The sequence below is a fragment of the Lathyrus oleraceus genome, chromosome 5 (assembly GCF_024323335.1).
Source record: "Lathyrus oleraceus cultivar Zhongwan6 chromosome 5, CAAS_Psat_ZW6_1.0, whole genome shotgun sequence".
Taxonomy (NCBI): domain Eukaryota; kingdom Viridiplantae; phylum Streptophyta; class Magnoliopsida; order Fabales; family Fabaceae; genus Lathyrus; species Lathyrus oleraceus.
The window spans coordinates 515680408-515824586 of record NC_066583.1 but is presented as its reverse complement, the minus strand read 5'-3'; the positions used below and the strand labels follow the sequence as shown (position 1 = coordinate 515824586).

Genomic DNA, 144179 nt, shown 5'->3' with positions numbered 1-144179 from the left:
CTCTTCTTACCATAGAATCTACATGTTTTCTCTCTACATGCTCAAACCATTTAAGTTTATTTTCTATCATCTTCTCCATTACATGTGCTACTCCAATACTCTCTAATATTTTCATTTCTAATAATATCTTGTATAGTCGTACCACACATCCAATGCAACATCCTCATCTCTGCTACATTTACTTTATTCTCGTGTTTATTCCTAATTGCCCAACACTTTGTCTCATACAACATTGTATGTCTTACTGTAGTTTAATAAAATTTTCCTTTCAGCTTGAACAATAGCCTTGCATCATATAGAACCCATGAAGCCATCCTCCATTTCAGCCATTCAGCTTGAATTCAATTATTTACATTCTTTTCTATTTCTCCATCATTTTGTATTATGAACCCAATATATTTAAACTATGACTTAAGAGATAACATGGTCTCCAACTTTCACCTCTAGGTTAGAAGTACTTCTTCTTTTGTTGAACTTACATTACATATATTCCGCCTGACTTCTAGTTAAGCAAAAATCATGTGTTTCTAAAGTTTGTCTCAAAGTTTTCAACCTCTAATTTAATTTTTCCTTCGACTCTCCAAGTAAGACTATATCATCTTTAAAAAAGCATAGATCTCGGTGATAACTCTTGGATGTGTTTCGCGAGTACATCCAAAATTAAGGTAAAAAGGTAGGGGCTTAGATTTGAACCTTGATGCAAACCTATTGTAATGGAATAATTATCTAGCTTTCCACTCTATGTTTGCACACTAGTAGATACCATGTTTATACTTATCTTGGATAGCTCGACAATATGCAATCCTAACTCCTTTATTCTTTAGGGATTTTCATAAAATTTCTCTAGGCACTCTATCATACACCTTTTTCAAGTCAATGAAATTAAGTGCAAGTCTTATTGGTCCATCTAATACTGCTACATCACACGTCATAATAGATAAATCACTTCCAGGATCGACCTTTCAGGCATAAAATTAAATTGATTCTTAGTGACTTGAGTCTTTTTTCTTAGTCTTAGTTCAATCACTTTTCCCCCTATAATTTGCACAATTCTGTATATCTCATTATTCTTATAGATTGGAACTAGAATGTTTCTTCTTCATTCATCTAAAATTTTCTTTGACCTTATAATTTTATTAAAGAATTTGGTAAGTCACTCAATGCCTTTATCTTCCATAATTTTTCACACTTTAATAGGTATGTTGTCTGGCTCAACCACCTTACTATTACTCATAATTTTCAATGTTTTCTTTACGTCTTATTTTTGGATTCGACATTAATAATTATAGTTTTGATCTTCTTCCTTTATGTCGAGTATGCTAGAGTCCGATTAGATGTCATATCCTTCATTAAATAAATTATAGAAATATGTATTTCACATATTCTTTATATAAATTTTCCTAAACCAAAAGATTGCCTTCTTCATCTTTAACATTCTTAAATCTCTTATCTTTCTTTCTCTTCCTTTAGCAATTCTATATATATATATATATATATATATATATATATATATATATATATATATATATATATATATATATATATATATATATATATATATATATATATATATATATATATATATATATATATATATATATATATATATATATATATATCTCCTCATTAGGTCCTAGATATTGGTATTATTCCGTTAAAAATCAGAAATGGATAGAGTTGATGAATCAAATGTCTTGAACCAATGGTGATGACCTCTGTTACAACGACGCAAGGTGGACCTGCACGATTAACACTCTGACGCGTAAGTCACTTAAAGATTCAAGATGATTATATTAAGAAGATGGAGATCAGAGTGTGTCCCTTGCTTTCTAAATGAACTGACTTTTATATCTTGGGTTAAATTGAGTGGATTTGAGGCGAATTGGTCCTTTAGCCATCATAAAACAGTTACCCTCAAGGCTTTGTCAGGCTCTGAGTGAGTTGGGGAAGCCTTAAGTGAGTTGTCCGACCTTTAAGATATTGTCCAATATGAGCTAGAACTAAAACGTTTGGAGTTAATTAAAAAAGAAGTGAGAGACAAATGAATTAAATGTAGTTCAATCATAGGTCACGATGCGACTTATAGTGAACATGAGTGCACTCGAGTCTGCATGTATTCCCAAGAACAAATCCAGTCATTGATTTCATAATTCCTTTATATAGTTGATATGATTCGTCCAGAAGGAGTGGAATGTTTTGGAAACTTTTTGCATTCCTTGGAATTCAAGTTTATGCATAGTCCGTTTATTAAGAAACACTTTCATCTCTTTTTTCGTATGAGTATCAGTTAGAGTGATTGTAATGCCTTGATTAGATTCATTGATCTTTCTTCCCTTACTTCGCTTCATCAATCTCACGCATCCACGTACCTTCATCGACTTATCTTTTATCTTTTAGGATTTTTATTTAGCTAGTTAGGATGAGTGATAGTGCTATTAATATAGTGAGAGAATCTAGAAGTGATACTTCTTCTGCTACGAGAATGGGGGAATCTCATGATTCTCATCTTCTTCCTCTCACTCATGAACATATGAGTCTAGAAGTGATATCATTATCTGGTGATTCTAACTCAAAAAGGGTATCTGGGGATTCCTCAGAGGAAGAAGATTCATCATCCGACTCGTTGGAAGATCTTTTATCAAATGTTGGTGGAAAGGTGAATCAGATTGAGGTCGTTATGCTACATCACGTCTTTACCTAGAAGGAAATACAAGTTATCTAGGTGAGGGAATACGTTGATGACTTCATTCAACTTTCCTTGAGAACCCTCAGTCGCGAACCTAGAAATGTTGAGGTGAATGTCCACTTAGACTTTTGGGGTCAATCGGACGTAGTGCGTTTGACCACACCCAAATAACATTCTACAGCCGGTCCTTTAACCCGGAGAGACGTGAAGATTGTCAAGCCAACCATTCCGATGAAGTAAGGTTGGGTGGACGCAGAGGTGGTGGGCACTTCCGTTTGTTATGAATATTGAGGCAGCAATATAGGCTAATGGCATCGTGGTTGGCGATCTTGTGGAATGGTCAGATCCTAAAAAAAAGAATATGTAATTCCATTGATGATTGCACGATTCCTCTTTATGATTTCCTGTTCACAAGGATAAGATTGCAGCTACCTTTCTTCGACTTTGAAGTGGCCATCCTGAAACATTTGAAAGTTGCTCCTTCTTACCTTCATCTCAGGTCCTGGGCCTACATGAGGGCATTCCAACTATATGTCGATCATAAATCTTTGAAGCATTCCCTTGGACTGTTCTTTATTCTGTTCCATCTGAAACACTCCTCCCATGATAACTTTTATGACCAATGGCTCATTAGTTTCTATCTAGACGATTCTTGGTTCGGCCACTTCACCTAGAAATGGGGTGATTTTCCGGGGCCTTTTTTTTCTGGTGAGGCCCCTTACACTAGAGGTCCATCTTACTTTGTGCTACTCCCCTACTGAGTCACTTTTATAGGAAGTTATTTATAAAGTATTGGTCCTTATCTCACTTCAACCGAGACATTTCTTCCTACCACACCATATTGGGTCCTCTTTCCCCTGACGAGGTGGTGATAATGGAGGAAATATGCTCCTAGCTTCATGCATTTGTAAAGAAAATCCAAATTATTTTTATGAGTTTTTAAATTTTAAATATCTAAATTTTAAAAAATTTGTCTTAATTGAAAATACTTTTTGTTGTTGGATGGATTGTTTTAATGGAATATTGTTAAATCTAATATGTTAGAATTAGAGAAAGTGTAATAGTCATTTTTTATTTAAAAATGCTTTAAAATTTTATGGGTTAGATTATATAATAATGATTTTTTAATTGAAAAATAAAGGATTTTCACTTAGTAGATTTTATAGTGTATCCTATTTTAAATAATAATATTTTATTCAAATAAAATATTAAAAAATTATTATTAAGTTTATGGAGAGTAAATGAGTTAGGGATAATAATATTAATAATTCTTATCATTTAATTTATTTGATATTTTAAATAAAAAACATTTATCTTTATGACTTTATATTTTATTAATTTGTAAAAAAGTTTAAAATTATTATTTTAAATTATTAATAATATTTGATAAAAAATTTAAAAATCAAATAATTGTAATTAATTTTAGTTAATAATTGATGATCGATTGAAATATAGAAAATAAATTTAAATAAAGAAAATTTCTGAGTGCATAATAAAAAATAAATTGAATTATAGAAATTTTTTTGCTAATATTTATTATAATTTTAGTCTCCTTAATTTATCAAACTTCCGAAGTTAATATGTTTATTTTAAATTTAAATAATTTTAATCTCTTAAACACTTTTTTGCTATAAAAATTAACGATTATTTATCAATAAATTCTTACATAAGGTTTATATAAGATGATTTATCATATTTTAGCGATCACGTATCATTTAAAATTGGACATATTATCATTTTTAAATTGAAAGTATGAGAAACAAGATTAAAATTATTAGAATTTGAAATATTAAAGTTAGTTTTTTGAATCAACTAAATTAAAAAAAGATAAAACTATAATTAAAAATAAACAAAATTAAATCAATAAATAAATATTATATACTGCTTTATATTAACATAAAAATAAATTGAAAATTGAAAAGTACTTTAAAATTTAATCTTGAACAATTGTAAATTTATTTAATTATTTTTTTACCATAAAAAATAACAATTGTAAAATTTGCCAAGTATTTTAAGGTTGCTTGGTCTATTATTAAGGATGATAATAGAGTTGCTATCAATGAGTTCTTTGTTGAAAATCGTCTCTATACAGCCTTTAATTGTGCCTTAGTTACTCTAATCCCCAAAACTACCAATGCTACTACCTTGAAAGAAATGAGACCTAGAGACTGGCTACACCATTTGGAGAGACAGAAATGCCAAGAATTTTCAATCTCAGAGCACGACAATATACATAGTAGAAACTATCAGATACAATATTTTGATTATATGTGCTTTACATAGGGATATCATAAATCATTTAAATCATAAAACTAAGTGTATGAGTTGTTTGGTTGCTTGGTGCTGTGTGAATTTGTACTTGTAATCTTTGTTTGGGTCCTATTTGTATCAACGGAGCTTTTTGGCATGGCCGATCTTGAGCAAGGGCAAAACGACTCTTAGTCTAGGACCTCTAAATTAAAGGGCCTCATTTTGTTTTAAAAAAAGTAAAATATATATTTAATGTTATATTAAATTAATAGTAAAATGCATAATGAAGATGAATTTGTCATTTGCCAAGTGGTAGGAGATTGAATTTTCAACAAACATGATTGTAAAGGTCGTGGGTTCAATCCTCCTTATTATTATTTTTTAATTATTGTTGCCTAGTTTTTTCATTATTATGATAAATGTTAATAATTTAAACTGTTTAAAGATGAATAGAAAATATAAAAGTAAAATGAAATTAAATATTTAATGTTTTTATTTCATTTTTTAATCATTGATTCTTTTTATTTTATAATTGTTTATTTTTTATTTATTTTTAATTTTATTTATTAATTGTTTAATGATCTTTTGAAGACACTAGTTTAAAATATATCGTTAATATATGTATTAATATGAAGATATTTAGTATGGTAGTTTTCTCTCATGGTAACTTTGATAAGATTGTCTAAGATGAAATAAAAGATGTTTCATTGGAGTTCTATACACCATGGTATGTATAGATTAACGCGATGGGCTGTAACTTTATGATTTGGTGATCTTTTTTCATTTTCAATGTTTCATAATCTTATTTTTTTTTTAAATTCATTATTGTATTTATGTTGGTCATTGCAAGACTTTTGCTTATGTAAGGATATTCCATTGTCTAAGACTTCTACCTAGGGCTAACCTTGAGCAAGAGCAAGACGACCCTTAGCTCAGGGACCTCCAAATTAAGGGGTCTCATTTTGTTTAAAAAAAGAAAAATATATATTAAAAAAATTATAAAAGAGAAAATAAATATGAATTTGTCATTGGACAGGCGGTAGATGGTTAATTCTTAAAAATGGTGGTGAAAGTTGTGGGTTTAATCCTCCTTGTAATTATTTAATTATTGTTGCATAGTTGTTGATGTGTCAATATCGTGTACGATGTTTGTGTTGTGTACGATGTTGAAGACGCACATATCATTCAAGCTTTTATGTTTTTTGTAAACATGAAAGGAGATATTTAGGTAAACTATATAGAAGATTCTTGTATGTTTTTTCAAGAATCTTTAACATAAGAGTAATGTTATGAATACTTAACAGTATAACCTAACCACCCCATGTTGTTTTCCAGTTTTATTCATGTCTTATAGATTATCACTATTATAGTATATATTTCCTTGGTAGCTAGTCATCTATTATGTTCTTCATATCATTTTAAATGTTTTTAAACTTTATTCAGTTGGTGTCGATATCTTATATGTTATCATTAGTATAAAATATATTGCTAATGTAAGTACCATCGTGAAGATATTATTTTCTCTTTCATCTAGTGTGATAGTTTTTCCCCTGATAACTTTGATAAGGCTGATTTAGATGAAACAAACGACGTTGAAGACGCACATACCGTTCAAGCTTTTACTGGTTTTGTAAACATGAAAGAAGATATTTATGTAAACTATATAGAAGATTCTTGTATGTTTTTTCAAGAATCTTTAACATAAGATCGTTCTTTCTTTGTTAATTTCATCATTTCATACACATTTTTTACAATTGCTTATTTTTACAATTTAGAGTAATGTTATGAATACTTAGTAGTATAACCTAACCACCCCATGTTGTTTTCCAGTTTTATTCATGTCTTATAGATTATCACTATTATAGTATATATTTTCTTGGTAGCTAATCATCTATTATGTTCTTCATATCATTTTAAATGTTTTTAAACTTCATTCAGTTAGTGTCGATATCTTATATGTTATCATTAGTATAAAATATATTGCTAATGTAAGTACCATCGTGAAGATATTATTTTCTCTTCCATCCAGTGTGATAGTTTTTTTCCCTGATAACTTTGATAAGGTTGATTTATATGAAACAAAAGATGTTCTAGTAGAGTTCTATGCATCATGGAATGTATAGATTAATGTAATCTTTAGTAACTTTATGATATGATGATCTTTTTTCATTGTCAACATTTCTTAATCTTATTTTCTTGACAAATTCAATACTTCTATCATAACTACCTTATAATCTTATTCGGCCATGCTTCTATCACAACTAGCTTATAATCTTAATTTGGTAATTTTCACTTATGATTAACTATATTAAGTTGAATCCTAGTACTATTTATTTAGACTTATGAGAATATTTTTGCAATATTCAGGTTGGAGGAGGAAGTAGTTATAACTAATATCGACATCGACGAATACAATGATTTCATATAGAAGTGAGTGTAGTAACATATTTTTATTTGAAGAATACAAGTCATTTCTTTTAAAAATATATATATTTTTTATCAAGGATCCATTTTTATTATTTGTCCGGACCTCTTAAAAGTCAGGACCGACCCTGCTTCTTGGGAATCTTCAATAACTTTATGATATGATGATCTTTTTTCATTTCCAACGTTTCTTAATCTTATTTTCTTGACAAATTTAATACTTTATTTAGGTGTGGTCATTGCAATGATCTTGCTTATATTAGGATATTCTCCTGTCTAAGACTTCTATCATACTACCTTATAATTTTAATTTGGTAATCTTTCCTTATGATTAATTATATCAAAATTGATCTTTATATTGTTTATACTATTTATTTATACTTATGAAAATGTTTTCGAAATATTATGGTTGGAGGAGTAAGTAGTTATAGCTAATGTTGACGTTGACGAATACAAAGACTTGGTAGAGAAGTGTCTGCAATAATATCAATTTTTTGACGAATACAAGATTATTCTTTTTTTTAAATAATATTTTTTATTAGGGATCCATTTTCATTATTTTCCCTTGGGCCTCTAAAAAGTCAGGATCGCCCATGCTTCTATCACAACTAGCTTATAATCTTAATTTGGTATTTTTCACTTATGATTAACTATATTAAGGTGAATCCTAGTACTATTTATACTATTTATTTAGACTTATGAAAATATTTTCGCGATATTCAGGTTGGAGGAGGAAGTAGTTATAACTAATATCGACATCGACGAATACAATGATTTCATATAGAATTGAGTGCAGTAACATATTTTTATTTGAAGAATACAAGTCATTTCTTTTAAAAAAAAATATTTTTTATCAAGGGTCAATTTTTATTATTTGTCCGAACCTCTTAAAAGTCAGGACCGACCCTACTTCTTAGGAATACAAATTTTCTTGTTTCCTTCTATTAAAATTGTTGTAATGATTTTTCTCTTTTGACTCATTTTAAAATAATTTTATACCTTTAGGAAATATATTGTAAAAATAGATTTCCCTTTTACATTTATTGCAAATTTACAATTTTTTATATTTTCTTTAAATATGTTTTTTTTTTCTTTTCTCTTTTTACACATTTTAAAGGCTTTTTGTAGAAAATTTTACCTCATACCCCATTAATTATACCTATACCCCTATGATATAATTTTTTGGACCAAAATGCCCTCATATAAATAGGTTATATTTCTGAAAAATTTTGTTTTTACTTCATTTTCGCTTCAAGACTTCCAAAACAATACTTTTGCCATTATAAACCGGAACTCATAAAGTAAGTCTTTCGGTTCACAAACAGCATACCAGAACTCTTTGTACAAGGCTTCCAGTTCGCTACAGATTTGAGACGTTGAATCAAAACTCTTTCAAAAAGACTTCTGGTTTTCAGACTGTTTATTGGAAGTCTTCTTAAAAGACTTTTCGGTTTTGAAAACTGTTTACCGGAACTCTTTCTTTTAAGACTTCCGATTTTCGTTTAATTAATCGGAAGTCTTATGGAAAGTGTTCTGGTGATCAAACTAAATTTTTATCACACCATAATTCTTGTTAGAAGTGTTCCGATGCGTTTTTTTTTAATTTTTTATTTATATATTTTTTTACTTATAATTTTATTTTTTTATAGTGGTTTGAAGACGAGGTGCCAACGGTGGGATTCCGGACCGTAGTTTAGGATGTGGCGCATCTGCATCTGCAGTAGAGTCGACTGCCTATCCAGGAAGGCCGTATGATACGTCTCTTTTGGTAAAGTATGAGCATCATGTTACTCGATATTTATGGTTTGGTGAGGTGAATAAAGACATATATATAAAATTGAGTAACATTTGAATATTTTATATTGTGTTTTAATTGTTTACAGGAGAGAGTCCGAAGAATGATTTGAAGGTTGTTGGACACGAACTTAAGCTGACATCGAGAGACAACTTCATTTCACATGTTGTTTGGTGAGATGGGCATTACTCTGGATGACGTCTCTTATTTGCTTCACTTGGCCATTAGGGGTGTGTTATGGAGCCCTCAAGATGTCATTGAAGAGGTTGTTGTTGAACTTGTTATTGACTACTTATGAGTGTCACAAAGTGGAGCACAAACATATGTTCGTAACTGTATGATTTCTTATTATAAATTGGAGTGATTATACGATTTATTCATATAACATAGAGATGCTTCTAACTGGGCATATGCGACTCAAGCATATTTGTTGTTGTTGGTGGGTTCTACAATTTTTACCGACAAGACATTTACGCTTGTCGAGACATGATACATCTTACTGTCTACAGACTTAGACAGATGTTCAAGATATAGTTGGAGAGTAGCTGCATTGGTTACCCTATACAGAACCTTGGAGATACGTCAATGTTCAGTTGCAAGCAACTCGGTGGATATCTGTCATACCCCAAAATTTGCCCGTTGATATTACAAGGCATTTTTCAAGGCACTCCGACTTATTCTGCAAGGCACTGATCTTAAAGGGACAAAAGGCCAACTCACAACAGACCCACTCCATGAAAAAGGCCCAAACTAGCCTGCTCGCTAGGCGAGCAATTCCTTCGCCTAGCGAACCCTTCGTTATGACACTCGCCCCGGCGAAGCACCAAATCCAGAAAAAGCCCAAACTAGCTTGCTCGCTAGGCGAGCAACTCCTTCGCCTAGCGAAGCTTGCGAACATCAGAATTTTCGGGCTTCACTCTGAGCCCATTAGGTCACAACAAAGGCATTATAAATAGCCAAGCTTCAGTCAGAAAAAGGAGGACGAAAAACAGAGGAAGACGGACGGGAACCCTGGCATAGAAACCCTGGAGATCAACTTAGAGTATTCCGAGTAAAGAAACCCTGAAGGCCGCTCATCCGCGCCGAAGCTACCGCCGCCCAACTCCATTCGATACCAAGCTCAATTACAAACAGGTTTGCGTATCACTAATGTTATGCTTTTAATCGATAATCTTTACATATATAAGGTATCATGATTAAATTTTCAGATGTGTAATATGATTTCATGTATGAATTTAAGTATGTCTGAATATCCTGAATGTTTGTCCATGCTATTCCTATAATTAAATGCCATGAAGGTCAGGGTTCCGGAGATCATGCTGCTGTCAAACTCAAAATCCGTCGCCGCTCGCTAGCACATCGCTAAGCGAGCCTGGAGCGAGCCCTCGCTAAGCCTTCGCTAGGCGAAGCAGGGGCGAACGGGACAGTGGCTGTTTTGTTTCTTTGTTGTTCTGCCTTATGTTTATCCGATCAATATTCATTATAATTTTGCATTATTTGGTCTGATTTAATGACTGTTGTGTTATGGTATAATTTCAAATTGTACTTTATCTCGATGCTTTAACCCGTGTGTTGAATTGTGTAAAGGCTTATATATTTCCGAGGAGACGGCCGGCTAGGTATTCCATCTTACGCGTGGGATACCCTTATGGAAATTCACCCTGAATTACTCAATTGATTTTAATGTGTTAATTTTATGGCGAAGATCCACCCTAATGGCTTAATTGATCTTAATGTATTAATTTTAATGTGGACCTAATTACCTAATTGATTACGGCTACCTAATTAATTGTAAAACTTTGCCTTTAAATAAGTGATCTCGGACCTCCCTTTGTTACCCTACGGTTACGGTATTATGGTCATGTCCCGCGAATGTGGGGATACACTTAGCCAAGACCCTTCGGTTAAATCATCATAGTCCCTCGAATGTTGCCTTTGCCCCTCGATGACCCTTCGGCATAGCCTACGGTTAAATGATGATCGTCCCTTCGAATGCTAAGGTATCCCACAAAAGTTGCCTTCAATGACCAATCGATGACCCTACGATGTCCCTTTACATCCAAAGGATAAAACTACTTACTTCTCAATGGTAAGGACAGTTTTACCCTCATAAGGATAGGAAATGCCCATAAAGACCTTGGGGTAGGTATAACTCTTAATTGCTTACCCACGACCTAAAATACTTTTAACACCTCACACCTTTCAAAACATCTTTTAGAAAATCACCACCTGGCATACATTCGTACTAGAATCATTGCCAAGTTATATTTTTCTAAACTATTTTCAAAACTGAATGAGATAACCACTTCGTATACATTCATACAAGAATCATTACAAAGTTAAATTCTCTTTTCAAAACATTTTTAAACAATTCACAACCACTTTTTCCAGACAACCATAAGTGATCAAGCAATTAAGAGCCCATGGATAACCATGGATACAAAGGGTGCTAACACCTTCCCTTTGTATAATGTACCTCCCGAACCCAAAAATAAATTAAGGTTTTTCCTGTTCTTTTCCGCCTTTCCTTATTGGATAAAAGAAAAGTCGGTGGCGACTCTTGCTAACCGCGACATTTGCTTTACAAAGCAAAAACACATAAAGTCAGTTCACCGTATGATAGAACTGGCGACTCTGCTGGGGACTTACAAAGAGAGGTCACCTTAAAAATCATTTATGTTTTAAACTGTTCCTTCTCTTGAGGGTATTTTATGCTTGAGTGAAAGATCCTACACCCGGATCTAGTGTACCTTAGGTAAGTAGCAATAGATCATCGCGACTATCCGGCGTATACTGGAATGGTTAAAATGATGGCTACGGTTAATGTGACACTTTGGATGTCCTGATGTTCCTCATGTTTACTTGAGGAAAAATTTGGCTTCCGCGTGGTGTCATCAAAGCATTAACCAGACCTTTAGAACCCTAATTGACTCATCCTAGCCATTAGAAAGTAGTGAGATAACTAACTTCGGTTCCGACTGGGGTTGGTTGAGACTCGATACTACACTCTTTGAGATTGGACTTTAGGGAAGCTTTGGTCAACCATTTGGTGTTGCACTGAAGTGGACTTAAAGAAAGGTCGATGATTTGAGATCCTTCTAGAACCCGGTTACTATTCTAGGACAGGTTGAACCAACCAAACTTCAGTGGGGAGGGTACTTACCTATGGAACTCATGCAAGCCTTAAAACTTAGGAATGATTGTTGTGTGACTTGCTTGTGCTTGCTATTTACATAACATCATAACATCATGACATCATAACATCATGACATTGTACTAACCATTTCAAGGACTTAGGAATTTAGCTTTGCTCTGTTAAACAGGTTATGGCTTCCAGGAAGACTATCCGGATCAATCTTGTAACGATCTCTCCTCAACTCAAGGATTTAGTGTCAGAACTTCCCGATCATGCTCAGTTCATCAAGAAACATGGTTCTATCCTCAATTTGGTTACCACTGGTTTCAAAGAAGATATGATGAGAGTTCTATTCCAGTTCTTCGATCCTAAACATCATTGCTTCACCTTCCCAGATTATCAGTTGGTACCCACATTAGAAGAATTTTCCAAGTTGCTTGGGATACCCATTCTTGATCAAATACCTTTCAGTGGTTTAGAAAAGAGTCCGAAATCTGAAGAAGTTGCCGCAGCTTTACACATGACAAAGGCTGACATTGAAATTAATTGGGTAACAAGAAGTGGAGTTAAGGGCTTACTTGCCAAATTTCTGATAAGTAAGGCCCGAGATTTCCTAAAAGTTATGAATGTCCATGCTTTCGAAGATGTCCTAGCATTACTAATCTATGGTTTGGTGTTATTCCCTAATCCAGACCAATTCATAGACGTGAATGCTATTAAGATATTCCTCACTCATAACCCTGTGCCTACTTTGCTCGGAGACATTTTTCATTCCCTTCACACTCGTACTATGAAGAAGCAAGGGACTCTCATGTGATGTGTACCTTTATTATCCAGGTGGTTTATTTCGCACCTTCCTCAATCAGTCTTGAAGAATGATCAAAATCTGAAATTGTCTCAAAGGATAATGGCACTCTCCCATTCAGACATCCGTTGGTGTTCTAATCTCAGAGAAAATGTTATCCTCATCTCAGATGGGTGCGCACCAGAGCTCGTGAACTGGTCATGCCATATCTTGCGGTCGGACCATTGATTGTTGAACCAGAAGTTGAATGAGGTATTCCCTAAATCATTCCTTATCCAGATATGCCTACCGATGTTGAAGAATTGAAGAGATCCTGGACCCAGTTGAGAGAGGAAAGGGATACTTTTGAAGCCCAGTTCAATGCAGAAAGGAAGAAAGTACTAGAGCTCACCAGCCAGCTTAATGAGGAACGAAGACTCAGTGCGTATCTTCGCCCAAAAAGAAGCCGCCCCTGGGAGACTTGAGCTTTCATTGTATTTTTATTATTATTTTTGTAATGAACATTGTTTCCTTTTTGGTAGTTTATGCAAAGTTAAATTCCAAAAGTCCTTGAAGACATTTCATACATTGCATAGCATAACATTGCATAACAGGTGTTCTAAAGGGATCAATGTTCTCACGGTTTTCATTACAAACAGAAAAAATGGCTCTCGAACAAACTGTCAAAGATCTCCAGGCTCAGAATGCTCAATTCCAGGAAATGATGCTGAGCTTATCCAAGGGGCAGGAAGAACTGAAGGCTCTCTTGCTCGAGAAGAAGAAAGACCCGAAACCTGTGAGTTACATTAACCCGGGAAGGAGGCGTAAAGGACAGGCTGCAGGAATCAAGATTAGACTTCCGAAAGAGCAAGAAGAGGAGACAGAAAATGATTCAGGAGAGGAGGATGTTGATCTCTTCAACTCTGAGGACGACGATGAAGATTATGAGAAGGAACAGTACTCTCCAAGAGATGGCAAGTACAAGTTGCTAGAAGAACGTATGTTAGCTATGGAGGGTCAGAAGGTGCCCGATCTGGATTTCGAAAGCTTGGGACTGGTCTCTGATGTGGTCATTCCTCGCAAATTCAAGATCCCCAATTTCACTAAGTATGATGGTGCGTCTTGTCCTCAGATGCATCTGAGAGCTTATGTGAGAAAGATTCAGCCGTATACTACTGACAGAAAGCTATGGATCCATTTCTTCCAAGAAAGTCTGTCCGGCACTCAGTTGGAATGGTATTATCAGCTCGAAAGTTCTAACATTCGCACCTGGACTGATTTAGCGACAGCTTTCTACAAACACTACCAATATAATTCTGAATTGGCACCTACTCGGCTACAGTTGCAGAATATGACTATGGGATCTAAAGAAAGCTTCAAAGAATATGCCCAAAAATGGAGAGATTTGGCGGGCAGAGTCAAACCCCCTATGATGGATCGAGAATTAGTAGACATGTTCATGGGTACACTGACTGGCCCATTCTACAGCCATCTACTGGGAAGTTCTTCATCAGGTTTCACTGAACTTATACTGACAGGTGAACGGGTGGAGAGCGGCATTCGAAGTGGAAAGATACAAGTGGCTACCTCTGCAAGCGGCAAAAAGTCCTATCATGGGAAGAATGAATCAAATGCGGTGTACGGTCAAAGGAGTCGTAATAAGAAAAATAGTGACCATGCCGTTGGAGCAGTTACAATTGCAGCCCCGCCAGCTCAAAACTTCCAGCACAAACAAGACAAGCCAAGAAGGCAGTTTACCAGGATCAATATGACCTTGGCACAGGCACTGCAGAGTATGCTAAAGGCAAACTTAATCACCCTCAGAGGTCCTCCTGCAAATGTCAACACTACTTCGCCTCGTTATAATCCTAATGCCAGGTGTGCATATCACTCCGATAGCCCCGGGCATGATACAAACGATTGTTGGTTGTTGAAGAACAAAATTCAGGATATGATCGACGCTGGGGAAATTGAATTTGAGCCTCCGGAGACTCCTAATGTCATCACTGCACCTATGCCTAATCATGACAAGGCTGTTAATGTTGTCGATGACGATGCTCTCATCACTACTGTAGCGGACTTAACATCTTCTCTCCTGATCATCAAGAAGAATTTATTGCAAGCTGGTTTATTTCCAGGTTGTGCTGAAAATTGCGATCTCTGTATATGCCGACCCAATGATTGCCTGAAATTGAGGAATGGTATTCAACGGCTGATAGATGATCGTACAATTCTCTTTGAAAGGAGTCCTAAGGTGGAAAACCCTGTTGAAGAAGTATCTGTGATTGCAAGGTCCAAAGTTCCAGTGAAGATTACTGCCATCAGAGTACCTGTGAAGATTACTGCTGAGCCTAAGGTAGCTCCCCTAATCATTACTGCACCTGGCCCAGTACCGTATTCCTCAAGCAAAGCCATTCCGTGGAACTATGGAGGTGATGTTTACATCCATGGCGTAAAGCAGGTAGGTAATTCTGCTAATCCTAATGACATTGTTGGGACTATTAGAGTCACTCGAAGCGGAAGGATCTTCTCTCCAGAAATCTCATCTCCCGTCCCTGAAACTCGAGGAAAAGAACCAGCAGTCAACCCTTCTCAGTCAGAGACATCGGTCGAAGTTGCTACTGAAGATGTTGCCAAACAGGAAATGGAAGAAGTGTTGAAAATCATCCGCAAGAGTGATTTTGATGTGGTAGAACAGTTGGGGCATACCCCGTCTAAGATCTCGATGTTATCCTTGCTGTTGTCTTCTGAATCTCATGCCCATGCCTTGATAAAATTCTTGAAGACTGCTCATGTACCTCAGGAGACCTCCGTCGATCAGTTCGAAAACTATGTTGCTAACCTGACTGTTGACAATGGCCTAGGCTTTTCCGATGCTGACCTGACACCAGCGGGAAAGAATCACAATAAAGCTCTGCATATCTCCATCGAGTGTAAAGGGGTCACCTTGTCTCATGTGTTGATCGATAATGGCTCTTCTTTGAACGTGATGCCGAAAGCTGTGCTCGATAAACTTGACTATAAAGGCATTGAACTGAAGCCTAGTGACATTGTGGTGCGTGCTTACGACGGTGCGAAGAGTGTTGTTCATGGTGAAGTGGTTCTCCCTATCAAGATAGGACCTCAAGTCTTCAACACTACCTTCCACGTAATGAATATTCGTCCTGCCTATTCTTGCTTGCTGGGACGTCCTTGGATTCATGGGGCAAGTGCTGTAGCTTCGTCTCTCCATCAAAAGCTGAGATATCCAATAGAGGGTAAGATCGTCACTGTGTGTGGGGAAGAAGAGTATATTATCAGCAGTGTGCAGACCTTCAGATACGTTGAGATGGATGGTGAATTCTTCGAGACTCCGTCTCAGTCATTTGAAGTGGTTCCTCCGCCCAGTCCTGTTCTTAAGCCAACTTCCTGTGTGCCCAAGGTTGTTCGTGCTCCTCCTGCTATGATTTCTCTGAGAGATGCTCAAGCCGTGGTTGAAGATGGTGGTCGTACTGGCTGGGGTCAACTGATCGACGTACCGTACAAGTCTGATAAATGTGGTATGGGCTTTAACTCTGAAAAGATGGTCAAAGATCAAATCAATGCTGTAGAAGATGCTGATAGCGATTGCGACCTGGATAGCTGGATTTTCCCAACAATTGGTGGCAGACTCAATAATTGGAACGCTGAAGACACTATCCCGATTACCTTTAGTCAGGAGTAATTGTTATTGTCTATTTAGTGTTGCAAATTTTAGTTTTTCATTGAACTTCTTAAGGCATTGTGTCTATGCCCGGGGCACAATGGCTAATTTGTTAAGGGTTTTGTCATTTTCATAAGCATATTCCTATTCAATAAATCAATGGACTTTTTGCATTCAAATACTGCGCTCTTTATCTTTCCTGTCATCTTCCAAAAAAGCTATGTTTTCTTACACACACTCACGTAACAAATTGCAGATCCATATCCACTCTGGATCCTATTGATAATAATTCCGCTACTGTTCAATATGACTTTGAAAATCCGATCTACCAAGCCGAGGATGGAAGTGAGGAAGATTGTGAGGTACCTGGAGAGCTTGCCAGACTGTTACTGCAAGAAGAAAGGACTATACAGCCGCATCAAGAGTCGCTAGAAATTGTAAATTTGGGTACTGAAGTAGACAGAAAAGAAGTCAAAATAGGAGCAGGCTTGTAAAACAGTGTCAAAGAAAGATTGATTCAGATGTTACATGACTACGTGGAGATTTTCGCTTGGTCTTATGAAGACATGCCCGGATTGGATACTGATATAGTGGTGCATCGACTGCCGATGAAGGAAGATTGTCGTCCTGTTAAGCAGAAGGCTCGTCGCATGCGCCCTGAAATGTCTGAGAAAATCAAAGCCGAGGTTATGAAACAATTCAATGCCGGTTTTCTAGCCGTTACTTCTTATCCTCAATGGGTTGCCAATGTGGTACCAGTGCCGAAGAAGGATGGTAAGGTGCGAATGTGCGTAGATTACCGAGATTTGAATAAAGCGAGTCCCAAAGATGACTTTCCACTCCCGCACATCGATGTTCTGGTAGATAACACCGCTCAACACAAAGTATTCTCCTTCATGGATGGATTCTCAGGATATAATCAGATTAAGATGGCACCTGGGGACATGGAGAAAACTACGTTTGTGACGCAATGGGGCACTTTCTGTTACAAAGTAATGCCATTCGGTTTGAAGAACGCAGGAGCAACTTACCAGCGTGATATGGTAGTTCTATTCCATGATATGATCCATCATGAGATAGAAGTATATGTGGATGACATGATAGCCAGATATCATACTGAAGAAGAACATCTCGGTCATTTATACAAACTGTTCGAGAGGTTGAAGAAATACAAGTTGAGATTGAATCCGAACAAATGCACATTTGGAGTAAGATCCGGTAAACTCTTGGGCTTTATTGTCAGTGGTAAAGGAATTGAGGTCGACCCGACTAAAGTGAGAGCTATTCAAGAAATGCCAGTTCCTCGTACGAGTAAAGAAGTCAGAGGTTTCTTGGGGCGGTTGAATTACATTGCCCGATTTATCTCCCATTTGACCGCTACCTGCAAACCTATCTTCAAACTACTGAGGAAAAATCAAGAGATGATATGGAATGATGAATGTCAAGAGGCTTTTGATAAAATCAAGAAGTATCTCCAGGAACCTCCAATTCTGATACCACCGGTTGAAGGAAGACCTCTAATCATGTATTTGACCGTGTTAGAAAGTTCAATGGGGTGCGTGTTGGGGCAACATGACGAGTCTGGTCGAAAAGAGCATGCCATATACTACCTTAGCAAAAAGTTTACCGACTGTGAAACAAGATACTCACTGCTCGAGAAAACTTGCTGCGTTTTGGCCTGGGCTGCTCGCCGACTAAGACAGTATATGTTGAATCATACCACTTTATTGATTTCTAAGATGGATCCTATCAAATACATGTTTGAGAAGCCCGCTCTCTCCGGGAGAATAGCAAGATGGCAGATGATTTTAACAGAATATGATATCCAGTATACTACCCAGAAAGCAATCAAAGGAAGCGTGCTAGCTGATCATTTGGCTCATCAAGCGGTGGACGATTACCAATCTATGAATTTTGAGTTTCCAGATGAGGATGTCATGCTTGTTACTGATCATGAAAAACCTGGACCGGATGAAGGACCCGAACCGGGATCCCGATGGACTATGGTATTTGATGGATCTTCTAATGCATTGGGCCATGGTGTTGGGGTTGTAATTATTTCTCCCAAGGGATACCATACACCTTTCACAGCTAGACTATGTTTTCATTGTACCAATAATATGGCTGAGTATGAAGCATGTATTTTGGGACTCAAGGCTGCTATAGACCTGCGAGTCAAGTTTTTGAGTGTGTACGGAGACTCAGCATTAGTAATCAGTCAGATCAAAGGAGAATGGGACACTAAACATCCGAATCTCGTCCCTTATCGAGAGCGGGTGATGACATTAATCCCATACTTTGAAGAGATTACATTTGAACATATCCCACGGGAAGAAAATCAGTTGGCGGACGCATTGGCTACCATGTCATCTATGTTCAGAGTCAGATGGGACAATGAAGCTCCCAGGATCACTATCGAACGATTAGATGAACCAGCATACTGTTATGAACTTAACACTGAGGGAGTACGGGAGAAACCTCGGTTCCACGAAGTAAAGAGATATTTAGAAGCTCAGGAATACCCTGAAGGGGCATCCATCAATGACAAGAAATTCCTGAGGAAGTTCTCCGCTAAATTCTTTCTGAGTAATGGAGTATTATACAAACGTAATCATGATTCGACTCTGCTTCGCTGTGTGGATAAAAAGGAAGCAGAAAAGATTATGGAAGACATACATGACGGTATTTTTGGGACTCATTCTAGTGGACATACGATGGCCAAGAAGATTCTGAGATCAGGGTATTATTGGTCTACCATGGAAGCTGATTGCCACCATCACTCCAGAACCTGTCACAAGTGCCAGATCTATGCGGACAAAGTACATGTGCCTCCTGCTCTTTTAAACGTGTTGACAGCCCATTGGCCCTTTGCAATGTGGGGCATCAATATGATTGGAGAGATCAAACCTACTGCTTCTAACGGACATCGTTTCATTCTTGTTGCTATTGATTACTTTATAAAGTGGGTAGAGGCAGCCTCATTTGCTTCTGTTACCAAGAATGTGGTGGCACGGTTCATCAAGAATAGTCTTATTTGTCGATATGGCGTCCCTGAAAGAATTATCACTGACAACGGTACTAACTTGAACAACAAGATGATTACTGAACTCTGCACGCAGTTCAAAATAAAACACCATAACTCTTCTCCGTACCGGCCAAAGATGAACGGCGCCGTAGAGGCTGCTAATAAGAATATCAAGAAGATCATACAAAAGATGACAATAACGTACAAAGACTGGCATGAGATGTTACCATTCGCTCTCCATGGTTATCGCACTTCAGTGCGCACTTCGATAGGGGCAACTCCGTTCTCTTTAGTCTACGGAACGGAAGCCGTTTTACCAGTGGAAGTTCAGATTCCCTCTCTAAGAATCATGAAAGAGGCAGGCTTAGATGAAGATGAATGGATTCGGACTCGACTCGACCAGATAAATTTGATTGATGAGAAGAGGTTGGCAGCTGTTTGTCATGGTCAAATGTACCAGAAACGGATGATCAAAGCTTTCAATAAGAAGGTTAAGCCAAAGGTATATCAGGCTGGTAACTTGGTAATCAAGCGTATCATACTACCACAGGGTGATCCTAGGGGCAAGTGGACTCCTACATATGAAGGACCATTTGTGGTCAAAAGAGTATTCTCAGGAGGTGCCCTGATGCTCACTACTATGGATGGTGAAGACTTCCCGCATCCCGTGAACGCGGACATAGTTAAAAAATACTACGCATAAAAGAGACCCGCTAGGTCGATGTATCGAGGCAAAAGTAAGGGCATCCCGGCGAACCAAAAAGGGTTCGGGCAAAAATTAGGGATAAACATATAAAAATGTACACCCGGCAAGTCGAAAACCTGAAAAGGCGGCTTGGGCAAAAATGGGTATCCTGGTGGACTGAAAACCTGAAAAGGCGGTCCAGGCAAAAATTAGGGATTAAGGCGTATGACTATTGTAACACCCTTCTAAATACCCCAAAATTTCTAATTAAAATAATAACATATTAATCAGAGTAATTATGCCCCGAAGGGTGTCACACAATCATTACACAACAATTATCAAAATATCCTGTCATGCTCATTTATTAACTCAAAATAAGACTCTTTTGCATAATTCGCAGCGGGTACAAAACATCGACATTCAAATCATGTACTACATTACATGTAAAGTTGAATCAACAACTAAATTAAAACATAGTCAAACATTCCCTCCCGATGTTACATCTACCAGAGCATGACCCACTAAGGACGACACTAGACTCCATAGCACTAGCTTCTACTCAACTCACTGCTCGTTACCTGAAAAATAGATGTAAGGGTGAGTTCCTCAATCAATATAATAAGCATTATAGAACAACATGTAATGCTAAGTAAATAACACATCAATTCACCCTAATCAGACTACGCACTCAGCAACGGCAATATCCGTTCAAACATCATATTCAACAGTAACATATAGCATATGTATAATCTCAACCATACTCAACATCAACAACACAACACATAACACACATATAATACTGGAATACATCCATTCATATTATATGCCATACATTCATTATGAAATGAGACTCCACACATGCGGTACCGACTATTCTTGAACATACAGTTCAAGCTCACCGATCAAATCCAGATACGGCTACTAAGCTCACTAGTCCCACTCATTTGAGATCTAATGACTCACTCACCAATTCCTCACCATGGGAATTAGCTACAGCCCCGAAGGCTAGACTATGCACACTAATCATCTAGCATGCAAACATCAACAACAAACCCACCATGGTTCACTCACTAATTCCTCACCATGGGAATTAGCTACAGCCCCAAAGGCTAGAATAAGCATGCTAATCACCTAGCAATGCAACAACAACAGCAACAATTCAAGAATAGACATAAGCTCACACTCTAAGCCATAAAACAGTCTATTCACAAATGCATACATAACTGATACATTCACAGCATCATGCTTATCATCACACATCATTAATACATTTTATCACGAAAGCATATCACATCCTGCCACATAATCAAATACAGTATTAGCACACTCTACTAATACCTATACCACTCAAAACAACGGGAAATGATCCCTGCTACATCATACATCAGCTAAGTACATCACTCAGCCTAAACAACCAAAAACTGCACAACAACAGCACAGAAAAATCACAATTCTGCCCATACGCGTATTGCCTATGCCTATACGCGTATTGCCCACGCCTGACCAAATCCATACGCGTAATGCCCACGCCCATACGCGTATGCTACGCGTATCACATTCCCATACGCGTACCAACAGAGACCAAAACACGTTCAAAACATCCTCTTCCTCATCCATACGCGTATTGCCTAGTGCCATACGCGTACCAGCCATCTCATACGCGTATTGCCTAGTGCCATACGCGTATGACCAGAAACCAGAACTCTCAGATCTGCAATGGCTTTCTCTGCTACGGGATCTATCCAATTTACCCTTCCACAGTCCAAATTTCACCCAATATTACACATAACATCTAACACGAATCATACATTTTCGATTTCACAAATTGTTAACCTTTCTACCTCTAATTCCTACGAATTTCTCATCAATCATCACCCAAATTCGTTCATCAATAAGTCACAAGTTCATCACATATATCATTCAATCAGAGGCAATTTCAATGGTTTCTCACTACCCATCACATACTATCCCATAATACCCGTTAATCGATGATAAACCCCCCTTACCTGAGTTAATCCGGCACTTCCGTTAGCTTCAAGTTTTTCCTCTTCTCTTGCTCTGCCTCTTTGCCTTTTTCCACTTTCAGCCGCTTCTCTGTTCCTCTTCACGTGAAAACCCTTTTTACCACAAATGGGACTTTTTATTATTCCAACTTATTTTATTCCAATAAAATAATAACCCAATAATGATTATTCCAAAATAATAATAATAATCCAACTTCCAATTATTCAATTAAATTAATAAATAAAATATTAATTTAAATTAAATAATTATCTTATTTTAATTGGGGTGTTACAACTCTCCCCCACTAAAAGAGTTTTCATCCTCGAAAACATACCTCAAGCGAACAACTCCGGATAAGATTCCTTCATCTGGCTCTCAAGTTCCCAAGTCACATTGCCACCTGCTGGTCCTCCCCAAGCTACCTTCACCAAGGCAATCTCTTTACCCCGCAACTGCTTCAATTCTCGATCCTCGATCCTCATAGGTGATGTTTCCACAGTCAGGTTATCTCTCACCTGTACATCATCTATTTGGACTACATGCGACGGATCATGAATGTACCTCCTCAACTGAGACACATGAAAAACCTCATGCAAATTCGCAAGCGATGGCGGTAAAGCGATACGATAGGCTACCTCTCCTATCCTCTCCAAAATCTGATAAGGACCAATAAATCGAGGTGTCAACTTCTTCGACTTCAAAGCTCGACCAACACCAGTTATCGGAGTAACACGAAGAAACACATGATCTCCCTCTTGGAACTCAAGTGACTTCCTCCTCTTATCATGATAACTCTTCTGACGACTCTGAGAAATTCTCATTTTCTCCTGAATCATCTTAATCTTTTCCGTAGTTTGTCGAACAATCTCCGGTCCAACCACAACACTCTCACCGGACTCATACCAACATAAAGGTGTCCGACATCTCCTACCATACAAAGCTTCAAACGGTGCCATACCAATGCTCGAATGAAAACTATTGTTGTAGGTAAACTCAATCAAAGGCAAATAACAATCCCAAGCACCTCCCTTTTCCAAAACACAAGCTCTCAAAAGATCCTCTAATGACTGAATCGTCCTCTCAGTCTGACCATCAGTCTGCGGATGATATGCAGAACTCAATCTCAGCTTAGTTCCCAAAGCTCTCTGCAAACCTTCCCAAAATTTCGATGTAAATCTAGGATCTCTGTCCGAAACAATACTCGACGGAATACCATGCAAACTTACAATCTTCTCAATATACAACTCGGCTAATCTCTCTAACGGATAATCCATTCTGATCGGAATGAAATGAGCCGACTTCGTCAATCTATCAACAATTACCCATACAAATAGTGCCTCCACAACTTCAGAACAAACACCACAGCTGCCAACTCTAAATCGTGCGTCGGATAGTTCCTCTCATGAACCCTTAGCTGTCTCGAAGCATAAGCTATAACCTGCTTATTCTGCATCAACACACCACCTAAACCCAACAATGAAGCATCACAATAAACCTCAAATGATTCCGACGAACTCGGTAATATCAGGATAGGAGCAGTAGTCAACCTTTTCTTTAACTCTTGGAAACCTTCTTCACATTTTGAATCCCAAACAAACGCTTGCCCCTTTCTAGTCAACATTGTCAACGGTAACGCCAACTTAGAAAATCCCTCAATGAACTTCCTATAATAACCTGCAAGTCCAAGAAAACTTCTTATCTCAGAAACTGACTTCGGAGCTTCCCACTTAGACACCGCTTCTATCTTAGAAGGATCAACAGCAACACCACCTCTTGAAATCACATGACCAAGAAAACTAACCTCTTCTAACCAAAATTCACATTTAGACAGTTTAGCAAATAACTTCTTTTCTCGTAGAATTCCCAAAACCACTCTCAAATGCTCAACATGCTCTTCTTCAGATTTCGAATACACCAAAATGTCATCAATAAACACTACCACAAACTTGTCTAGGTACGGATGGAAAATCCTATTCATATACTCCATAAATACTCCAGGCGCATTAGTCACACCAAAAGGCATTACAGAATACTCATAATGTCCATACCTTGTTCTGAAAGCAGTCTTCTGAATATCTTCAGTTTTCACACGTATCTGATGATACCCAGATCTCAGATCTATTTTGCTGAACACACTCGCACCAACCAATTGATCCATCAAATCATCAATCCTCGGCAAAGGATACTGATTCTTGATCGTCACTTTATTCAGTTGCCTGTAGTCCACACACAACCTCATAGTACCTTCTTTCTTCTTAACCAACAACACTGGTGCACCCCACGGTGACACACTCGGACGAATAAATTTCTTATCCAATAAATCTTCCAACTAACTCTTCAGTTCAGTTAACTCAACAGCAGACATACGGTACGGAGCCATCGATATTGGTCTAGTACCAGGTACCAAATCAATCGAGAACTCAACTTCACGCTCTGGCGGCAATTCATTCACTTCTTCAGGAAACACATCAGGAAAATCACACACCACAGCCAGATCACAAATCACCAGTTTATCTTTAGCTTCCAAAGTCGCTAACAGCATAAACAACTCTGCCCCATCTGCTACTTCCTCATTCACCTGCCTCGCTGATAGAAACAAACTCTTTCCTTCCTCAATCCCAGGAAATATCACAGTCTTATCAAAACAGTTGATAGAAACTCGGTTAAACACCAACCAATTCATACCCAGGATAACATCAATCTGCACTAGTGGAAGACACACAAGGTCTATCCCAAAGTCTCTACCAAAAATACTCAAAGGACAACTCAAACAAACTGAAGTAGTAGTCACTGAACCCTTCGCAGGAGTATCAATCACCATACTTCCAAGCATCTTAGATATCTCTAACTTAAGTTTCACAGCACAATCCAAAGATATAAAGGAATGAGTAGCACCTGTGTCAATAATAGCTACAAGAGGAAAGCCATTAATATAACACGTACCTCGGATCAAACGATCATCTGCAGAAGTCTCAGAACCCGATAAAGCAAAGACCTTGCCTCCTGACTGATTCTCTTTCTTCGGCTTAGGACACTGTGGACTGATATGACCCACTTCTCCACAGTTGAAACAAGTCACAGTCTTCAACCGACACTCTGCAGCCAAATGACCACCTTTTCCACACTTGAAACACTTCATCTCAGCACTGGTACACTCATGAACACGATGTCCAGCCCGACCACATCTATAACACTTAACAGGAGCACTAGAGTCTCCCCCACTAGGCCTCTTCATCCCACTCTGCCGCTGGAAACCTTTGCCAGCTGCATACGGTTTTCCACGATCAATCTGATTCTTACCTTTCCTATCAACCCTTTGCTGATAGCTCTCTGCTCTAGCCTTGGAATCCTGTTCGAAAATCCTGCAACAGTCAACCAAATCAGAAAACACCCTGATCCGCTGATATCCAATCGCCTGCTTGATCTCGGGACGCAACCCGTTCTCAAACTTCACACATTTGGAAAATTCCCCAGTAGCCTCACTATAGGGAGTATAATACTTTGACAGCTCTGTGAACTTAGCAGCATACTCAGTAACAGACCGGTTACCCTGCTTCAATTCCAAGAATTCTATTTCTTTCTTTCCTCTGACATCCTCTGGAAAGTACTTCCTCAGAAATCTCTCTCTGAACACAGCCCAAGTGATCTCAGCATTTCCAGCAGATTCCAACTCAGTGCGGGTAGCAACCCACCAATCATCAGCTTCCTCTGACAGCATATGCGTACCGAACCTGACCTTCTGGTTATCGGCACACTCAGTTACTCGGAAGATTCTCTCGATCTCCTTCAACCACTTCTGAGCGCCATCTGGATCGTATGCTCCCTTAAACATTGGAGGATTGTTCTTCTGGAATTCACTCAGTTGACGAGCAGCTCCCATTCCCACAACATTCGGATTTCCTCCAAGTACTCCAGCTAGCATACCCAGAGCCTCAGCAATTGCAGCATCATCTCTACCTCTTCCAGCCATCTCTATTCTGAAAACCCAAACAAACTAAAACAATGAGTACTGATAGGTTACACAACACCTATACCGTACTGGGGAAACAGAATAATTACGACTCGACTCGACCGACTATGCTCTGATACCACTAATGTAACACCCTTCTAAATACCCCAAAATTTCTAATTAAAATAATAACATATTAATCAGAGTAATTATGCCCCGAAGGGTGTCACACAATCATTACACAACAATTATCAAAATATCCTGTCATGCTCATTTATTAACTCAAAATAAGACTCTTTTGCATAATTCGCAGCGGGTACAAAACATCGACATTCAAATCATGTACTACATTACATGTAAAGTTGAATCAACAACTAAATTAAAACATAGTCAAACATTCCCTCCCGATGTTACATCTACCAGAGCATGACCCACTAAGGACGACACTAGACTCCATAGCACTAGCTTCTACTCAACTCACTGCTCGTTACCTGAAAAATAGATGTAAGGGTGAGTTCCTCAATCAATATAATAAGCATTATAGAACAACATGTAATGCTAAGTAAATAACACATCAATTCACCCTAATCAGACTACGCACTCAGCAACGGCAATATCCGTTCAAACATCATATTCAACAGTAACATATAGCATATGTATAATCTCAACCATACTCAACATCAACAACACAACACATAACACACATATAATACTGGAATACATCCATTCATATTATATGCCATACATTCATTATGAAATGAGACTCCACACATGCGGTACCGACTATTCTTGAACATACAGTTCAAGCTCACCGATCAAATCCAGATACGGCTACTAAGCTCACTAGTCCCACTCATTTGAGATCTAATGACTCACTCACCAATTCCTCACCATGGGAATTAGCTACAGCCCCGAAGGCTAGACTATGCACACTAATCATCTAGCATGCAAACATCAACAACAAACCCACCATGGTTCACTCACTAATTCCTCACCATGGGAATTAGCTACAGCCCCAAAGGCTAGAATAAGCATGCTAATCACCTAGCAATGCAACAACAACAGCAACAATTCAAGAATAGACATAAGCTCACACTCTAAGCCATAAACAGTCTATTCACAAATGCATACATAACTGATACATTCACAGCATCATGCTTATCATCACACATCATTAATACATTTTATCACGAAAGCATATCACATCCTGCCACATAATCAAATACAGTATTAGCACACTCTACTAATACCTATACCACTCAAAACAACGGGAAATGATCCCTGCTACATCATACATCAGCTAAGTACATCACTCAGCCTAAACAACCAAAAACTGCACAACAACAGCACAGAAAAATCACAATTCTGCCCATACGCGTATTGCCTATGCCTATACGCGTATTGCCCACGCCTGACCAAATCCATACGCGTAATGCCCACGCCCATACGCGTATGCTACGCGTATCACATTCCCATACGCGTACCAACAGAGACCAAAACACGTTCAAAACATCCTCTTCCTCATCCATACGCGTATTGCCTAGTGCCATACGCGTACCAGCCATCTCATACGCGTATTGCCTAGTGCCATACGCGTATGACCAGAAACCAGAACTCTCAGATCTGCAATGGCTTTCTCTGCTACGGGATCTATCCAATTTACCCTTCCACAGTCCAAATTTCACCCAATATTACACATAACATCTAACACGAATCATACATTTTCGATTTCACAAATTGTTAACCTTTCTACCTCTAATTCCTACGAATTTCTCATCAATCATCACCCAAATTCGTTCATCAATAAGTCACAAGTTCATCACATATATCATTCAATCAGAGGCAATTTCAATGGTTTCTCACTACCCATCACATACTATCCCATAATACCCGTTAATCGATGATAAACCCCCCTTACCTGAGTTAATCCGGCACTTCCGTTAGCTTCAAGCTTTTCCTCTTCTCTTGCTCTGCCTCTTTGCCTTTTTCCACTTTCAGCCGCTTCTCTGTTCCTCTTCACGTGAAAACCCTTTTTACCACAAATGGGACTTTTTATTATTCCAACTTATTTTATTCCAATAAAATAATAACCCAATAATGATTATTCCAAAATAATAATAATAATCCAACTTCTAATTATTCAATTAAATTAATAAATAAAATATTAATTTAAATTAAATAATTATCTTATTTTAATTGGGGTGTTACAACTATGTCCCGTTCTCTGTCAGCTTCAACCAAGTCAAAGGGACTGAACAAGCCAATCGCCTCTATCCGACAGCAAGGGATGAGATACTTGAAGACATAATGACAGTAGTGGAATTAGAATCGATAGGACTTTTTCTGCATAGCTTTCTCTTTGTTTGCCTGACAATTTCCTCTTACTAGGATTTCTGTCTCCCTGTACACGAATTGCCTGTTTATAGGCCCTCTTTCAAAATCAATACAATTTTATCTCCAAAAAAGATGCTTTTGTTTTCACTTTTTCTGTTTTGTTTGCGTAAATGTCCGTTGGTTTAATTTGAATTGATTTATGCATTTGAATATGATCAATATTTACCGAAAATGCATGCCTAGAATAGTAATAGCAATTACTATACGACTTCAGGATCGAGGAGAAGGTCTAATCACGCTTCCCAATGAATCCGTTGCTAATTCGATTCCCCGGCAACGCCAGTTACTCCTCAGAAGAAATTGGCATCACTAGACGAATTGGTCATCTCTTCTACCCCCAGCCAGGCTCTGTTAAATATCCCTGCCATCAGACAGAAATCAAATACCCCCAACTGAGACAGGGTCATCAATACAAATATTTCCGACCAAAAGACTGAGATTTATTTCCCCAGTAGAGCCCCCTGAAGGAACGTTTCAGACGCATAGTGCATTCATTACATCATTTCACATTACATACCTGCATACAATGTTCACATTTTATATCATTCCGCATCATATACATTACATCATTTCATAGCATGCACATGCATACCATGTTCGCAGACATAAAACATCTCATGCATCATGACATTGCATGAAACTAACTTTATTTTTCAGGTTAATTATCCTCCTGATCACATTCAAGATTCGAATACAGCTCTCGGATATAATCCATGTGACAAACTCTCTGATATCCTCCCAATGGTGGCATCTCTAAGCCCACCCCAGATATTCATTGCAAATACAACAACAAATATTATCAGATACAGCCTAACGTATGGTTCATTCTGATTCAGCCCAACATATGACTCCTTCAGCTCAGATACGATCTAACGTACGATCCATTCTGACATTCAGCTACTCCAATACGGTCTAACATACGACCCATTTGGATATTCAAATCCTCAGATACTGCCTAGCGTATGGTACATTCCGGGGTGTAGTCTAGCGTACAACTACTTTCTTCTTCAGATACAGCCTAACGTACGACTCATTCTGCAACTCCAATACGGTCTAACGTACGACCCATTTGGACTTTCAAATCCTCAGATACTGCCTAGCGTACGGTACATTCCGGGGTGTAGTCTAGCGTACGACTACTTTCTTCTTCAGATACAACCTAACGTACGGTTCATTCTGCAACTCCAATACGGTCTAACGTACGACCCATATGGACTTTCAAATCCTCAGATACTGCCTAGCGTACGGTACATTCCGGGGTGTAGTCTAGCATACGACTACTTTCTCCTTCAGATACAACCTAACGTACGGCTCATTCTGCAACTCCAATACGGTCTAACGTACGACCCATTTGGACCTTCAACTCAGATGCGATCTAGCATACGATCCATTCTGATTCCACCTTTGTCAGATACAGCCTAACGTACGGTTCATTCTACAGCTCAGATACGATCTAGCGTACGATTCATTCTGATCTTCCATCCCCAGCGAAGTCATCCGCCTAATGGACGATTCACTCCGCTATTCAGATGCGGTCTAGCATATGATCCATTCTGATCCCTTATCCCCAGCAGCGTATAACACACTCTGACTCCCCCAGCGAAATCAACATCATAATGGATGACTCACTATATGGTCTAGCGCATGACCCGGTATGACACCCATGTCTCCAGATATCGTCTAACGTACGACACAATCTGAAGCTCTCATCATCAAACTTCCCGGATGGCATCTTTAAGCCCATCTCCATCAGGAATAACTTCTGATTAACAAGTGCAAATTTTTGGGGCATTCTAGTGTTTAATATTCTTCCACCTCCAGACCACGAATGGTGTACATACCATTCTAACTCTCTCGGTTCAAGAATATTAAACAGGGGCAGCTGTCATACCCCAAAATTTGCCCGTTGATATTACAAGGCATTTTTCAAGGCACTCCGACTTATTCTGCAAGGCACTGATCTTAAAGGGACAAAAGGCCAACTCACAACAGACCCACTCCATGAAAAAGGCCCAAACTAGCCTGCTCGCTAGGCGAGCAATTCCTTCGCCTAGCGAACCCTTCGTTATGACACTCGCCCCGGCGTAGCACCAAATCCAGAAAAAGCCCAAACTAGCTTGCTCGCTAGGCGAGCAACTCCTTCGCCTAGCGAAGCTTGCGAACATCAGAATTTTCGGGCTTCATTCTGAGCCCATTAGGTCACAACAAAGGCATTATAAATAGCCAAGCTTCAGTCAGAAAAAGGAGGACGAAAAACAGAGGAAGACGGACGGGAACCCTGGCATAGAAACCCTGGAGATCAACTTAGAGTATTCCGAGTAAAGAAACCCTGAAGGCCGCTCATCCGCGCCGAAGCTACCGCCGCCCAACTCCATTCGATACCAAGCTCAATTACAAACAGGTTTGCGTATCACTAATGTTATGCTTTTAATCGATAATCTTTACATATATAAGGTATCATGATTAAATTTTCAGATGTGTAATATGATTTCATGTATGAATTTAAGTATGTCTGAATATCCTGAATGTTTGTCCATGCTATTCCTATAATTAAATGCCATGAAGGTCAGGGTTCCGGAGATCATGCTGCTGTCAAACTCAAAATCCGTCGCCGCTCGCTAGCACATCGCTAAGCGAGCCTGGAGCGAGCCCTCGCTAAGCCTTCGCTAGACGAAGCAGGGGCGAACGGGACAGTGGCTGTTTTGTTTCTTTGCTGTTCTGCCTTATGTTTATCCGATCAATATTCATTATAATTCTGCATTATTTGGTCTGATTTAACGACTGTTGTGTTATGGTACAATTTCAAATTGTACTTTATCTCGATGCTTTAACCCGTGTGTTGAATTGTGTAAAGGCTTATATATTTCCGAGGAGACGGCCGGCTAGGTATTCCATCTTACGCGTGGGATACCCTTATGGAAATTCACCCTGAATTACTCAATTGATTTTAATGTGTTAATTTTATGGCGAAGATCCACCCTAATGACTTAATTGATCTTAATGTATTAATTTTAATGTGGACCTAATTACCTAATTGATTACGGCTACCTAATTAATTGTAAAACGTTGCCTTTAAATAAGTGATCTCGGGCCTCCCTTTGTTACCCTACGGTTACGGTATTATGGTCATGTCCCGCGAATGTGGGGATACACTTAGCCAAGACCCTTCGGTTAAATCATCATAGTCCCTCGAATGTTGCCTTTGCCCCTCGATGACCCTTCGGCATAGCCTACGGTTAAATGATGATCGTCCCTTCGAATGCTAAGGTATCCCACAAAAGTTGCCTTCAATGACCAATCGATGACCCTACGATGTCCCTTTACATCCAAAGGATAAAACTACTTACTTCTCAATGGTAAGGACAGTTTTACCCTCATAAGGATAGGAAATGCCCATAAAGACCTTGGGGTAGGTATAACTCTTAATTGCTTACCCACGACCTAAAATACTTTTAACACCTCACACCTTTCAAAACATCTTTTAGAAAATCACCACCTGGCATACATTCGTACTAGAATCATTGCCAAGTTATATTTTTCTAAACTATTTTCAAAACTGAATGAGATAACCACTTCGTATACATTCATACAAGAATCATTACAAAGTTAAATTCTCTTTTCAAAACATTTTTAAACAATTCACAACTGTCATACCCCAAAATTTGCCCGCTGATATTACAAGACCTTTTAGGACACTCCGACTTATTCTGCAAGGCACTGACATTAAAGGAACAAAATAGCTTACTCGCTACAGGCCTAATCCAAAGATGGCCCAAAATAGCTTGCTCGCTAGGCGAGCAATTCCTTCGCCTAGCGAACACTTCATCATGACACTCGCCCAGCGAAGCATCAGATCCAGAAAAAGCCCAAACTAGCTTGCTCGCTAGGCGAGCAATTCCTTCGCCTAGCGAAGCTTGCGAATATCAAAAGTTTTGAACCTCATTCTGAGCCCATTAGGTCACCACTACCACTATAAATACCAGCTCTTCGGCCACGAAAATGGACAGACACAAACGGAGAGACCAAGACGGACAGAGAAGGACGGAAACCCTGGTGCAGAAACCCTGCTAACCTGAAGGCAGCCCATTCACACCGAAGCTACCGCCGCCCAACTCAATCCGGCATCCAAACGATCCGTCCCTTTCAATATCGCAATTGCACACAGGTTTGCGTATCACCATGATTCTATGTTTCCAATCGATATTCTTTACATACATGATGCATTACGATTAAAGTTTTGATATGTAATTTGATTTCACATGTGAATCTAAGTATGAACATCCTGTATAATTGTCTATGTTATGCCTGTAATCCAATGCCATGAAAGTACAGGTTTTTTCGGAAGTCATGCTGCTGTCAAACTCCAAACCCGTGGCCGCTCGCTAGCACGTCGCTAAGCGAGCCTGCAGCGAGCATTCGCCAGGCCTTCGCTAGGCGAAGCAGAGGCGAACGGGACAGTGGCTGCTTTGTCTCTTTGTTGTTCTATCTTATGTTTATCTAATTCCGATTTTGCATCATTTGGCCTGAACTCATAACTGTTATGTTTATTTTATGGTGCAATTTCTAATTGTATTTTACCTCGATACTCTAACCCGTGTGTTGAATTGTGTAAAGGCTACATATTCTCGAAGAAACGGCTGGCCAGGTGTTCCACCTTATGCGTAGGATACCCTTATGGAAATTCATTCTGGATTACTCAATTAATTTTAATGTAGTACTTTTAATGTATTATTGTTGATGTATTGATTTTAATGCGGAGATTCACCCTAATCACCTAATTAACTTTAAAATATGGACTTTAAATAAATAATATCGGATCTCTCTCTTTGTTACCCCCGATTACGTAATACGGTAATGTCCCGCGAATATGGGGATACCCTTAGCAAAGACCCTTCGGTTAAATCATCAAAAAAATAAATCATGGTCCCTCGGATGTTGCCTTCAAAAATACGATTTTGTCCCTCGATGACCCTTCGGTGCAGCCTACGGTTAAATGATGATAGTCCCTTCGAATGCTAAGGTATCCTCACAATTGTTGCCTTCAATGACCAGCCGATGACCCTACGATGACCCTTCTACATCCAAAGGATAAAACTGCTTACTTCTCTATAGTAAAGACAGTTTTACCCTCATAAGGATAGGAAATGCCCGGAAAGACCTCGGACAGGTATAACCCTTAATTGCTCATTCATAACCTAAAAAATACTCTTCACACCTCACACATTACACAACATCCCCCTTTTTTTTAGAAAATCACCACTTAGCATACATCCGTACTAGGATCATTGCCGAGTTATATTTTTCTAACAACTTTCAAAAAAAAACTAAACGAGATAACCACTTTGTATACATTCATTCAAGAATCATTACAAAGTTAAATTCTCTTTTTCCATATACCTTCCATACCTTTCTCAAACACTTTTTCAACCAAAGAAAACATAAATGATTGAGCAATTAAGAGCCCATGGATCACCATGGATACAAAGGGTGCTAACACCTTCCCTTTGTATAACGTACCTCCCGAACTTAAGAATCTAAATTAAGGTCTTTCCTGTGCTTTTCCACCTTTCCTTATGGGATAAAAGAAAAGTCGGTGGCGACTCTTGCTAACCGCGACATTGCGATTAAAAACACAATAAAGTCAGTTCACCGTATGACAGAACTGGCGACTCTGCTGGGGACTACAAAGAGAGGTCATCTTAAAAAAAAAAAATCAAATCATTTATGTTTTCGGATTGTTCCTTCTTTTAAGGGATTGTTTGAGTGAAAGATCCTACACCCGGATCTAGTGTACCTTAGGTAAGTGGCAATAGATCATCGCGACTATCCGGCGTATACTAGAATGGTTAAAATGATAGCTATGGTTAATGTGACACTTTGGATGTCCTGATGTTCCTCATGTTTACTTGAGGAAAAATTTGGCATTCGCGTGGTGTCATCAAAGCATTAACCAGACCTTTAGAACCCTAATTGACCCATCCTAGCCATTAGAAAGTAGTGAGATAACTGGCTTCGGTTCCGACTGAGGTTGGTTGATACTCGATACTACACTCTTTGAGATTGGACTTTAGGGAAGCTTCGGTCAACCACTAGGCGTTGCACTGAAGTGCACTTAAAGAAAGGTCGATGATTTGAGGTCCTTCTAGAACCCGGTTACTATTCTAGGACAGGTTGAACCAGCCAAACTTCAGTGGGGAGGGTATTTACCTATGGAACTCATGCAAGCCTTAAAACCTAGGAATGATTGTTGTGTGATTCGCTTGTGCATCATAACATCATAACATCATAACATCATAGCATTGTACTAACCATTTCAAGGACTTAGGGATTTAGCTTTGCTCTGTTAAACAGGTTATGGCTTCCAGGAAAACTATCCGGATCAATCTTGTAACGATCTCTCCTCAACTCAAGGATTTAGTGTCAGAACTTCCCGATCATGCTCAGTTCATCAAAAAACATGGTTCTCTTTTCAACTTGGTTACCACTGGTTTCAAAGAAGATATGATGATAGTCCTATTCCAGTTCTTCGATCCTAAGCATCACTGTTTCACTTTCCCAGACTATCAGTTGGTACCCACATTAGAAGAGTTTTCCAAGCTGCTTGGGATACCTATCCTTGACCAAACACCTTTCAATGGTCTGGAAAAGATTCCGAAGGCTGAAGAAGTTGCCGCAACTTTACACATGACAAAGTCTGACATTGAGACCAATTGGGTAACAAGGAGTGGAATGAAAGGTTTACTTGCCAAATTTCTGATAAGTAAGGCCCGAGAATTCCTAAAAGTTATGAATGTTCATGCTTTTGAAGATGTTCTAGCATTGCTAATCTATGGTTTGGTGCTATTCCCTAATCCGGACCAATTCATAGACGTGAATGCTATTAAGATATTTCTCACTCATAACCCTGTGCCTACCTTGCTTGGAGATGTCTTGCATTCCCTTCACACTCGTACTATGAAGAGGCAAGGGACTCTCATGTGCTGCGTACCTTTGTTGTCTAGGTGGTTTATTTCACACCTTCCTCAAGCGGTCTTGAAAGATGATCAAAATCTGAAATGGTCTCAAAGGATAATGGCACTCTCCCATTCAGACATCCGGTGGTGTTCTAACCTCAGAGAAAATGTTATCATCATCGACCGTTGTGGAGAGTTCCCTAATGTACCACTCATGGGGGTAAGAGGAGGTATTACTTATAATCCTGCCTTAGCCCTACGTCAGTTTGGGTATGCTCGAAGAGATAGTCCACATGAAATGATTATTCAAGGTATAGTGTTTGACTATGACAACGACTCTCAAGGTCTCCGCCAAAGGTTTGTACGAGCTTGGGACATGGTGAAGAGAAGCACTTTAGGAAAGAAAAATTCTATTCCTATGGAGCCTTATCTCAGATGGGTACGCGCCAGAGCTCGTGAACTTGTCATGCCATATCTTGCAGTCGGACCATTGATTGTTGAATCAGAGGTCGAAGGAGGTACTTCCCAGATCATTTCTTACCCCGACATGCCTACCGATGTTGAGGAATTGAAAAGATCCTGGACCCAGTTGAGAGAGGAGAGAGATACTTTCGAAGCTCAGTTCAATGCAGAAAGGAAGAAAGTATTAGAGCTCACCAACCAGCTTCATGAGGAACGAAGACTCAATGCATATCTTCGCCCAAAAAGAAGTCGCCCCTGGGAGACTTGAGCTTTCATTGTATTTTTATTATTATTCCTTTTGTAATGAACATTGATCAAAAAAATTAGCAATAAACATTTCTCCCTTGTTGGTGATTTACGCAAAGTTAAATTCCAAAAGTCCTTGGAAACATTTCATACATCGCATTGTATAACATAACATTGCATAACATAACATTGCATAACAGGTATTCTGAAGGACCATATTCTCACGGTCTGCCTCTTGCACAGAAAAATGGATCTCGAATAAACTGTCAAAGATCTCCAGACTCAGAATGCTCAATTCAAGGAGATGATGCTAAGCTTATCCAAGGGGCAGGAGGAACTGAAGGCTCTTTTGGTCGAGAAGAGGAAAGACAAGAAAGCTGTGAGTTTCATTAACCCAGGAAGAAGGCGTAAAGGACAGGCTACGGGAATCAAATTTGGAATCCCGAATGGTCCAGAGGAGGGGGCGGAAAATGATTCAGAGGAAGAGAATGCTGATTTTTCCAACCCTGAGGATGACGATGAAGATTATGAAAATGAACAGTACTCTCCAAGAGATGATAAGTACAAATTGCTGGAAGAACGCATGCTAGCCATGGAGGGTCAGAAGGCGCCTGGTCTGGATTTCGAAAGTTTGGGTCTGGTCTCCGATGTGACCATTCCTCGCAAATTCAAAATCCCCACTTTCACTAAGTACGATGGTGCGTCTTGTCCTCAGATGCATCTAAGGGCTTATGTGAGAAAGATTCAGCCGCATACCACTGATAGGAAGCTGTGGATCCATTTCTTCCAAGAGAGCCTGTCTGGCACGCAGTTGGAATGGTATTATCAGCTCGAGAGCTCTGACATCCGCACCTGGACTAATTTAGTGACAGCCTTTTATAAACAGTACCAGTATAATTCTGAGCTAGCGCCTACTCGGCTACAGTTGCAGAATATGGCTATGGGATCTAAAGAAAGCTTCAAAGGGTATGCTCAGAAATGGAGAGATTTGGCCGGCAGGGTCAAACCCCCTATGACTGAACGAGAATTAGTAGACCTGTTCATGGGTACCCTGACGGGCCCATTCTACAGCCATCTGCTGGGAAGTTCTTCATCTGGTTTCACTGAACTTATACTGACAGGTGAACGGGTGGAGAGCGGCATTCGAAGTGGAAAGATACAGGCAGCTACTTCTACAAGCAGCAAAAAGTCCTACCCTGGGAAGAATGAATCGAATGCTGTGTACGGTCAAAAGAATCATAATAAGAAAAATGGTGACCATGCCATTAGAGCAGTGACAATCGCAGCCCCGCCAGCTCAAAACTTCCAGCAAAGACAAGACAGACCAAGAAGGCAGTTTACCAAGCTCAATATGACTTTAGCACAAGCACTGCAAAGTATGCTAAAGGCAAACTTAATCACTCTCAGAGGTCCTCCTGCGAATGTCAACACTGCTTCGCCTCGTTATAATCCTAATGCCAGGTGTGCATATCACTCTGATAGCCCCAGGCATGATACAAACGATTGTTGGTTGTTGAAGAACAAAATTCAGGATATGATCGACGCTGGGGAAATTGAATTCGAGCCTCCAGAGACTCCTAATGTCATCACTGCTCCTATGCCTAACCATGACAAGACTGTTAATGCTATGGACGACGATTCTCACATTTCCAAAGTGGCGGACTTAACATCTCCTCTCCCGATCATAAAGAAGAAGTTGTTGCAAGCTGGTTTATTTCCAGGTTGTGCGGAAAATTGCGATCTCTGTCTATTCCGACCCGATGGTTGCCTGAAATTGGGGAATGGTATTCAACGACTGATGGACGATCGTACAATTCTCTTCGAAAGGATTTCTAAGGCGGAAGACACTGTCGAAGAAATATCGGTGGTTGCAAGGTCCAAAGTTCCAGTAAAGATTACTGCTCCCAGAGTACCTGTGAAGATTATTGCTGAGCCCAAGGTAGCCCCCCTAATCATTACTGCACCTGGCCCAGTACCGTATTCTTCAAGCAAAGCCATTCCGTGGAATTATGGAGGTGATGTTTACATCCATGGCGTAAAGCAAGTCGTTAATTCTGCTAATTCTAATGACATTGTTGGGACTAGTAAAGTTACTCGAAGCGGAAGGATCTTCTCTCCAGAAATCTCACCTCCAGTTCCCGAAAACCGAGGAAAGGAACCAGTCAACCCTTCTTAGTCAGAGATACCGATCGAAACTACTACTGAAGACGTTGCCAAACGAGAAATGGAAGAAGTGCTGAAAATCATCCGCAAGAGTGATTTCGATGTGGTAGAACAGTTAGGGCATACTCCTTCCAAAATCTCGATGTTATCCCTCTTGTTATCTTCTGAATCTCATGCCCATGCCTTGATAAAATTCTTGAAGACTGCTCATGTACCTCAGGAAACATCCGTCGATCAATTCGAAAACTATGTTGCTAACCTGACTGTTGACGATGGCTTAGGTTTTTCCAATGCTGACCTGACACCAGCAGGGAAGAATCACAATAAAGCCCTGCATATCTCCATTGAGTGTAAGGGGATCACCCTATCTCATGTGTTGATCGATAATGGCTCTTCTTTGAATGTGCTACCGAAATCCGTGCTCGATAAGCTTGACTGTAAAGGCATTGAATTGAAGCCTAGTGACATTGTGGTGTGTGCTTACGATGGTGCAAAGGGTGTTGTCCACGGTGAAGTTGTTCTCCCTATCAAGATAGGACCTCAAGTCTTCAACACTACCTTTCATGTAATGAACATTCGCCCCGCCTATTCCTGCTTGCTGGGGCGCCCTTGGATTCATGGGGCAGGCGCTGTAGCTTCGTCTCTCCATCAAAAGCTGAGATATCCAATAGAGGGTAAGATTGTCACTGTGTGTGGGGAAGAGGAGTATATCGTCAGTAGTGTGCATACCTTCAGATATGTTGAGATGGATGGTGAATTCTTCGAGACTCCGTCTCAGTCATTTGAAGTGGTTCCTCCGCCCAGTCCTGTCCTTAAGCCAACTCCCCTTGTGCCCGAGGTTATTCGAGCTTCTCCTGCCATGGTTTCCCTGAAGGACGCTCAAGCTGTGGTTGAAGATGGTGGCTGTACTGGCTGGGGTCAACTGATCAACATACCCTACCAGTCTGATAAATCTGGTCTGGGATTTAGCTCTGAAAAGATGGTCAAAGATCAAATCAATGCTGTAGAAGATGCTGACAGTGATTGCGACCTGGATAGCTGGATCTACCTAACAATTGGTGACGGACTCAATAATTGGAAGGCTGAAGACACTATCCCGATCTCCTTTAGTCAGGAGTAATTGTTATTGTCCATTTAGTATTGCAAATTTTTTTATGTTTACAATTGAACTTCTTAAAGCATTGTGTCTATGCCCGGGGCACAATAGCTAATTTGTTAAGGGTTTGTCATTTCATAAGCATATTCATATTCAATAAATCAATGGACTTTTTGCATTCAAATATTGCGCTCTTTATCTTTTCTGTCATCTTCCAGACGAGCTATGTTTTCTTACACACACGCACGTAACGAATTGCAGATCCATACCCACTCTGGATCCTGTTAACAATAGTTCTACTACTGTTCATTATGACTTTGAAAATCCGATCTACCAAGCCGAGGATGGAAGTGAGGAAGATTGTGAAGTACCTGGAGAACTTGCCAGACCGTTACTGCAGGAAGAAAGGACTATACAGCCACACGAGGAGTCGGTTGAGACTGTAAATCTGGGTACTGAAGTAAACAAGAAAGAAGTCAAAATAGGAGCAGGCTTGGAAAACAGTGTCAAAGAAAGATTGATTCAGATGTTACATGATTATGTAGAGATTTTCGCTTGGTCTTATGAAGATATGCCCGGATTGGATACTGGTATAGTGGTGCATCGGCTGCCGATGAAGAAAGATTGTCGTCCTGTTAAGCAGAAGGTTCGTCGCATGCGTCCTGAAATGTCTGAGAAAATCAAAGTTGAGGTTATGAAACAATTCAATGTCGGTTTTCTAGCCGTTACTTCTTATCCTCAATGGGTTGCTAATGTGGTACCAGTGCCGAAGAAGGATGGTAAGGTGCGAATGTGCGTAGATTATAGAGATTTGAATAAAGCGAGTCCCAAAGATGACTTTCCACTCCCGCACATCGATGTCCTGGTAGATAACACTGCTCAACACAAAGTATTCTCCTTCATGGATGGATTCTCGGGTTATAATCAGATTAAGATGGCACCTGAAGACATGGAGAAAACTACGTTTGTGACGCAATGGGGCACTTTCTGCTACAAAGTAATGCCATTCGGTTTGAAGAATGCAGGAGCAACATACCAGCGCGCTATGGTGGTTTTGTTTCATGATATGATCCATCATGAGATAGAAGTATATGTGGATGACATGATAGCCAGATCTCATACTGAAGAAGAACATCTTGATCATTTACACAAATTGTTCGAGAGGTTGAAGAAGTACAAGTTGAGATTGAATCCGAACAAATGCACCTTTGGAGTAAGATCCGGTAAACTCTTGGGCTTTATTGTCAGTGGTAAAGGAATTGAGGTTGACCCGGCTAAAGTGAGAGCTATTCAAGAAATGCCAGTTCCCCGTACGGAGAAAGAAGTCAGAGGTTTCTTGGGACGCTTGAACTACATTGCCCGATTTATCTCCCATTTGACCGCTACCTGCAAACCCCTCTTCAAATTACTGAGGAAGAATCAAGAGATGATGTGGAATGACGAATGCCAAGAAGCTTTTGACAAAATCAAGAAATATCTCCAGGAACCTCCAATTCTGATACCACCAGTTGAAGGAAGACCTCTAATCATGTACTTGATCGTGTTAGAAAATTCAATGGGGTGTGTATTGGGGCAACATGACGAGTCTGGTCGAAAAGAGCATGCCATATACTACCTGAGCAAAAAGTTTACCGACTGTGAAACAAGATACTCACTGCTCGAGAGAACTTGCTGTGCTTTGGCCTGGGCTGCTCGCCGACTAAGACAGTATATGTTGAATCATACCACTTTGTTGATTTCTAGGATGGATCCCATCAAATACATGTTCGAGAGACCTGCCCTCTCCGGAAGAATAGCGAGATGGCAGATGATCTTAACGGAGTACGACATCCAGTATACTACCCAGAAAGCCATCAAAGGAAGCGTGCTAGCTGATCATTTGGCTCAGCAAGCGGTGGACGATTATCAGTCTATGAATTTTGAGTTCCCAGATGAGGATATCATGCTTGTTACTGATGATGAAAAACCTAAACCGGATGAAGAACCCGGACTGGGATCCCGATGGACTATGGTTTTTGATGGATCTTCCAATGCATTGGGCCATGGCGTTGGTGTTGTAATCATTTCTCCCGAAGGTTACCATACACCTTTCACTGCTAGACTGTGTTTTCATTGTACCAATAATATGGTTGAGTATGAAGCATGTATTTTGGGACTCAAAGCTGCTATGGATCGGCGAATCAAGTTTTTGAGGGTGTACGGAGATTCAGCCTTGGTAATCAGTCAGATCAAAGGAGAATGGGACACCAAACATCCAAATCTCATCCCGTACCGAGAGCGGGTGATGACGTTAATCCCACACTTTGAAGAGATTACATTTGAACATATTCCACGGGAAGAGAATCAGTTGGCAGACGCATTAGCTACCATGTCATCTATGTTCAGAGTCAGATGGGACAGTGAAGCTCCCATGATCACCATTGAACGGTTAGATGAACCGGCATACTGTTATGGACTTAACACTGAGAGGGTACAGGAGAAAACTTGGTTCCACGATGTAAAAAGATATTTAGAAGCTCAGGAATACCCTGAAGAGGCATCCATCAATGACAGAAAATTCCTGAGGAAGTTCTCCGCTAAATTCTTTCTGAGTAATGGAGTGTTATACAAACGTAATCATGATTCGACTCTGCTTCGCTGTGTGGATAGAAAGGAAGCAGAAAGGATTATGGGAGACATGCATGACGGTATTTTTGGGACTCATTCCAATGGACATACAATGGCCAAGAAGATTCTGAGATCAGGGTATTATTGGTCTACCATGGAAGCTGATTGCCACCATCACTCCAGAACCTGTCATAAGTGTCAGATCTATGCGGACAAAGTACATGTGCCTCCTGCTTCATTGAACGTGTTGACAGCACCTTGGCCCTTTGCAATGTGGGGCATCGATATGATCGGGGAGATTAAACCTACAGCTTCTAATGGACATCGCTTCATTCTCGTCGCTATTGATTACTTTACAAAGTGGGTAGAGGCAGCCTCATTTGCTTCTGTCACCAAGAATGTGGTGGCACGGTTCATCAAGGGTAGTCTTATCTGTCGATACGGCATCCCTGAAAGAATTATCACTGACAATGGTACAAATTTGAACAACAAGATGATTACTGAACTCTGCACGCAGTTCAAAATTAAACACCATAACTCTTCTCCGTACCGGCCAAAGATGAATGGCGCCGTAGAGGCTGCTAATAAGAACATCAAGAAGATCATACAAAAGATGACAGTAACGTACAAAGACTGGCATGAGATGTTACCGTTTGCTCTCCATGGTTATCGCACTTCAGTACGCACTTCGACAGGGGCAACTCCTTTCTCTTTAGTCTACGGAATGGAAGTCGTTTTACCAGTGGAATTTCAGATTCCCTCTCTAAGAATCATGAAAGAGGCGGGCTTAGATGAAGATGAATGGATTCAGACTCGACTCGATCAAATAAATTTGATTGATGAGAAGAGACTTGCGGCTGTTTGTCACGGGCAGATATATCAGAAGCGCATGACCCAGGCATTCAACCAAAGAGTCAAGAGACAGGTGTATCAAATTGGCGACTTGGTGATCAAGCGTATCATTCTACCACAAGGGGATCCCAGAGGCAAGTGGACTCCCACATACGAAGGGCCATTTGTGGTTAAGAAGGTATTCTCCGGTGGAGCCATGATACTTGCTACAATGGATCGCGAAGACTTCCCGCATCCCGTGAACGCAGACATAGTCAAAAAATACTACGCATAAAAGAGACCTGCTAGGTCGACGTACCTAGGCAAAAGTAAGGGCATCCCGGCGAACCAAAAAGGTTCGGGCAAAAATTAGGGATAAACATAAAAAATGTGCACCCGGCAAGTCGAAAACCTGAAAAGGCGGCTTGGGCAAAAAAGGGTATCCTGGTGGACTGAAGACCTGAAAAGGCGGTCCAGGCAAAAATTAGGGATTAAAGCGTATGACTATGTCCCGTTCTCTGTCAGCTTCAACCAAGTTCAAGGGACTGAACAAGCTAATCACTTCCATTCGACAGCAAGGGATGAGATGCTTAAAGACATAATGACAGTAGTGGAATTAGAATCGATAGGACTTTTTCTGCATAGCTTTCTCTCTGTTTTCTTGACGATTTCCTCTTACTAGGATTTCTGTCTCCTTGTACATAAATTGCCTCTTTGTAGGCCCTCTTTCAAAATCAATCCAATTTTATTTCCAAAAAGATGCTTTTGTTTTACTTCCTCTGTTTTGATTGCATAAACGTCCATTGATTTAATTTGAATTGATTTATGCATTTGAATATGATTAATGTTTACAAAAATACATGCCTAAAATAGAAATAGCAATTACTATGAGACTTCAGGACCAAGGAGAAGGTCTAACCACGCTTTCCAGTGAGTCCGTCGCTAATTCTGTTCCCCAACAAGAACCAGCTATGTCCCAGAAGAAATTGGCGAAACCGGACGAATTGGTCACCTCTTCTATCCCCAACCAGGCTCTGTCAAATGTTTCTACCATCAGACAGAAGTCAAATGCCCCAGCTGAGACAGGGTCATCAATACCCATATCTCCGACCAGAGGAGGAGATTTATTTCCCCAGTAGAGTTCCCTGGAAGAATGTTCAGACACATAGCGCATTCATTACATCATTTCATACTACATACCTGCATACAATGCTCACCTTTACTTCATTCCGCATCATATACTTTACATCATTTCATAGCATGTATACGCATACCATGTTCGCAAGCATAAAGCATCTCATGCATCATGACATTGCATGAAACTAACGTCATTTTTCAGGTTAGCTATCCTCCTGATCACATTCAAGACCCGAATACAGCTCTCAGATATAATCCATCTGACGAACGTTCCGACATCCTCCCAATGGTGGCATCTCTAAGCCCACCCCAGATATTCACTGCAAATACAACAAATATTATCAGATACAGCCTAACGTACGGTTCATTCTGATCCAGCCCAACATATGACTCCTTCAGCTCAGATACGATCTAACGTACGATCCATTCTGACTTTCAACAACTCTAATACGGTCTAACGTACGACCCATTTGGATACTCAAATCCTCAGATGATGCCTAGCGTACGGTACATTCCGGGGTGTAGTCTAGCGTACGACTACTTTCTTCTTCAGATACAGCCTAACGTACGGCTCATTCTGCAACTCCAATACGGTCTAACGTACAACCCATTTGGATCTTCAGCTCAGATGCGATCTAACGTACGATCCATTCTGACCCCTTTTCAGATACAACCTAACGTACGGTTCATTCTGCAACTCCAGTACGGTCTAACGTACGACCCATTTGGATACTCAAATCCTCAGATGCTGCCTAGCGTACGGTACATTCCGGGGTGTAGTCTAGCGTACGACTACTTTCTTCTTCAGATACAGCCTAACGTACGGCTCATTCTGCAACTCCAATACGGTCTAACGTACGACCCATTTGGACCTCCAACTCCAATACGGTCTAACGTACGACCCATTTGGATCTTCAGCTCAGATGCGATCTAACGTACGATCCATTCTGACCCCTTTTCAGATACAACCTAACGTACGGTTCATTCTGCAACTCCAATACGATCTAACGTACGACCCATTTGGATACTCAAATCCTCAGATGCTGCCTAGCGCACGGTACATTCCGGGGTGTAGTCTAGCGTACGACTACTTTCTTCTTCAGATACAGCCTAACGTACGGCTCATTCTGCAACTCCAATACGGTCTAACGTACGACCCATTTGGACCTCCAACTCAGAGACGATCTAACGTACGACCCATTTGGACTTTCAAATCCTCAGATACTACCTAGCGTACGGTACATTTCGGGGTGTAGTCTAGCATACGACTACTTTCTCCTTCAGATACAACCTAACGTACGGCTCATTCTGCAACTCCGATACGGTCTAACGTACGACCCATTTGGACCTTCAATTCAGATGCGATCTAGCGTACGATCCATTCTGATTCCACCTCCGTCAGATACAGCCTAACGTACGGCTCATTCTGCAACTCATATACGATCTGGAGTACGATCCACTCTGATCTTTCATCCCCAGCAAAGCCATCCGTCTAATGAGCAACTCACTCTGGTATTCAGACACGGCCTAAAGTATGGTCCATTCTGATCCCTTATCTCCAGCAGTATATAACACACTCCGACTCCCCGGCAAAGTCGACAGCATAATGGATGATTCACTATACGGTCTAGCGTGTGACCCGGTATGACACCCATGTCTCCAGATATCGTCTAACGTACGACGCAATCTGGAGCCCTCATCATCAAACTACCTGGATGGCATCTTTAAGCCCATCTCCATCAAGACTAATTGACAAGCGCAAATTTTTGGGGCATTCTAGTGTTCAATAATCTTTCACCTCCAGACCACGAACGACACATACCATTCTACCCTCTCGGCTCAAGAATATTGAACAAGGGCAGCTGTCATACCCCAAAATTTGCCCGCTGATATTACAAGACCTTTTAGGACACTCCGACTTATTCTGCAAGGCACTGACATTAAAGGAACAAAATAGCTTGCTCGCTACAGGCCCAATCCAAAGATGGCCCAAAATAGCTTGCTCGCTAGGCGAGCAATTCCTTCGCCTAGCGAACACTTCATCATGACACTCGCCCAGCGAAGCATCAGATCCAGAAAAAGCCCAAACTAGCTTGCTCGCTAGGCGAGCAATTCCTTCGCCTAGCGAAGCTTGCGAATATCAAAAGTTTTGGACCTCATTCTGAGCCCATTAGGTCACCACTACCACTATAAATACCAGCTCTTCAGCCACGAAAATGGACAGACACAAACGGAGAGACCAAGACGGACAGAGAAGGACGGAAACCCTGGTGCAGAAACCCTGCTAACCTGAAGGCAGCCCATCCACACCGAAGCTACCGCCGCCCAACTCAATCCGGCATCCAAACGATCTGTCCCTTTCAATATCGCAATTGCACACAGGTTTGCGTATCACCACGATTCTATGTTTCCAATCGATATTCTTTACATACATGATGCATTACGATTAAAGTTTTGATATGTAATTTGATTTCACATGTGAATCTAAGTATGAACATCCTGTATAATTGTCTATGCTATGCCTGTAATCCAATGCCATGAAAGTACAGGTTTTTTCAGAAGTCATGCTGCTGTCAAACTCCAAACCCGTGGCCGCTCGCTAGCACGTCGCTAAGCGAGCCTGCAGCGAGCATTCGCCGGGCCTTCGCTAGGCGAAGCAGAGGCGAACGGGACAATGGCTGCTTTGTCTCTTTGCTGTTCTATCTTATGTTTATCTAATTCCGATTTTGCATCATTTGGCCTGAACTCATAACTGTTATGTTTATTTTATGGTGCAATTTCTAATTGTATTTTACCTCGATACTCTAACCCGTGTGTTGAATTGTGTAAAGGCTACATATTCTCGAAGAAACGGCTGGCCAGGTGTTCCACCTTATGCGTAGGATACCCTTATGGAAATTCATTCTGGATTACTCAATTAATTTTAATGTAGTACTTTTAATGTATTATTGTTGATGTATTGATTTTAATGCGGAGATTCACCCTAATCACCTAATTAACTTTAAAATATGGACTTTAAATAAATAATATCGGACCTCTCTCTTTGTTACCCCCGATTACGTAATACGGTCATGTCCCGCGAATATGGGGATACCCTTAGCAAAGACCCTTCGGTTAAATCATCAAAAAAATAAATCATGGTCCCTCGGATGTTGCCTTCAAAAATACGATTTTGTCCCTCGATGACCCTTCGGTGCAGCCTACGGTTAAATGATGATAGTCCCTTCGAATGCTAAGGTATCCTCACAATTGTTGCCTTCAATGACCAGCCGATGACCCTTCTACATCCAAAGGATAAAACTGCTTACTTCTCTATAGTAAAGACAGTTTTACCCTCATAAGGATAGGAAATGCCCGGAAAGACCTCGGACAGGTATAACCCTTAATTGCTCATTCATAACCTAAAAAATACTCTTCACACCTCACACATTACACAACATCCCCCTTTTTTTTAGAAAATCACCACTTAGCATACATCCGTACTAGGATCATTGCCGAGTTATATTTTTCTAACAACTTTAAAAAAAAAACTAAACGAGATAACCACTTTGTATACATTCATTCAAGAATCATTACAAAGTTAAATTCTCTTTTTCCAAATACCTTCCATACCTTTCTCAAACACTTTTTCAACCAAAGAAAACATAAATGATTGAGCAATTAAGAGCCCATGGATCACCATGGATACAAAGGGTGCTAACACCTTCCCTTTGTATAACGTACCTCCCGAACTTAAGAATCTAAATTAAGGTCTTTCCTGTGCTTTTCCACCTTTCCTTATGGGATAAAAGAAAAGTCGATGGCGACTCTTGCTAACCGCGACATTGCGATTAAAAACACAATAAAGTCAGTTCACCGTATGACAACAACCACTTTTTCCAGACAACCATAAGTGATCAAGCAATTAAGAGCCCATGGATAACCATGGATACAAAGGGTGCTAACACTTTCCCTTTGTATAATGTACCTCCCGAACCCAAAAATAAATTAAGGTCTTTCCTGTTCTTTTCCGCCTTTCCTTATTGGATAAAAAAAAAGTCGGTGGCGACTCTTGCTAACCGCGACATTTGCTTTACAAAGCAAAAACACATAAAGTCAGTTCACCGTATGACAATATCCTACTCTCCTACATGTGTTTAATTTAATTTTGTTTATTATATGTTAATTAATTTTATAAAGTATGTTAATTTAATTTTTGCTTATTATGTTTTTATATTGTAACAGTGTTGGATTCACGAGTACTTTCTAACAGTTGGAAAAAGATGAGAGAATTGGAAACCAGCTGATAATTTTGGTCTTCCTCAAATGATGAGATGGTCTTATAAGCAAGGAATCCTGAAGGTGGATGACTTGTGACCTATTTTGGACGAGCTGACACCTCCCAACGTCATATGGCGCACATTTGAGGATCATAGAGGATGGCGTCAGTTTGATGAATTATGTTTGTACAATGGGTGTTTGGAGTGGGATGACACAATTGTTCCATACTTGCCTGATAGATGTATACATCGGTTCAAATAAAGTTGTCAAAATGGGCTACCCGACCCTAAACGGGCTGGCCCTAGCGGGCCTCGGGTTTTTTCGGGTCGGGACTAAAAAACCCATATTGAATATCGGCTCCAATTTTAGTACCCAGGCCCAACCCTGTATAGGTTGCGGGCTACCCGACTCTAAACGCGCCCGACCCTAAACGGGTCCGCCCCTAAATAGACCCATTTCCAAAAAAATAATAATAATTCTCCTTATTTTGTAAATAACCACATTATCCTTTTTTAAAATTATTTTTACTCTATTACTAAAATCATTTTAAGTTTACAAATAAATGACTTCAACTCTTTGTTCAAATTGCATAAATTAAAAAAAAAAAATCCTCATCTCAAGACTACAGATTTATTACCAATTAACTCATTTAGTTACAAAAGATTTAGGTCAAAACTTAACTTGTCTTATGAACGAAATTCAACTAATTAGTTATCGAATAAATTTCAAACTCCTTAAGAATTAGTTTTATTGTATTGTCAGTCCTACAATGTAAAAACACGTAAAAAAGCTAATTAAAATAAAAAACTATTTATTTGCATAATTAAAAAATCTTTAGCACATTTCATACCATTTAAAAACATAGAAAATTCTAGTAGTAAAATCATGAATAAATAAAGAAAAATATTATAATAATATAATGAATGTGAAAACATCATAATTAAATATAGATGTCGTCAAATACATACAAAACCAAATTCAAAAGCATTTGATATGGATGTTGTGTTGTTGTTTGGATCTCAAACTTACATTTCCTAAATAATAGTAATTGAATAAGTGTAATTATTAATGGGCTAAGTAATTGAATAGAGTGTAATTACATTTACTAATGAATTTATTGATAAACTGAATACTAATCGATGAACCAAATTCATGTGTTAAGTAAGTTAATTAATTTTTTAAATTTTTTTATTTTGGACTGCTGGGCCACCCATAGCCCATACGGGCCGACCCATTTTTTTAGGGCTTTTTTGGGTCGGGCCAAAAAAGGCCCGAAAAAATATGGGCTTAAAAAATAAGGCCCATGCCCTAACTTTTTTCGGGCTCGATGGGTCGGCCCATGGGCTTCGGGCCATTTTGACGGCTCTAAGTTCATATACATGCAGTATGTTCCACCCCACATTCTGATTGTGTGATGACTAATGATATTGATGTTGATTGGATTAGTTACCATCAAAGCGTCGTTGTTGTGATCCGTGTAACAACATTAGCCACCGTTCCATCTGATATAGAAGATGGATACATGGAGTGGTATTATTGTGTTTCACATCCTCGTTTGGTCCCACCCCATCGTGATGAACCAAGAGAAGTGCTAGTTCCTATTTACGAAGCAGGACCATCTGATCCTAATTTGGCTCGTGTTTCTACATTGATTCATCGTTATTTGAGACAAATTAATACCGAAGAGGAAGACCCGCAGTTTGTTGATTTATTTGAAGCTTTACATATTTCTCGTTCACATTGATTTATGTATTAACTTTTAGAACTGGATATATTAAAATTAACATAATATAATATTCATATTTTGATTACATATTCATGCTAATATAAGCGTAAGTAATTGCCAATGTTGTAGATGTCCTGCAAATCCTAACATCAAAGACGTTGCTGTTGGACAACGAAACTTCTTCCAATCTAATATGACTGGTGGCAACGGAAACCCCTATTTCATGTTTACCTGATAACAATAATTAAAACATATATTTAATAAAGTGAACTAAGTAAAATAATTAGAATAGTAAGTCATATAAAATAAAGTATATGCCTAAACCCAATGATTTTGGTTAACAAAACCAATGCAATAAATGGAGACATTTGGTGAATGTGGATTTTTCATAGGAAAAAAAGTCATGCACAGATTGCCTAAACAGACAAGTACAACATTATAGCGATTTGTTATCAAGTAACCCATATCTGGTAACCGACTACAAAATAACCTGTCATACAAACTTGATATTTCCTTGTCTATTATTGCCAACTCCAAGTCTTGGCGAACCATTGACCAACCATCCTCGCCATATCCATGTAATGATGCAATGACTCTAAATCCATAATTACCATCTGATACAACATTAACTACATCTTCAATGTATGACCTAATATGATTAGGAAATTGAAGAGTGAAATGTTTCTTTGATTGTGGTTGCTTCTTTGATAATTTCAACTTCTTCGAAGTCAATGATGGTTGAGACTGCCTTTGTGAAGATTGAGATGCCTTATCAACATACTCATGATACGAATGGTCCTTATAAACATCATATCCTGCTATTTTTTTTCTTTTCTTCTTCACTCCTCCTTTGGTTTTTAATTTCTTAGATGGTGGACACAATAAAGTCATTATGGGGTATGCAAGTTCACAAACCCTACTTTTTAATGCCCTTTTCCCAAGAACATCTAATGACCTAAATTGTTTCCACAATTCATCTATTGTACAACTCATATCCACCTCGAATCCATCATCTACACCTACTTCTAACTCAACTTTCATAGTTAGTTTTCTCCAATGAACATGAACAACATCTATTGGTATCGGCATACCACCAAGTGTGTATCTTCCTAACTCACAAGCACAAGGTAACCCATAAGATGTTCTAAGAGTACAATAACAAATTTTCCTGTTAGTTCCAACATAATCAACTCTCAATAGCTTTTCAGCAATAAGTCTCAAGGCAACTCGAGACACAGAACCACGCAAATTACCATAAAATGGACTTATGTGCGCATGCTCAACTTCGTAATTTTTTTTTTGAAAATAAGCTCTAACGTTGCCCAGTTGTAACCTCAAGTTATTATTCATAGCTTCCCAATATTTGACCATGTCATCTACACTATTTCCCAACACCTGCTTTAACTTCAAATGAGAAGATTCAACCCTAAAAATAACATATTAAAAACATCACATATAAAAAAATACATAGTAAAAGATATAACATGTACAAATTAGTCGTCGTGTTACCCAAATGTAGCACTCGATTAATCCATGCTCTATTAAATCTCTATCTATGTGGAGTCAACCATGTGTCTTTTACATAATTAGTAAACCCACTATAATCAACACATGCATGCTCAAGTTGATGCAATCGTTGATCATACTCAACCTCATCACTAGCCCAAACAACTTCCATCCATAATGTGTATATCATCTTTTGCATGTCATTCACCTTATATTGCTTGCATTTTGCACCAATGTTTTTGTTAACGTGAAATCTATATAGCAAATTAATCGATCTGGGAAACACAATTTCAATTGTTTTCATTAAAGCAAGATCTCTATTTGTCAAAATCACTTGTGGACACAAATCTTTCTTCACAAATAATTCTTAAGTTTCTCCAATACCCAACAAAAACTCTTTGTCTGCTCAGTCTCCATATACACAAATGCGACAACAAAAGTCAACTCGGTTGATGTCATGCCAACAATTTCAAACAAAGGTTGTCTATATTTGTTTGTCTTTTAAGTGCTATCCATAGCTAACACAATATGAAAAATATTTAACTGAATCGGGATGAGCCCAAAATATTTCTCTCACAACTTCTGGGTCATCCATTTTTCTACTCCAATACACATATCCTGCCTCCTCAATAAACTTAAACAAATGTTGTATTCACTTATAGGACCTCTTATCTCTTTTTCTATCATACTCTTATTCTTGTATATTTACGTAATCTGAGTGACATTCTCTGGATCCCGGTCTTGGAAGGAAAATAATAAGTGCACTACGCCAAAAACTGGAATAGACAGCGCACCTTAGAGGGCGCTTTATTACAAAAGCGCTCTCTAAAGTGAAGCGAAAAAATAAGGAGCAATAGACAGCGCACTTTAGAGGGCGCTTTTGTAATAAAGCGCCCTCTAAGGTGAAGCGAAAAAATAAGGAGGAGATAGAGGGACAACAATACATGGCGCTTTTTAGAAAGCGCCCTCTAAGGTTACCCTTAGAGGGCGCTTTTAATAAAGCGCTGTTATAAGTCCATGTGCATTTCCAGCTTATAAAGCGCTTCTGGAAAGCCTTAGAGAGCGCTTCCATAAGCGCCCTCTTAGGCCCCCTTTAGAGGGCGCTTTTTTTCCACAAGCACCCTCTAAGGTCCCCTTTAGTAAACATTAAAATTATAACATACTGCGCATTTTGTTATTTCACTCTTTGTTATTTTCGTTCTTTTTCACGTTAGGGTTCTAAGGCGTTCTCCTTCCACCTCTGTTAGATCTACGACGTTTCCTCCTTCTACCAATCAAAGGTACACGATGCATACATTATTACTTGCACTATTGCTTTGTTTTAGCTTTGCCCCATTTCAGTTTTATGTTATTGTTGTCTATGCTACGTTTGTTTCGACCTGTAAAGTTTCAATATTCATAGTCATTTAAATAGTTTGGGTTTATTAGGCAATTGACGGTTGGTTTTTAGTGACCATGATAGCGCATGCAATGGGATTACATTACCCAGTAGTTAGGGTTATACGACCTATGAACATCTGATTTTGTGTCAACACCAGTGTCATTAGAAACCTAGGTCTGAATGTGTTTGAATTCTTCATTAACAGCCAACCAGTACATAGCGTAGCTAGTAACTTAAGAAGTTTAGGTATGGATGTTATTTGATAGAGTAAATGGAGACATGAATGCCCTGCACAGAGTATCTTCTGAAATTGGTTTCTCTTCTGAAATTGTTTTTTTGTTTATTCTAATTAGTAATGGATAATACATGGATGTCTTCCAATCGATTGTCGAGAGAGTACGAGAATGGGGTATTAGAATTCGTTAAGTTTGCCGTTGCGCACGCCGAAGACCCCAATAGAATGATATGTCCTTGCTTGGGTTGTTGTTATGGGAAACGGGTTGACGCAGTTCAGTTGACATCGCATCTAATGAGGCATGGAATTGATCAAAGTTATACATGTTGGAATTTGCATGGTGAGAAAAGTAACGAGAATGTTGAACCGGGGGATAGTACGACCTATGCCTCAAACTATAGTGGCGTAGATACATACGATTGTGATCGAGTTGAAGAGATTGAAGAAGCACTTGAAGGAGATCTTAAGGATTGTCCCGAAATGTTTGAGAGGTTGGTAAGTGATGCAGAGAAACCTTTGTATGATGGTTGCACTAAATTCACAAGATTGTCTGCGGTATTAAAGTTGTACAACTTAAAGGCGGGCAATGGATGGTCGGATAAAAGTTTCACAGAGTTATTATCCCTTTTGAAAGATATGCTTCCTGAGGATAATGTTCTTCCCAATCGAACATATGAGACCAAAAAGATGTTGTGCTCTATTGGCATGAGCTATGATAAGATACATGCATGTCCAAACGATTGCGTTTTGTTTCGAAATGAGTATGCATCGTTAAATGAGTGTCCTAAATGCGGTGTCTCGCGATATAAGAACAAGTTGTCTCCAGCAAAAGTCTTGTGGTATTTTCCTGTTATTCCGAGATTTAGACGCATGTTTCGTAGTGAAACCGATTCAAGACACTTGACCTGGCATGCAGATGAAAGAATTATAGATGGAAAGTATCGACATCCGGCAGATTCACCATAGTGGTTGAAAATTGATAATGATTATCCTGAATTTGGAGAAGAATCAAGAAACCTTCGCTTGGCATTATCTACTGATGGAATGAACCCACACGGTATCCAGAGTATCTCACACAGTACATGGCCTGTGATTATTATGATTTATAACCTACCTCCATGGCTATGTATGAAGCGTAAGTACATGATGTTGTCTATGTTGATTTCTGGACCTAAACAACCAGGGAATGACATAGACGTGTACTTGAAGCCCTTAATCGAAGATTTAAAGATTTTGTGGGAGACCGGTGTGGAGGTTTATGATGGATATAGGAAAGAAAGTTTCAACTTGAGGGCGATGTTGTTTGGCACAATTAATGATTTTCCAGCATACGGAAATCTATCAGGGTATAGCATAAAAGGTCAATGTGCGTGTCCTATTTGTGAAGATAAAACAGATTGGAAGCGCTTGGAGTTTGGTCAGAAGAATGTCTTTCTCGGTCATCGGAGATTCTTAAATTCAAATCATCACTACCGTGGATGGAGAAAGGCGTTCAATGGAGAGACAGAACAAGGCAGAGCTCCACCTATATTGACGGGTGATCAAATTTTTGAAAAGGTGAAAGATTTGGATACTCAGTTTGGCAAGCCTTTTGCCCAGACACTTGTCAAAAGTGGGTGGAAGAAGAGGTCAGTTTTTTTTGAATTGCTGTATTGGAAGTCCTTGTATGTGAGACATTTTCTTGATGTTATGCATATTGAAAAAAATGTATTTGAAAGTGTTATTGGCACGTTACTCAATATACAAGGAAAGTCTAAGGATGGCCTTAAGGCAAGAAAGGATTTGATAGCGATGGGAATAAGAACTGAATTAGGACCCTTGAAGAAAGGAAGACGAACATATCTACCGCCTGCTGCTTATACTCTATCTAGAAAGGAGAAAAAAACATTGTGTAAGTTTCTAAGTGAAGTTAAAGTTCCAGAAGGGTACTCTTCAGATATTAGAAGACTTGTGTCTATGAAAGACCTCAAGTTAAAGAGTTTAAAGACCCATGATTGCCATGTTATAATGGAACATTTTCTCCCAATAGGTATACGTTCTATTCTTCCAGAAAAAGTAAGAAGCTCTATAACTAAGTTGTGTTCTTTCTTCAAGTCAATTTGCAGTAAGGTGATCAATCCTGCGATCTTACCAATGTTGCAAAAAGAAATCGTTATTACTTTATGTGAGCTTGAAATGTTTTTTCCTCCATCATTTTTTGACATAATGGTACATCTAGTTGTTCATCTTGTGAAAAAGACACAATTGTGTGGACCAACTTATATGAGATGGATGTACCCTGTTGAACGTTATATGAAAATATTAAAAGGGTACGTGAAGAACCGAAGTCGACCAGAAGGTTGTATGGTTGAAAGATACATTGTTGAAGAAGCGATTGAGTTTTGTACTGAATATTTGTCTAATGTTTAGTCAATTGGACTCCCCAAGTCTCAGCTTGTCGAAAAGAAAGAAGGAAAAAATCTAATTGGAAATAAAATCGTGGCAGTATCAAGGGTCGAACGGGATCAAGTGCATTTGTATGTTCTGCACAATGAGAATGAGGTTGAGCCGTATGTTGAAATTCACAAGGATGTTCTCCGAGGTTTAAATCCCAATAGAAATGAAAATTGGATAGTACGAGAGCACAATCGATGTTTTATACCTTGGTTTAAGGATCATATTTATTCAAAGTATTATTCAGATCCCGCTTCAATAACAGAAAGATTGAGATGCTTAGCATATGGTCCAAGTTTCCATGTTTTTTCTTATAGCGCATACGCGATTAATGGATACACATTTTATACCAAAGAACAAGATGATAAAAGTACTATGCAGAATAGTGGTGTCACCGTGGTAGCTGAAGCAATGCACATATCAAGTGTGAAGGACTTAAACCCCAAATTTGCAAATCTGTCGTATTTTGGTGTTATCGAGCGCATTTGGGTGTTTGATTATGAGAAGTTTCAGATTCCTATATTTGGTTGCAAGTGGGTTGAAAATAATAACGACATTCGAATGGGTAAGTCAGGATTTTTGCAAGTGGATCTTAATAGGGTGGGATACAAAGATGAGTCTTTTATTCTAGCCTCTCAAGCTAGACAAGTGTTCTATGTCAATGATCCGAAAAGTACGAAATGGTCTATAGTTCTTTTTTCCAACAAAGTAATTGATGAAAACACTGGAGATCAAGGTGATATTGATGTTGAGATTGAATCGTTTACCAGAAATGATCAAGATGAGAATATTATATCAAATGATTCATATATTAGAAATGATCATAATGAGGGTATTTGGATCAATCCAACCGTCCGTGTTGTTAAGAGACATGTAGAACATATTCCAACCAAGAAAAGATAGAGAACTTAGTGAAAAAGGTACAGGTCAAATGATTTTAATTGTTTTCTTTATTACAGGTAAAATGACTTTTATGATTTTAATTGTTTTTACATTTGTCATCTGATTTTAATTGTTTTCTTTATTACAGGTAAAATGGCTATTATGAAGTCAATCATTCGTGCAATGGGCAAGGGATACTTGAAAGTATCAATTGATATTTGTTTAGATGGAGATGTTCCATTGTCGTCAAGCCTCATTCGCGTAGATGATGATGATGCTGGATATTTGAAAGTATCCCTCTACGACAATGGAACATGTCCATCTAAACAAATATCAATTCTATCTTCAAAAGATAAGGGACCAAAAATATAAGGGGATTACGCAACAAATCGAGTCAGTTGCATAAAAAAAAAAGGTATAAACACAATTATATGATATTTATGCATAGAAAATGTTAATTCTTGATCTTATACATCACCTAACTAATTTTATGATATTTTAGGTTCATGCTATTGATATTGAACAAAAAGAGGTTGTTGCTAAGAAGACTGCTGCTAGCAAAAAAAACATACATCTCAGAGATGCTTTTGCTACTTAGTTTTATTTCTTTTTAAGTTATGAATTGGTTGTATATTTAGAATCTTTAGAAGTTAAACGATTATATATCAGTGGATTGTTGTATATGTATGGATTGTTGTATATAAGGCTTGTTGAATGCAATGTGTGAAAAAGGGCTTCAAATTATACAGCTTTGGGTGTACTGCTTCAATATACAGGTTGTCTAAAATAAATAAAAAAATATAGCGCTTTTTAAAAAAAAAAATTTAAATAACCACCCACTTTAGAGGGCGTTTTCCAGTAAAAGCGCCCTCTAAACCCTTAAATGTTTCCACTTTAGAGGGCGCTTTCCAGTAAAAGCGCCCTCTAAACCCTTAAAAGTTTCCACTTTAGAGGGCGCTTTCCAGTAAAAGCGCCCTCTAAACCCTTAAATGTTTCCACTTTAGAGGGCGCTTTCTTTAAAAAGCGCCCTCTAAAGTGGCCCTTAAAGGGCTTAAAGAGCCACTTTAGACAGCGCTTTCACCAGGAAAAAAAGCGTTGTCTTTACCTATGCCAGCGTCAGATTAGAGGGCGCTTTAAAGCGCTGTTATAGGCCAAAAAAAGCGCCCTCTTTTCCCTTATTTGGCGTAGTGGTGTCTAGGTGATACATGTCTCTTTGTCAAATCAGCGACATGCTGTTTCTCATAAGTGGTCAACCTACCAACAAAGAAATGACATTCTAATATATCAAGTAAATCATGATTATGAACCCCATATTTTACATCAATCTTTCAACCAGACCCATCTTTCGTCGGAGTCAACCTGATTTTAAATGGGCACACACATTTTTTGGACGCACTTTGGGTTTCACTATCAGTATCCTTGTATTTTCCATCTTTATCGCAATCAAATATTAATTTGTTGCTTCTCCCTCTCTTGCCTGTTTCAGTATCTGAAACGAGTGATAATAATAGTTATTTTATTATCGATTATAACCTCTTTAATCCACCTGATCACCTATTCTCATGTACCAAATCTTTGAGTAGTTAAAAAAACATCAGAAGTATCTACGCATATTTAGGGAAGAATTTGCATACCTACACAATAAAAATAAATCAAAACTGAACTGGAACTCTTCAAGTAAGTCTTTCAGAACACGTTATGCATTAAACAAAATGTCTTTCACGAAGTCTTCCGACTTGGAAAAAAAATATACTGAAAATCTTTTCCAATGAATTTCAGTACGGGGTGAATAGTGCAATTTTCAAAAATCTCAATTGAATAATTAAAATTGAAATGGTAAATTGATGTATTTTAAAAAAAATTGTAGATGTATTAGGATAACTGCGAATGAAAAGTAAATTTCTTTTTATACCTAGGAAACATTGTATTATAAAAACATATTTACCTTTATAACATTTTATTCTTTTTCATTAAAATTATTTAAATAACTTTTCTATTTTGGCTCATTTTTAAATAGTTTTATACCAGCTTATTGATAAATAAAAATAGTTTTATACCTTTAGAACATTGTATTGTAAAAACATATCTAACTTCTACCATACTTCAAATTCACAATTTTTAAAATTGTTTTTGACTCATTTGTAAATGATTGTTATACCTTTAGAACACTGTATTGTAAAAACATACTTTAACATTTACAGTGGTGCAAATTTACTCCCGTATCCCGTAGCTACGATGAAGATGCCGTAGCGAGAGAAGTAAAAAACACACTCATTTCGTGAACATAACGCATAAAACCCAAACCCCACACACATCGTAACCGAATCCATTTCTTCACCATTCTCTCTGTTCTTAGGGTTTTCTTCTTTCTTCCAATTCTCCATTTCCATGGCCGAGGTAATTAACTTACCTCCTGAATCTCACGACCGATCTCCCACCACTGCTGCTCCTCCTCCTCAACCTCCTCCTCAATCTCCTCCAGCTGACGATGATCTCCCACCTCCACCTCTCCCTCGTCGGAGAGACTTTCGTGACGACAGGGATTTCGATCGCCGTCCCTTCCGCGGTGGAAGAGGTGGCCGAGGTGGTTACTTCAACCGTGACAGAGATTTCAAGCGCCGTCGCAGTCCTAGCCCTAATTTCCGTGACCGCCGCTATTCTCCTCCTCAGCAGTCTCGACGTTCACCTCCGCCTTTTAAGAGATCGAGAAGGGGTAGTCCGCATAGACCCAACGACAGGTGATTTAATGATGCATAAATCGTTTAATAATTGCGTTGCGGTTTTTATGAGTAATTGAGAATATTTAATCTAGGGTTAGGTCTTATTTATATGAACTTCAGATTAGGGAAACTCGTTTCAATTTGGAATTTTGGACCTGAATTGTTAGATTGAGTAGTGATTTATTTATGGTTCTTCATTTTAAAAAACAAATCTGGTAAGCTTAGAAGTATTTATGGAGAAGTTAAATTAGGGAGCTTTTTAAACATGAAAAGCTATTGTGATGCAAATCTGGTTGTTTTCGTAAGATTCGTTGTATTTTTCTCATCGGGAGATTTAACTAATGTAGCTCATAGTTCATTGGAAGTTTTTCATTTTCTTTTTGGGCCATCTTGTGCGCGCTACTCTCAGAATCACTGCTCTGATGTTTTGACGGTTTTCTATTGTTTTTTATCTCAAAAGGAATTTTTGAAGCAGGGGAAATTAATCATATATGACAGAATGATAATTTTAATGAAAAAGAGAGAACATATTCTTGTAGTGGTGAAAATTTTATCGACATTCATTAGGGTTACAACATCTATAGCTAAACCATAATATATCATATCTCTATCCAGCACATAAATTCCTAGATCTTTCTTAGTAGTTTATGTTCTTTAATATCTCCATTGCGGAGTAGTATATGTTCTCACTTTCAAGGAAATTTCTTTGACATTTGGGATATGACTGGGCTTTTGGCATCTATTTGGCACTCGAGGATTTGCTGAAGGGATTTTACTAGTCATGCCAAAGGATTGAGAAGCTTTGTTCCATTGATTATTTATTTTTCTTCGTTGTTTTCTGTTTGTTTAGGAGGGTTCCCTGCCTGCCTGCCTTCCCCTTTTTTGTCAAAGAAATTTCCACTTGAATTTATTCTTAATTTAACTTAAAAATGTTGATTTTGCAAGTTGCCGTCAATGTCAAAGTGGTTTGTCATCGTAGAGTTCAAAAATCTCCATAGACATTTATTTTGAATGAGTGTGTGTTTGTATTGTGGTTATGGGTTACTATTAACAGAGGAAAAAATGTAAACTACTATTGTCTTCGGCTTTATGTGATTGACGATCCGTTATTTGTACCGGTAACTTACTAGAATCCAGAAGGAAGAACATTACATTGCTACTTGTGTTTTCTTTATTTATTCTTCTGCTTTCCATTGATAATAGTTATCCTATATTTGTTCCCTTTACTGATTTGCAATCTATTTCAAGTTTTGTTTAGATTACATATAAATCTCATTTAGATAATCATGCTTTTCCAATTATGTTTGTAAAGAAATAATAAAGTCTTAACTTTTGAAGGATATTGGATTTATTAGGTTTGTGTTTTTTTGTCAAGCTTCAATTCATGTCATTGAAGTTTCAAAGTCAATTTTGTTTATATTCTACGGTTGTGTTTGACATGGTTAAATGAAATTGAGCGCCTATGAACTCTTCTGGTTTCTAATGTCTTACAAAATTACACCATTTGTAATTGACTTCTTCTTGATGTTTAACGGTTATACTTATATGTTCAGAGTCATCAGTAATGTTTTGTTCATTTGAAAGATTTCATTCTTGTAAAATGATTTCATTTGTATGAAGATGTTTTACACATGTCAATCAATTATAGTTGTCTGATCAATAAAAAGTTAAAAATGTTAACTTTATTCATAACTACTTATAAGTCATCCATTTGATTGTTGGCTTGTTTTCACTATAAATTTTTTTACACCGACAGTTTATACCAATTAAACTCATGTGAAAATATATTTAGATTATAGAGCATGCAATTCTTTTCTGTATTATTTGTTTATTTTCATCCATGTTACCCTTCCACCATGTTACTCTATGCATTAGACACTATGCTTTTCTCTCTTTAATTGCTTTGCTATGTGAGCAAAACAGATTTGGCTATGATCACTTTGGTGGCTATGAAAGGGGAGTGGGTGGAAGGGCTGGTTATGCAGATGATAGACCTGTTGGCAGGTTTCCACATCGATCTGGAGGGGGGTTTCAAAACGGAATTTCTGGTACGTTAATAATTGAAGCTTGCAAATAATGATCAAATCTTGTTTTTCTTAAAACATATAAATGAAATTTAAATTTAGCTTTAATTCTTGTCTTTTTCTTTTGATTGAACTTATTAAACTCAACTAATCCCATTATTGAATATTGATATGTATATTTATAACAGCATAGTTTCTTTTATTGCATTTTTGTGGCATGGTTTTGGTGTTGCATTTGTTATTTACTAATGAGTGTTAAAAATTAAAATGGTGTTATTGCTCAGGGCAAACTTTTGTACTTGTTTGAATGATCTATAATTTTTATATTGTTTAAAATATTTAGAAACTGAGCATAAAATGTTCGGGCCTTTGGAGAAATTATTCAATTTACAATCAAATTTTGTTCTGCCCCACTGTATGTTCTATTATAGGGAGGCTAATAATTTACCGCAAACACATAGAACATAATAATAAGTGCCGCAAGGTCTAGTCTCAATTCAGATGAAATATGGCCTAAACACATGTTTCTAAGCGGGGAAATCCTCCTCTTACAAGCCAGTTTTGTAAGGTTGAGTAAGACTCAACCCAAATTTTAAGATGGTACCAGAGCCTAATTCTATATATGTTGGGCCATCTGCTATCACGTTTCCGCTATCGGGTCACCCACCATTTGTATCCATACACCAAACCGTAAAGTGCTGGGTGTGTAAAAAAGTCTCACATCGGATGAAATATGGCTTGGACATGCTTATAAGTAGGGGTAATCCTCACTTTAGAAGCCGGTTTTGTAAAGTTGGGTTAGGTTCTGCCCAAATTATAAGAGACTGTTCTTTCGGTACTAGTAGCAAGTCAACTGACATGATAAGTCCGGTCGTGCCAAACATACTGTCTAAAAGATTTTTTTCTTTATCACATATGAGTATCATAATCTTATAGTTTAGAATGTATTTTATCATGGTCTTTAGTCTATTTATTGCTTTTTGGGGGCCGGATGCCGGAGGTTGTAATTTGAGATTGATGACTATGCTCCGAGTCATTTGAGGTCTTATATGCATCATGTTTTATAAATTGCTCATGTATTAAAAAGTTACTTCAGATGCTGCATAGAAAATGTTTAGAATCCATTAGCATATCTTTATAAATTATGAATTACTCAATCTCTTTTGTTTTCTTTTTCCTTTATTGAATTTATTGCTTTACTTTTTTCTTGTATGGAAGTCAAATTGTTACCAATCTTGTCATTCAAAACTGAGCATTGAATTTAGTTTTCGCACTGTAATTTTGTGGCATCAATGACACGCATGCTGCTTTTCAGCTGTCATAAAGACTGCTTGTTTGCTTTTTATTGGTCTGACAGGGTATTCTTTCTGTCACGTCCCCTTCCTGCATTCTTAAACCAATTCAGTTTTTTTCTTCTCTCCCCAACTCCTTGATGGAGGGTGTGTGCGTATGTGCCCCCCTGGCTGGTGTTTGGTGTTTATATTTCAAGTTAACTGTTATCTCTTTCTAAATCTCATTTTCAATTAATTGGGAATGGTTTGTAGCAAAGTAATTCTCACTACGAGCTATCAAGTTTGCCTATCTTTTCTTTCAGGGTGAAGTAAATTTATCGTTGAAATGTTCTTAATGTTATGGGTATGTCTTTTGCAGATCTAGATGCCGCTCGCGGTTATGCAGATGGGCCAAGTGGAGGTGCTCGAAGGTCAGTTTTGTACTTGCTAATTAAAATTACGAATAATGTGTATTACCTGCATGTATCATGTATTTCTTGAGAAACAAACAACAAATCTCATCGATGGGAAGGTTGTTGACAAAATAAATATGGCAAACATGGCAATAGACTAAGAGTGCCGGATCTGAAACACGGGATCTAGAGGTTTATGCTATTAAGGAGTTTTCAAATAATCTTGGATGCAAATGTTCTAATATCTTAAATGGGTGGCTACATTTTAAGATTCACCTTGTTATAGTGATTATACAAGGTCAGTACCTCAGACTGTATTAAGTGCTACTATTTCTCTAGCCACTTGGAGATGAGATTATGGGAGTTCTTGGAGGAGCTTAACACGAGCTTAACATGTGTGTGTGCCCACGCGCGTGTGTGATGTCAGCACCCCAATTCTCCTTTAGACATAAATGTGTATTTGTAATTCAGATCCAAACAAATGCAGTGTGAGTGTGAGGAACAAAGTGCTGGAAAATATCAGAGGACAGTTGTTGTCTAAGAACACTAAGGGTCTTTTATAGTGTTATACAAGGTCAGTACCAGAATCTATTAAGTTTTACTATTTCTTGAGCCACTTGGATATGAGATTATGGGTGTTCTTGGAGGAGCTTAACTTGTGCGTGTGATGTCAACACCCCAATTCTCCTTTGGTCATAAATGGGTATTTGTAATTCAGATCCAAACTAATGCAGTGAGAGTGTGAGGACAAAGTGCTGGAAAATATCAGAGGACAGTTGTTGTCTAAGAACACTAAGGGTCTGTTTGAGAGAAGTGGTAAAGAGCGCAAAGACTCCCCATTTTTGTCAATTTGCCACTTTTTTCAAACAGTCCCAGAGTATTCTTTGGTAGCTGGGGCTTTATCACTTTATCTGTGTGCTTTGAGAAAGAATGGTTTCAGGCTTTAAGTAGAAGATTTTTCTTCTGTTTTTCACAATGAAGTTATAAACAAAACCATATTTGGATATAAGTAATCAGTCCAGAGGAGATACTTATGAAAATAACAAGTTTAATGAAAACAATCTAATTTGAATAGTTTTTTGTTACGTTCGTACATATGACCTTCTGGATTTACCTAGTGAGGGCAGTCCTTGTGAATCAACATTGAAATGTTAAATTAAGTAGCCATAAGAAAAGATAATGCATTCATGAACAAATATTATGTACACGAGAAATGTTTTAAAATTGACTAGATTATCTTCATTGATTATATCTTCTCTTAGTGTTCTTCTCTTCATATTTATTATCGAACCTCCATTTCATAAATTTTTTAGGTTATTCTAGTTAAGTTCACCTTTAGAATACCTTTACACACTAATGCACAACATTGTATCCGGTTCTCCTACGCTGAGTGTTGATAGCAACAACAACCAAGCCTTATCCCACTAAGTGGGGTTGGCTTCATGGATCTACTTCCACCTAATGTTTTATTCAAGACCGTGCTTCTCTCCAAATCATTAATCTTTAGATCTTAATAATTTCTCTTATAATTTGTCTAGGTCTTCCTCTACATTTAGCTCTTTGACTTGTCTTCATCCGATCTATTCTCTTTACCAAAGATTCTACAAGTCTTCTTTCTACATGTTCAAACTATTTAAGTTTATTTTCTACCATCTTTTCTACTATAGGTGCTATCCCAACACTTTTTAATATTGTCATTTTTCTATTATACCTTTAAGTATTTATTATATTCTGTTCTTTCTATTCTTTAAATTTATCTTTTCCATATCATTAATGAAGGACAATTTTGTAAAATTCTTCCCAATTTATATTTTTCTTATAATAATGATTATTTTTTTTAATACGTGTGAAAAGTAAAAAATAGGCTAAATAGTACTCCATTTTTTTATTATAAGTTGTTTTAGACTTTTCACATGTATTAAGAAATGCAATTATTATTGTATGCCAAATATAAATTGTGAAGAGTTTTACAAAATTGTCCTTCATTAATGGTATGTGGAAGATAAATTTGCATAATTAAAAAAAGAGAGGATATTAAATATCTAAGGCTATAATAGGAAAAATATCATTAATGATTTATTGGTTTTTGAAAAATGACTTATATTGTGGTATAATTTTTTTTCCAAAGTGACTTTTAATAAAAAACAGAGGGAGTATATAAGAGGCCATGTTGTCTATTTAAAAAAATAGGTAAAATGAATTATTTGAAAATTGTAATGTGAAAACATGTTTTTAAATAGGCTTTCAAGGCATACCCGACTTTTAAAAAGGTCAGGTCATGCCAAAAGAAGAAGCCTATAATAGGCCAAAGGCCAAAATCAATCCTTAAAAATTTATCGTAGACCAGACTCAGGCCTTAACTTGTCCTATTCCCACCCTAGCATTCTCATTTAGGTTTTCTCTTTAATTATTTATGTTTCGGTGAATTTGTTAGAGTTCTGGGCCATAATTAGCCAGCAAGAAAGAAAAATCAGTGTTGATGATTAAGAATATTATGTTATAGATTAATGGTCATACAAGACAAGATATGATTAATACTGAAATCAGTTTGAGTGGAAGTCCATATAGTTCTCATCCTATTGTAAAAAAAAAGGTGGAGTATTGTCTTAGGTGATTTGGGAATATATGGAGTAGACCTGTAAAAGATAGAGGGAGACCAAAGAAACACGTAGTCCTAACCAGTTATAAAGATATAAAGTTAAATGGTCTACTTTTCGTATGGTCCTTAAATATTATGATATCATTTGCTCCATGTAGTCTAGCCCACTTAATGGATAAATGCTTTAGTTGTTGTTTTTTTTGGGCTCATGGTCATTGTCTAATTCTTTGGAGGAATTTAGATTGTTTGAAAGACAAGGATTTATTTTTTGCTTGAACTTTTAAGGAAGAATTTCTGCAGAAATGTTCTTTATCATTTCTTCATTAAGGAAATTGAATTGTATGAAAGGTTTTGATTCCACCCGAGCAAAGTTCTTCATTTCTTACTAGCTTGTGAAATGCATAAGAGTTTTGGTTCATCCAGATTACGGTTCTTTTGTCTTGTCTACTAGTCTGCTTTTGATGCCTGGTTCCTCCATACTTAAACTTTTGTTAAATATCTCGAGTGTGTGGTAGCCTGATAGGGACCAGGGTATTGAATCCATTGGCTGAATGCCATGCATACCCAAGAAGGTTTAAAAAAAATGCCAAAGCCGGGGATGTGAGTCATGCAGTCACACATGCTGAATAAAAAGAAAACGGGCTATCAGTGTGTTTAAACATGCTGAATAAAAAGAAAACGGGTTATCAGTGTGTTCACCGCTTTTGTCTTTTATATTACTTCCACTATCTCATAAAAAGAGTCCTATTTGAGCAATGCATTAGAGTTTTAGTTCATCCAGATTACGGTTCTTTTGTCTTGTCTACTAGTCTGCTTTTGATGCCTGGTTCCTCCATACTTAAACTTTTGTTAAATATCTCGAGTGTGTGGTAGCCTGATAGGGACTTTTGTTAAATATCTCGAGTGTGTGGTAGCCTGATAGGGACCAGGGTTTTGAATCCATTGGCTGAATGCCATGCATACCCAAGAAGGTTTAAAAGAAGATGCCAAAGCTGGGGATGTGAGTCATGCAGTCACACATGCTGAATAAAAAGAAAACGGGCTATCAGTGTGTTTACACATGCTGAATAAAAAGAAAACGGGTTATCATTGTGTTCACCGCTTTTGTTTTTTATATTACTTCCACTATCTCATAAAAAGAGTCCTATTTGAGCAATGCGCGGTTGTTAAGAAAATGATTAGATGTGTTGGATTTAATGATAAAATTAATACATTACTCTCTCCGTTTTACAATGAGTGATCCAATTGACCATTTCACATAGATTAAAAAAAATAAATAAATGAAAGAGAGAGAATGATATTTTTACTAAAGTGCTCTTGTCAAATATTGGGAATGATGAAAGTGATATTAATTAAAGGGTAGAATTGAAAAAAGTGTATTGGAAATTGAAATGGGTCATTCATTTTGGGACACTCTTTTATTCCAAATGAGTCATTCATTATGGGACGACGGAGGGAGTATCATTTATTAGAATACCCTTATTAAATGTAGTTAATAGAGTAGTTGATTAAAACGAGAGTTAATAAATAGAGGTATAGTATAGTAGTGGAAAAATAATAATAAATGCTACATTGGTATTGTAAAGAGACAATTATTTTGAGACAAAAAAATGCAAATGAGACACTTTTTATGAGACAAAGGGAGTAGTAAATAGAAAATTGCATTTATTATTTACAATATCTCCTTTTTATTCCCTTGAAGGGTAGTTATGGAAGTTTCTCTGAAGTGTTTATTATGTCATGATATTGTTGATTTGTGGTTATGTTGGTTGCTTTTATTTTACTCTATTGAACCTACAATGTGATGTTTTGGGGTAAGTCTATTCACTTGAAGAGCTTGTGAATTATTTCAGAGAGGGATTAATGTCCTATAAGCAATTCATTCAGGAGCTTGAGGATGATATACTGCCATCTGAAGCAGAGCGTAGGTAAGTTTAAAAAAACATCCTTTTGCATTTGTCTAAGCTCTTAGTACTAAAGAATTTCTGTTTGTTTATTGATTATTGATGAATCATGTGTATAATCCATTATTTTTAGATACCAAGAGTACAAATCAGAGTATATTACTACCCAAAAACGAGCTTATTTCAATGCTCACAAAGATGAGGAGTGGTATGCGTTTTTTTCCCACTGCTTTCAATTTACTCTTGAAATATTCTTTTTTGTAAAGTATAAATTTGCATCTTGTTCCTCGTTGAAGCAATCTTGTGTTCATTCCTTTATTTGATTTAAACTTTGATGTAGGTTGAAAGATAAATATCATCCTACAAATTTACTTCCAGTTATTGAAAGGTGAGTTTATTCGGAACTTGCAGTTTATTGAAGAGCTGAACACAGCTTCCTCTTTGACTAATATTTTGATTAAAGATATCTAATTATATTGAACCTTATCTGTCACATATTCTTTTAGGAGGAATGAAAATGCTCGGCGCCTGGCAAAGGATTTTTTGCTTGATTTGCAAAGTGGAACACTGGACATGTATGTTTTTATCTTCTCTCACTGAGTCTGTTTCATCATGCTCTTCCTCCTCGCGTTTATTAAAATTCATTGAATGATGATAGTACTTGAACTACTGATTTATGCAGAAATCCAGGTTTAAACTCTGTGTCCACTAGATCAGAGCAGGCCAGTGAGCCAAATTCAGAGGAGGAAACAGATGCCAGTGGCAAACGAAGAAGACATGGTAGGGGATCTAATAAGGATAATGATTTCTCTGCTGCTCCAAAAGCTCACCCAGTCAGTTCTGAACCTAGAAGGATACAAGCAGAGATTCAACAGGTTCAGGCTGTTGTTCGGAAGCTTGACAAGGAAAAAGGGATTGAAGATAATATTTTATGCACCAGTGATCATAGCAAAAATGGTGATAAGGCTCACAGTGGATCTGTGGGTCCTGTAATAATTATCCGTGGCCTAACATCTATTAAGGGCTTAGAAGGTGTTGAGCTGCTGGACACACTGATAACATACCTTTGGCGGATTCATGGTGTAGATTATTACGGAATGCTTGAGACTAACGATGCCAAGGGCTTTAGGCATGTGAGACCAGAAGGAGCAAGGCATGAAGAAACAGGTAAACTGGGGTCAGAATGGGAGAAAAAGCTTGATTCATTTTGGCAGAGAAGGTTGGAAGGCCAGGATCCCTTGGAAGTAAGGACTGCAAAGGAGAAGATAGATGCTGCAGCAGCTGACATGTTGGATCCATATGTTAGAAAGATTAGGGATGAAAAGTATGGATGGAAATATGGATGTGGAGCCAAGGGTTGCACAAAGCTTTTTCATGCGGTTGAGTTTGTGTACAAACATCTCAAGCTAAAACATCCAGAGCTTGTGTTGGAGCTAACTTCAAAATTGCGTGAAGATCTTTATTTTCAAAATTACATGAAGTAAGTATTAATTGAGTTTTTATTTTATTTTATTGGTTAGTCTTGCAAATTATAGTGGAAATATTACACATATTGACCTTACCCTTATTGTAGTGATCCTGATGCTCCTGGTGGAACCCCTGTCATGCAGCAATCTCAGGTAGAATGGCAATTTTATGCACCATACAATTTTTATCTTGAAAAATATCACAAATGGTAATTCTGGACTCGCTAAAACCATCTTTATGATTGCATGTGGTTTGCACACATCTTGTGCAATTAGCCATTTTTTAAATTGAATTTTCCCTCAATATTTCTGCATAAAGTCATTATGGTTTGATTCTCAAATGGCCATTGTCCATTTTCTTCCTTTCCTCTGTCTAGAAGGACAAGCCTTTAAAGCGCAGATTACTGGATGGCCGTTTGAAAGATGATCGTGGGAATCAGCGAGACCAGGATAGGAGTGACCGAACAAATGGAGATAGACCCGACAGTTCTCCATCCCGTGAAAGGCGGTTGGGAGGCCGTGATGAAACTATGTTTGATGCATATGGAGGGCCTGCTGTACCTCAATTCTCCTCAGATATGCACCCTCCTCCTTCAGTTTTGATGCCTGTACCTGGTGCCGGGTTGGTTGCTCTTTCCCTCCTCTTGAATTCTATCCAATTTATAGCTTTATTGTGAATTGTTGGTGCTTATATAATTTACATCTATTCAGGCCTCTGGGACCCTTCGTTCCTGCGCCACCAGAAGTTGCAATGCAGATGTTTAGGGATCAAGGACCATCTTCATTTGATACCTCAGGGATGACTATGCGTTCTGGTCCTCAAATAGGGGGACAGACCTCTATGATTGCTGTTCCTCCAGCCTTTAGACCTGATCCTCGACGGATGCGAAGGTAATTATTCTGCTGGACCTCATATGCGATCTTTAGACATATGCCTTTTTTCCTGATCCAATTTGATTGACATTTCGAGTGTTCTCTGGTAGAATTGCCTTTGCTTTTAGAATTGTTCTGACTTGAGAGATGAAACCTCTAGCTTTTGGCTAAATGGTTTTTACACAAATTTATTTTGAACTTACTTTTACTTATTCAGTTATAAATGACTTAATATTCAGCTTACATTAAACCAAAATCAAATTTATAAAACCAATTCATAAAATATCACCACCACGAAATCAAATGCTAATTTATGTGGCTGGGTGTTAGGAATGAAACCCTATTTTGGATTATTAAAATACCGTCTGTTAGGAGTATTTCTACCCTGGAAATGAAGACGAAGGCATATGTCTTCAGTACTCAAGTTATTCATCCATTATTGAACTGAGTTGTTTGTTGTCTGTGAATGCTTAACTCATTTCCTAACGGTATGCAGTTATCAAGATTTGGATGCCCCTGAAGAAGAAGTTACTGTTATTGATTATCGGAGCTTGTAAGTTTCATTGGGTTGGCGCATTGATACTCTGTCAAAGCAGGCAGTGTAGTTGTGTAATAATGGGGTTAGATCTGGTTTCTGTTGTGCCATAGATGTTGTAACATTTATAGATTTCTTGAGCAAAATGCTACCTGGCTGGTTTTCTTATATTTTTTTAAGACAATTGCATTTAAACTGAGATATTTATAGAGATCAATCAAAACTATCTTTGGTGGATAATAAACTGTTTCAGACAATATCTTGGGCTCAAATCAGGTACGGTTCTATTTTTAAAATAACATAAGTTTTAAACTTGTTCGAGTTAGTGTTCTCAAATTATTTGCTCACCATACTTTTGTAATTTTTTTGTTATAGCCATATCTTTTATCTACCTTTACACTTTTACCATCTTTTTCCGTTGCAACAAACATTACACAGCAGTTGGATTTTCCTGCCATAATGTTTTCTTTGATATCAAAGAATTTCTAATAATTCATATAGTTATTGTTGTCCATGATTAATGTGAATTTGGAAAGTTTGATTTGAAATCTCTAAGTTCACAATATGCTATTTTTTTGGGTTTGTCTGTTGAGATAAATAAATATTTTATAAAAATATTGTAGTTGTTGTAGAGAGGGGCACCATCAGTCCCCCACCACTACGAGGGGCTCTTTTCGGCATGCCACCTAAGGACATCCAACCACCTTTTAAAGGCTTGATAGCGTAAAATGAGAAAAATCCCCGCAGTAGGGGAAATATCCATACCTTCAAACACCATCTCGAAGGTCCTAATAAAACTCCAACTATTAGGAAGTAACTGAGAAGGCGCAACATTGAAGACGTTTTTGGAACTTTTGCGACAAAAAAGGGAAAGGGGGAGATAAAAGTAGAAATACAGGAAGGGATAATCATAAGGGATGTCCACAGTAACCCTCTCTTACGGTGGACATTCCTCTAAGATAACCATCCCTTTATCTTCTAAATAAAATATCTCCACTTCTGACTAGAAGAAAAGGATATGATATTCAGTAATATAAGTGAATCCAATATACTTTGCCTCTTTAGGTACTATGGAAGAGGAAACCAATATCTCTTTGACCCTAAGAAAGTTGAAGAACAAAAAGAAAGCACTACCTCCATCATAATTGCTAAATGGGCCACATACACCTTAAAATTACAAGCTTTTCACTAGCCTAAACATTATTACGAGTCTTCTCCTACGATCCATGACCACGACTATTACAAAAAAAAAGAAAAGGATACAATATGTACCTAAAAAGGATGGGAGTGAGAAGAACTTGTAGGAAAACTAGGCAAGATTGGTAGAATGAGAAAAACTTGTGAAAGTCATAAGAACAAATAGAGCAAAGAAGGGAAGAAGCAGAAACCTTTATAAGAAAATTAAAATCACAAGCCTTTTAGGCTCCCTTACAACTTTTGAAAAACTTAGCACACTTCTAGCATTTGACACTGATATTTAAAGTCTCGAAAAAATAAGCAATCATTGCTTACATTAAATAGAAACAAGCATGTCCATATGATTGATTTATGTTTGACATTCTCGACTAATATCCTGGATAATCATGAGACATATGGAATGTGGGTGGTGAGTCACCCCCAACTAAGGGGGCTCACCTACACTCAAGGGAGCCTCCTTCATCTAAGGGACTCGCCCCATGATGAGGTACTCACCTCCCACAAAGGGAACCACCTTTAGTTGATGGACTTACCTCCCACAAAGGGAACCACCTTTAGCTTAGGGACTCACATACTATTAAAAATGTCATCTCTATATGAGGGACATGCCCCAAGTTAAGGTACTTGTCCCCTATCAAAAGACTCTCCCTAAACCATGAGGCAACACCCAAAAGAAGCCTTAAAACACTTAGCCCTTTACAAGCCCTCGTGCTTGAGGAACTGTGTAGTGATAAATTTGTGAGAGTCCTAAATAAGGGCGACACCGAGGTCCTTGCCTTGTGAGGAACATACCTACTAATTGACATAGAATCATCGTGTCTGAGTTCCGATTCCGTGTACAGAATCCACTCAATTCAACAATTTCAAATCAGTGAGTTCTTCCTCTTGCTTCAATCCATGTTTATATCGGTTTCGTGATGCAATTGTGTTAAATTCCATACGTGAGTGTTAGAGGCATTAGACTTTGAATCAACTTCTATTGGAGTTTTGATGGATGAGAGGATGAAGATCGAAAGCGAGAGTGGAGGCGGATGAACCGTTTCATTCGCAGGCTGAAGATTTGGTGGAATAGTTTGTGAAGATGACAATGAACCAAGAGCATTTAGTTCTAATCAAGCTTTGGATATGAGAGACGTAAACGGTGATGGCTTGCTCAACGCGTGTTTGGATTTAACCTGGGATTATAGTTCGTGGACTGAGCTTGGTTCACTTGCTTTGGGCCTCCATGACCAGACCCATGGAAATTTGTTGCTTGCACTCTTGCGTTTTCGTGCGCACCCCTTATTTCAGACTTGGATTTTGGGCTTGTGGCTGAAAGCCCACACAAATTTTCTCTTGGAACCCCTGCTTGGCCCATGTACCTTTGCTGCTTGTTTTTTGTTTTCTTTTTTTAATACATTTCAATTATTTCTTCAACTTGCTTTAGTGGCTGATTTTTTTTTGTTGCATAAAAATCAATTTGTGGATTTAATTGTTTGTTTGTTTAGAATAATTAGGGTTTTTTTCATTAGAACTTAATTAGGTTTTAATTTGAATTTGTGGTTAGATTTTAATTAGAATTTAATTAGGATTTAGTTAGTTCTTAATTGAAATTTGATTTAGAAATTAATCCACATCCATGTAAATTGACCTTTTCACCCCTAGGTTTTATAAAAATCATATAATTCATGTTCCCTTAGATTAAGGTTTGATTTAGATTAATGGATCATTTTTAATCAAATTGTTTTCATGTGATAGTTGATGAGTGACGATTAATTTGATCCTAATGTTGCATGATCCCTTAGTTTAAGATTTATGATATCATTTGACCTTAGATTAGGTTGTGTATAATTAACCATTAATTCAATCCCTTTGATTCAAGTTGATCAAAAGAAAGTTTGATTAACTAAATCCTTTGATTCATGTATACTACCATAATCTATTCAAGTGATAAAAAGTCCCTTGATCACTTGATAAAACTATTTCTGTAAAGCTGTAGATCTCAAGGCCTCAAGTCCAGACTTTCATGCAAGGCATCCCAGACAAATCAAGTAGTGGATTATATAAAGCATATCAAAGGTTTTTCTTCAAGAGCTTGTTAATTAAGATTAAAATTGTGTGACATGAGCCTTAAGAAATAGGGAATGAATGAGAGTGGAGAATTCCATTAACTCATTATGAATACCTTTGGGTACGGGATGAATGACCCAATTGCTCATCGTATTCACCTTTATTCATAAACTTTAGCACAATTCGAATCACATGATTGTCAAGTCTCTCCCTTCAAAGAAATAGTGCAACAATCAGAGGTCTTCATCAACAACTTATCAATCATGATTCAAGTTGTATGTCATAAGCCTTAAGAAACAAAGAATGATGAGAGTGTAGAATTCATATCCTTGTTTAGGGTATCCTTGGGTACGAGACAAATGACCCAGTTGCTCAGGGTATTCGCCTTTGTTCATAGACTTTAATGCAATTCGATTCGAATGATTGATAAGGTCTTCATCATCATGAGGAGCAACACATATTCTTCTTCAACAAATTGAAAGTTATGATGTGAATCACATGCCACGAGCCTTAAGTAGTAAAGAATGAATGAAAGTAGAGAATTTTATTCACTCATTTTGAATATCTTTGGGTACGAGACGAATGACCCAGTTGCTTATCGTATTCACCTTTACTCATAGACTTTAGTGTGGTTCATATCCAATGACTGTGAAGTATTCTTCATACTCCATTATCATGTATCATACCTCTTGCCTTAGTCTCTTGTTATCAGTCGTAGTAGGCTGAATTACGAAAGCTCTGACTTTCTCATTGCACGGTGAGAATACGTAGGCACGAGGATTCAAATTCTCTACGAGCTACCTTATTTATCATTTCTCCATTCATCAATCAATACCATCTTTTTGAGATCAAATACATTTTCCTTGGATTCTGTGCACATACTTTTAGGAAGATATAGAGGCAGTCCACCTTGTAAACCAGACACTTTATTCCTTCTTTTTTTGGTCAATACGCCTGTTTACTATTGAGTTCAGAGTTTATTCCATCATGGATCCAATATACCATTCTTCTATGGTTTTAAATTGTCTGTTCCCTATAGTGATATACTATTCCCTGTACCCGACAACACTTTCTTGTGGGCCTCATACATATCCTTTTAGGACGATATATCGATAGTCGATCTTGTGAATCAAGAGATGTTTGTGTTATAAAACCAAACACTTAATTCCTTATTTTTGGTTAGGACAACACAATGGGTATGCCTTTGTCCCTTCACCTATTAGCCTGTACCTCTTTACTCTTTGGCTCAAAGTTCATTTACCATTATGTTAATGCAAGTTATACTGGTCATTACTGCAATCATACCCTTGAAGTTATTTGTCTTGTTAGTTCTAGTTGCTTAGGAAAACACTTTCTTATCTCTTCTCTTTGTTTTCGTGGTTCCACAAATTACGAAACTCTGAATTTCTTATTGCACTATAAGGATACGTAGGCATGAGATCCATAATCCTCACCGAGCACTCTATTTATTCCATTCCTTTCCCCTTATCCTTTCGCGAGTAACCTTTAGATATAACACACATTCAAGCAAGAACAATAAAAATGGTCCCCGTTGAGTATAACGGATGTTAGGGGTGCTAATACTTTCCCTTTGCATAACCGACTTCCTTACCCAATTTTCTCTTTCCCTGGATTTTATCGATGTTTTCCCTTTCCTTCGGGAATAAATAAAGTTCGATGGCGAATTTGTTGTATGTTCGAGCGTGCAATGCGTTCGAGTATATTTTCGCTAGCTTCAACTGACGACTCTGCTGGAGAACTCTGCTACTTGGAGTATTTCCTAGTCGCTAAAATGAGTCGAGTCTAGTTTTGATTGCTTCTCAGTTTGCTTGTGTGTTTACCTTTATACTTTAGTCGCTTTTATTTATTGTATTCTTTATTTCTATAAATATTGTTTATGTTGGATATTATCTATTATACTCTCTGTTGGGTTGGGGTTATGCTACATGAGAGAAGCTCTACACTCGAGCTGAGTACATACACATGATAAACTCGTGGATAATCGTGTACATTTGCGTTTCGCGCGTTGGGTTGTCACGAGAACCACACCCAAACTAGATTCACTTGGAAGTACTTTTGTCCTGCGAGAATTCGCTACAGAAGGGCATTTTCATTTCGAGTCGATGACTCCGGGAGACCTCTTAGAGACTACCTTTTGAAGACTAGAACCTACTTGTGATGGGGTTATGGGTTTTTCTGCAGAAAACCATAGACTCCACATACTTTTATTCTCATGGACGTCGTACCTTTAATCCTGTATCGGGCAGTATACACAAATCATCCAGATTATTTGTGATGTTAACCTATGTTATTGCATACCATTTTTGTATTGTTGTATGTACGTCAAAGTTTTGAACCTGGGTTATGACACCATCAATGCTTTGAATCTATGGATATTGCATAATTATTTGTATTTCATCCCTAACATGTGCATTCATTCATTTGCATCTTATGCATGTCAACCAAAAAACTCACCTTATCCACTCTTCCGTCAAAAAGACAATGATTCGCCGACACCGATCATCGAAGAGTCATGGAAAAGGGTAAAAGCATTGACAAAGTTGACATGGTCTTGGAGCTATTCTTGGATAACATGACAAACGACTTCACAAATCAAGTTGTAATTGATGAGCAAGCTGAAGACAGTCTGAAGAAAGGTAACAAACGGAAGGTGGCTGCAGGCATTCTGCCACTTCCTCCTCAAGAACAACGTCTACTGCCACAAGTGTTCTTTGTTTAAAAATTCTATATGTTTTACTAGAAAAAGAGTAGCCAAAAAATACACTTATACCATATTTTACATCAAACTTATCAAGGTAATCCTCACCACTGTTTAAGACAAACCATTTTCATCCAAATATGTGTAGATATGAAATGTTTGGATTTCTACCTTTGTAGAATTCATATCGTGTCTTCTTTAAGATATATATAATCATAACCTGGTTTCTTACATAACACAGTGTACTTACCGCATCCGCCAAAAATACACTGGTATCTTTGTTTCACTTAACACTGTCCTTTCAAGTTCATCCAAAGACCTATTATTTTTTTCAACTACACCATTTTGTTGTGGTATCCTTTGTGTGGATACGTGTGAAATACCAATCTAATCACAAGATTCTTCAAATGATGAATTTTGAAACTCTCCATCATAGTCATTTCGAATTGATACAATCTTCAAGAATTTTTTATTTTGGACTACCTTTGCATATTTCTTAAGGCATTAAAAGCATCATGTTATGAACTAAAGGCAATGTCCAAGTAAATCTTGAAAAGTCATCAACAATAAACAATGCATAATAATTACCACCAAAATTTTTATTCCTCGAAGGACCAAATAAATCCATATGAATTAGTTGAAGAGGTCTAAATGTAGAAATAATATTTTTTACCTTGAAAGAAACTTTGATTTGCTTACCCTTTTAACATACATCACAAAATTTATCTCTGGAAAATTTCATATTAGGTAAACTAATAACAAGATCATGCTTTACTAATTTATTTAAATGATCCATATGAATATGAACAATTATTTTATGCCAAAATCATGCATCATTATTTCAAAGATAATTCATCCAAAGATATCATGAATGTATTATTGATTCTTTTTCCAATAAGTTTGATTTCATGAGAAATTTCATCTTCTATGATACATGCATCTTTATTAAAATTTATTTTAAGGCCTTTACCACATAATTGAATTACACTTACAATATTATACTTTAAATCGTCCACATAACATCACCAATAGTGGTAAAGAGTGACATACCTTCTTTTACAATACCAAGAATATTTCCTTTGTTTTTATCTTCATATGTGGCATATCCTTTAAGGTGCATTTGATTTGCTTAAAAACGAGGGACTGAACTTGACACTTTTCTTGTACCGTGTTTGATGTAGAAAGTGATCTTGGGACTGGACAAAATATATGATATGGGACTGGACAAAAGCATGAATTTTTGTTCCTCACTAAATCATGAAACAATTTTTTGTCCCAAATCACATGTTATCAAAAAAATATCAAAACATTTAATTTTTAATTTTTTTACTTAAAATCTCTCTCTCTCTCTCTCTCTCACACACACACACACACATTTGATTCGAGTCATAGTCTGTGAGTGATTTGAGTTACACACAAGAAATCTCAATTTTCAAGTTTTTCAAAATATTTGGGATTTCACTTTGCATATAACTTGAACCAACATCAAATATGATTCTTATTCCATTAACTCAATCAATTGACTTAAAATACAATGGTTATACTTAAATGCAAACACTTGAATTATGCATACTAAAAAGATTGGATTCAAAATTTAATCTAAATATATGCAATAGAAAATAAACTCAATAAACAATAATAACGAAACAAAAACTCAAAAGACAAGCAACAAAATTGCATTTAGGTTCTCCCCCCAATATATTAGAGACAACCAACTTCAAATATAATGGACACGAAACTATCATGGCCCATCAAATGGTGGAGATGCCTCCTCCTCACTTCCGAAGTTCCCCCCAGGAAATCGTGCACATCATTTTACATGTGATGAAGCCCGAGAAAAATTTCATACGACCAAACCCAAATTACCTAAAAACTCTTGGCCAGACTCACTTTGAATGGATTTTGGTGGAATAACTGAGTTGTTGATAATTCACTGGATGCCAAAGAAACTAAGTAGGTTTATGTTTTTTTTTCTTCCACTGTTGTCTTATTTTTTGTCCTTGGCAAACTCTCCATCAATAAGGTATATTTTACTCTATTGTTTCCAGCATTTATAGAATTTTTCTTGATGTAGTCTTTTTGATTTTATATTGATCATTTTAAGGAATATTAATAAATTTATCAACTTCAGCAACTCTGAGATATATGGTTAAACCTCATTTACAATCTATTTCATTGTAAAGGAATCATATCATTCAAAAAGATGAATTTTATATATAGATTTTTTTAAACATAAAATACTAATTTATTTGAAATGTAGTAAATGTGGTTGATACATGTTTTTCTTTTCTGTTGCCTTTGCTCCCTTGTTTTAAGAATTTAAATTCTCTTTAGTTAAGTAGTTTATTACTCTCCCTAGTCTTGATTGTAAACAAAAATATTCATATTCTTGTCTCTTAAATATAAGCAATCTTCAACTACCTTCATATTATTTATTGCTATCATTTCCTTAATACCATTAAGTAGTGGTAGGAGACAATTGATAATAGATTAGACAATAAAGTATTTTTTTTAGTGAGTTATGAATATGCTTAATTTTTTTTATGAGACCAAGGAGATTAGTTTTGAATAATTGAGACTAGAGGAGTATTTTTTTATTATTAATCCGCTGTCGCGCGGATTAAATTTGATTATTACTAAAACCAAAGGTAAATCAATTTAGGGGGGGGGGGGGGGGGGGGGGGGGGTTGGATTCAGGATTGATTAAGAAAAAAAACGATTATTAAATAAGTGATTATTGAAATAAGTTGTTATGAAATAGATGATTATAAAACAAACGGATTCACTGTGTCAGGTTCAACTTATCATCGATTGCTACAACTACGACTTCTATCCTATTTGAACACAATATCATTCAACAAGCTGTGATCGACACTGTAAGGTACATATTCTTATTGTCGGATTAAGCATACGGTTATAGATATCGCAAATTTAACGGTTAAGCAAAGTTGAATTGCGATCAAAAGTCAAGAACATATATCATTCAAATTTAACGAAAAGGTTTGGTCAATTTTTTTATAGGAAAAAAGATCGGATCAAGAAGAAGAAGAAGAAAAAGAAGAAGAAGAAGAAGAAGTCTCTTTATAGTGGCTTATGTTTTGATGTAGTATAAACATTGATTCAAAGACCCATACTTGTATTATTTTTGCACAATGTCAAATTAAAATGTGTTTTTTATCCAATTATTTCTTTTATCCTTATGTGCTTATTATTAAAAACAATTATTGGGACACCACTCTTTTGATTCGCCCAAGGCACCAAATTCAAAGGACCGACCATGAACTAACTAAATGGGTCCCGTTGAGTACAACGAATGTGAGGGGTGCTAATACCTTCCCCCTACATAACCGACTCTCAAATCCGATATGGTTGCGACGACCATTTCTTTTTGTTTTTCGTGGGTTTTATTTATATTTCCCCTTTCGCTCTTTGGGAATAAATAAAGTTCAGTAGCGACTTTGTTTTGTTTATATTTTGAGAGTTCCTTATGCTCGAGTATTTTTCACGCTGCGACGAAGTCATATAAAAGTCTTATCACAAAGTAAAAAAATAGTTTATTAAAATACACTGATCATCTCCTTCATGGATGTATTTTCTAGATATAATCAGATTTGAATGTCTCTCTAAGATATGGAGAAAACAATGTTTATTACACCATCAAGCTCTTTCTGTTACAAGGTGATAAGTTTCGGCCTAAAAAATGTTGGGGCAACCTATCAAAGGGCCATGGTAACTCTCTTCCATGACATGATGCATAAGGAGATTGAATTCTATGTGGATGACATGATTGTCAAGTCTCAGACGGAAGAATAGAATGTTACTCATTTGAAGTAGATGTTTACTAGATTGAGAAAGTACAGACTATGCCTGATTCATACTAAATTCACCTTCGGCTTCAGGTCTAGAAAGTAGCCAAGGTTCATTGTAATCCAAAGAGGCATAAAAGTTGATCCTGACAAGGTCAAAGATATTCAAGAGATGCCAACACCTCGTATCGAAAAAGAAGTCCGTGGTTTCTTGGGCAGACTAAATTATATTGCCAAATTTATCTCGCATCTGACAACCATTTATGAACTGATATTCAAGTTGTTAAGAAAAGACCAAGTTGTCAAGTGGAACAAGAATTATCAAAGGGCATTTGAGAGAGTTAAACAGTATCTGCAAGAACCACTAATCTTGGTACCCGTAGTACTAGAAAGACCTCTCATTATGTATTTGACAATGCTCAATGAATCCATGGGACGCGAACTTGGGCAGCATGATGAGACGAGTAGAAATGAACTGCTATCTAATACCTGAGTAAGAAATTCACATAATGTGAGATCAGGTATTCATTGCTAGAAAAAACTTATTGTGCATGGGCCGCTCGTCGCCTAAGACAAAACATGATATGCCATACAACGATGTTGATATCCAAGATGGATCACATCAAGTACCTATTTAAGAAACCTGCATTAACTAGAAGAATTGCTCACTGGCAAATCTTGTTGTCAGAATACGACATTCAATATGTAACTCATAAGGCTATTAAGGGTGGTGTGTTGTTAGAGTACCTTGCACACCAACCAATGGAGGACTATCAATCGACGAGGCTCGAATTTCCAGATGAAGATGTCATGTACATAAGAGATTATGAGATTCCAGGCCTAGATGAAGGACCCGAACCAGGCTCGCGATGGACACTCGTATTCGATGGTGCCTCAAATGCACTAGGTAATGGAATTGGAGATGTCATAACTTCTCCAACAAATCATCATATTCCTTTCATAACTAGGTTATGTTTCAAAACCACTAACAATATAACAGAGTGTGAAGCGTGTACCTTGGTAATTAAGGCCGCTATGGACCTGAGAATCAAGATTCTTGAGGTGTATGGAGACTCGACACTCGTCATCTATCAAAACAAAGGATATTGGGAGACCCGTCATTCCAATTTGATTCCATAATGAGAACATGTCTTGAAATTGATTTCCCACTTTGATGGGATAACTTTCCATCATATTCCTAGGGAAGAGAATCAGTTAGTTGATGCATTGACTACCTTGTCATCTATGTTCAAAGTTAAGTGGGATAATGAAGTGCCTTCTATAATCATTCAACATATGGATGAACCAGTGTATTGCTTAGCAGCTGAAACAAAGACGGATAGAAAACCATGGTTTTACAACATCAAGTGATATCTTGAGAAGCAAGAGTATCTAGAGAATGTATCCATCACATGCAAGAAGACCTTGAGGAAGATAGCAACCAATTTCTTCTTAAGTGGTGATATGTCATACAAAAGAAATTTTGACATGGTTCTGCTCAGATGTGTGGATAGACATGAAACAGACCTACTCATCAAAGAGATTCATGAATGTTCTTTCAGCATTCATGCAAATGGACATGCAATGGCGAAGAAAATCCTTAGGGTTGGGTACAATTGGTTGACGATGGAAATAAACTATTACCACTATTCCAGGACATGCCACAAGTGGCCAATTTATGTTGAAAGGTGCACATGCCACCTACTCCTTTAAACTTCTTGACTGCAACATGGCCGTTCTCGATGTGGGCATATATGTAATTGGTATGATCGAGCCAAAAGCTGCAAATAGACATCATTTCATTCTGGTTGCCATTAACTACTTCACCAAATGGATAGAAGCTACTTCTTATACAAATATGATGAAACAAGTATTCACACGATTTGTCAAGAAAGAGATAATTTGTTGCTACGGGACTCCTGGAAAAATTATCAATGATAATGGGTTGAATATGAATAATAAGATGATGAAGGAGTTATGCGAGAGCTTCAAGATTGAACATAATAACTCATCACCTTATAAGCCAAAGATGAACGGTCATGTAGAAGCAGCTAACAAAAATATCAAGAAGATCATCCAGAAGATGGTGAAGACTTACAAGGACTGACACGAGACATTACCTTTTTCTCTGCACGGGTACCAAACATTTGTTCCCACTTCAACCGGGGCAACCCTTTTCTCTCTAGTCTATGGCATGGAGTTTGTGCTATCAATATAAGTTGAGATTCCCTCATTCAAAGTCTTGCTGTAGATTGAATTAGAAGAGGCAGAATAGGTGCAAACCAGATTTGACCAGCTCAATATAATTGAAGAAAAGAGACTGATGGTGATGTGTCACGGTCAGTTATATCAGAAAAAGTTCAAGAGGGCATTCGACAAGAAGGTCCGACCTCGAGAGTTCAGAGTAGGTGACTTGGTGCTAAAGAATATAATCTCCCTCCAAAAGGATTCACGTGGAAAATGGATCCCCAACTATGAAGGATCATATATGGTGAAGAAAACTTTCTCTGGTGGAGCTTTAGCTCTCATGAATTGAGAAGAGTTGACACATCTCATCAACTCTGATGCAGTCAGAAAGTATTATCCCTAAGAAAAATAGATGGATAATGAAAGCTCTCTAAGGTTAAAACCTGAAAGGCTGACTTAGGCAAAAATGAGCATCCCGGTGAGTTGAAAACTTGCAAGGACGACTCGGAAAAAAAATTAGGGATAAACAAAAAAGTAAGTCTAGTAACTTGAAAACCCGAAAGTGTGGCTTAAGCAAAAAAGGTAAATTTCCCAGTGAACTGAAACTCTAAGGAGCAATTCACGCAAAACTTAGGGAGTATCCAAAGGCATAAGACTACAATATGCAAGTCTACACCATAACAGAACTCTGATAGAAGGGAACAATCTAACCGCCATCTCTAGAGGAAAAGTAGAGAGGATTAGATGACATATGGGAAAATAGAAAATGTTATATTTTGATGGAAATTTCGGTTAATTTTTCATTTCCATTTATTTTCTTGCTTTCTCTGTAATCGCCTCTTAAAGGGATTTACATCTTCGTGTATCCCATGTATGAGTTATTCTTCTCATTAAATAAAATTGTTCAGTTAAATATTGCTTCATCAATCATATTTGTTTCTTATGCTTGTTTACATAATGTTATTTTTATTTGTGATAAAATAAGACATTAAAACATGGAAATAACAAAAGCTTTTGAAAACTTTAAAATTGTTTTTATTTTTGAAATGTTTAAGGATAATTTGTTGGTTTACAAAAATGTACTCGATTCACAAGACGTGAGGCATCTCACTGATCACCTTAATAAGCAAGTCATGAGTGTTTATTTCTCCCAGAAACAAGAACTAGTACAAAGCCCTTCGGACGGAAAAGTAGAAGTAAGAATTTTATAGACCATCTTCATGGTGTCAAAACTATTCAAAGCCAAGGGTGTCGGGGAATCATAGATTGATACTCACAAAATGTATAAACCATTGTATTCATACATTCATTTTTCCTGCATATCATGCACGGAGCATACATGCATAAGCCTCAATCCGGATTCAACAACCTCTTAAAGAAGTTCAGTGTAATCCTCGACATAATCAAGATTTAAGAGGTATTCTTTAGAGAAGAATAGTTCTTCTCTTCAGTATAAGTTGCTTTCATAAGTCAATCAATAATGGCGTCGATTCTTAAGACGAGGTTCTTCCCCAACAGGGTGATTGAGTTTCCCCAATTGAACTTTAGTGTTAACGAAATTTTTGCTTGGTTTCCTCAATAGATATCTACCCACAGAGTTTCCTCTGGAATCTCTCCATCCAAACTTCATGAACTCGCGAGGTGAGTTTCATATCAGTAGAGTTCCTTATAAAGGTATCCATAACAACATTATCCTCAGCAAGTATCTTCGAAGTATTTGTATAAGATAGACATCTCTTCACAAGTTTGCAATCTCCCTAGCAAGTCTAATGGCCAGGAGTTCCCCCAACAAACAAGATCTACTAACTGATTCTTAGTATATATCTAGCAAGTCTCATGTGTGTTTATTCCCCATAGAGTCTTTTATATTCCCCAACAAATTTTGCCTTCAACCAAGAGTTGTTGAATATGATAATTTCAGCCACGAGTGTCATACCCCTAATTTTTCCCTCCCCTTTTCACTTTTCATATGACTTTTGTTTTTCGATTCCTCTGCACCCTCTTAGTTATATGGGTCATTCATTCATAATTGCACCTATTTTCCTTTTAAAGCATCATTGATTCAAAGATTTGCTATTTGTGATGTAAAGCACTGGATTATGAATATTGCATGGGTAAGGTCTTCATGATGCGATTTATAAACAAGTATATGGTCCACTATGCTACATCTTGTTTGCTTGAGCATCAGAAGCTTGAGATTCATCTAGAAGGAATCCTAATTCTTAGTACATTGATAAATCTTGACTTTTGGTGATCATGTTCCTATAAAGTGACATTTAATGACTACTAATGATCATTGCTTGGTTCATATTATTGAATTCCTATAAAGTCATGTTTCTTTCAAGAGGTAATCCAATTTCAAGTGATCATTTGCTCAATTTTGGAGGAAAAACTTTGTTGCTTGGGATTCAAGTTACACATACCATTCAAAATCTTTTTTCATTTCCAAATATCCAATCACATTACATTACATAAAATCTAAGACTTTACACATAAAAAATGCACTTTTGACCTACAGTTGACTTGGTCAACTAGTTGACCAAAGTCAACTACCTATTCTAACCCTAACACTAACTTCACTTTGATCTTCACTCTCATATCTTCCCAAATTGCTTCATATCCAAGCTTTCTTCATAGACAAGTTTTCTGAAAGGCCTACCAATCCTGCAATGAGTACACCAATAAACACATAATCAGTATCATTTACACACACATATTCATATCATATTGACATGCAACAATCAAACCATAGAACACATGCTAATACCTAGCATAGCATGGCAAACTTACAATCTAATATAGCTACACTACTATTACCCATGATCATAATCACTAATTATTTTGTTCCTTTGTTCATTTCTCACTTCTAACTATAAACTCTTTTCAATAGTTCACAATTTGTATTACTAACTATCAGATAATTTCAGTTCACTAACCATTACATTCAATAAGTCTCATGAGAGTTCCCATTTTTCAATTATCATATCATTCTTGTTCACATCCAATTCATCTAAATAGCTAGCATATCCCTAACAATTAACATACTAACTTGACATAACAATAATAATCTTACTAATCCAAACATTTCATAACAATTGTCTTTAAGATATTTAACTAACCAATACACCTGTATATTCATGTTTTCCCTATAACATAGCATAATAAAGTCCAACAATGAGTTTTAACACAAATTTAAAACTACTAACCTTATTCATTTACTTCAAGTATTACCATATGTGTCATTAAAATTAACCAACAACATTCCAACAGTTTTAAACTTGCATCATGTTACGCTAACACATTCATTATACACAAATTAGACTTCACTAACACTTAACTCTAAAACTAAAATAGCATAATAAGAGAACTCACTTACTAACATTCACTACTATAATTCATTCTAAACTAACCTAACCATTCAAACAATTCCAAGCAATTTCAACTAATGCAAGCATGCCAATTCAAAGCAGTAGCAATTTAGTCCAATAATTCGAAACAAGATGTTACATTAAGTCATTCCATATAATTTAGTTAACACTAACATGACTTTTTGATTTAGATCAATATTAGCAGGATAATTACACTAACCTATCTGTTTTAACAAGTTCACTAACTAACTAAACTAATTTCATCAACTAACTTTATCATGATTCAAACTAACTGCAAAAATATCCTAACTACACTAATAGATCATGCACCATTAACTAGAGAGTCACGAAATAAAAGAAGAAAAACTCCTTTAGCCCTACCTGCGGTAGAAAATCAATTAGAAACTGACCGGTCATCATTTTCACTATGTTTTCGTTACTTATCCGACAAGAAATCAAAGATTTTAAGATATTGTGTACACATTATGGTACCTTTAAAGTTAATTTTCATTCCCGTAAGTTATTTAATCAATTTTATTAATTGTCAGTTTTATTTTGTGTTTTCGAGATTTTACGCTTCAGTTGTCGTGTTTATGCTCTCCAGGTCCACGAAGAAGATCCAATGGACTTAATGCGAGAAAGTGGAAAGTTCTGACGTTCGAAAAAAGAAGATTTCTCAGTTCATGAGGCCTGACACGGCCACTCATGTCACCTGACACGGGCTGTGTCAGGAGGAAGACCAAGAAAGTACAAGAAATGCCCAAAGTAGTGGCCTGACACGGCCGCCTGTGTCAACCTGACACGGCCGTGTCAGCCCACCTGGGACGTGTAAGCAAGGAAATAACAAGGCAAAGAGCTGACATAGCCGCCCGTGTCAGCCTGACACGGCCATGTCAGCCCAAAATGCTAATTTTCCAGTTTTCCGGCTTTTTCACCTGGCTTGAGCTGTAGGGACGTTTTGGAGATTTCCACCTTTTGCCAAGGGATTTTCAATATATTAGGATAGTTTCTACAAGATCAAAGATCATATTGGAACAAGGCGAACACAATATTGTCAGACAAGCAAGGATTACAAAGATCAAGGAATTCGGAGAGCGAAAGGTTTTCATGAGCGAAAGCGATTGAAGATCCACCTCATCCAATTACTTGTAATGTGTATTTTTTATCTTGAATTTATTTTGAACAATATGAGTAGCTAAATCCCCCAGTGCTAGGGGGTGTCCTTGATTTAGAATTGTAATGACTATGAATTTACGATTGCATTTATAATATTGTTTTTACGATAATCTTTTGATGTGCTTAATGCTTTCTCTTTCAGACCAATCAAGATTGTTGTATGGTTATCGATTAGGATGGACCGTCATTGGTAAGGTCTTCATTAGATTACTCTGCAGTAGATATCACCTAGAACTAGGGATACCCTATATGAATCAGAGCATTCTTGATATAATAAAGCTTAACTTCATCCTAATTGCCTATGGACATAGAAATTAGGGTAGAATGATCAAAGGTTTTCTCACCAAGGAATTGGGAGAAAATATCCTTGAGAACTGGTGGTAATTGATATTTATTGATGCAATAGTGAGTCAGAGTTGTTACAGGGATAAATCATACACATTCCATGCATTGTTCCTCATACCTTGCAAACCCTTAGTTTTTATTATTATTATTTTCATTTGCCTTTATTTTTATAATTTTGAATTTAAAAACACAAATTATATATTTTTTTAATTGAATGATGAATTGAACTCAATATTAACTTGCAATCCTTGAGATCGACATTCAGTGAATTCCCCTTTATTACTATAACAAGCAAAAAAATACACTTACTATTTTTCCAATCAAGTTTTTGGCGTCGTTGTCGGGGACTGCCAAAATATAGAGTTTAATTTTAAGTTTAATTAAATTTTTGTTGCTCTGCAATAAAATTATTTTTCTGTCGTTTATACATTTTCATTCACTAATCTGTGTATGTGAGCAAAATTTCTTTTTGACGCAGAAATTGAGAGAGCCCTTCACCGGAGACGTAGAAACGCTAGATTGGATTCCAAAGAAGAAATTCCCTCTGATCACTCAGATTCAGAAAAAGAAACTATGGCTGAAATTCCTCCAATTGCACCGCGTCCTCCTCAGGAAAGACTCCTAGGTGACTATGAAGGGGAAAATGCATCGGGGGGTAGATTGATCATTGTCAACCAATCAGTGAATGTGACGAACTTTCAACTGCATCCTAGCATAATCAATCAACTTGAGAGAAAATCTTTCACCGAAAAGGTTAATGAAGATGCTAACAAGCACCTGTAGAGATTCCTGACCATGAGTACTACTTTGAAAATTGATGGTCATACTGAGGAAGCAAAGAAGTTAAGAATGTTTCCGTTCACTTTATTTGAAGAGGCGGAAGAGTGGTTCTACTCTCTTCCAACTGGAAGTATTACATCATTGAAAGAGATGGAAACAACTTTCTTAAATGAGTATTTTCCCGCATCAGTATTTCTGAGAAAAAAGGTATGAAATCTTGAACTTCAAACAAAAAGATGGTGAGTCTTTGAGAGATACCTACAAAAGATTCAAAAAGGTCCTGGTAGCGTGCCCAACTCATAATATGGATCAGACTAAACAAATGCAGATGTTTGTCAATGGGCTGAAAATAAAGACAAAACAGTTAATTGATACAGCAGTCGGTGGCTCAACAAATTTCTCAACAGCCGCCAGTATTGAAAGGATCATTGAAGCGATAGCCGCAAATGAGCATCTGGAATTATATGATAGGTGTACAAGGAAACTTGAAGGAGTCATTGACCTGAAAGTAGAAGAAAATAAAATCTGTTTGGAAGATACAGTCGTTGTTGAAGTAGAGAAGAAATTGAAAGCAATGAATATAGGTACTCAACAGGTAGCTCAAATTCAACCTGCTCAGACCATCACGTGTGAAATCTGTAATGGACCTCACCATACTGTGTATTGCTTTGCAACTCCTCAACAAATTGAAGAGATAAAATTCTTAAAGCAGAATAATCCCTACTCCAACACTTACAATCCAGGTTGGTGAAAAATCATCCAAACTTCTCATGGAATGACCAGAGAGGGAATGTTCCACAACAGGGTCAAGGTCAATATCAGACTCAATATCAACAACAACAAGCTCCAAAGAAAGCAGACTGGGAATTACCTTTGAAAATATGACCGCTCAATGTTTGCAATTCCAAGAAGAGACTAGAAACAATTATAAAAACAATACTACCTCTATAAAGAATCTTGAAGTTCAACTGGGTCAGATAGCACAACAACTAGCAAGTTCTCTAACACCAGGTTCCTTACCAAGTGAAACAGTTCAAAATCCAAGAAATCAGGAGAATATTAGTACTGTCACGACGAAAAAGAAAAAGGCCGCTAAAAAGGAAAAAGTTATACCACATGGCTAGCCAACTGAAGAGGAAATTAAAAAGGAGACTAAACTGGTGATTGAGTTGCCCTATCCTCAGCGAGTAACAAAGAAGGAACCAAGCGAGTCAGACTTTGAGAAATTCATGACAATGTTTAAAAAGGTAGATGGCCATATGTCTTTGTTTGAAGCACTCAAGAGAATTCCCATGTACAAGAAATTCATGAAAGAGGTAATGGCCAAAAAGAAACCAACAGTAGAAGAACCAGTAGCCTGAAAGGAAAAGTATAATGCAAATTCACTAGAGCAGAAAATTCCAAACATACAGAAGGATCCTGGAACAGTAACAATACCATGCACAATTAAAGGAAGAACCTTCAAAAGGGCACTAATAGATTTTGGAGCTAGTGTGAGTTTGATGCCATTACTAATCTATCACAGGTTGGTATTAAAAATGTCAGTGATACAAAGACAAATTTGAAGTTTACGGATCACTCGAGAAAGGATGCATATGGTATAGTAGAAGACGTACTGGTAACAATAGAGGACTTGAGTTTTCCGGTTGATTTTGTAATCCTAGACATACCTGGAGATGATGAGGCACCCATCATTCTGGGTCGACCTCTCATGCAGACAAGTCGATGCAATCTCGACATGGACTAGGGCATGTTAACCTTGAAAGCTCACGACAAAGAGATAACACTGAATTCTATTGAAGACCATGAGCTAGAGGAAGATACAGAACCTAACTATCAAGTAGGCTTAATCAGGACAGAGACGAGAAGGCAAAGTAACATACCAACATTAGATAAAGATACAGGAAGGCCCTCTCGACTCTCACCACTGCCATTAGCCACCCTGAACGGAAAGACTCCCATCTCCATTCCAAAAACCAAGAGAAATAAAAGTAAACAAAAACAAGGTAAGGAGATGGAGGTTAAAAATGACTTGTGGCATAAAGGAATCCATACTGATGAAAGAGACAACTTCCTAGTTTTGGACAAGAGATGCAACAAGGTTTGGAGGCTGAAGTACCCCCATAACAAGGGGAATGAACCATCGAGTCATACGATTTTAAACGAAGCGCTTCGTGGGAGGCAACCCACACGTTACTATTTCTAATTATTGTTTGTGTTTGTTTGTTATTTTAGGTTTTCACAGTGTCTTGCATAAAAGGGAGAAGATACTCACATGGAAAAAGTTGGAAAAATGAGTAGAACAGCAACTGACACTACCCGTGTCAGGCCTACAAATTTGAAATTTGTTGGAAAATTTGAATTTCGTGTGGGCATGTTGCACTTTCCTCCCCAGCCCCCCTCAGTGGGGCACTGTGAGTTACCCTCCTTCTATCCTGTACTAAAACATTGAGGTTAATGTTTAGTTCAAGTGTGAGGGAGGTTTTCCTATGCTTTTTTCATTTATTTTTGTTTTGTTTTATCTTTTATTTGATTAGTTTCCAACTTTTACCGTTCACATTTGGTTTATTTTTACTGTCGGGTATCATGTGTTGCATGTATTTCAGGTTCTTGGTATTATAGTTAGGTGAGGTAATGATCAATAGCGGTAGTGGATGAAATGATCACTCCACTTAATATTTCTTGTTATGAAGGATCTTCTCAAAAATTCGATACTGTTGAAGAAAAGATCGGACACAATTTCTAAAGCTCAACTAACGTAAGTTCCCTATGCATTCCGACTTGAGTAAGAAGTCACACCATACTCGAAGTACTGTGGATGCTGTCAAGCTTTACCTAACATGGTGAGTGAATAAAAAGCCAAACACATTTGTCATCATGAGTGATATTCAGGTATGTCTTTATCACTCAGACTTTGCGTAGGTTCTCTGGGAGTTTCACTTCATGTATACACACATTGAGGCATGTTGTTTGATTATAGCCCTGAGCCTTTTTAGCCATCCCATTAATGTTATCCTTTGTTAACCCCATTTGAGCTTGTACCTTTTGTTTGTCTAACCACATAAATGTAACTCGCAACCCAAAACACTTCCTTACCCTGTTTAGAGTCAATGTATGTCATTAAGCTGTGTTAAATTCTAAGTTTGGGGTAAACCCCATAAGTATCAAAAACAAAGGTGAGTACGAAAAAAAAAATAAGAAAAATAAAATCGACCATAATTTTTTTGAGAAAATGAAATATAGTCGATGGTTCGAAAGAAGCACTCACTTAAGGAAGAGCACTCAGTTGAAAAAAAGAAGAGAATATCAAAGAAAAATTAAGCAATTGAAAAAGAAAAGAATAAAACACAATGAAAAGAATATTAACATTGACTCTGAACCCAAAACCACTTGTTTTCCTTTTTGTTTGTAGTTACCACACCATAACCCAAGCCCCGTTACAACCCGAAAGACCTTAAAAAATGTGTGTCGTGTGTAGTTGATATGAAAGGAGAAACTATTCAAACTTATTAGTTGATATTGCATATTCTAAATTGGGAGTGAAAACACTTTAACCCCGAGAGACTTGGTGAGAGTGTGATGTAAGCTGACAGGTGAAGCGGTACCTCGATGAGGAAGTGCGGCAGAAAACTCATTAGGAAAAGCAGGAACTATAAAAGGGAGAGTGAAGGCGTTGGCGAAATATCTCAGCAGTATCATGGTAAGAATATAAATTTTAGGAAGTGACACTTTGTCGTATAGGACATTACTTGAGGACAAGCAATGAGCTAAGTTTGGCGTTGTGATCGGTCACCATTTTCACTATGCTTTCGTTGCTTATCCGAGAAGAAACTAAGGACTTTGAGACACTGTGTACGCATTATGGTACCTTTAAAGTTAATTTTCATCCCCGTAAGTTATTTAATCAATTTTATTAATTGTCAGTTTTATTTTGTGTTTTCGTGATTTTACGCTTCGATTATCGTATTATGCCCTCCAGGTCCACGGAGAAGATCCAATGGACTCAATGCAAGAAAGTGGAAAGTTCTGGCGTTCGAAAAAAGAAGATTTCCCAGTTCAGGAGGCCCGCAACGGCCACCTGTGTCACCTGACACGGGCTGTGTCAGAAGGAAGGCCAAGAAAGTACAAGAAATGCCCAATATAGTGGTCTGACACGACCGCCCGTGTCAGCCTGACACGGCCGTGTCAGGTCACCTGGGGCGTGTCATCAAGGTAATAACAAGGCAAAGAGCTGACACGGCCGCCCGTGTCAGCCTAAAACGCTAATTTTCCAATTTTCGGGCTTTTTCACTGGGCTTGAACTGCAGGGAAGTTTTGAAGATTTCCACCTTATGCCAAGGGATTTTAACTATATTATGAGAGTTTCTACAAGAGCAAATATCATCTTGGAAGGAGGCGAACACAATATTGTTAGACAAGCAAGGATTACAGAGATCAAGGAATTCGAAGAGCAGAAGGTTTTCATGAGCGGAAGCGATTGAAGATCCATGTTATCCAATTACTTGTAATGTGTATTTTTTATCTTGAATTTGTTTGAATAATATGAGTAGCTAAACCCCCAATGCTAGGGGGTGTCCCTGATTTAGAATTGTAATGAGTGTGAGTTTACGATTGCATTTATAATACTGTTTTTACGGTAATCTTTTTATGTGCTTAATGTTTTGTCTTTCGGACCAATCGAGATTGTTGTGTGGTTATCGATTAGGCTGGTCCGTCATTGGTAAGGTTTTCATTAGATTACTCTACAATAGATATCACCTAGGACTAGGGATACCCTGTATGAATCAGAGCATTCTTGATATAATAAAGCTTAACTTTACCCTAATTGCCTATGGACATAGAAATTAGGGTAGAATGATTAAATGTTTTCTCACCAAGGACTTTGGAGAAAATACCCTTGAGAACTGGTGGTAATTGATATTTGTTGATGCAATAGTGACTCAGAGGTTTTACAAGGATAAATCATACACCTTCTCTGGCATTGTTCCTCATACCTTACAAACCCTTATTTTTTATTATTATTTTCATTTGCCTTTATTTTTATAATTTTGAATTAAAAAACCCCAATTATAATTTTTGTTAAATTGATCGATGAATTGAACTCAATGTTAACGCAGTCCTTGAGATCGACATTCGGGGAATTTCCCCTTTATTACTATAACAAGCAAAATAGTACACTTGCTATTTTTCCGATAAAAAACATATGAAGTGGATGCCGCCAGTTGGTAATTCTGTTGATAACGGACCATCTACAATCCTTGAAACTGATATTCAAAATCAAGACAATTCAGTTGATAATAGACCCATTACTGTACATGAAACAAATACTAAAAAAGGCAGTTTTCTTGACAATATTACAAGAGGCAGGGACAAAAATGCTTCAGTACAATCAAATAAGTCCAAGAGAAAGAAAGAGGCAAGAGAGGTCAAAGTCCCTATACGTTTGTCAAAGCGACTTGGTGGCATTGAACCAGAGGCTAATCCTTCTAATAAAGCTCTTGAATATTCAAGTAAAAAAATCAAGCCAAGAAGAAGCCACTGCTAACACATTCAAACAGTTCCACAAACTTCAATCTAAACTCACATTAACTCAAACTTGGCTGCAACTTAACAAAGCTAAATTCTATTCTAACTAAAACCAAATATCACAAACTGAACGTAACAATTTTTCCAACAGAGCTAACTCTAACATGACTAACTGTCAAGTATCACTAACTATTTCATTTGCTAAAATTTTAACTCAAGCTAACTGATTCAACATACATCCAAATCCTTCAGTTCAACATACTAACATTTAAAAGAAATTAACAAACTAACCCTAACTGACACATTAACTAACTCATTCAAATAGCCAACTATCTAACAATCACTAACCGTTTTTAACAGAATTCAACACCTAGTAACTAACTTTAACAAACTTTCTAACGGAGTTAGTTAACAGAGTAAATGGGGTAACCAACATTCACTAAGAAAATTAATAAAGTTAACCAATTCAGTTACTCTTATCAAACTATATATTCATTCGATCACTGCATAATCAGGGAGTGGATTCATCACAGTCACATTTTCACCAATTTCAGAGGATCACTCTTTCAACCTTCATCTCTCTCATTCACTCTTCATCTCTCTAAACTCACCCTCGCCAAATCTCCCATCCACAGCCATTGAAGCTTCATGTGGAAGCTTCAATTGGTTGAGCTTAAGCCTTAATCATGGAAAAATCAGGGAGCTTCGATCATCACCTCATCACGAAATTCACATGATTAATCCCTCTCACTCTCACAAACTTCCATCACACGCAATCCTCACTCTCTACTCACACGTACACAAGCACCATCCACACCAAGCTACAAACTATTACCATATAAGAAGAAGAATATGATTACTTAGGGAAGAGCAAAGTGTCGCATTACGCGAAAAACCGGCGGGAAAACAAGAACAACAGAGCCGCCACCGTGCGTTATTTATCCCAAAAGAGGGAAAGGAAACGCTCAGAGTAAACCTGGAAAAGACGTGGTCTCGCGACCAAAGAGAATGGGATCGGGAGTCGGTTATGCGAAGGGAAGGTATTAGCACCCCTACGCATCCGTCGTACTCGACGGGATCCACGCACAATAGGAAGGGAAAATGGTTGCTAAAAACATTGCTCACACACACACACTGGCTGAAGGAGACACAAGAAAACAGACTGAAACTGACTCGGCAGGATATCGCATCCTGGGCCTACTTAGTCTATCAAGCATAGACATCAGAGTCTAAGTAGTTCGGACTGGGGAAGCGACACATGCTCGCTAGGATGTCGCATCCTATGCATACGTATCTCCTTTGGACGAGGGAGAATCAGAGCATTCGTAGCTCGGCTAACACGCACACAAACAAACGCAGGCAAAGGCAAACGTGGAGCCTGAATGCCAATCACTGGGCTTACATCAGCATCCGAACCAAAAACACACACAAGGAGGCAAACGAGGAGCCTGAATGCCAATCACTGGACTTACATCAGCATCCGAACCAAAACACACACTGGAACCCGAACGCCACTCAATGGACTTACATCAGCTTCCAAGCACACAACAAGACACAGGATGTGGAATGCCAATCGCTGGGCTTACATCCACCTCCTAACACCAACACAGGAAGAAGAAGGGTCTCGATTGCAACTAGGGCAAGAGAAAGGGGAGGTCTCAATCGCAACGAGGGCGAGAGAAAAGAAGGTCTCAAACGCAACGAGGGCGAGAGAAGAGAATTAGTGTTAGTTGTTAGTCAAACTCGACAAGACATCGCATCTCGTGCCTACGTATCTCATCTGAACATGAGAATCAGAGTTGCCGTAGTTCGGCTAAACTATTCCTGTTGGTTTGTGTTTTTTAGATGGACAACGTCACTACGCAATCTACCGGATGCTCGACCATTGGAGACTTACTCACCTGTAGTAGAAGGAGTTGACGTATCCTTAAGAGGGGATAATGTTTGTTTGTGTTTTAGGAAAGCTCAAGCAAGAAAGGAAGTCCTATACGAAGGAACCGTGCTACCTTAATTGTCATGCAAACGAGACTACGCGGAGTCTAGCAAACCTAGGGGATACAATCGCACCACACAAACATATACAGCATGAAATAAACACACCAACAAGGGGCTCAAACATCAAGGCTAGGCTTTAGTCGAGGGGTCATATCAACCTCAACAAACAAGCCTCTGTATCGGGGTAAGGTTAGCTCTTAACCTTGCCATTGAGGGGCTAAGGTGAAGCTGATGAAAGGTGAGTGAAGATTAGACTTCACAGCTCTTATCCCTGGTCAGGGAGAGCTTCAGACAAAGGAGCGTGGGTTCAGAAAGATGGAACCCTTCTACGCTCAAGACTCTGACTCGATTGTACACTGTACAAGATCTTGGGCTTGTGTCCCAATGCATCAACACAGTGGTGTGAGCAGAGGGACGACTCAACAAAATAGCGGGGGATAGATTGCATATCCCTTGGGTTCCGCCAATTGCCTCATTGAGGTCTTTACCTGCTTGGCACAAATGTAAACAACCACAAACATCGCCTCTTAAGGAGGACTTCAGACAGTTGCCTGGCCAAGTAACAGGCCAGGTCTTCCAGACTACATGGAGAATAGAAGTCCTACCTCAAGTGGTTAAAAACCAAGCAGCAGCAAGCAAGTTCTTAAAGAACTGTAAGCGACTAAATGTACCTGAAATCAATCAAGTATCATCAGTACTCAGACAGACAACAGTAAACATCAAATGTTAATCTATACAGACAACACAAGTTAATGCACACAAGTGTAAGCTATAAGCTCAAGCTCAAGCTTCAATCCCTACAAAACAAAGTCATGTTAGTTATACACAAGTCACGAGTCGACTCCAATGGAAGCACATCATCAAGCATAGGCCATTTGTGCTATTAACCTGAAACACAACTCAAAAGTGAGATCACAAACCACTAGTCCAAGACTAGGGCCAAAGAGGAACAAAAATCCAAAACGGAAGCTCAAACTCCACGTGAAATTCATTTAATCAAGTGATGATATGTCCTAAAATTAAGGGAGCATGCAAGACCGAATTATTTCTAAGCCTAAGGGTAGAATAGTCATTTCACAGTTCGGGAGTAATATTGACCTAAATTTCTATTATGAGATCCTAATTAGAAATCCATTAAATCCTAAACTATTCTAATTTCTAAAGCTAAATTAACCTATTTTTAAAATTCCTAATGAAAATCTAGAATTCTAAAATTAGACTAATCTCTATTAGTTCTAATACTTATAAAAGTATATTACACTAATCAACATATTATCCTATCTCTAAAGTTAATCCAAAATTTCTAATCAAATTAACTAGTTCTAAAATCAAATTTTTATTTCCACAATTAATCCTAAAATTACTGTTTCTAATAACTTCTATTACCAACTAAAATTTCTAATTAGCTTCTAAAATCTATTTAGACTATTAAGCTAATTCTAACAGTACTTCTAATATATTCTACTCCTAATTTATCTCTAATTACTTTCTAATCAAATTCTAACCAAATTTTAGTACCTAATTAAAATTCTAAAAAAAGCTAAATATCTAACATTTCAATATAAATCTAATATTTCTAATGTTTCTAATTAAACTAAATTTCTAATAAAATCCTAAAACTTATCCTAAATCCCTAATTAATCCTAAAGATCCTAATTATTCTGTTTTATAATCCTAATTATTCTAACAACAACAACAACACCTATCAGCAAAGCCATAACAAAAAAACCTGGAATTGAACATGGGCCTTGGGGGTGTAGGCCCACTGAATGGGAGGTATGAGGGTAGAGGCCTGTTTGCAGGGGTGTGATTAGCAACTTGTTCGGATTTCAGGCCCACACTGCCAAGGCGTAGATGTCCAAGCGCACCAACATAACCTGCAGAAGGAAAGAAAAGAAGAAAAGCACTTGCAGAAAAGTGCTTAACATGCCTTGACCGCTATCGCCGTTAACCTCAATCGCGTTCAAGCATGAGACGCCGCTCGAATGGATCGTACCGACACTACCACACTCCTCTGTCTCTAAACCTCGCATCCAACAATCATCGCCGTCACTCGCTGATGATTCACGGCTCAGGATCCTTCGTCAATCGGTTCCGACGCAATGATTCGACTCTGAGTGAACTCGTAGTTACTTCCGCTGAGCCGGCTGCACGTGAATCTGAGTGTCGAACGGATTATGGTGCCGGATTCTCACAGGATTGTTGAGCGACGGAGACGCACGGATTGACGTCGGCCCCAGGGAGATCTTGCAGGTATTTGGAAGAAGGTTGGAGCGTGGTTGAAGAAGAGTTTGTTACGGTTATGTTCTTTCAAGAAGGTTGAAGCGGTTGAGTTGATTGGAGTTTGGTGAGAAAGGGTGGAGAAAAGGTTCGTTGAGGAGAAGGTGATGGAAGAGGATTGAAGGATGAAGAGAAGTGAATTGAAGTGGTGAAGGTTGGTGATGCCGTTAGCGATTACGAAGTCACTTTTTGTTAAGCTCTTTTTCTCTTCTCTTTCTTTGTTTTTGTTATTTTCTTGTTGTTATGGAGTATGGTGAGGGTGAGGGTTCGGTGAACGGAGATTACGGTTACGGATTCGTAGTGGTTGAAGGTTTGGCTATGGAGTTTGGAGTTTTTGATGAAGGTGATTGTGAATTGAAAAACGGTTACGGTGGTTGAAGGTTTTGGTTGAAGGATTGGAAGAGTTTGTGATGAAGTTTGGAAGAAGAAGATTGGGAGAGAGGAAGAAATGAGATTGAGTCTGTTATGTGGAAAAATCTGGAAGTGTAGTGAGGTGAAGGTTTTTTTTGATTTTTTAGAGTTATGAGATTAAGATTAGAAGAAAATTCTGTTATTTGGTTGTGAAATTTTTCTGTTATTATGCAGGTATGGAATTGCATTCCCAGCTTGGCTTGTGCACTTTTTCTTATGTTGGCTCGCTCGGAGCAGCTTTTTGCTTGTGTATTTTGCAGGTTTTTTGTATCGGCTTATGCGGCTTGAAATCTCATTTGCTTTTATGTTTTGCAGTTTGAATAGCAGCTTGAAGTGTAGCTTGGTTTTGATGCCTTGGCTTGGCTTGGCAGTTATTGTGCAGGATTTTGTTTTTGGATTTATGCAGAATTTTATAGCAGAATTTTTATATGCATTTTTGTTCATTTGTAATGCAGAATTTTTAATGCATTTTATGCAGAATTTTTGATGTGTTGCTGAATTTTGATGTGTTGCTGTTAAATGCAATGCAGAATTTTGGTTTTGTACAAATGGATATGGGTATGATTGGATAATGGCAATTGGTTTTAAACGGATAAACTAAATTGGATATGGATAATGGATTATTGTAAAAATGGATTGTGTTAAAATCAAACTAAATGGATTATGGATTATGATTTGGATAATGAAATGGAATTATTTGAAAAATGGTTAATGGGCTTTTGAAAATGGTCTATCAAGATGAAATATGGACAAACGTGGATATTGAATGAATGTTTAGAAAATGGATCAATTTGGAAAATGGTTAATGGACCAAACTTATGGACTTAACAAAAAAAGAAAAGAATGGACTCAATGCAACCATGATTAAATTTCCACAACCAAATCAACTTTTCCGTAATCAACTAGGATCATCCAACTCAACTTGAATTTCCAAGATTAATTCGAGAAAAGAACGAAATGATTTCTAACCTCAAATTCTTCTAGATAAGTATTTGTAATGACAAATGAACTTCTTTGGGACATGAAGGAAGCGTCTCAACCCATCTCTCCACCTCCTAGCCCTCAGTTGACTTACAGTTGACTTTTATGGGCCTCAGATGACTTGGTCATGCACTGTGGACTTTGAGCTTTCAACACTTGGCCAAATTGCATCAAAATGAACCTTGGGTTCACATAAGCTCATTGGAACACCCATAGGGCCTTTGTCTCATGGAAAAACTTGATCTCTTGCACAGTTGACTTCTCCTGATGCCAGTCCTGACTGATGCAATGCAATGTGAATGCAATGTTAATGACCTAAAATGAAATGAATGTACAAATGGGAGGGTGCAAATTTGAGGTGCTACAGCTGCCCCTATTCAATCAACTGGGAACCCGAATGGATGAGAGCAACGGCTGTCAGACTTTCAGGGTAAACAGGGATTGAATACCAAGTACCGTAGAATTCGCACACTGCTGGGAATTTTTTTTGTTTTCTTCTTTCTTTTCAGGGTAAAGCACATCCAGACATCGACACACGATGAATGGGAACAGAAATCATCTCAACTAGATGCCAACGGACAACTAGGAAACACTCAACGTTTACCAAAACCAACGGAGAGGTAACTCAACTCTACTGGGGATAACCAGGAAAGGATACAACCATACGTCAGCGAAGGTAATGGGGAAAAACTCAACGTTTACCAAGACCAACGGAGAGGTAACCAATCATCATAGGATGAATGGGAAGACTCGACCAGACGTCATAGGACGAAAGGGAGAAGCTCGACGTTTATCGACACCAACGGAGAAGGAGGAAACTCAGCCAGACGTCATAGGACGAAAGGGAGACTCAACGTTTATCGACACCAACGGAGAAGGAGAAAACTCAGCCAGACGTCATAGGACAAAAGGGAGACTCAACGTTTATCGACACCAACGGAGAAGGAGAAAACTCAACCAGACGTCATAGGACGAAAGGGAGACTCAACGTTTATCGACACCAACGGAGAAGGAGAAAACTCAGCCAGACGTCATAGGACGAAAGGGAGACTCAACGTTTATCGACACCAACGGAGAAGGAGAAAACTCAGCCAGACGTCATAGGACGAAAGGGAGACCACAACCGGACACCAAATAGGACGTCTACTGGGGATTCTGGCTGGGAAATCAACCAGACATTAATGAATGACTGGGAATAGGGTATACAATCAGACGTCATCGGACGAATGAGAAAAACACAACGTTTATCGAAACCAGCGGGGAGGTAAATCCACTTGGGGAAGGGTACAACTAGACGTCATAGGACGAATAGGAAAAACTCGACGTTTATCGACACCAACGGAGAGGAGAAAACTCTGAGGGGAATCATATGGTATTACCAAATGATCTGTGAGGGATAAGCAACTAGACGTCATCGGACGCATAGGAAAAACTCGACGTTTATCGACACCAATGGAGAGGAGAAAACTCTTCTAGGGAGAGTGAGAACACAACCAAATTATCATCGGATAATTGGGAAAAACTCGTCGTTTATCGACACCAACGGAGAGGAGGACTCTTCTAGGGAGAGCGAACACAACCAAATCATCAATGGATGATGGGGAAAAACTCGACGTTTATCGACACCAACGGAGAGGAGGAATCTTCACTAGGGATCAAGGTCATGACAGAGAGTAGACAGGAAGGAACACCAAGGATGCCGGGTTGTAGGCAGAAAACAGGTGACCGACCAAAACGTGAATTGGTTTGTGTTCCAAAACACTCCACATCCTGAAGAGGGCTAGAAAAGCAGTCTTGTTAAAGGATGGACATTCGATTCCACAAGGAATACGAACCTTACTCGACTGAGGAGGACGACTTCGACCCAAGAGCGCATGAGATATATTATCTATAGCCGTCAAAACGTAGATAACACACTCGCATGGAAGATTATCCATAACCGGGTTGATTGTTAAATGGATAGATCAACCGACCTCATCCTGAAGAGAGCAAAGGCAAACTTGTTAAAGGATGGATATTCGATTCCAAACAAAGGAATACGAATCTTACTCAACTGGGGAGGACGACTTCGACCCAAGAGCGCATGAGATATATTATCTATAGCCGTCAAAACGTAGATAACATACTCGCATGGAAGATTATCCATAACCGGGTTGTAGGTTGTTAGATGGATAAAACGACCGAAATCATCCTGAAGAGAGCGAAAGCAAACTTGTTAAAGGATGGAAATTCGATTCCACAAGGAATACGAATCTTACTCTGCCGGAGAAAACAATCAAAAGATTGACCAAAGGGTACATGAAATATATTATCTATAGCCGGGTTGCAGGTTGTTAAATGGATAAACGACCGAAAAGAAAGGCATCGGGGTACCAGGAATAGGTATGCAAAGATGACCAATCAAAAGAGGATGAAGTTGCTTATTCGGAGCAAATATCCAAAGGGAAGTGAGAAACCCACTGGGGACAATACTGCTTGATCGAGGCAAGTATCCAGGGGGGACAAGACTATCAATACTGCAAACGGGGTACTGATAACGGCAAAGAGGGGATTACATCTACCGATTTGTAGGCAGAAAACCACGAAAAAGTAACCAGTCATTGATAAGATGAGCACACAGGGTTAACTCCACCAAGGGGATGAAAGTGGGATTTTACAACTACCGATTTGTAGGTAGAAAACCACAAAGATAGGACTTACAACTACCTGGTTGTAGGTAGAAGCCAACCGACAGAATGAACCACAAAGGTTACCTCTGCTAGGGGATGAAAGTGGGATTTTACAACTACCGGTTGGGTAGAAAACCACAAATTCCGCTGAGGATAAGATGAATGAGTGCCGATTAATGAGCAACTATTCATTTATGCCCCAGGGAAGCACAAGAAACAGCCGACAGAAAGGCAATTTAGAATCAATCCCAAAAGGCAGACTGAAACAAGACTCATCCCAATGAGGAAAGAACTCAACAGGGAAAACCCATCCCGTTAGGGAGGGAACGGAAACAACCGTCATCCACGAGGGTATAACTCAGTGGGGAGCGCAGAAGGAAATGGCAGACACTTTCTGCTTAAGGGGTCAACTCTACATGGAGAGATCAGACACACCCACATCTTCTAGGGGAATTGTACTGCTGGGGATACCCGCTCGACTAAGGAGCCGCTTGCTGAGAAAACACCAACCTGTCAACCATGCTGGGGAACTCAGCTCTGAAGCCGATCCAATGGCGCGATGCTAAACTCTTTCCAACAACCCAATCTCGGTTGGTCACCACGGCCCAGGGCTAATGGGTATATTTGCAATGTTGATGCATGAGTTTTTTTTTCTTGCGCAATGCCCCATGATCATGGGAATGCTATGCACTAATGATGCAATATGCTATGCTTGTCTAAATGATGGATGCATAAAACACACGTCTCCTCCAGAGACAACACCGGGGAGCTCCAGGAACTGTGCTGAGGATCTCATTACCACGTCAATTTCCACCCTGTTGGGGAAAGACAAACTTTGCTGGGGATGACCTCCATCGAACCCGAACTGCATGGAGATTACTCTGCTAGAAGAGGCAACCAACCCTTACCTCTACTAGGGATGATTTCACCGGACTCGATCCGCTTGGGGACCTTGCTGGGGGAGAACCATCAACACAAACTCTGCTGGGAAGACAACTTCAGAATCACAACTCCGCTGGGGATACGGTAACCTTCAGGCTTGCTGAGAAGGCACTGATCTCGAATCTGCTAGGGAGATGACACTCTCAAACCCATTGGGGAAATACGGCCTATTGGGCACGAAACACCTGTCGAGTTGTCGAACAACGGCTCCATCGTCCACCCACAATGTCAGCTTTCCACTTTTGAGATCTTCCAGAATCGCCTGGACTTTTCTGATTCATCCTACAAAGATCGAATTCCTGGGATTCATACAAACCTTCCAGTCCGTAGACTTTGAAGAGTCTTCTTGGTTAACTTTCCAGGATCGTCGTCGTAATCCTTCATCGTCCTTTCACTGTTCGTCTATCCCTTGCCCCTGGTTGGACTCTGTGGGGATTTCTTTTTTTTCCGAAAGGTTCCATATCACTATTTGCCAGCGAATGAAGATATCTACCGGTACCTGCACAAGAGATTGTTAGATAAAATCGCGCCCCAGGTGTGCCAACACTTCAACATCTTGGTCACCCAAACTTCCGAATAAGATTTCCAGATTTCAATCTTATAAGCATGCATCGGAAGGGACCTTTATGTTTCAAAATGCAAGTATTCTTATCAAAATAAACAGATATTTTCGTAATCAAAGCGGTAATGACACAAAAACAAAATTTATTTGACTGAACACACACTTTATTGACTGAAACAAAAAGTGGCTCAGAATTGAGCAATACACAGGAGGCAAACCCTGGAAAGAGGTGATTGTGCACAAAAGGAAAAAATCTATCCTAATGGCAATGTGAAACCGTGATCTCGTCGAGTTCCAACTCGGTTACACCCCATATGTCCTCAAGACTTTTCGCACTTTCGGCCTTCTGAACAAGACGCTTCCAATCGACCTCTGTCGGAGACTAGCTGTGTTGTCTTAACCAAAGCACAAACGATCATGCTGGACGCAGTTGTCCGTTTCAATCCCTCTCTTGGCTGGACCGCCCTTTCAGGTTTCAGTCCACCGGGATACCCTTTTTTGCCCAAGTCGCCCTTGTGGGGTTTTCGACTTGCCGGGTGTACAGTTTTTTCATTATCCCTAACTTTTGCCCGAACCTTTTCTCTTTTTTCTTGGTTCGCCGGGATACCCCTTTTTTGCCTGGACTCTTTTATTCTTTTTGTCCAGCGGGTCTTTCTTTTTTTTCACGAAGTATCTTCTAACTGCGTCCGCATTCATAGGGAATGGAAAATCTTCATCATTCGTGGTCATCAATCACAAGGTTCTGTCAGAGGAGACCTTTTCGACCACGAATGGACCTTTACAACTGTTTATCCACTTGCCCCACGATCGTCTTGAGGAGGAAGGATCCTTTTCAACACCACATCTCTTCCATGCTACCCACGAGGTCCCACTTCTCGGTTAACAACACGCTTCATTTACTGGGTACAACTGCCTCATGACAAGTAACTGTCGAACTCTTCTCTCAATCAGGCTCCATGCGTCGTACCGAGTCCTCATCCACTCGCCCTTTTCTAACTTCTCATCCATCTGGACTCCCCACAATGAGATCTAGCCTCCAGCAGGCAATATCACTTCCATCCCATACTGAATGAGGAAGGCGTTGCCCCAGTAGATGCACGTATCGAAGTACGACACTCAGGATACCAACTTCGTACTCAGCCACTATCACTGGCACGTTCAAATGTTATCGGGGAAGCACTAGCTCATTCACTTTAAACTCTCCCCATCAGACATCAGAATCCGTTCGGATTCAGGGTCAGGCCCCTCCTCCGGGATCGGTCACTCTCAATCTTTCGATTTGAGTACCTCGAGATGTCCTCATCAGGGACTTCAAACTTCCTTGGTTGAGAATCATCAATGGGTCGCTGTATACCATGAATCATTCAGAATTACTTTTCCATCTTGCAACCCGTCCGGTCCATGCTGACTTCTCAAGCACATACTTGATCAGATCCATTTTGGACATCCACAAGGTGGTATGAATCAGCATACACTGTCTCAATCGGCGAGCAGCCTATGCCAAAGTACATCAAGTTTTCTCGAGCAGTGAGTGTATTGTTTCACAGTCGATAAACTTTTTGCTTGGGTAAATTGCGTGCTCTTTTCGACAAGACTAGTCATGCTGACACAGTATGCACCTCATAGACCCCTTAAAGGCTGTCAAGTACCAGATTAACAATTGTTTCTTCCCTGGAAGGTATCAGAATCAGAGGTTCCTGCTACTCATTTTTTCTTCATTTTTCCATGCCCCTTGGCAGTCATCATTCCACCTGACCATTTGATTTCTTTCTTTTTTTTCGGTTCAGGCGTTTCTAGTATTGTCTTTTCTTTCTCTGTTTTTTTTTCTTCTTTTTTTTTCCGCAGGATCGACCTCGATTCCTCTGATTTTCCCACAACAAGCCTTGGCAACTCACCGGACAGCACTCCATAAGTGCACTGACTTAGACTCAACAGTATGAGTTATCTCAACCGGTCAAACAACTTGATCAAGTCCACCGGGTGCCCCTCTTCTGCTTGGGACTTTGTCATCATGTCATCAACATGGCATTTGCTTTCTCGATGAGTCATATCATGAAACAAAGTCACCGTAGCCCTTTGATTCGTGGCACCGGCCTTCTTCTTCACCTTACAACAAGAAGGTACTCTTTGGTGTGATGGACCTTGTTTACTCCATATCATCTGGCGACAATTCCACTTGATTTTGGCCAGAAAGCCATCCCTGAAGGTAAACACCGAGAATTGAGTTGTACTATCAACCAATACATCCATGTGGAGTACCGGGAATTCATCTCTCGAACTAGCTCTATTCACGTCTCGATAGTCCACACACATTCTCATCTTTTAGCACCGGTTTCCGCTTCACTGGAGGACAGTCTTCTCTCCATGGTAGCTCGTGCCCCACAACATGGGTATTCCACCCTGGTGTACCTTGATGCAACCAGGTGAAGATATCAACCTGCTCTTTCAACAGGGCTACCATTCTGTTCTTGACTCGCCTCTGAAGCGGCCTCAACTTTCATTTCTCTTCTGAACTCGGCGGTACTCGGAATAACAATCTTGAATCGCTCCTCGTGTGGTTGAATCACCTTCTCCTCTTGTTTCAACAACCTAGCTAATTCCAGCAGATCACAATCTTCTTCGCCTTTTTCTTCGGCATGATAGCTTGGATTGTCGAAGTCATATAGAGGCGTAACCAAATTGTTATCGATGAGATCAGGAGGGTAATCACTTTTAAGGTCGGAACCAAATGAATCAAAAGGAAAGAAAATAAAAACATTGCCATTTTTATTTTATTTTTTATAACTACAAAAAGTGAAAAACAGGGAGCACCGCTTTTGATCACAAAAACATCTATTTATTACTGATGCAAAATGTTGCACAATGAAACACATGAGATGGCCCTTACAATGGACCATTACGTTTCGGGCAAAACGTATGGCTTTCATGCGAACAAAATCAAAACACAAAAATACTATACTTCCGGATGAGCGACAGTGGTGATTTTGGAGGCCTTCCAATTGCCTGGTACGCACGACTTTATCCACAACTCGAGCTCGCAGTCGCGGTCGATCTCTTCACTCACTGAATAAGCATGATCAGAATCCAACATTCCTGCACTGACAAAGATGTACGGTGGACGACGTCCTCTGTTTGGTCTAGACGACTCTTGATCTGGCCGATAACCGATCCCAAACATGTCTGCCTTTACCGGTGTTAAGTGGATCCATCAGTTTGGATTTGTTGCCCCTAGCAGGAAATTTGAACAGACGAGCTATGCGCACCGGTTGACACCTACAAAATAGCAAATGGGTTAGTATGACTCACACATGCAATGTCTATCCGTACCAGGAATATTCCGTCCTTGGATTCTAGCATCACTGAGACAAATAATTTTTCATCAATAACAATCTGACATCTGGATGTCTCTCAACCAGTATCTCAATCAACAATGGACCCTGAGTACGGATCGACATGGGTTGAATGAAGATGAATGCAAATGCATGAATGCAGGTCACCGCGCCACCAATTCCTCTGAAGACCCATTCTCTGAACTAGTCACAGTCAACTGAGTCACCATAAATCCGACTTGGGGAGTTCCAAAATAAACGGAACCGGAGATTACATCACTATCATCACAGGAACATCCACTGAACGGATGACAATCAGATCCTCTGAACAGGTACTCTCAAATTCAACCCGGGGATCCGAAATAAACGGAACCCGTTGATAAACCATGGACAGAACTCCGGCGTCCCAGAAATAAGTGTCCATAATTCACAGTCACCATCAGTACCAAGAGTCACCAACAAGTCACCAACCAGTCAGCAACTGTACCTGTAATAATCATTCCCTCCCACTCACGGGTGTCATCTAGGCCCGGGTTAGGTCGAGAGAAACGCAGGATAAACAACCCTTTCAAGAATATCATCCTGTGCACACCAGATATATGCACCGATGATACCCCATCAGAATCTGAACTGCTCGTGATGTCAATGTTCCGCTAAGTGGCGCATACCACCCGCTTCCCATGAATCACTCTATTCCTAGGTTTCATAGATTGCACTCATAGCCTGGGTATTGGGCCTTTTACCTCGAGTAACTCCCACCCCCAATCAGAGAAAACACAGCCAGCACAGCAGATGAAATAAATGAATGCAAACATTAATGCACACATTGAATGCAAACAATGAATAATGAATGCAATAAATAACACAGCAAAAAGCAACCAAATCCCTAACCTAGAGAGCGCTAGGAGAGACTCGCTTAGGGAAGATGGACCAGCACAGGTCAACTTCTCTTTCTCCCCAGCAGAGTCGCCAGCTATCGCATTACGCGAAAAACCGGCGGGAAAACAAGAACAACAGAGCCGCCACCGTGCGTTATTTATCCCAAAAGAGGGAAAGGAAACGCTCAGAGTAAACCTGGAAAAGACGTGGTCTCGCGACCAAAGAGAATGGGATCGGGAGTCGGTTATGCGAAGGGAAGGTATTAGCACCCCTACGCATCCGTCGTACTCGACGGGATCCACGCACAATAGGAAGGGAAAATGGTTGCTAAAAACACTGCTCACACACACACACTGGATGAAGGAGACACAAGAAAACAGACTGAAACTGACTCGGCAGGATATCGCATCCTGGGCCTACTTAGTCTATCAAGCATAGACATCAGAGTCTAAGTAGTTCGGACTGGGGAAGCGACACATGCTCGCTAGGATGTCGCATCCTATGCATACGTATCTCCTTTGGACGAGGGAGAATCAGAGCATTCGTAGCTCGGCTAACACGCACACAAACAAACGCAGGCAAAGGCAAACGTGGAGCCTGAATGCCAATCACTGGGCTTACATCAGCATCCGAACCAAAACACACACAAGGAGGCAAACGAGGAGCCTGAATGCCAATCACTGGACTTACATCAGCATCCGAACCAAAACACACACTGGAACCCGAACGCCACTCGATGGACTTACATCAGCTTCCAAGCACACAACAAGACACAGGATGTGGAATGCCAATCGCTGGGCTTACATCCACCTCCTAACACCAACACAGGAAGAAGAAGGGTCTCGATTGCAACTAGGGCAAGAGAAAGGGGAGGTCTCAATCGCAACGAGGGCGAGAGAAAAGAAGGTCTCAAACGCAACGAGGGCGAGAGAAGAGAATTAGTGTTAGTTGTTAGTCAAACTCGACAAGACATCGCATCTCGTGCCTACGTATCTCATCTGAACATGAGAATCAGAGTTGCCGTAGTTCGGCTAAACTATTCCTGTTGGTTTGTGTTTTTTAGATGGACAACGTCACTACGCAATCTACCGGATGCTCGACCATTGGAGACTTACTCACCTGTAGTAGAAGGAGTTGACGTATCCTTAAGAGGGGATAATGTTTGTTTGTGTTTTAGGAAAGCTCAAGCAAGAAAGGAAGTCCTATACGAAGGAACCGTGCTACCTTAATTGTCATGCAAACGAGACTACGCGGAGTCTAGCAAACCTAGGGGATACAATCGCACCACACAAACATATACAGCATGAAATAAACACACCAACAAGGGGCTCAAACATCAAGGCTAGGCTTTAGTCGAGGGGTCATATCAACCTCAACAAACAAGCCTCTGTATCGGGGTAAGGTTAGCTCTTAACCTTGCCATTGATGGGCTAAGGTGAAGCTGATGAAAGGTGAGTGAAGATTAGACTTCACAGCTCTTATCCCTGGTTAGGGAGAGCTTCAGACAAAGGAGCGTGGGTTCAGAAAGATGGAACCCTTCTACGCTCAAGACTCTGACTCGATTGTACACTGTACAAGATCTTGGGCTTGTGTCCCAATGCATCAACACAGTGGTGTGAGCAGAGGGACGACTCAACAGAATAGCGGGGGATAGATTGCATATCCCTTGGGTTCCGCCAATTGCCTCATTGAGGTCTTTACCTGCTTGGCACAAATGTAAACAACCACAAACATCGCCTCTTAAGGAGGACTTCAGACAGTTTCCTGGCCAAGTAACAGGCCAGGTCTTCCAGACTACATGGAGAATAGAAGTCCTACCTCAAGTGGTTAAAAACCAAGCAGCAGCAAGCAAGTTCTTAAAGAACTGTAAGCGACTAAATGTACCTGAAATCAATCAAGTATCATCAGTACTCAGACAGACAACAGTAAACATCAAATGTTAATCTATACAGACAACACAAGTTAATGCACACAAGTGTAAGCTATAAGCTCAAGCTCAAGCTTCAATCCCTACAAAACAAAGTCATGTTAGTTATACACAAGTCACGAGTCGACTCCAATGGAAGCACATCATCAAGCATAGGCCATTTGTGCTATTAACCTGAAACACAACTCAAAAGTGAGATCACAAACCACTAGTCCAAGACTAGGGCCAAAGAGGAACAAAAATCCAAAACGGAAGCTCAAACTCCACGTGAAATTCATTTAATCAAGTGATGATATGTCCTAAAATTAAGGGAGCATGCAAGACCGAATTATTTCTAAGCCTAAGGGTAGAATAGTCATTTCACAGTTAGGGAGTAATATTGACCTAAATTTCTATTATGAGATCCTAATTAGAAATCCATTAAATCCTAAACTATTCTAATTTCTAAAGCTAAATTAACCTATTTTTAAAATTCCTAATGAAAATCTAGAATTCTAAAATTAGACTAATCTCTATTAGTTCTAATACTTATAAAAGTATATTACACTAATCAACATATTATCCTATCTCTAAAGTTAATCCAAAATTTCTAATCAAATTAACTAGTTCTAAAATCAAATTTTTATTTCCACAATTAATCCTAAAATTACTGTTTCTAATAACTTCTATTACCAACTAAAATTTCTAATTAGCTTCTAAAATCTATTTAGACTATTAAGCTAATTCTAACAGTACTTCTAATATATTCTACTCCTAATTTATCTCTAATTACTTTCTAATCAAATTCTAACCAAATTTTAGTACCTAATTAAAATTCTAAAAAAAGCTAAATATCTAACATTTCAATATAAATCTAATATTTCTAATGTTTCTAATTAAACTAAATTTCTAATAAAATCCTAAAACTTATCCTAAATCCCTAATTAATCCTAAAGATCCTAATTATTCTGTTTTATAATCCTAATTATTCTAACAACAACAACAACACCTATCAGCAAAGCCATAACAAAAAAACCTGGAATTGAACATGGGCCTTGGGGGTGTAGGCCCACTGAATGGGAGGTATGAGGGTAGAGGCCTGTTTGCAGGGGTGTGATTAGCAACTTGTTCGGATTTCAGGCCCACACTGCCAAGGCGTAGATGTCCAAGCGCACCAACATAACCTGCAGAAGGAAAGAAAAGAAGAAAAGCACTTGCAGAAAAGTGCTTAGCATGCCTTGACCGCTATCGCCGTTAACCTCAATCGCGTTCAAGCATGAGACGCCGCTCGAATGGATCGTACCGACACTACCACACTCCTCTGTCTCTAAACCTCGCATCCAACAATCATCGCCGTCACTCGCTGATGATTCACGACTCAGGATCCTTCGTCAATCGGTTCCGACGCAATGATTCGACTCTGAGTGAACTCGTAGTTACTTCCGCTGAGCCGGCTGCACGTGAATCTGAGTGTCGAACGGATTATGGTGTCGGATTCTCACAGGATTGTTGAGCGACGGAGACGCACGGATTGACGTCGGCCCCAGGGAGATCTTGCAGGTATTTGGAAGAAGGTTGGAGCGTGGTTGAAGAAGAGTTTGTTACGGTTATGTTCTTTCAAGAAGGTTGAAGCGGTTGAGTTGATTGGAGTTTGGTGAGAAAGGGTGGAGAAAAGGTTCGTTGAGGAGAAGGTGATGGAAGAGGATTGAAGGATGAAGAGAAGTGAATTGAAGTGGTGAAGGTTGGTGATGCCGTTAGCGATTACGAAGTCGCTTTTTGTTAAGCTCTTTTTCTCTTCTCTTTCTTTGTTTTTGTTATTTTCTTGTTGTTATGGAGTATGGTGAGGGTGAGGGTTCGGTGAACGGAGATTACGGTTACGGATTCGTAGTGGTTGAAGGTTTGGCTATGGAGTTTGGAGTTTTTGATGAAGGTGATTGTGAATTGAAAAACGGTTACGGTGGTTGAAGGTTTTGGTTGAAGGATTGGAAGAGTTTGTGATGAAGTTTGGAAGAAGAAGATTGGGAGAGAGGAAGAAATGAGATTGAGTCTGTTATGTGGAAAAATCTGGAAGTGTAGTGAGGTGAAGGTTTTTTTTTATTTTTTAGAGTTATGAGATTAAGATTAGAAGAAAATTCTGTTATTTGGTTGTGAAATTTTTCTGTTATTATGCAGGTATGGAATTGCATTCCCAGCTTGGCTTGTGCACTTTTTCTTATGTTGGCTCGCTCGGAGCAGCTTTTTGCTTGTGTATTTTGTAGGGGTGGCAATTGGATCCATTTAGAGAAAATCCATCCAGTCCATCCATCAAAAAATCCATCCAATCCATCCACTACATAAAAAATTAAGTTAATGGATTGATCCAATCCATCCATTTATAAGCATGGATTGATCCAATCCATCCAACACATTTTAATGATCCAATGAATTTTTTTTATCTAATTTTAAAAAAATAATTTTTTTCAAATATTAATTTTTTTAAAAAAATAAAAAATAATTTTTTTTTCGAAAAAAAATCTTTTTTTTTGAAAAATAAAAATAAATTTATTTTTTTCGAAAAAAAATATTTTTTTTTGAAAATACAAAAAATCGTTTTTTTTCCAAAAATTTAAAAATAATTTTGAAAAATACCAAATTTTGATTTTATTTTCGAAAAATTTATTTTTTTACGAATATAAAAAAAATATTTCTTTTCGAAAAAAAAACAATTTTTAAATTATTTTTTTCGAAAATACAAAAATATATTTTTTTTGAAAAAAAATGATTTTTCTTTAAAAAAGCTGATATTGTTTTATTAAAAAAAAATTCAAAAAAAAAATTCAAAAAAATAAGTGATTTTTTTCAAAAAAGAAAAATTTTAAAGGAAAAAGAAATGGATGGATGGATATCCATCCACTAAAAATATGATAATGGATGGATTGGATGGATTTTTATTCTTAATGGATGGATTGGATTGAATATTTTTAAAAAACTTTTAGTGGATTGTTAATGGATAATGGATTGTTTTGATCCATCCATTAACGATCCAATCCATATCCATCCAATCCATCCATTTTGCCACCCCTAGTATTTTGCAGGTTTTTTGTATCGGCTTATGCGGCTTGAAATCTCATTTGCTGTTATGTTTTGCAGTTTGAATAGCAGCTTGAAGTGTAGCTTGGTTTTGATGCCTTGGCTTGGCTTGGCAGTTATTGTGCAGGATTTTGTTTTTGGATTTATGCAGAATTTTATAGCAGAATTTTTATATGCATTTTTGTTCATTTGTAATGCAGAATTTTTAATGCATTTTATGCAGAATTTTTGATGTGTTGCTGAATTTTGATGTGTTGCTGTTAAATGCAATGCAGAATTTTGGTTTTGTACAAATGGATATGGGTATGATTGGATAATGGCAATTGGTTTTAAACGGATAAACTAAATTGGATATGGATAATGGATTATTGTAAAAATGGATTGTGTTAAAATCAAACTAAATGGATTATGGATTATGATTTGGATAATGAAATGGAATTATTTGAAAAATGGTTAATGGGCTTTTGAAAATGGTTTATCAAGATGAAATATGGACAAACGTGGATATTGAATGAATGTTTAGAAAATGGATCAATTTGGAAAATGGTTAATGGACCAAACTTATGGACTTAACAAAAAAAGAAAAGAATGGACTCAATGCAACCATGATTAAATTTCCACAACCAAATCAACTTTTCCGTAATCAACTGGGATCATCCAACTCAACTTGAATTTCCAAGATTAATTCGAGAAAAGAACGAAATGATTTCTAACCTCAAATTCTTCCAGATAAGTATTTGTAATGACAAATGAACTTCTTTGGGACATGAAGGAAGCGTCTCAACCCATCTCTCCACCTCCTAGCCCTCAGTTGACTTACAGTTGACTTTTATGGGCCTCAGATGACTTGGTCATGCACTGTGGACTTTGAGCTTTCAACACTTGGCCAAATTGCATCAAAATGAACCTTGGGTTCACATAAGCTCATTGGAACACCCATAGGGCCTTTGTCTCATGGAAAAACTTGATCTCTTGCACAGTTGACTTCTCCTGATGCCAGTCCTGACTGATGCAATGCAATGTGAATGCAATGTTAATGACCTAAAATGAAATGAATGTACAAATGGGAGGGTGCAAATTTGAGGTGCTACACAAAGATTTGGAGCAGTTACCTGGATATTCTCTGGATTTCATTCTTCACTTTATCGTCTTCACCTTCGAATTCAACACTCACCGAGGAACTCCTCCTCCTTGTAGGTAGGTTCTTCACTTCCTTTCTCCTTGCTTGATCTACCAATATATAGTGTTTGGCTTGAGGATTCAAAGCCCTAATGTGAGAGGCTTTGATTCCTCCATGATTTCTTTTAATTTTTATTTAGGTAAACTAGGGTTCATTCATGTTTGCTTTCAATTTGAGGCATAGGTTGGGAATCAGGAAGAATTAGTAGAGGATTGAGGTAGGTGAGATCAAGATGGTTTAATTTATAGGATTTTGAGGTGGTTTGAACCTCCGCCTTCGCCGGTGGAAAATTCTGGCGTGACAGAGCCATTTACTCAGGGCATGAGAAGTTTGAATGGAAACGAGCTGAAAACGTGAAAATAAGCATTGGTTGATTCCTTGCTTTGCTTTGGATGTTTGGTTGGGCCTCAGGCCCAACGTTCTGCTACCTGCACCCTATTATTCCTAGCACACCTCACTCATTCTGATTGCAAAGAAATAAAAAACTGGACCTTCGGCCCCAAAGCCCAACGCCTTAATTGTTGGGTTTAACCACATACACAATGTTGCACCTCCCTTATCTCTCTATTTAGTTTTTCATGGTTTCATTGTGTTTTTCTTTAAATTGTTTTTAAATCCATTTTTTAGTCTATTTTATGATGCTTTTTTATGCACTTTTTTATTAATTAGGAAATAAACAAATGATATGATTTAGTTGTTTCTTAATTCATATTTTTATGTACAAATGATCATTAATTTAATTATTATAATTAATCACTAATTTTTTTAGATAGTTTTTTAATAAATGTTTATTCAATGTTCCCTTAGATTCTAGGCTATTTTGGTTTCCCTTAGAATTTAGGTTTAGCATTCTTATGCCTGGTTTACAACTGAAATTTCCCCTGTTTGATTAAGTTGATCAAAGCCTTCTTTGATCAACTAAATCCTTTGATTGTGCTTATTCCTCATGTCTAGTCAAGTGATCAAAAGTCACTTGATCATTTGATGAGGCTAGTCCCCCTTGTTGGATCTGCATTGGACCTCATCTCAACTCAAGACTTCACACTTCAATTAAGTCAAGACATTGCAGACATGCTGGATACTAAACCGCTAGGCAAAGCACAACAAAGGTTCTTCTTCAACATTTGCCGGTTATGATAAGGATTACACACCACGAGCCTTAAATAGTAGAGAATGGGTGAGATGGTGAATTCTTATCCTCATTCTGAATATTTTTGGGTATGGGACGAATGACCGAGTTGCTCAGAGTATTCACATCTACTCATAGACTTTAATGCAATTCGAATCAAGTAATTGTCAAGTCTCCTTCTTCATAAGCAATATTTCATTATCAGGAGCCACACAAAGAATCTTCTTCAACACTTGTCAATCATGATGAGAGTTACATGCTACGAGCCTTAAGCAACGGAGAAGGATGAGAGGGATTTTTTCCTACCCTTGTCTAGAGTACCTCTGCATACGGGGCGTAGGCCCTAGTTATTCAGAGTACTCGCCTCCATTTATAGAGTTTAGTGCAATTCGAATCAAACAATTGACAAGTCTGCTTCAACAATCTGCATCAATGATACACCCACTCTTTGGATCAAACACAATCGTCTTTGAAGTCCTCTCTCTTGGTTAATCACCGTTTATCGGTTAAAATACCATACTCTCATCTCTTTTGGTTAATCACCGATTCCCGGTTAAAATACCATTCTTTCTATTGAGTTAATCACTGATTCTCAGTTAAAATACCAACTTCCTTGCTTTTGGTTAATCATTGATTCACAGTTAAATCAATATATCAATTTTGCCCAATATATCATTGATTCTCAGTTAATCATTGATTCTCAGTTAAATTTTACCCATCATTTAATAAATCAATATATTCATCATGACATTTACATCATTTACATATCATAACATTCATTTCATCTCGCATAAGGTTTAAAGTGTCGACCAAAATAAATTTTCGAATTTACAGATAGACATGTCAAACTGTTCTTCAAATGCACGAAAAATTAACGGACGAAAATTTTCGAAATCGAGATTGCAGACATCAATTTTATTAATCTACAGTTCGCGTAGATTAACCGGACTCACTCGTTTTATTTTTTCGACTACTTTTTCGGTCGCATTTTGATTAGTCTGGGCATTTAATCTATCATTTTTTACTTCAAAATTTGATAAAAAAACGATATATTTCTGAGAAGTTTATTTCGCACCAATTATTTTGGTGCATTCGGTTTATTTTTTCGAGCACTTTTATGCTAGATATTTATTCATTTTGAGTCATTTTATTTTTATTTCTTTATCAAAATGTTCAAAATAAATAAATAAAATTTTCTATATTTTTATTTCGAATTAATTTTGATTATTTAAACTAATGTAATCTTATTTGATTCAATTTGTTTTTAACTAGTTTTTACATTATTTACACTCGTTTAGGGAATTGTTGGCATTTAGAAATTAGTAAAACCTAGTTGCACGCTATATTACTAAAAAACCACACAACAAGCGCCACCCATACCTTTCAATCGGTCCTCTCATTTGAAGTCAAAATAAAAATACAAAAGAAAAGAAGGAACTGGTTGATATCTCAATGAAAAAAATGTTACCTTGCTTTTTCATTTTTCAATATACCGAATACCCTAACATTCACCTTCACTCACATAAAACCAACACCTCATATCACTCATAAAAAACTTTATTTTTCCACATAACTTTCATCACCATTTCTTCAACTTCACTAACACCAAAACAATCATCAAACCACATAAAAACTCCACCTTCCACCAGAGAGCTAGGTTGGCTAGAGTGGGGCATGTGCTGCCATAATGTTTTTTTTTTATTTTTCAAATTACCATTATATATATATATATATATAATATATATATATATAATATATATAGATATATATATATATTATATATATATATATATATATATATATAATATATATATATATATATATATATATATATATATATATATATATATATAATATATATATATATATATATATATATATATATATATATATATATATAATATATATATATCTATATATATATATATAATATATATATATATATATATATATATATATATATATATATATATATATATATAATATATATATATATATATATATATATATATATATATATAATATATATATATATATATATATAATATATATATATATATATATATATATATATATATATATATATATATATATATTTTTTTAAAGTCTATTTTAAAATTAAAATATAGTCAAATTATGTTTAATTTTAAAATATTTTTTAATAAAAATTTTAAAAATAATTTTATTTTATATACTTTTATTTTAACATGAAGATATTATCACCAAATATCACAGATAATTACTCATACTATATTAATTATTTATATATTGAGATAAATATAATTTTGTTAATAATAAAATTGAAAAAATAACATAAATAAAAATCAAAAAATTATTAAATACTTTTTTAAAAATTAAATATCATAAAAGATAAAAAATAATGTATAATTTTTTATTTTAAAAACTAAATTTTATATATTATACTACTAATTTATAAACTAATATATCACCATCACAATTTAAAATCTCAGACTCCTTCCATGCACAACAACAAATCTCAAACTAATTCATATAAACACAATGTAAACTAAATCACACATACTTCAAAGTTGACATTTAGATTTTGTTGATGTTCATCTTGTTTTAATATAAATCTTAATATTTGAGTTTTGTTTGGTTTGCTTTGACAATTAAATCAAGAGTTGGTTGGACTAATATGTTTGGATTGATTGTTGTAACTTGAATGATTAAATGTTTGGATTTTGTTGTCATCAATGGTTTGAGGATTAGCTTGGTTTTGTCTGAGTTTGAGAATTAGGAATAAAGAGAAGAGTTTTTTTTATTAATCTCTTGACACGTGTTGATTTATGATTTGAGGCTTTTTAAAAATTTGAAACAATTTTTTTCCCTCTTTCCCGTTACCATAGCGCCTCCCTCTTCCTCTTTTACTTGTCTCGTTTTTTTTTATAATTATATTTTAGTGAGTTATTTATTATTATTATTATTATTATTATTATTATTATTATTATTATTATTATTATTATTATTATTATTATTATTATTATTATTATTGTTATTGTTATTATTATTATTATTGTTATTATTATTATTATTATTATTGTTATTATTATTATTATTGTTATTATTATTATTATTGTTATTGTTATTGTTATTATTATTATTATTGTTATTATTATTATTGTTATTGTTATTGTTATTATTATTATTATTATTATTATTATTATTATTATTATTATTATTATTATTATTATTATTATTATTATTATTATTATTATTATTTTATTATTATTATTATTAATTAGGATTAGTTATTTGAGAGTCCTGGAGCATGATTGTTTTGCTAACTTCCACCCCCATTTTCATATATGCAATTCCCCATGTTTATTTATTTATTTATTTTTATTTTTATTCTTTTAAATTTCATTCTTTTTATTGTTGAGTTTAAAATATTAATTAACTAATTTAATATTTGTTTAATTGTTTAGTTAATTAGATTGCTAATTTGATTTTGTTTGTTGCATTGATTTCATTGTAATTTCGATCTCGGAGTTAAAATTCAATTTAACTTTCAAAAATCGTTCAAACGCATATAATTTGTTGTTCGCCTTCTTATAGAGTAATTCGAACATGAGCCTACTTTAAGTTAACTTAGAGCTAAATTCAGTTGTTTTTGATTTCGGTTTGTTTCCAGTCTCGTGGTTTACTCTTGGACATTCTTACAATGAGATCTTTGTGCTTACATTTACTTGTTTAATGGCTTTGTATTTTGATCGCTTTATCATATCCTCTGATTGACAAGTGTATCCCTCATCTCTTTGGTTGTAATTTGTATTTATTTATTTATTTATATTCTTTCCATTAGTTAGACAAATTAACCATTTAAATAACAAAAAAGAGAATAAAATCAATCATTTTCAAAATGAACAAAAAATAATAAGCGCTCGATCAAACGTCAGGTCATTTTTCTCAAGACAAACCATCAATCATTTCTACTCAATTTCACTTCGCATTCAAATCATTTCACAACTATTCCTCAACACAAATAAAACGCTTTATCCAACATCAAGCCTTTTTTCTCAAACAAAAATTCAAAAAGACTTAAATAACTTTGACTTCATAACAAAAATTGGAAGAAAAAGACTATCTGGGTGAACGGTCCAGTCATAGTCCCAAGTGTTAGACCCAAGTTATAAGAGCTTGCAAGTCATAAACACACGTCTTCCAACCCAACAATACTTTCAATCAATCAAACTTTTTTCTTGCTGCCGCGTGATCTAAAAAACCCTTTTTCAAATGAAAGATATTTTGTCTCAAGACGATGCAAAACAACGCTTCGTTCACAAATGTGTGAGTTTAGATAAGTGACATTTTCCCGTGAATGTTGATATGTAAAAATCCATTCAATGTGATGCAAACGCCTACTCCTCGCCTGTTTTGGGTAGCAAACAATGTTTTTTCGTTGATTGAGACTAAATATCTTTCATTAAAATCGACCAACAAACAAATATTTTCTATCCAGAACTACGTAAGCCTTGAGCTCTCCACCGCACCCAGAGATACGTAGGAGTGAGATTCAAAGTCTCATCATATACCCTAATAAAAAATAAACATTTTTGTCTTTCTCCTTTTTCCTTTTAATAACTTGAGGAGCCCAATATTTCTAAACTAACACTAACGCGCACAACTAACCAAACGATTCTCATTGAGTACAACAGACATGATGGGTGCTAATACCTTCCCATTGCGTAATCGACTTCCAAATCCTGATTTGGTTGCGATGACGAATATCATTGTAATTCTTTTAGAGGTTTTATTGATATTTTCCCTTTCCCTATTTGAAAATAAATAAAGTTCGGTGGCAACTCTGTTCAGTCCATCCCGCAAGAATGCGATTGGGCTTCACGAGGTCATATTCTTTTTTCGAGATAAGACACATGTAACACGTTGAACCCCAAATAATAGATTTTAAATAAAAATAACAAAAAAAATGATGTTACTCCATCATAAATACTTCATAAAAAAAATAGATGTTGCACAACAAAAATTTATTTAGAAACACCATAAAACATGTCTGAATAGAATTGAATCAATACATCATAATCAAAATCTCATAATAGTTGATTATAAACAAATCAATGTAATGCAAACAAACTCCCTTTTGCCCAGTGTTATAAATCAAAGCATTCTTATTCGAAAACTAGAATATACGAAAGAGAAAAGTCTGTTGAGAGATAACAATCATCTCACTGCAAAAACGAACCCCAGTCCTGCTAATCACCTGTGCAAAGCACACAACAACACCAAGCAAACAATAAAGGGGTGAGAAAGTACTTACATATAGTAATGGTGAAAGTTTCGGAAAATAGTATGATAATCGAGAAACGATAATTCACTCAAAACATGAATGATAATCACGCAATCACAAACATAAAACATAACATCGAAACAACCATTCATCACAAGGACATCAACGTATGCAAGACTAATGTTCACCAACTACATCACCTAAATGCATGTGGTACCAAAGTTTTGTGAACATCAGAGGTATGTTATTGATATCGTCCACCATCGTAAAAAGTTTACGGCCTCTCAACTGAACCGATGATCCCCACCATAGGATCTGAGACATACCTCTAGTCCCTCAAATAGACTATGTTCTTATTGAGGGCTTTATATTCTTTACTGATATTGTCATTTGCAAATTTCACTATGTTCTTTATTGAGGGCTTTATGTTAACAACCCGATCTTTCCTTCCAGACATGTGTGATGAGCATCCTGAGTCCAAGTACCACTGGTCCTTGAATCTCTTTTCATCTCTCGTTGTAACATTAGAAACGTCTCTTCTTCTTCATGTTTCACTAGCTTTGCACCAGTTTCTTGATTCTTCTACTTTTCTGGACAATCACTAGAATAGTGACCATGCTTCTGACAATTGTAACACTGAATGCGACTTTTTTTCTAGATTTCGACCACCACCTATTCCTCTACATGCAACACCACCTTTTTGGTTGTCTTGGTTCTAGGGTTTTCTCTAATTCGACCAGTTTCCTTCTTGCTGATTTTGACAAGTCAAATTGTTGTATCCTCCTCTGCCTTTGTTGCCATTCCATCTTCCTTTGCCTTTCCTTTCTTTTGTTGATTGCACCTGCAAATCCACATCACTCTTCGACTTTCCTGCAGCTCTTTCAGCCATTCTTTGTTCATGAGATTCAAGCGTCCCTTGAAGCTCTTCCTTTGTTAGTTTTGACAAATCTTTCGACTCTTCTATGGCTACTACCACGTGGTCAAACTTTGGAGCCAACGATCTCAAGATATTTCCAACTACAGATCTTAATGTCAACACTTCTCTGCATACCTTGATTTAATTCACCAGTTTCATAACCTTGGCAATGAAATCATTTATGCATTCATTGTCTTCCATCTGAAGCAATTCATACGTCCTTTTGTGAGTTGGTAACCTCACCTCTTTCACCTTCTTCGCGCCTCCAAACGACTTCTCCAGAATTTCCCATGCTTCTTTCACTGGCTCTACATCACTAACCTTTTCAAAGTTATCTGGATCAACATATTGATGGATTATAAAGAGAGCTTTATAATCTTTCTTTTTCAATTCTTTATGTGCAACCCTTTCTTGATCCTCCGTGTTTTCTCCAAGTCTTGTTACTCTTTCCTTCACAAGATCCCAAAGATCTTGATAACAAAACACAACCTTCATCTGATTGCACCAATTCTCATAATTATTATTCTTGGGAATTGTAAGATTAGCTGGAAAATGCTTGTTTGGATGATTCATTGACAACATGATTTTCTTCCCACGGATCACTCAAACCGGAGCTCTAGATACCAAATGTTGGAAATCCACCACAACCTATGGAGAATTTGTATTAATCTTGATGAATAAGATTGTTATCAACCATGCAATAACAATAAAAAGAAAAGAACGATTGAGAAAGAAAGAAAAGAACGTTGGAGAAGAAGACGAATATTTTCTGCAGAGTTTTCTCTCTGCCCACAATCCGTGGAAAACTTCTTTATTCACTTTGCAATTGTAAAATTCTGTGAATACAATGTTATGAGTTGTTTTAGGAATAAGGTTTACTCCCTCTATTTATGGATTTAGGTTACCTTACTCCATAAGCCAAAGTCAAAAACTATAAAAGTCCAAAATAGTTAACACTACTAAAAATAGGCCTAAGTCGAAATCCTGTATAAAACAACATGCTTCGACACACTAATACAACTCGACACACTAAGTTATTTGACACATCCTTGTGGGATATTATCATATATAATTGAACAAAAGGGTTTCGGGATAACTCAATTTGGTCAGACAGTCAGGGATCAATACTTTTTAATAAAACAATCACAAACATGCAATTTTATATTATACTGAATCAATCATACAATTTATAGGGTTAAAAACCCTTGACGCTAATGAGAGGGGAAGAGAACCTTATCACTCTGTTGCCTAAAAACCCACCATATAGTAAAAATATCCCCCTTTACCTTATCGATTGAACTTTCAAGGTCTTGATGTTCCTCCCTCTCCAAATCGATGCCTCACGATCGGACTCAAAATTGTCTCCTCGGACTCAGATGCACCGTTTAGCGATATGCCTCAAACCTTAGTTTTTCCCTCATTCTCACACTCTCCCTTACGATATATATAATGTTTAATCCATAATTCCCAAATATTTAGTCCCAAACAAAATATTTATTTAATTGATACATAAAATAAAATAAATCTTAAATTAAATAATTATTCAATTAAGCGTCACACCTTTAATATTTAAACAAAATATTTATATAATTTTAAAAGGAAAATATATTTTTAAAATAAGGTGTTACACTATATTTAAATAATTAAATAATTATTATTATAAACTCAAATAATTATTATTGTTATTTTTAAATAATTAAATAAAATTCACCGCTCTCACTCAAATATTTTAATAATTATTAAAATATTAAAATATTCTCGAATGTTCTAAAATATCATAAAACACCCCAAAATACACCAACATCACATAAATAAATTATCAAATCATTCATAAATAATCTACCTTCTTCCCACACATATGCCAAGAATTTCTAAAACCTACTTTCTTCCCACACTTTAGTATTTATATGGGTCTTATTTCTCAAAATCACACTTTTTACCCAATTTAATCTTAACTTTTCTCCTCTCACCTTATACTCTCATCTATTCTGACAAATGATTCATTCTCCTATTTATTCAATAAAGTTATTATTTAAATTAAATAAATATTTAAATTAAATAAAAATCTCAACTTAAATAATTATTTAATTAGGATTATATATTTTCCTATCATTTTATCTTATTCCAAAATAATTAACTATGTCTAATTATTTTAATAATCTCAATAATAATATTTTAATTATCTTCTCTCCAATCTCATAACCTTGTGTTATCTGAGATTTTCGACGCCAAGATTGGATTAGATATGATGGGTAAAAGATATTATTTGTTTCGACTTCGACAAGAAGAAAGAATTGTTGTCGCATAGGAAGATCTTGTCAAAGAGGTTTTCTGTAATAGGGAAATATTGGTTTTCAGACTTAGAAGTATTTCTGGGTTTAGAATCGAAATTTCGACAGAAGCGATATTGACGTTGCTTTCGACGAAATATTTTGAATTTTGAATAAAGATGATAACTGCCTTTTGTCCTTATCTATTTATCTGAGAAGGACACGTGTAAAGCTACGACGAAGTGAGGACATGCAAGCAAAACGTGTCGTTTTCTAGAGGAAAGACCGTTAATAGCGGTTATCTTCGACTTAGTATAAATATAGGTCTTAGTGTATAAGATTTTCGGGTATTCAATCATTGTACAAATACTCATAAATTACTCGAAGTATCTAAGCGTATATGAGAAACGAGATTGTTGAGAATGTACGTGTGAATCACCATCTTTTTATTTTTAATTAAAATTATTCATAGTTTATCCATTATTCCTACTTATTGCAATTTATTTTAAAGTTCTTTTATTGCAATTCTTTTACGTATTTTTCATTCTGCTCTTTAAACTTTAAAACAACATTAATCATGAGCATTGTCGAAATGTTCATAAACTTTCAAAAGAAATATTTAACAAAAGCACATGTCTTAGGATTCACGGATTGATTTTGTCAAGTAAACTATTTTTTGGAGACCAGAAATTGTTTACCAATTTTCACGGTAAACACCATGGTAATTAGTAAATTACCAAATTACTCATTCGCTCCAAAAATATCAAAATTCAATACAATGAATAAATCATGCAAACAATTAAATAAAATACTCTAATTATAAGTTGGGGTGATACACTTTAGGGACTCGCCCTAACCCTGCTTGAGGGCCTCAACACAAGCTCCATTTGAAGAACTCGTCCCATGTTTCGCTCGAGGAGTTTTGCTAGGTCCAATCAAAGCATGAAAGCCTGAAATACTTGTGTTAAATCATTCACCATTTCCAATATCTCGTGCTTAAGAGACCGTGTACTGGGATAATTTTATCGGACCTTAGAAATGAAGGTCCATGAGTATACTATATAATCCAATTGCCTAAACTCTGGGAGAGCTACCACTACATGGTGATAGGCCGATCTAGATGGGCCAAAATCTTGAAATTGGAAGAAGTTACCCATTAATATGGCGACATACCACCAAATTGAGCTTGAAATGTCTAAGATGACCCATTCATCGATCATATGTGGCTGATGAGGTGTTCAATCACTAGCCGACCAATTATGGAAAATTTTACCCCATACCCCAACAATTATCCCCTACCCATACATCTCACACAATTTAATCAAAATTCCCATGCATAAATAGTTTATATTTAAAATTTTTTCATTTCTTTTCTCTTTCTATTTTGAAGTTCTCCGATCCATATTTAAAGTTGAAAGAATTAGGAAAAAATTTGTGTACCAGAAGTCTTACCACCAAGTTCTTTGATAAACTAATACTCTGAGAAGTCTTTTTACCAATTTTTCCGGTACACTAAGACTTTCAGAAGTCTTTCTACTAAGTTCCCTGGTCCATATTATGCCTGAAAAAATTTCATTTATCTTTTGTAAAAATTGTATTTCAGATAACTATAACAAGAATGAGTTTATGCAACAATTAAAAATTGTTTCCTAAAAGCTTTAGGCAATAGTTTTTTAGATGTGGAATATACGTTTTTTCATCTATTGTAAACACCATGTCCTTTTTTGAATAGGCAATGGTTTTTTTAACTTAGGTCATACTTTTTCATTATTCTCAATGTATAAAATGAGAATAGCGAAAAATTGTGGCCAGACTATAACAACAAAAATGGATCGGATGTTAAAATGGTAATGCAATTTTTAAATACTTTTTTGCTATTTTTTCCAGACTATTAGAGAAGTAGAAAAACTTTTAAAATTTTTAGTGTATCCAAAAATTTGGTAGAAAGATTTTTGGGAATTTTAATGTACTAGAAAATTTGGTGGCAAGAATTCTGCTACATAAAATTTTCTAAAATACTCTTAACTTTCAAAATTCTAGATCTGAGAATTTCAAAATGAAATAAAAAAAATGAAAAATTTCAAGCATAAACTATTTATTCTAAAATATTTTGATCAAATAGAATGTATTGTGACCAGGCATGACAATGAGGTGGACTGAGGACGATTTTTAACTCCCCAAACCTAAATCTGAATCACCAAACAATTCTCATTCCCACCCTAAATTCAAATGGATGAATAATTAAAACTCAAACCCATTTTAAATATTTTAAATGATAAATACAAATAAATATACCCCGTATTTAATATTCTAAATTATAAAAAATAAATAATAATGTAATTGGAACGGGTTCGGGGGCAAATTCGTGGTGGATACTAGTTTTTTCATTACCCATCCATCCCCATATTTTATAATTGGGGAAATTCAAATTCAAACTCAAATCTAGTCATAGCATATTTTCCCCCGTCAACTAACCAAAATTTATTTTTAAAAAGATGTTTGTAAAAGTTTAACATTTCAAAATACCACTTTTTAAAAACCATCAATTATAATAAAAAATCATGTAAATAAGCAACAATTCAAAATACCCCATTTCTTAGTCAAACTTCAAAGCACACATTACCACCTTTTCAAAATAATTGTTTCAATAAAAAATAAATTAAACTATTTATTTATTTTTTAAAAAGGTTAAAGATAGTGCACTATCGTGTAAAGAAATATTACACATATATTAAATCAGAATATTTTATATTGCCAAATCATAATCTCATTTTAAAAATTAAAATATGATATGACGAGATATACGTATCTCATTGGTTGATAATATAAAAATATTTTACATTATCCGTGCATATTCTTTTTTCTCTTTTTTAAAATTTTTTTTTTCATAATATAAAACTTCAAAATTAAATAAAATCGGATTTCTTAACAAAATAATAATAATTTTTTAAAGAAAAAGCTTGCTATTTTCCATAAAATAAAATTTAAAAATGAACTATAAAAGGAAAATAAATAAAATATTAATTTTTTATTCAAAATATACCTTTTTGAAAATCTATTTTTTAAATAAAATTTTTAAAAAAATCGCCTAAAATAAATAATTTTTTGAAATACATTCTTTAAATAAGTAACCCCTTCAATTATTGTCATATTTTCTAATACACATTTTTCCATAAAGAAATTCCAATAAAAAATATGTTAAAAAAAGGATAAGTATCATAAAAGAAATTATTAAAAAAAAGTGATTCATTTAATAAAGTGTGATATTTTGCTAAAAAACAGATTTTTTTTTAAAATATACTTAAAAATTTAATAAAATATAATTAAAAATTAAAAAAGGAATTATTTTCATACTTTTTTAAAATTAAAATATATTTTGTTTGACTGTATACAACTTTAATAAATTATGAATTTGAAAAAAATCATGAAAAATTAATTAATTTTAAAATCATTCAAAAAGCATTTTAAAAAAAAAATATTTACTTCCCCTTTTTCATGATAAACAATGGGCCAAACAAATTTACAGCCCAATAAAAATCCTACTCTCGACATCTGTCGCCGCCATTCTCAGCTCCTATATCTTTCACCATTCTGCTGATCCCAATCACACACGTGTCATCATTTATAACCGTTAGATTTCCTAATTGAAATAAAGTCAAATCCTCATCGTCGAAACTGATCCTCATCTCGAGTTTCAAACTCGTGTGAGTATATAAAGAGATTCTAACTAAACAACACAACATTCCATTGACCCCTTTCGCTTCTCTGACTCACCTCTCTGAAATTCTTGAGAGAGAGAGAAACACAAATTCTAGAGAGAGAGAGAGCGGGAGACAGCGATAGCATAGGTATGTGTGTTCTTCAATTCTTTGGTTCATTTTAGTTTTCTTTATTATGATGAACTTGAAGTTGTTTGAATTGTGGTTGGTTGAATTGTGTTCTTGTTTTTTCAATTAGTGTTTTTTTATAATTTTTTTTTTGAGTAATCAGTAATTGGTTATTGTTAAGTTTCATTTCTTGCTTTGATTTTATGTTTTTTTGTGTAATTTTATTGAATTATGAAGTTGATTTTATTTTAATTTTGATGCTTAATTTTGGTTTACGTTTCTTTTTAACGGTTTTTGATTTTTCGTTTTTGGTGTTTTTGGTGACAGGGAGAGCTAAAGGAAGATAAAGGTTTGAAGACTTTTGGAAGTTGAATCGAAGCTGACATATTCAACGGATAAAAGTGATTTTTTTGAATTTTTTTTGGATTGTTTAGTTCTGTTTGGTTTTATGGCCTGTTTTACTGTTTGAGATTTAGAAATTTTGTGGATGCTTAAATTTTATAATTGATATGATATGATTAAAAACCCTAGTGAACCCTGACATTGATTTTTTCTATTGTTTTCTGTTTTTATTTTGTGGTTCTAAATTGCAGTCTACAAACATAATTAGGGCACAAAAAAATACTTTTGTGATTTTTGCTACCTATGAAGCATAGACACCCCATACTGACTCGGCGCCATCGGTAATAATTTGAACAAATGTGCAAATGTCTGATACCGACACGGATACATGATACCGACACGGATACATGATACCGACACGGATACATGATACCGACGGATACATGATACCGACACGGATACATGATACCGACACGGATACATGATACCGACACGGATACATGATACCGACACGGATACATGATACCGACACGGATACATGATACCGACACGGTTACATGATACAGACACGGATACAAACACACTTTTTTTTCAAAGGGGTCGGTGCTACATAGCTTGCTACTACAATCCACCACCATCACTTGGTTGAAGGTTTCTAGGGCTAGGGCTTGGTGGGGTGGGAGGGTAAGAGTAAAAGTATGGCATGAATAACATTTGTAGGAAAGGAGTTATTCTGACTTCATATCCTTAGCTACTTCATATCCTTAGCTCCCAAGGGGGCGAACACTTTCAATGCCTTCAATACTTGCACTACTTGCAAATTTTGTTGAGACTCTAAAACCTTTTTGTGATTTATGTATATAGATAGGAAATTGACAAATTCAAAATGATATAAGTTTTTATTAATTATTAGGGTTACACATAGTTTTTTTTGTTTGAATGTTTTGGATATTGGGGAAAATGGAATGTGAATAGTGACTTCAATGTTTGGAGGGATTTAGTTTTCGATTTTGTTGACGTTAATATAGATTTTATGTGTTTAATTGTCATGATTTTAATGTCTATCAATTTAACAAGCTTGAAATATTCTTCAATGGAGAATAAGGAAACAAATTGAGGATGAAAATTTGTGTATGATCTATTTTTTTGGTTTCATGCATGTATGTTTTGTATTACTTACTTTTTGTTTTTGTTTCTTAGAGATTAATAAGGCAAAGGACAAAGGGTCAATAGATTGAAATGATGTTAGACTATTCTTCAGAAGCCTAACGTTGATGCCAGCAGTTAAAATGGTGGCCAAATCACCTATCACTTGCAAAAGAGATGGGAAGTATCCTCGTGTGTCTCATAAGTCAAATAGGATATGCCATAGAGTATGCAAAAGACCGCGTTCGATGGTCGGAGTTACCAATGAAGTGGAAAATTTAGATCTATCAAGCCAAATACCTTGTAATGGTGGTAAGCTTTAATACTTTAACATTTTGAGAGCAAAACTCCTTATTAGGGTCTTTTTATGACTCTTCTAGGCTCGTATAATAAAAGCAAAGCCACTTATTAATTTGCACATGTTTGATATTGGTTTTTTTTTGTAGATAAAGAATCTCCAAAGGAGGGTAACAATGAAGAACACCAAATGTCTTCCAATATAGATACATATGTGGGGCAGAACGGTCTTTCATTCAATGGTTGTGCAGAGTTAGTAGTAGAAACGGTAAGGTTCACCTTCATTTCATAGATCATATTGACACAGATTGTTTGTCTTTAGGTACATTATGTTTTACATGCTAATGGTTGTCACTCACTTGCACTGAATTGAACATTTGGCTTGACTTCTAATGCAAGTTTTGATATGCAATAGTTGATCTGCTTGATATTATGCGTTCTTTTAATCATGTAATATGTATTTATGTATAAGCAGTAAAATTTATGTTTTAAATCAATGTTTTGAAGTATTGATGTTATTTCAATGCTATTGATTCATTAACTTTTTGTTTTGGATATTTATTCTAAGATTTAGTTGTATGTATTTGTGAGCTAGGATTTTTCTATTCAATGAAAACTGATTCATTGCATATTAGTTTGGCTACTTCCATTGTATATTCTTAAAAAAGAAAATAGTGAAGTGTTGATGTTCTCTTTTCTTCTCGTTATTCACAATGATGATTTTTATAGCAGGATTCTTTTCCGGTTTCTGTTCCCGCAATCTCAGATTCAGATGCATTGTTGGCTTATTTTTACAGATCTGACGATAATCTATTTGATGGAGGTACCTACTTGAAACCATACTTGTTAAAAACTGTTTATTTGTGATGATAAAAAACCTAATTAAGTGTTTGAATTCCTTTTATATGTCCTTATGTGTTAATCTAAAATCCACATATTTACTATGTTAGTGGATGCATAGACCACTGTAGGTTTTTATATACTTGAAAAAATAACACTAATTTCACTTTAGTGCATTTCTACTTGTAACAAGTGTGTGGTATGTGATCTCTCTGTAGTTAATGGGGATGAAATCAATACCCAACCTGATCAAGTGGATGCTAATAACTTTTCTAATTTCCAAACACCATATATGCTGGACTTGTATATGGATGAAGCATGTCTTGATGGGTTTTCCTTTGACGGGATGAATCTATTTGATGATAGTCTTTACTATAGTATCCTTAACGATCTTGAACTTTTTGAGACAAATATGATGTATGATCTTCCTGCTCTTGAGGACACCATAGGAGCACCTAATTACCAATATGTAGAGTCTTCTGAAGAGGTTCATGAGCAGATTCCAGATTCTTCATGGTTCAATTCCATTTGCCATCAGGCCAAGCCGGTTTCTGAAGAACTTGATGTCAAGTCCTGTCAGTTTGATTCTGAAAGAGTCGATTATGCTGATCAAGAGATAATGGTAAAAAACTTCTTGGAGGTATCTGACGAATCTAACTTGTTGCCAGCTCTAGTAAGCAAGGAGACGAGGAAAACCAAGCGTGTCACCCTTGTTCTTGATTTGGATGGTAATTATAATTCTGCTTTATCTTATGTGTTTTTAACCTTGTCTCATTTGAACCTTCAAATTCCAAAAATGTATGATGTTGTTATTCACTTTTACAGAAACTCTGATCCACTCTACAATGACGCAATATGATAGTGGTGCTGACTTCACAATTCAAATTTTACTTGATAAGGAGTACACTGTTTATGTGCGAAAAAGGCCCTTCCTTCACGAGTTTTTGGAGAGAGTATCGAAGATGTTTGAAATAATCATTTTCACAGCTAGTAAAAAGATTTATGCTGAAAAGTTGCTAGATGTTCTTGATCCTGAAAAAAAGCTTTTTTCTCATCGAGCATACCGGGATTCGTGCCTCTTTCAAGATGGTACCTACACCAAAGATTTGACTGTTCTTGGAATTGACCTTGCAAAAGTAGCCATAGTAGACAACTCTCCTCAGGTATTTCTAATAGGTTTTCATCTACTTCTATTTCATTCAAGATCCAAAATATTCGGTATTATATTATATCATACTGTATTATTACATTTGAAGTATCACTAAATATGCGATATAATTATTCCAAAATTCCTCATTTGGCTGGTCCTCTATTTATTGTCTATGGTAAATGATGCTAAAATTTCATACTTTTGTTCATGACAGGTGTTCAGGTTGCAAGTTAACAATGGAATTCCTATAGAGAGTTGGTTTGATGATCCATCTGATTCTGCCTTAATGTCTCTACTTCCTTTTCTGGAGAAACTGGTCGATGTAGATGATGTCCGCCCCATTATTGCGGAGAAATTTGGGAATAAATTTTAGCACATTGGCATATATTCTGGACCTCATTGCCTTTCATAGAAGCAGTAGATTATTCTAATCTTAGGATACTGCATTAGTCAAAAATAAGTTAGAAATAAGTCAGAAATAAGTTAGAAATAAGTCAGAAATAACTCTGTCTAGTTGTTTTGCAGACTTTAGTTTGACTCTAGTGAGTTGTTAGAAATTAGTTATGATTATGTGATAGTTTCATAGCATTTTTATAAATTGTACAGAAATGGTACAATAGTTTGGGTCCAAATTTTGAATTTTGATTTGTTCAAAGTACTATAGAGGTTGTGTTATTGGGGAAAGTTTATATTTCAGAAGCTGTTTATAATTTATATATATGTTTTCGTTTCTAACTTGTATTTTTAGCACATTATACTAATTTTATTATTGTCTCTTTTAAGAGAACAAATTTGTAATGTGTCTGCACATACTTTGAGATCGGAGTACGGTCATCAGAGTGACTGAGAAATTGTTGGCAGCAGACAAATCTATTCAAAATTGTGAAATGTAGATTTGTGACAAGTACATTTAATTTTAATAAATTGGATAAATATCTTATTTGTGTTGGTATATGAGTTTAAAAAAAATTAATTGATATACTTTGACAATATATTAGAAATTTAAAAAATATTTATACTATCAATTTTAACCACAACTGTTAAATTTTGTTAAGTATTTTTATCATAATTATCTCTTTTGGAAGTAATTTTTATTATAATCATCTCTAATATGTCTATGACCAGCTACCCTTTTTTATTTTTAAAATAAAAATAAAGTTTAACTACCGCCGGCTAACGGGAGAATGATGATTTCTATAGAGTTCCGCAATAGGTTCATACACCGTGTCATTATTAGTCTTATATTTTGTTAGATAGTCAATTTTTTTTTCGAATTATGACATAGTGATGTTAAACATTAACGGATTCTGAGATATTTGATAATAGAGTTGGAGACAGAATGACATATTACATATTTGATGTTAAATTTTTGAGCCACGCGCAAACCATGATATAATACTATCAACTCAGCGTCAAAGATGTTGGAATAATCAATATTACCTGCAAAACCGTACCATCGACATTACAAATCAATCCTCCAAAATTCAAGATGTCAGGATTAGCGGGACTACTGCCATCAATATTTAAAATCATATTACTACTTTGTAAGCATTCCACGTGACCGTTCTCATTGGATGAGATAAATTATGCTTGAGAAAATATTTAGCTGCATAATTCACTTTGATGAGTTTTAAAATATATGAAGATACCACTTTATTAATAAGATGCATTTTGTTCCTAGTTTCCATTTACCAATCTAAATTCAAAGTCATCTTTAAGAGTAGAGAAAACTTTCATATTTCATTCCATATGGGACTCAAAACCAACTTATCCAATATAGAAGTATGATCTCTCTTGCTTTTTAGATCCCAAAATCATCCATCTTTTTGGACTTAATGATTTATTTCCAACCAACGAGATGCACACCAGAGTTTGAATTGCCTTTTCACAAAAAATTCTTAGCCATTGTATCAATAAAATCACAAGTTGACTGAGATAGTCAAGCCAATTACATATAATAATATGAGATTGAGTTCATGAAAAATTTAATCAGAGTCAAATTGTAATGCCCTAAATATCCACATACAAATTATTGCATAATTTAATAAAAAATACAACCACATAGGATGTCACTCACATCAAACATATCCTGCTCCGTAACACGGGTTACGTTATTTCATATAAAATCTATCATCGCATGCTCACATTCACTTAGGATATTATCATAGCAAAATCATCATTAAACAATTATTAAATGCATAACATCTCATGACATTTAGTCTTAAACTTCAACTTTCATAACATAATTAAAAGGAGTTATATCAATTAACTCGGACGAATCAGTTGGAATCTCCACGAAACAAAATGGTATTTACTTCAACATAAGCAACGTAATAAGTAAGCAAATGTTTCCAACCCGATGTTACATAATTAGAGCAAGACACCACTAATCAAAACGAAAAACTAAATAAGTACTCCAAGAGCCAACTTTCACTTACTTCAGCGAGGTCTACTCCTGAGTATTTGTACGATACCATGTAAAGGCAACATTCAAACAGAAGGAGTGAAAAATACATTCAAATAATTAACAATGCATAAATAATCAGAGTAGATTAAATATAATAGAGTTCAAACATAATCGACTATAGAACACAACACATGTATTCAAATTTCACCCACTTCACAATAATACACAATCAATATGCAATGTGATCCCAACAACATTATAGACTCATATGCATGTGGTACCGATCTCAATAATTGTTCTAATTATGAACTGAGTTCCATCTGTTGAACCCATGAGCCCCACACCGAGCTTGGGACAGTCACAATTCCCCTCACTGAGACCCGTAGGCCGTCTCTTTTACCACCACCACCAACATAAGATGCCCGAATGAATGAATGCATCATCACCATATTTCAACAACAATTAACAGTATCAAATCGAATCGTACAATTCCTATACAACAACCACATGGTAGTTCCCACACCGAAACTATGTATCTCAACTTAACATCTTGTCATTATAAATATAATAATTCATCTCATAGCCACATCAACATTATCACAACAATTGCAACAACACTTATGACTTCACATCAATCGCATAATTGCTTGTACAACATCAACATGATGGTTTTCATTTCGCCTATGAAAACCTTCATCTAAAAAAAAAGCATGTGTTTCACCATATAATCGACAATTATTTCCTTATAAAGTAATATAGTAAGAAAAACAAAATACAGAGAGAAATAATTAAAAGAATTTGAAAACACACAATCCGACAAGGGAGGAGAAATGAAATGATTTTTTCTTAATTCAAGAAATAGTATCACTAATAGGTCACCTCAACTTTTCAACTTGATAAATGTATGACAACTGTCTTACATTAGAGCTACGCATGCAACGCTTGATTTTCACCCAAAAAAAATTCAAGAGAGATTCTAAGTGAGACACTCTGACTTACCTCTTCTTAGCTCATCTCATTTTAGAAACACTATTGGTGCTTGTGATATTTGATAAGCGTCACAGGTTCTAATGATTTTCTTTCTTGTTGGTTCATTAGAAGTTATATATTATCTTATCCTTCAGACCAACAGGTTTAAAACTAGGTTTGACTTTTTTTAGAGTCAAACTTATCATTATACTTAACTAGAATTGATTCCTCAACAATGTTATTTCAGTGTTACATATTCAGTAGTATTAACATAATGCATTTCTTAGTGTGTTAGAATTTAAGTATAAAGTTCAATATTAGAGAAGGAGGGAAGAAAGTTAGTACCAATAGATTCTAAACCAATAATCTTACTCTCTTGGATTTATTTAGAATCTATAGATCCATTAGGCTTAAGTTTCAGGTCTTGGAACATATGCCTTTTTTCCTTTATATAAAGAGAGCATCCAATTTCTAAGCACCATGATTGACATCTCATTTTTTCTATTTAGAGTGTCTGCAACATAGATAACTTTATCTTTTGGTACCCATATCTTTTTGGATCCCATGAGATTAGTTTTTCCAGAAGTTTTATCAACCCAAGGTTTATTAGCAGACTATAAATAATGAGAGTGACCATAGGTATGATGGAAATGCATTGCCCTTGGCTTTTTCACTTTCTTTTTAGATTAAGGCTTCAACATGAAATTCGTTGGTTTATGATAACCAATGCCTCTTTTCCCTTTACTAGTGATTCCAAAGATCATTGCAGCAATTTTGCTTCTATCTATGTTCTTAGTAAGAAATTCTTGAAAAGAAACTTCATGTTCCTTAGAAGTACATTCAGATTCCATAGGAGCTTCTGAAAGAATTTATTTTCTGAATCTTTCACTCTTGATTTTTAGAGAAGAGTTCTCAAAATCTAAGTTATTGCTTCTAGCTTTTTGAATAAAGTTTTCTTCCAAAAGTTTATTATGATCTTCAGAAATGACTACTTGAATTTGTTTCAGATTCTTGCATCTTCGTTGAAGCTTCTGAATCTTTTCAAGAATCTCAGCTAAACATAGATTTAATTCGGAAAGAGAGAGATTAGAAAATACCTCGTCATAGTATAAATTTGATTCAGATTCTAATCCTGATCTTTTGAAGGAGCTAACCTTAAGAGCCATGAAATCATGTTCTTCTTTAGAATCACCTTTATCTTTAGAGTTACTTTCAGATTCATCTTCAAATTTATATTCAAAGTCTTTCTTCTTGTCTAGAAGATTTTTGATCATTGAAGCCACAAACAAGTTTTTCTCTAGAGTCTCATCCTAATCTATTATGACAACTTCATCCTTTTGGATTGAATCCAAATCCTTAGATTTCTCAATTTTCTTATTCACTTCACGAGTCCTTTTTAAAGAATCAAATATAGACTTAGTGGAGTCTTTATTCGAAATATTCTCATACTCTGAATAAGAAGTGGAATGAAACGAAATGTTTATGGATTCATGATGATTTTTGCGATCCTTTCTTTGTTGCTCATTCATCTTGTTAGACGGTGTGGCTAGTGATCGAGAGGGGGGGTGAATAGATCACCTCTTTGAATTTTAACGGATTTAAGTTTTATCAGAGTTTTTAAAATTGGCGGAAAAAAATCAGTCCCGAATCGACTTCCGTCTATTCTGAACCGCTACTAGAAAACTGGACACACGAGCTTAATGCTGGATTTGAATAAGAATGACAGAAATAATCACACCAGAATTTTAGCTAATTGAATGCACTTTTCATTAAAGTCTATTTCCAATGAATAAAATCTAGCTAACCGTTTTGTCAAACAGTTGGTGTGTGTGTGATCAATGATAGACAACAATGAAATTTGCTTAAAAGTTTTCTTGCCACTGCTGTCTTGCAAAAGGAACAATCACAACACACTAACTGGAATTGCTAAAACAGTTTTAAAACGTAAAGAGGAATAAGGTAAGAATACAATACGCAGAGATTTGGTAAGGAAGTTCCCCACGTCGTCCTCGCGTGTGGGTACGTCTCCCTCTCAATTTCAAATGAAATTGAGAACTTTGATTATCAATTATTGCCGAATCCGTTGGTACAAGGTTATGATACAAAGACAGAATTCTAAACTCTAAGAACCTCTTCTTGTATGAACCTTCACTTGATCTGAGCACGATCAAGATTTTCCTGCACGAAATTGCAAACAATTCACCGGTTCCACGACCTGCTTGCGAAATCCCCCGATCTCCAAACGCAACGCTGCGGCTGAATATGTTCTGCAAATGTGACTCCCAAACCCTCAAGAACACTCCAGTTCTTGAAGGACAAACCAGTAGGTTTTTCCTAGAAACCCCCTTCAATCTTCAACTCAGCTAGATCCTTGATCGTTCCACTGAAAACCACAACTAGATCCTTGATCGTACCACTGAACGTTATCTCGATGCTTCTTTTTATCCAAAGAACAAGAATGGTTATGTGTAAATGTTCTTGAAGAAAAGTGATTGAGAAGATGAAGAAGATGAAGTCTCTTTCAGGTTTCTATGTGCTCTCAAACAATTGCTCCAACACTGCTTTTTGATCTGGTGTTCAATTGTTTTTCCTCAATGAATTCGTGCCTTTTGCTGCTGTCATAACCTGTCTTATATATGCAACCACAGGAACTGTTATAAAACAAAAACAGCTTTATGCATTGATACATGAGAGTATGCATCGATGCATACTGTAATATAAGTGAGTATTTGGTGAAATGAATTAATCATGTATCGATGCACAATTCGTATGTATTGATGCATGCTCCTTTTTCACTAGCATGTATCGATGCCTAATGCGTATGTATTGATACATAGGCTGTTTCAATTTGTCATGTATCGATGCCTAATGCGTATGCATTGATACACAGTCTGTTTCAATTGATCATGTATCGATGCAGGGATCGTATGGATCGATACATGGAGCCTTTTGCCTTTCATGTATTGATGCATGACTCGTATGCATCGATGCATACTGAACAAAAGATGTTTTGTGATATACCACATGTAGTATGTATCGATGCAAAGGCTTATGTGTTGATGCATACTGACATAAAATGGATTTTATGTGTTATTTTAAGAGATGTGTCAATGTAGGTCTTTTATGTAAAGTTATGCAACAATAGAATGGGATAGAAACACAATAAAAACACAAGTGTATCGAGTGATGTAATGCACAACCAACATTTGTATGATGATCACACAATTTGCTATCATTCAAAATTAATTCAAGTAAAGAATTCTCTCACAAACTCCCCCTTTTTGATGATGGCAAATTCTTGGCAGGATGTGTGATACTCCCCCTGAGTTTGTGCATATCTGCATTTTCTCCCCCTTTGTCAACATCAAAAAGAGAGAGAAACAGGTTTATCATGGTAGCATGGTGAAGCAGGTCATGGCAAAAAATTGATAAAAAGCTATCATTCACAAAGAAGGAAGCTTCAAGGTAAAGAATCATTCACAAAGAATGACGAATAAGGGTAAAAACAGTAGAGATAAACAGCAATAGAAAAGCATTTTAAAGATACGAACGAGTTTAAGAGTTACATAAGCTAAACCATATATTGTGCAACAAAATAACACTTGAGCAATATGAAATGAAATGCAGTGAGATGAAAAGATGGTGGGTTAATTTGGATTGTGGCCACCACAGGACTCCTCATCATGTCTGTCAGGATCTCTGTAGCTTGGCGGAGGCGGAGGAGGAGACATTGTGTCTGGATTTTGGCCCATGAAGGAGTATTGCCTAAATCGGTTCTGAACTTCAATGCTTCTAAAGCTGTCCATAATACCAGGATTTTCACGGCAGTCGTCCATAAAGCCGGACATTTCGTTGTAGAAAACCTGATGCCATTTAACCAAGTCTTGGTGCCAAGCGTGTTGATTCTGATACATCCGTGTATGATCATCATGCCAGTCACGATGCTCGTTGTGCCATTCAGATTGTTGAACATGCCAGTACCGTGCTTCTTCATGGCGTTCTTTGTTGACAATTTCCATCTGTTGAAGCATATGAGTGATGTCCGCAGTTGGTGTTGAGGATGAAGTACCACCGGAGAATGGAGGGGCTGTAGGTTCAGGTACATAGTTGGTAGGGGACCACCTTCGTGGCACCCAATCACCCCAACCAACATTGGCCTCAGCTTGTGGTACATCTGTTTGAGCCGCATCCTGCATTTCTTTGTCAGGCTGATCTTCAGCAACATGGATGCATTCCGAAGGCACGTCAAAGTTGTAAATTCTGGTTTTGGATTTTCTTTCGAAGAAATAGAAACATTTGCGGTCCTTGTCCCACCGATATCCCATATGCGATAGAGTGGCAGAGTCAAACTCTTGAGCAGCAGATGGAGATAGGAGAGGAACAATAGGTATAACAACTTTCCAAAACTTAAGAATTTTCATTATTTGAGAAGCATAACCTAGAGCCACATTCTTGGAGCTGTCTCGCACGAAAAATAGACGTTTTACAAAGTAGTTAGCCCAATTTAAGAAAACCTTATTTTGCAGAATGTAGAGAAGATGTATGCTGGGCCTGTCCAACCGGGAATGTCCACTGTTTGTTGGACGCAGTATGTGTGTAATAATCCAATGAAGAATACGCGGAGTTTGCTTGATCATACCAGACGTGACGTGTTCATCATCACTCAACGGTCTGTCTATCTTTAGGATAGATGGAGTAAAGTCCTTCATGTCAAATTCAGGATCAAAATGCAGGTCATGCCAGGACTTGACAGCCATCGACGGAGGCGGCATTTGAAATACCGTTTCCCAATCAGAGGCTTCAAAGGTATATGTTCTGACACCGATAGAACATCGGAACATATAGCCTCTACCAGTTTGTAAGCCGGCATAAAAGGCCCGGATGAAATCCTCATGATAGTCATCTTTTGTGGACAGAAATGACCCAAGTCTTTGTGCATGTAGGAGTTCAACCACCTCATTTAGGTGCAGGTGAATAGCATCTATTTTATCAAAGATATGAGGTTTCATGACTAACCTGGTCTTGAAGGATTCCTCAAATTCAGCAGCAATAGCAGGATGAAGGAGGTCTAAGGCATTTGAAGGAACATCTGGTGGTTGATGAGAAGTACCGGCTGTTTCTTTTCCCTTTCCTTTTCCTTTTGCTCTGGCTGGAATAGTGCGTGGAGGCATGGTGATGTGAGATTTAGGGTTTTAGAGAGAGAGTGAAGATGAGAAAGATTAGGGTTAGCCACTGGTTTTGGGGTTTTTGAGAACAGATGATATGAAGTCTTGAGATAGGGAGTGATAGGATTGGCTGATGTGTCGATGCAAGAGAGAGAAAAAAATGCATTTAATTCAAATAGCATCAGTATGTGTCGATGCAAATGGTCATGCATCGATGCCTATTATTCACATTTGGCCTGTGTATCGATACGTGCGATGGATGCATCGATGCATCCTGAACCATTTTTGAAAAAAGTTGAAATTCTGAATATATGTATCGATGCATACATGTTTTGTGTCGATGCATACTGATGCCAAAGCAGATTTTGATGATTTTTGATGCAGTATGGATATGCATTATGCATTATGTCATGATGATTATGCTCAAGAGAGATTTAGAAGTCAGATTGTTAATGTGCACACAATATAGACAAGGAATATATGCAATCAAATTTTATATCAACTAGAGTAAGAACATTTGTTCTAACATACACAATCACTTAGTAATAAGAAACTTGTAGAAAGGATTGATATTACCTCTGTTGGAGAATTCTTGTGATGGATAATTGACATCTAAAACAGCTCTTATCAACAATGGTGAGGCATAATATAATTAAGAGGTAACATGCTTATGACATCAATTGAGAAAGATCTAAGATCCCTAATTCGCGACGAATGTTGAAGAAAGGTTCCGTTGCCAACGGTTTAGTGAAAATATCAGCAAGCTGATTTTTGGAATCAACGTGCTCAAAGACAACGTCTTCTTTTTCAACATGATCACGAAGGAAATGATGTCTAATCTCTATGTGTTTAGTGCGTGAGTGTAAAACAGGGTTTTTAGTAAGGTTTATGGCACTAGTGTTGTCACATTTGATAGGAATACGTTTGAGTTGTATGTTGAAGTCTTGTAGTTGCTGCTTCAGCCACAAAATCTGAGCGCAACAACTACCGGCTGCAACGTATTCTGCCTCTGCAGTTGACAAAGCCACAGAAACTTGCTTTTTGCTATGCCAACTGACCAAGGAGTTTGAAAACAGGTGACATGTACCACTTGTGCTTTTCCTATCTGATTTGCCGCCAGCAAAATCAGAATCGGAGTACCCTACTAAGCTACAATCACTTCCTTTGGAATACCAAAGCCCATATTTAGGTGTTCCGTGAAGATATCTAAATATGCGCTTCACCGCTTTTAGGTGCGATTCCTTAGGATTTGATTGATAGCGTGCACACATACAAACACTAAACATGATGTCAGGTCTAGAAGCAGAAAGATACAAGAGAGATCCAATCATACCTCTGAACCTTTTGACATCTACACACTTACCGTGCTCATCCTTATCTAGATTTTCGTTGGTAGGCATTGGGGTGTCGATTGATTTTGAGTCATTCATTCCAAAGCGCTTGAGTAGTTCTCTGCAGTATTTTGTTTGACATACTGCCGTACCTTCATCAAGTTGCTTTATTTGCAGTCCTAAGAAGTAGTTCAGCTCCCCCATTAGACTCATCTCAAATTCACCCTGCATAACCTTAGAAAATTCTTCGACCAAGTGTATGTTAGTTGAACCAAATATGATATCGTCGACATAAACTTGAACTAAAAGAATGTGCTTCCCTTTGTGTTTAATAAAGAGAGTATTGTCCACTTTACCTCTTGAATATCCATGATCAATTAGGAATTTGCTAAGCCTTTCATACCAAACCCGAGGGGCTTGTTTAAGACCATACAAAGCTCGTTTTAATTTGTAGACATGATCTGGATTTTCAGCATTTTCAAAACCAGGAGGTTGTGAAACATATACTTCTTCATTTATGACACCATTAAGAAAGACACTCTTTACGTCCATTTGGTAAAGCTTAAAATCCTTAGAACACGCATAGGCAAGCAAAAGACGTATAGCTTCAAGGCGAGCAACTGGAGCATAAGTTTCCTCATAGTCTATGCCCTCATCTTGGTTATACCCTTGTGCTACTAAATGTGCCTTGTTTCTAGTAATCACTCCGTTTTCATCAAGCTTGTTTCTAAAAACCCACTTAGTGCCTATGATATGATGATCTCGCGGACGAGGGACAAGTTCCCAAACGTCATTTCTTTTAAATTGATTAAGCTCTTCTTGCATGGCCATTAGCCAAAATTCATCAATCAAGGCCTCTTTGGCATTCTTAGGTTCTACTTGTGAAACAAATGCGAAGTGAGAACAAAAATTACTTATCTTAGAACGAGTCATTACTCCCTTTGAAATGTCTCCCAAGATGTTGTCAATGGGATGGTCTTTTGAGGATCTCCAAGCTGTTGGAATATCATTCACTTCAGCTGTCTTTTCTTCCTCAATTTCTTCATGACTGGTATCTTCCTCCTTCTCATGGGCAGCTGTTTTGGACTGATCAGTTTCCTCAACAGCTTCCTTGAGTATGTCTTCTGTAGATACACCTGCGTCATCAAAAGAAATACCTTTTCCGACATTTTTCGGATAAGACTCATCAAAAGAAACATGAACAGATTCTTCAACAGTAAGTAAACGCTTATTATACACTCTATATGCTTTACTTGACAGTGAGTAGCCGAGAAAGATACCTTCATCCGCTTTTGCATCAAACTTCCCAATGTTTTCCTTACCGTTATTCAAAACAAAACATTTACAACCGAATACGTGAAGATGTGACAAGTTTGGTTTTCTACCTTTCAAAAGTTCATAAGGAGTTTTATTTAAAATAGGGCGAATCAAGATTCTGTTTAGAACATAACAGGCTGTGCTGACAGCATCAACCCAAAAGTATTTTGGCAATCCACCCTCATTAAGCATTTTTCTTGCCAACTCCTCTAAAACACGATTTTTACGCTCCACAACCCCATTTTGTTGTGGAGTGCGAGGGGCTGAAAAGTTATGCTCAATGCCATACTTGTCACAAAACTTCTCAAAGTGATAATTTTGAAACTCACCACCATGATCGCTACGAATTGTAACTATTTTGGAATTCATTTTGTTTTGGGACAGATTTGCAAAATTTTTAAAGGCAGAAAAAGTTTCATCTTTGCTATGAAGGAATATAGTCCAAGTGAATCTAGAGTAGTCATCAACTATTACAAAGCCATAGTAATTTCCACCTAGGCTCTTTGTCCTAGAAGGTCCAAAGAGGTCCATATGGAGAAGCTCAAGGGGTCGTGAAGTTGAAATTACATTTTTTAGATTGAAAAGACACCCTTGTTTGCTTTCCCATTTGGCACGCGTCACATAGGTGGTCTTTTGAAAATTTTATTTTTGGTAGACCGACTACTAGATCCTTAGATACAACCTTATTTAGCAAATAGAAGTTAACATGCGCTAAACGTCTATGCCAAAGCCAAGAATCATCATTCAAGGTGACTAGACATTTAGTACTTGTTAGAGGTACATCAAACAGGTCAAGCATATAGATATTGTTTACTCTTACACCCTTAAACACAATGTTTTGTTCAGTATGTTCAATTATGCAGCAAGTTTTTGTAAACGAAACTTTATAGCCCATGTCGCATAGTTGACTTATACTTAACAAATTGTGTTTAAGTCCCTCTACTAGATGGACATTTGAGATAGTAGTGGTGGAGGGATTTCCTACATTACCTTTGCCGAGTATAGCTCCTTTGTTATTGTCTCCATAAGTAACATATCCCTTCTTCTTTGCCTTGAAGTCTATGAAAAACGATATGTCACCGGTCATGTGCCTCGAGCAGCCGCTGTCAAGAAACCACCTTCTATCTGCGGAGGCAAGGCACTCATCCTTTTTGTCATTGTTTTTCTTCTTGTGGTTGGACAGATTTTTTGTGTGAGCCATAAGGCACAGATTTGCAGCTTCATCACCATCACTTGAGCTTTGTGTGCTTGATGAATCACTATCACTTTCCCATGCAATGTACGCTCTTCTTTGTTTGCTGTACCCTTTTGGTGAATCTTTTCTTTGATCCTTATACTTCATAGGGCAATCCGTTTTATAATGTCCAGATTTACCACAATTAAAACAGGATCCTCTTCCTCTACTCTTCTTGTTCTCTTCTTGTTTCGAATTTGTAGATTGTTTTCGAAACTTCATGAGATTTTTGTCGGAATGCTTGACTCCATTCTTTCGAATGAATCTATTGTATCTCCTTACAAACAGTCCCATTTCCTCATCATCCGAGTCTTTGTCACTACTTGAATCATTGTCGCTTTGCTCTTTTCGTGAGGACTTAGAGCTAGAGGCCACAAGAGCTATTGGCTTCTTCTCTCCCTCTTTGTCTCTTTTCTTCTCCTTTTCCTTCTTACTTTTGTTCTCATATTTTTCAAGACTTTCCAATGCTTGCTGATGTTCTTCCAGCTTTCCAAACAAAGTTGTAATCGTAAGTCTTGTTAGATCGTTGGGTTCCTTGATTGCTGTTACTTTAAGTTGCCATTCCCTGCTAAGACACCTGAGAATTTTATTAGTAGCAATTTCATTGGAAATAGGTTTTCCAAGAGCATTCAATCGGTTAGTTAGATGAGTGAATCTCTTTTGCATGTCGGAGATGGATT

The 144179-nt window shown here is 37.2% G+C and overlaps 2 protein-coding genes and 1 long non-coding RNA gene across 4 annotated transcripts; all 3 read left to right on the top strand.

Moving 5' to 3' along the window:
- Positions 1-59000: 59000 nt before the first annotated feature.
- LOC127085969 (serrate RNA effector molecule) lies at positions 59001-70794 on the top strand. The gene is made up of 12 exons (XM_051026573.1): positions 59001-59470; positions 61376-61500; positions 63127-63178; positions 67613-67687; positions 67797-67871; positions 68004-68051; positions 68170-68238; positions 68346-69143; positions 69237-69282; positions 69507-69751; positions 69841-70020; positions 70499-70794. Exons 1-12 carry the CDS (start codon positions 59121-59123, stop codon positions 70557-70559), a joined length of 2124 nt encoding a protein of 707 aa, XP_050882530.1. The 5' UTR covers positions 59001-59120; the 3' UTR covers positions 70560-70794.
- Positions 70795-98299: 27505 nt separating this feature from the next.
- On the top strand, positions 98300-112841 carry LOC127085968 (uncharacterized). The gene is made up of 3 exons (XR_007789360.1): positions 98300-98464; positions 111612-111724; positions 112774-112841. It is a non-coding gene; the product is annotated as an uncharacterized LOC127085968 (long non-coding RNA).
- A 14313-nt stretch (positions 112842-127154) lies between these two features.
- On the top strand, positions 127155-131811 carry LOC127085967 (uncharacterized). 2 transcript variants are annotated; one of them, XM_051026571.1, is made up of 8 exons: positions 127155-127322; positions 127629-127702; positions 128846-129101; positions 129236-129354; positions 129816-129909; positions 130145-130654; positions 130752-131089; positions 131291-131811. In XM_051026571.1, the coding sequence occupies exons 3-8, from the start codon at positions 128918-128920 to the stop codon at positions 131447-131449; spliced, it is 1404 nt and encodes a 467-aa protein (XP_050882528.1). In that variant the 5' UTR covers positions 127155-127322; positions 127629-127702; positions 128846-128917; the 3' UTR covers positions 131450-131811. The 2 variants fall into 2 exon arrangements, with proteins under 2 accessions (XP_050882528.1, XP_050882529.1); XM_051026572.1 differs by having other exon boundaries at positions 128844-129101; positions 129819-129909.
- The last annotated feature ends 12368 nt before the right edge of the window (positions 131812-144179 follow it).

Excerpts from the sequence above, each read along its gene's own strand:
- LOC127085969 (XM_051026573.1), top strand. The coding sequence starts at position 59,121 with ATGGCCGAGGTAATTAACTTACCTCCTGAATCTCACGACCGATCTCCC. Across the intron at positions 68,052-68,169 it reads TTACTTCCAGTTATTGAAAG|GAGGAATGAAAATGCTCGGC; the intron begins GTGAGTTTATTC and ends ATATTCTTTTAG. Across the intron at positions 70,021-70,498 it reads GATCCTCGACGGATGCGAAG|TTATCAAGATTTGGATGCCC; the intron begins GTAATTATTCTG and ends AACGGTATGCAG.
- LOC127085967 (XM_051026571.1), top strand. The coding sequence starts at position 128,918 with ATGCCAGCAGTTAAAATGGTGGCCAAATCACCTATCACTTGCAAAAGA. Across the intron at positions 129,355-129,815 it reads CAGAGTTAGTAGTAGAAACG|CAGGATTCTTTTCCGGTTTC; the intron begins GTAAGGTTCACC and ends TGATTTTTATAG. Across the intron at positions 129,910-130,144 it reads CGATAATCTATTTGATGGAG|TTAATGGGGATGAAATCAAT; the intron begins GTACCTACTTGA and ends ATCTCTCTGTAG.